Source organism: Marmota flaviventris, chromosome 6 (genome assembly GCF_047511675.1).
Source record: "Marmota flaviventris isolate mMarFla1 chromosome 6, mMarFla1.hap1, whole genome shotgun sequence".
Lineage (NCBI taxonomy): Eukaryota > Metazoa > Chordata > Mammalia > Rodentia > Sciuridae > Marmota > Marmota flaviventris.
Genome location: NC_092503.1, coordinates 119,187,104 through 119,306,372, shown reverse-complemented (window position 1 = coordinate 119,306,372; position 119,269 = coordinate 119,187,104). Strand labels below are relative to the sequence as shown.

Sequence of the window (119,269 nt, the reverse complement as noted above, 5' to 3'; positions counted from 1 at the left end):
ACACACCACCCTGCCCAACCCTTTATCCTTTTTTTTTTTAATACTTGGAATTTAACCCAGAGGCATTTCACCACTGAGCTACATCCCAGCCCTTTTTTATTTTATTTTATTTTTTTTAATTTTAAGATAGGGTCTCACTGAGTTGCTTAGGGTCTTGCTAAGTTGCTGAGGCTGGCCTTGAACTTATAGTTCTCCTGTCTCAGCCTTTCAAGTATCCGGAGTTCCCGGCATGTGCCACTGCACCTTGCTTGTCCATTTTTTAAATTTGTTGTTGTTATTCAGTTTTAGTAATTCTTATTTTCTGGATATTAAACCCTTTCAGATATATGATTTGCCAATGCTTTTTCCCATTAAGATTTGTTTTACTAAGTCTTATACGTCTCTCGCTTCATCACCCACATGGGCTGATTTTTCTTTTCAAAAGATTGCCCCACCATCCAGATTTTCCTCAGGAAAGCGAGCAGGTACTGCATCTTCACTGTCCTCCAGTGAGCCAAGACCATGCATTCAACACTTTGCCTCCCCCAGGCCTCTCCCTTCTTGCCCCTGAATCTCTGTACAGGTGAATCTAGGAGATTCCTGCTTCCAAAGAGTTGGCTGTTAGCTGAGTGCGGTGGTGCATGCCTGTAATCCTGTGGCTTGGAAGGCTGATGCAGGACGATGGGGAGTTCAAGGCCAACCTCAGCAATTTATCAAGGCTCTAAGCAACTATTTAGGCTCTCTCTAAATAAAATATAAAAAGCCTAGGGATGCAGCTCACTCGGTGGTTAAGCACACCTGGGTTTAATCCCAGGGACCAGGGAAAAAAAAATGAGTTAACTGTTGAATCTTTGCATAAGCAAAATGCAAAGTTAAAGGGACAGTTTCTTTTTAGTACAGTCATGGTCTGTATAATGATGTTTCAATACCACATATACAAGGGTGGTCCTGTAAGGTGCTATTGCCTGGTGATGTCACAGCTTTCTTAGTTCATGAACCTGCACTGTATGATGTTGACACTATGAAATCACTGTGTGATCCACAGAATATATCTCGATTGTGAAGTAGCACGTGACATTTGGGCACATGGAATTTGGAGAAAGAAATATTACTGCTAGCTATTCAGGGAAATAGGGGGACAAAGATCAGGGGTGGCTTCAGGAGCATCAAGAGGCTGGCCTGGATGTGGAGCACTGGGAGAGAGGACAAGGGTAGAGTTTATGGGTGTTTGTAACAGGGAAGGACTTCTCACTGATCTGAAGGTGTTAGGAGGGAAGGCAGTACAAAGAGAACCTGCAGGCCTTAGGGTGTACAATGCCCACCTAAGGCGAGGGAGTTCTGGGATGGAAAATGAGGTGCTGTGGCGGGGGCGGGGGGGGGGGGGGGAAGCCTCCAGGAAGCTGCCCTGCTCACCCAGCGAGGTTCCCAGCCCAATCATAGCCTCACTTCAGCCCTATTTATAGCCACAGAGTAGTTTTGGTGGCTTTCTTGAGGCCCACAGGGAAAGGATTTGTCTATCTGCTGTTAGACCAGACACCTAGGGCTGTGTTGGGGGCCCCTGAGTCCTTACGCTGCCTGAGGCCTCACCACAACTGTGGCTTTGAAGAGCATCCGGCTGGCTGCCAGCTGTCCTGGGAGGTAGGGACAGTTTCCTCTGTCTTAGGCAACAGGAAGAGAAACGTGAGGTGTCAGCAATGGTTTTCACTCCACTTGAGATACAAGTGCAAGAGAAGTTGAAGAGAATGACTGGAAGCCAGGGAAGCTCAGACAAATGCCTCCTTCCAGCTCTTTCTCCCACACCCAGCTTCAGCTTGTGTTTATTTTGTCTCAGGTTCAGACCACCCTGTCCACCTGTCTTTCCCCATCGGGAGGCTTGTTTGGCTTTGGAATCTGACAGGCCTGGGTTGGAATGTGGGCTTGCTCACTCACTCACCCATTCATCCATCCATCCATCCATCTAGGACCATCCATATGATTTTTGAAGCATGGGGAGAAAGTCAACCACCAAGCAAACATACAATAACAATATGCATTATACATATTAACTCACTTACTGAGTGAAGAAGGTAATTTCAGATGGGATAGGTGCCAGGGGAAGATCAAGACAGGGGGCCGGGTCCACACAGATGGGGATGGGGTCTGGAAGTCATCCCAGAAGGGCTTGTGGTTGACAGAGACCTGAGTCACCAAGGAGACAGCCACGTGAAGGTAGGCCAGGGAGGTTGTCCAGGTGGAGGGCAGCCGAGGCCCTCAGAGCAGCCAGCCTTGGGTGGGTGGGCGTCTCAGTCACTCTAAGCTCCATCTTGCTTCATCTTAAAACCCATTAAGTCCCATTGTCCTACATATAGGACACCTATAAAAACTTAATTTGAACAATTTTATAGGTCTCCCGTAAAATGTAATAGGTCTTTATAGGTGTCCTATATATAGGCCAATGGGCCATAATGGGTTTTTTAAATGGGATTTATAATGATAAATTAAAACCGGGTATTCGCTCCATGCCAGTTAGTGTTATAAATGCCTTACACAAATTGACTCATTTAGTCCTCACGATGGCTCAAGGACCACTATTACCCCCATTTTTATAGAGGTGGAAAAGGAAGGACTTGTCAGGGTCACCAGCTGGGAGGTGGCAGGGCCAGGATTTGAACCCAGACTGGGTGGCTCCAGAGCCTGCACCCTTACCTCCTCCTGTCTTGCCGTGTTCCCTTGCAAACCACCAGCATGTGTCTCTAAGCCTGTTACAGGGCTTAGCCACTGCTGGCCAGGAGTAGGTCAACAAATTATAACGGCTCTTATTTGTCATTTCCAAGGAGCCCTGGGTTCCTCCTGGCCTTGTTTTACCCAGGCCCCCTCTTCCCCTCACTGTGCTGTGGGTGGTTTGAGCCACAGTCTGGGCTCACTAGCTTGTCAATCACCCAGTGCCATTCTGGGCACATTAATAGGCACTGCCTGGAATGCTGCTCAGTGGTGCCAGCCCCTCGGGGAGTTGATGACCATTTTAACGCCCACCTGCAGGCTGTCACTCATTCCACTCTGAATGCAGCCTCCTCTGGCTTATTGAAAACCCCCACCAGGGATGCCCCTCCCTAGCCATTTGGAATGGGTATTTGGGCTTTCTGGAGCCCTGATTATTCTTTAGAGAAAGGAGGCATTCGCAGGGAGAGGAGACAGGAGGGAGGCGCTGCTTCCGTTTTTTAAGTTATAATGATCCTAGTAATTGAGACACTAAATTGCACATTTAAATCGCTCGAAAGTAAAAATATCGTTTTGTAATGCTGGTGTTAATAATGTAAACATTAAAAAGGAATTAAATACTTAGCTTCATTGTGGGGCACGATTTCCTGATTTTTCCTCTTTCAACTTATTCAACTGGAGAGACTCATTGGCTCCAATACCTGGATATGTTACCAAAAAGTGTGGGCCTGGACTTGAATCAGGTTAGTTAGTCATTTAATGACCTGGGGGCAAAGGTAGCCAAGAGGGTAACACTGAACACTAGACCACTGCCTTATTGTGGGGTGAACTTTTTAAAAAGACATGTAAGGGTTTGAGGTAAAAAAGACATGTAAGGGTTTGGACAGGCCTTTGTGGGGTCTTTTTTATGTTTTGGGTACTGGGGATTGAAGTCAGGGGCATTCGACTCCTGAGCCACATCCCCAGCCCTATTTTGTATTTTATTTAGAGACAGGGTCTCACTGAGTTGCTTAGTGCCTTGCTTTTGCTGAGGCTGGCTTTGAACTTGCAATTCTCCTGCCTCAGCCTCCCCAGCCGCTGGGATTATAAGCGTGCACCACTGTGCCCAGCTTGTGGGATCTTTAAGTGGCTTCATATATCTGAAGACCCTCAGCTGTCTTGAGATACTGAGTCCATCTGCCCCAGGGATCTGCCTTCCTCTCTGCACTTCATCTGCCTTGATGTCACTGCAGAGAGGCTCCCTGACCCCACTGGAGGCAGCAGCAGGGACAAGCAGTCACTTGTCCTCTTTTGCATCAAAGCACTATTGGACAGCAGGGCCCGGTGCACAGTAACCTCTCATGAAATGTTTGTTGAGCAAATGAATCTGAAGAGAAAGACATTAGAACATAAAGCCAGGTCTCCTGGCCACCTGTCCCCGCCATAGCTCTGCCTCTCTAGCCGACTCATCTTGGACGACTGAGGGAGAAAGGTTTAGGGCAAACCAGGAGCAGAGAGCTTCCTGGAGCCTGTTGCTGGGTTAGCAGTCCAACTCTCTATCCCATTTCTGGGCAGCTTAGCAACAGAAGGGGAGGTTCTGAGAAGAGCCTGATGAGAGGCCTGGAGCCTGGCTGTGAGTCAGCCCACCAGGCAGGGCTCGGCTGTCTGTCCCAGGGCTGCCCTTCCACCCCCGCCCTCCCCTCTACTTCTTGGCACCCGTACTTTCATTTCAGTTCTCTCCCTCATCTTCTGTTTTATGTTTTTGGCCACAGAGGATGCAGATTTAAATCAAAAGTCAGAAGTTTAGATCATTTTGAAGAGCTGCTGATGAGCGGTCTCGCCTTGCCATTTGTTTTATTAGACTGCCGCCTGCCCTTTCCTCCGCGGTCTAAAAGCTCTGTGCAGCTGGGAAGAGTGATGGCGCTGCCAGGGCGCTGCCCAGAGGCCCAGGGCTTGCTGATGACATTGCATTATGGAAAAGCTGTAATAACATTCCACTCTTTAGCCTCCTGTTTAATCACACAGGGGACACCAGAGGGTCGGGGACGGGGCGATGACAGTCTCCCAGGCTGCCCTGTTCCTCTGCTGACTCTGGTGGTGGTGGTGGCAATAGATGAGAAGGAGAGGTCAGGCCAGGAGCAGGCTGCTTCATTGGGGGTGGTGATGGCAATGACCCCTGTTTGCTCTTCCACGTCTCCTGTCTTAAGGACAGGTGTTAGATTCCCATAGGACTGATGAGGGGCTGAAGGGGGAGACTCCAAGCACATCTCCCGGCACTCCCCAGCTCACTGCCTGTCATAGGACACAGCCAGAGGGAGGATCTGGTCAGAACCTGCAGCAGAGACGCTGCCAGGCCCCTGCCGCCCCCTCATGCTCACTGTTTATTTCTCTCTTTCCCCATCCTGAAGCCAGGTGTCATATTGACATGAGGATTATAGAGACACGTTATTGCAGAGGCTGACTAGGTTCTCATCAAACCCATTTCCCCTTTCCGGGCCCGTCATTACATTCCATGTCAGCCCCTTGACATCTGGGGAAGGGCCACATGACTAATTCTTGCTCGTAGGGCGTGGGTGTGCCTTATCCATGCTGTCTAACTTTTACGTGTCACCAGCAGCTGTCAGGACGGCGTGGCGTCTGAAGATGGAAGGAGTCAGGGTCCTGGTGACAGTGTGGGGAAGAGGCTCTCTGTTGACCGCGTTGGATTGTAATGCTCTGCTACTGATACTTGGGGATTATTTATTATAGCAGTTAGCATCCTCTAATAGCTGTGTGTTCCTCAATTCAGAAGGAGAGCTACCCAGTGTGGGTAAGGGAGGCCGCCATCAGGCTCCTACAGTCTCCTGGGCAAGAGGCAGCAGCAGGAAGAAGGTCCAGAGGCCCTTTCTAGTTCTCTGGTTCATTGTCATCTCCCTCAGTGCCCATGCACACCCTCCCCCTGTGGCCCCCAGATCATTCCCTGTCGCCGTGGTTATCGATCCACCTGGAACACCTGCCCTCCTTCATCATCGTTAGACCTGACTCCCTTTCTAGGCACAGCCTAACACCACTTCTGGGACATGCCATGCGGCCCTCGCTGCCTCTGCTCTGCTGGATGGCACTGTGCACATCTGATCACATGGCCCCCTGCCCTATTAAAGCACCTATGATATTTTTGTCTGGGATCTTAACTCTCTTGTGGCATCTTGGTGATGACATCATGATCCTCACACTTCCTCGTTTCCCATTCAGGCCTGAGCATGGTGCTGTGTGTACCAGGAACTCAGTAACTGGGAGAAGGAAGGAAGGAAGGGAGGAAGGAAGGGAGGGAGGGAAGGACAAATTAATGAAATTACAAACACATGAATGAGCTCCTTGGCCAGATTTTCAAATATCTCTACCATCTGGGCTCTCTCCATTTCTCCATTCTTCATTTCTACTCTTCCCAACCATGGCAACCTCATTCTGAATGGGTCGGTCTGTCCACAGGCACATGAGTTTGCTGGACTCTTACTCTCTCCTACTTCCCTTCCCTCACCTAACCCTAGTCCCTTCTCCATTCCTATTACCTTTCAGGACCCAGATGAAGCCGTTTCCTCCAACAGTCTCTGTGGTGTCTATGCTAACAGCAAACTCCTTTTTTTTTTTGGTACCAGGAATCAAACCCAGGGGCATTGAACCACTGAGCCACATCCCCAGCCCTTTTAAAAAATATTTTATTTAGAGATAGGGTTTTGATAAGTTGCTTAGGGACTCCTTAAGTTGCTGAGGCTGTCTTTGAACACAGATCCTCCTGCCTCAGCTTCCTGAGCTGCTGGGATTACAAGCATGGGTCACCCAGCTAAGCCTCTTTAGCTTAAAGGTGTTATAGCACTGATCACCTGCACCACACAGATACATCCTCCATATCATTGACAGCAAATCCTCTTGTGTGATTCGTTGTCAGTTCACATGTGTTACTCTTGCCTCCTCAACTAGAACCTAAGCTCCCCATGAGCTGTGTCTTCCCTAGCATGAATAAAAAGACCAGAACAAATAGCTTCCGATTGCCGCATTATTTAGAGCTCCCTCACGCCTTCTGCTGTGGTGTGTGTGTGTGTGTGTGTGTGTGTGTGTGTGTGTGTGTGTTTCACTGGGGATTGAATCCAGAGGCACTCTATGACTGAGCTATATCCCTAGTCTTTTAACTTTCTATTCTGAGACAGGGACTTGCTAAGTTGCCCAGGCTGTCCTTGACTTTGCAATTCTCTTGCCTCGGTCTCCCCAGCACTGGGATTACAGGAGTATGCCACCATGCCTGGCTCTTTTGCCTTTTTTGAGTAAACTTGGATCTGTGACCCAAATACATAAATATCTCCTATTTTCCTTTCTCTGTGTACCTTGACCTTGTTTTGGTACAAGGGATTAAACTGGGTGCTTACCCACTGAGCCACCTCCCCAGCCCTTTTCATTTTTTATTTTGAGACAGGGCCTCACTAAGTTGCTGAGTCTGGCATTGAACTCAAGTCCTCCTGCCTCAGCCTCCCGAGCAGCTGGGACTTCCGGGGTGCACCACCACACCTGGCTCTATGTACCTTTCTGTTCTTCTCCTTCTTCCCCGATTGGAATCAACTGGATGAGCTCATTTCCCAAATCTGCAGAGCAGATTCCAGACCACAGTGGCCCCCTTTGGGTCCAGCAGTCCAGTAAGAACAACCTAAAACCATTAGCAACTCTCCTCTTCTTACAATAAAGTGCTGTTTTGTTGGGGCCATCTTCAGGAGGAGATGGGAACTCAGGCCAGGCCTCAAATGGTTTGGAGAGGAGGAAGAAGGCCTCACAGGGGAAGGGGACCATGAGGAGAGGTGAGGTGAGAGGGGCATCACGTGGAGAGGAGGAAGGACACAGACAGCAGCTGTGGCATGTTGTGACCAGGGTGGACCAGCCATAGATTTAAATTCCAGTCCCACAACATCCAGAGCTAGGAATGCGTGGGGATGAGAAGCTAAGCCAGGGAGCTCTGGACTTGGTTGGTGCAGTACCAAGTTCTCAAGCAAGAAAGGGTTTAGGGCTCCGTTTTGTCATAGGCAAATATTTAGTTTGAAGTTGGCTCTCTTTTGCCACCTAACATGCTCTGGCCCCACTTTCCCCCATAAGCACAGTCTGCAAAAATAATTTTGTCATTACCTTGGCCAAACATAATTTGGGATTTTAAAATCCTACTTTAAAATCCAGGCAGTGTAATCCAGAATTAAAAATTTTTATGATCCAGGCCACTCTTTTCCTTCTGAGTATGGAAATTTTGGAAACTTGACGGCAGTTATCCATTAGAATCCAATAACTATTTAATTTTGCATTATATAAGTTTCAAGTGAAATGAAAGATCTGGTGCCTGCCTTGCAGATACATGCAAATATTTTATTAGCCACCATTTCCACCCGAGTTCCCTGAAGGATTGCAGGAAATCAGGGAGCTATTCTTGCTGTATACTCTAGTCGCTCATAAATTGGAACTACCATACAGTGTGCTGATCAGAATAAACAAACAGAAAGGGTAATAAGGCCCACCAATAATCACTGGTGACCTCAGCAATTTTATTAACAAATTTATTTCCCTAATTGGGGAACGTATCGCAGCGCTTGACCCAAGGGCATTGTAATAGGTTCCCACACTGCAGAAGAAGGAATTAATTAGAACTGTTTGCTCTTATTTTCTATTTACACTTGTCCACCAGTCTTGTAAACATTGCCCTGGTTTCCTCGGTCCTCTAGGTTCTTTTCTTTGGACTCCCCCACCCCCACCTTCCCAAATAAATAAACAGAAAGCAGAGAGTAGAGTTTGACACCAGGAGTTCCTCCTCACGTGCATTCCACCCCCACCGGAAGTTGCATTTCATGGTCACAGTCATTTTGTGGTCAGAATGTGGCAGAGTTTTCATCTCCCGTAGGCAGTGGGAAGTCTATAAAGAGACCTTTCTCTCCATAGGCAAAAATGGAGAGGCAAGGTCTTGGTTTACTAGTGCTCATGCCCGGGCGTGTCCTTGTCCATTTATTTAGATTATTATTATCTTGGTGCTGGGGATCCAAACCTACGGCCTTGTGCATGTGAGGCACACTCTCGACAATCAGGGTGCACCCCCAGCCTGTGGCCTTGTCATTGAGAACCTGGGTATAGAGCAGGTGAGACAGGCAAGTGGGTCTCACCCATACCCACTCCTCTAGGAAGGTAAGAGGCACTGGTTGGCTCTGTGTGCCCGTGGAGCCGGCAGCTCACACAGGCAGAAAAATCCTTGAACTTGGGAACTCATTCTTCAAGACTTCTTCCAGGAGGGTTTTTTTTTTTTCTCTCACAGCCAGGAGGACTGCAGCATGACAAGAAAGCATTTGTAGATGCAAATGCTCCAGACTCACTGCAGTGCTGGCCTCTGCTTCTGTTGCTCCTCCTCGGTGCTGCCGACAGACGACCAGCATTACAGGAGGTGCCCGGCATGTGGAATTGCCTCCGGGGTGTATTTCTTTAGCAACGGTTAATATAGTCTGCCATGTATAGAGATGGCCTTTGAAGGTAGATCTGATTATTAGAAAAGACATCTAAGGGGTATCTACCCTATCCTAGCTACCAATAGGTCCCTTTGCAAAATCTGTAGCCCAGAAAATTCCAGATAGTGCCAAGAAGTTTCATTCTCCCTCCTGGATATCCTGCAGAATCCCAATGAGGTTTTCCAGGCCAAAAATATAGCCAGGATCTGGTCCATCGTAGGTGGTCTGCTCATCCCAGGAGCCCTTGTATGTCGTGTGGGCAAAGTCGATCATCCGAATGTCAACTTTGGCCAGACCTCCTGGAGCACTGCCACGGGCCTTCTGAGGAGCTTCCTGAGGCTGCAGGCCACCTGGGGTTCTTTCTGGGAGCTCCTGCCCATCGTAGATGATAAGGAGAGAGCTGGAATAGAACCGGTATGAGCTCTGGCTCCGGATGACGGAGAGGAGGGCCTGGAGCTGGTGCAGGATGGGTTCCAAGAGCTCTGTCCGGAGACGGGTTCCGTTGTGCAGGAATTGGTAAAGGCTTTGTCTGAAGCCCTCCACTGAGAGCTTTCTTCCATAGTACTTGTCTTTGCAGAGAAAGTGCTTCTTATCCGTTTGATAAACCTTACATTGAAAAGAAGAAAGAGAAAATGTGAAGAATTGGAATTGTAAACTTTAAAAAAATTGCCCCTTCGACAGTCAAGCTTCCATAGTCAATGAACAGATTTCCAGGAGATGGGGGGGGGGGGGCAAGAGGAACTGAAGAGAGCAGAAAATGATATTCCATCTCACCCCACTGTCGCTTTTACTTTTTAAAATGCTCTCTCTGCAAGTCTTTAATAGTAATCCAAGGTCTAAAGATCCTTCACCCTACAGGGGTGACCCTCCACCCATGAGGCAAAGATTTGGATCTCTTCTCTGGTGAATTTCCGATGTCAACCTCCAAATGATGATTTAAGCCCTGGCTTCTGGCCTTCTTCAATTTAGATATTAGCAAACCCAAGCTAGAAAGCTTTAGTAGGAATCCGAAATCACAGCCAATGGCCTTGGAAACCCAACTAGATTAAATTCTTCCCAACAAAGTTTATAAAGCCCCTTCTCTGCAGATTTTAAGGAAACAGTATTGGTTCTTGAGGTAGAGTGGGGCGAATTGTCTGAAGATGAGAAGACAGGCTAGGTCAGGTGTGGGCGGAGTTTGCAGGCAGACAGTGCAGCTGCTGGGTTGGGTGGGGGAGCGAGGCCTGAGTGGAGGAGGGAGGCTTATAGCTGCTCTGTGCGGCTGGTGGTGCCTATCCTTGGCACCATCTCCCCTCCCCTCCTCTGACATGTCTTGGCCACCAGAAGGGAGCAGATGGAAGAGAGATGTTGATGGGGGACCATGGCAGCCGCCCCCATTTCATTCAGATGGCATAGGCAACAGCAGAAACTAAGCCCAGGCCCATGGCTGGCACCGCCAGAGGACACTTGGCACACCTGGGCAGGGCCACCCATACCTGGCTAAGACAGCGTCTCAAGTCTTTCTTGCCTTCAGATTACATGATATGTTTACTGAAAACCAGTGTTGGGGGAAAAAAAAAATCAGAAAGATCTGATAAGCTTGGTGTCGCCTTTGGAGGGCTGGAGATCGGCTGCTAAATTAGCCATCATAAATACACGACAGGCATCACTTTCTAAATAAATCAGATCAATTTCAGAAGGTTTGAGGTCCAGAGAGAGATTCCATTTACACCACAAATCATCACACTCCATTCTCTTGAGGACTGCGTTCCAAGCCTTCCCAGGGACATCTGTGCAACGAATTTATAGACTCAACTTCCAGCTTCAAGGGGTGGCAGTTTCAATTAAGGAAAGCTATAACGTTTACCGTCAAATCGGTGTCTGGTTTTGCTTGGAGTAGACAGACTGAGAGAGTGAAGGAGTGGAGGCAGTTTATCCCCCTGCTCTCTGCAGCCCTGCCAAGGCCATACTGGAACAGCAATGATGAAACGGGGGGTCTGGGCAAGAAGAAAATGAACCATCCTTGGTCTGGGCTTGGCAGGTTATGATCTGCTCACTTTTTTATCCAAACCAGGCATCAGAAGCAGAAAAGGTGGATGCAGAAGAGAGAATGGCTAATAAGAATTCCAAGAGCGGACTGAGTCCCATATGGAGGACAGGATTCTGCTTCATCATTCAGAGGGCACGGGATCAGGAAGGCAGAGTGCACCCCCTCTCAGTTCTTTCTGCAGTCCCTGCCACACACTGTCATCAAAGGTCTCTCTCAACATGGGCAGGAACCATGGGGCCACTGCAGAAGGTTTCAGCTGCCAAAGATGGAGCTAAAAAATGGTGGGCTTCTGACATGACTATCCTGAAGGATGCTCTTAATAAAACCCAGCGTGTGGGCTGGAGGCAGAGCGCTTGCCTCGCATGCACAAGGCTCTGGGTTCCATCCCCAGCACTGCAAAAGCAAGACCAAAACAACCAATGTGCCCCAGACCAAGAGATGCATGTCCTTATTGCAAAAGTGGTCTCTGGCCTCCTCAGTTGCTCCCTAAAAGTGATGGGCTCTGCAGGGAGGGAGGGGTGTGGGGAGACATGCTCATCCACAGCAGACATGCCAAGATGCCCACCCCTGCTCTGCACCTACCTGCATGCCGCAGATGCGCACGCCCAGGCAGGCCGAGGTGCTCTGTGCACACTTCCTCATGTGACGGGCCTTCTTCTCCTCGGATGCATCGTCTCCGTGCTGCCGGGTCCCCATCTTCAGGTCCAGGATACAGGGATGTGTGTACTGTGACACTACGTTTTCCAGCAGCAAGAACCCTAGTCATGCTAAGTTAAGGAAAGACTCTGAGGACATCAAGGCTACTGTCCCTCTGAGGCAGTTAGCATGCCCTAGAAGCTGTCTGGAAATGCCTGCTTAGACTGTCATTCACTCACTCCAACTTCCTCCCTTACAGGCAAGCCCTTGCTATTACAAATGCAAGGTATTAGCTTTGCAGGCTGCTTTAATAAGTCCATTTATTTAGGGGGAGTTTATGAGTATGTGAGCCTTTTTTCTCTTTTCCATTTTGCTCTGAGATTGAAATTTAAATGCAGGCGTGAAATCCCTGGCAGGCCATGCCCAATTTACATTTTATGGCAGAAAATCATAAGGCTAAAACCTCCAGTCACTGAATGGGCCAATACCTTTTGGGAGAAGTGGGTTGATGTTCGCTTCGGAGATGAGTTGCAGGAATATTAATTTCAGTGGAGTAATTATCCTGCAAAAGCTTCTTAGGGATTAAGGTTGCAGATGTGTCTTAGTAAATACTGTGAAACCAGTCGCCTGTTTGCAGGCAGCAGCCCAGTGGTGATGGAGGGGCATTTCAAATCTAAATTTGCTCACTGAGGATATGGCCGTCTGTGGGGGGGGGAGGGGTGTCTGCCTCCTCTCAGAGTCCACCCCATGGGCACTTCCCTAAGGGAGGACCTGCACGCCCTCCTTGCCCCAGGGGCCCATGGGAAGACATCTGCAGGGAGGATTTGGGTGGACTCAGCCAGCCCTCTGACCCCCTCCTACCTTCACCCAGAGTGGTGTTACTCATTCCTTCTCCCTATGGAAACCCCATCCCTACTCATCCTACTGCCTAGGTGACAGGAGACATGTCAATGGCCCTACCAGGGACACTGCATTCAGCTTAATTCCCAGTCTAACGTCTCCATCCTCTTAAGTTTTCTTTTGGAGAGATCTGATCTCTTGTAGGTCCAAGGTTTATGGTCTTGGCCTTCAAATGACCCCTCACCTCCGTCTCTCTCTCCCTGTCCCAATCCCTTGGCCCTGGGTGTGTCTGTCTCCCCTTTCCACCCCTGCCCCATGTCCCTCTGTCTCCTCTGTCTCTGTGCCTCCTTCTCTCTATCTCCCACTGCTCCTTCTGGGTGTGTTTTCCTGCCTGTGGGACCATGTGTGGTGCAGAGGGTGGCAAGGATACGGTGACACTTGTCTTCTGGGTACTCAGCACACAGGCGGGTCATATGGGCCTGGTGGCAGTGCAGGCCCCATGGGTTGAAGCCCCGCCTCTCAACCTGGTTTCCATTAGAATCTTGCACCAGTGAGGAGACTTGGGTGTTGAGGTGGAACTCAGGCCTCAGGAGCGCCTTGGCGGGGCTGCAGGCGTGGGGAGCACAGGATGACAGTCAGGGCAGCCACAGCCAGAAGCCAGGGAAGGATGCCTGTGTGGACTGCCCAGGCTCTCTGGGACAGGTTCTGACAAGTGCTGTCCCCAGCTGACTTCCAGGACGTCTCTCACCAGGTGCCAGGAGACAGCTGCAGGGTCCTAAGTGCCCTCTTTGCTCACCAGATCACACCACAGTGCAATCCTCTCAAGCCCCAGGTGGCTCCTCAGGTGTGTCACCCCTCAGAGGGCTGAGGTGATTCAAGTTCACTTGTAAGTGATCTGGTGTATTAATGATCTCACTGTTGAGGCACACAGTATGGGACAGTGACACCCCCCCCCCCCCGCCTGCCCCAGAGTCAGGCTGGCTTCTACACCCTGGCATGTTGTTATCTCCTGAGGTCTCAGAAGGCCATGGGGAATGGGACTGGTGGGGGCTGTGGGAGACAGGAGCCTTGGTCTGCCCTCCTTCTCCTGGCCTCTCTGCATCTTGGCATCTCCATTTGAGAATGGAGATGTGTGCTGCTTCCTGCCAAGCCAAGAGGCTTAATTAGATCCACTGGGCTCCTTGGGGAGGGCCATATTGTCACTGCATTAGTTCCCTTTTGTTTCCCATAAATGTTTTAAAAATCCCCAGGGATCCCTTTCTGTCTGAGAAAGGCCAGCACACATTATCAGAGGCTCTGGAGATCTCTGCGAGGACCTCAGGCCCCTGGGTCTCTGGGGTCCCTAGGCACTGATGGTGTGCTGCATGGACTTCTCTCCTTTTTCTGTCCTAACTGCTAAGGAAAGAGCTGACTTCTGAGAGAAATTGGCCACACTTCCTTCCTATAAACTATTCCAGGGTTTCTATTCAGCACAATCCCCCCAGAGACACTTCATGGTCTCGGTGAAACAGATATTTAATTAAACAAATAGTTACCAAGTACCTGCTCCATAGCACATGTGCATCAACCTCTGAGGTAAAATGCACAGTAATCCTCCTTCTAGAAGCAGCATTGGAGAAAGCCCGTTCCTGTCTCTGGCCACAGTGGTTATTCTAGAGAGAGCCTTTATCTGAATTTCTCATTTTTTCGGTGCCAACCCCCCCAGGGGAGAGGTTGGCCTTGGGCACAGGTGGGCACTGTGCTGGTCCCTGCCAAGGGACAAGCGCCCAGCTTTCTGTCGTCTGTGCAGGAGCTCTCACCTCTCCTTGAGGGAGTGCGCCAGCTGGGCCAGGGGCCGGGAGCCACCGCCACTGGTGGTCTGCTGAAGTGTCTGCCAGATGGCCACTGCTGCAGAATCTGGGGAGACCTTGAAGGGCTCCCGGTTCTCCTTCAGTGGGGGGGCGACCAGGCTGAGATGGCCCCTGCTGTCTCTCCAGAGATGCACTGTGATGGTACCTGCAGGACACAGAGGAAACGGGCAGAGATCAGATGGAACGTCCCTCTGAGCAGACGTGGGCACTGACCCACCTCCCCCTTTCCCAACTCCTCTCTCAAGGAAGGGCCATGGGACTGGCCTGCTTTCCTGTAAACCTGATCCTATCCCTGAATGGGCCCCATGTCAAGGAGCCTGCAGAGCATGGCGTTGGGCTGATGTCCGCATGTCGCTGCTCTATCCCCTGTCTCTGCTCCTCCTGCTTTAAACAGAAGCCAGCCCTGTGCCTTCCCTTCTGGAAGTCCTGTCCCTTTCCATACAGTCCCGCCTTCCCAGGCATGCCACAGCCCAATATGTCCCACCTAGGGGGCCTCAAGGCTGGTCCCTCTTCTGGGGACGGCAGTGAAGGGAAGCCAGGTTCTCCCGTTGCTCCCTTGACTCTTTGCCTCCTTCATCATCCTCTCTTTCCTCTCCATTCTCCTATTCTGACCAGCTTCTTCCAGGAATCCTTCCTCCCGCAGCCTTCTAGGACTCAGGGCTCCTCTTTCACTCTGCCCGTCTCTGCCTTTTACACCAACGCCCGCCATTTTCTTGGCCAGAGGCATGGGCACACGAAGGTCATTGGTGGACATGGTCCCCTGATGAAACCAGAGACCTGTGAGAGTTCCCCAACCTGTGGCTCTGGTGGTAGAAGCCAGGCGTCTTCCCTGGAGCCTGGCATCCAGTGGTGACTGTCATTGCCCCAGTGTAGGCAGCAGCACAGATGTGGCCAGGTGGGCAGTTCTCTGAGAACAGGCTTGTTCCTGCCCCTGCTTCTTGAGTCTTCTCTGTCAGCTCTCCAGCTCCGACACTCTGTGCTCTCTCTGCCCTGCCTTGTGTGGAGGGGCTGACCCTATGCAGTGCCCCAGTGGCTTCCCTGTGCTCCTGTATCCTGATGGCTCTGGCCAATAGGGGACCCTGCAGGCATGGGAGGGTGGGAGGAGGAAGTCTGGGCTCTTGTGCCATGGCTTTCTCCCCACGTCACTGACCAGGTCTGTGTTCAAGCATGCTGGATTGGTGACGCTATTCCCCTCACCCTGCCCTTCAGACCTGGGACTTCAGCTTTCCAGTGTTGCCTACCCTGGGTGCACCCCGCTCCTGGTAGCGCCAAGCCGAAGGCACCTTGGAAAGATTCTCCCAAATGCACCATTTGCTTTCTGCCTGGACCCTGGCTGAGAGCATGGGCGGGCTGCACGTTTGTATGTGCTCCACGCTGTCCGTTTCCTCCCCCAGCCCCTTGGTCACCCCCAAGTGTAAGTGGTGATTTCTGCTGAGCTGGCAGTAAAGGCTGCTGAATTCCCTGCCCACGTCCCTGCCAGGCCCACCAGGGCTGCTCGGTACAGACCCTTGTTCCCAGGGCTGCTCTATAATTCAGCAAGTCACTCTCCAGGGCCACTGGTGCCTAGCTCAGCACTCTTTGGGTCTATCCTGTCATCTCAGATTCCCAGTTCCCTAATTTTTGCAGCCTGGGAGGGACATTTTCTCTCCAGCTCCTGCAAAAAAAAAATCTTTACTTTTTGCCATCCCGTCCCAGGTTCCTGTCTGGTGAAATAATCATAACGATAATACCATTCCTGGGCCTGGGGTTTTGCAGCTTGGCTAACACCAGCCCTCATCCTGGAACAAGCCCACTGTCACCACTCTGCATGTGAGAGCATTGAGCTAACGGCAGGCTGGGGACATAGTCACAACAGTAACATAATTACCGTGTCTTTCTGCCTACTGTGTGTGGCCCCGAGATGATACTGTGTGCTTTTCATTTGTGATCTCAGAGTGGCAACCTGCCTGGGCGGTGGTCGTGGGTGCACATGGAGGCCCAGGAGGCTGAAGAGCCAAGTTTGCATGGTTGCTATGGGATGGAGCTCTGAGAGGGCCACGCCAGACATGGGCACAGAAGAAGGGACACACCGTTATATGGAGGCAGAGATTCTATGGGGAGTGTTCATTGTTGTCACACTGTGTTTACTGTGTGTGCATAAGAAGCACTCCTGCTGTGTCCCCAGTCACATTGGCTCTGGTCATCCTGTTCTGTGATCCAGAACAGAGAAGCCACGATTTCACCCCCTCAGGAGAGGCTGTCAGCACAGAGGCCTGGGAGCATCCGGAAGCCCAGGACATGGGGTTTGCATTTCCATCCCCGTGTCCTTCAAGAAGGACATCACTGTGCTTGTTCTAGGGAGGAGAACTGACCTGAACCCATTCCTCCTCGTGTGACGGGGAGAGAGTGGGCTGGCCTCTGTGTCCACCCTGTCCTTGGGGACCTCCACCTGCCTGGGGAACCCAGAAAGGTGTCCTGGCTCAGAGCAGGGCTCTTTCAGATTTTGTAAAGTTCAAGCTAGCAACCCTCTGACCTTTTGCACTTTAGAGCTGTAGTGACAGGGCTGTCAGAAACCATGGTGCAGGGGAGCTTGGACCCTGGAGGACTTTCTGGAGGGACAAGAAATGTGACCTTCACCCACTTCTCCAGGCTCCAGCTCTCGCCTGATCTCATCGGTTCCGAGTGTCTGACTAAATGGAGAGCAGCGGTGTAGATAACGCAAAACCAATAAAATGCAGAAGTCATTTCCATCTCTCATGTTGTCAGCGCTACGCTGCCAGATCTGCGTCCTGGCCTCTCTGTCTTTGAGTGTGCCTCTGATGGGCTCAGCGTCTGTCTCCACTTTCCCTCCCAGTCTCTCATATACCCGTCTGTGGCTCTGCTCAGCCCTTCCCTTGAAGCTGGCCCTGCTGGGTGGGATCCTTAGCAGAGAGCCGCCTTGCACAGTTTGGAGCTGCTTGCACTTGACTGCTCTGCATGACCATGGACTCCAGGCTCCTTAATACTTAGGTTGTTCTTTTAATCAAGAGCCAGAGCAGCTCAGCCCAGCCTCAGCTTGTCAGGTGTACCTATGGGGATTAGGCCCAGGGACTCCCAGACCTCTGTGGCCACTGCCTGGCCAGGAAAGTTGGGGCCCAGCCAGAGCCCCCACCACCACACCTGTCACCCCACTCATCAGTCCTCCCCACGCACCTCAACCAGGGTCCCTGCCGGCTTGGCAAACAAGAGTGCTTACTACCACGATTGGCACACTCAAAGCATCTCAGCAATTTGAGTTTGGCTGAGCAGCTTCCTGAGTCTTGGTGAATATTCTGTCATGTATTTATTTTTAAGCTTATGAGGACATTTGCTCACCGCCGTCTGTAATATGAATCCGGCTGAAGTGTTAGCCAATTGGACTTAGGAGTATGTCCCCATCCGCCCAAGGCTGACGGGCAGACTCAGAGGTAGAGGGGTGCAGCCCCAAGGCCTGGGGAGCCCAGCAAAGGTCCAGAGTGAGCTTCTGGCACAAGGAGGTTCCTGAGGAACCTGAGGTTCCCCTGCTGCCATTGCTGCAAGGCAGTTAAAATGCAGAGGGCATATTCTGTGGCAGGTGGCAGCCACATCAGAAATGGCCCCTCTTTCTAAGGGGCTGTTCCTATTGAGGAGAAATCGGGAAATCACTGAGAGAGCCTCATGAGCATTCGCGTTCCCCTCACATGAGATCACTGGCTGAGTAACTCCCAGCAAGCCACATCTCCTCTCTCCTTGGGCTAGGTGACCTCCTGAGCACTGACACCCTAAGTCCCTCCCTTTAGTAACAGTGGAGCTTGGTGGAGTGGCCCTTTGTGGCCAAGAACCCATCCTTGGGAGCCAGGCCTTGGGGCTTCAATTCTGACTCTGCCTGTCCCTGGCTGTGTGGCCTCAGGCAAGCTAGGTCACCTCTTTGTACCTCAATTTTCTCATCTGTGCCAAGGGGGTAATAAAGGTACCTGCCCCAGGGGCTTGTGAGGGTTATATGAATTAGTGTCCAGAGACCATGTGCAGGTGCCAGGCACAGAGCAAACACTAGAGTTAGCTGCAACTACTTCTCAGATTTGGAGAAACCAGCAGCCTGCAGGACCCGCGAGCCCTCAGGACCCGCCCTGTCTGCAACCTGATCTCAGCTTGTGGTCTTCCTGCTCCATCCTGGGTGTATGGGGATGAATCCCATGGTGCTCCTTGGTTCTGGGCCTTTTTCTAGTGTCTTCTTTTGTCTTGTGTCAGTTGGTGTTTGGACCCTGGCCCTGCAGGAATGGTGAGTGTGGGCTCTGTGTTTCTGCTTCATCAGAGCCTCATGTTTGGGGGTCACCCCAGCGCCTGCGCAGGTAGGTGGGTGCTTAGTTACTGTCTCATCTCAGTGTCCTCATCACTGCTGTGTGAAGGCACCTCTCTGAGGAAACACCACCTCCTGTCAGAAGCCCTGAAGGCAGGACTGGGGCCTTGATGGTTCAGCTCTGACCTTGGCTCAGGTTACAGAGAGTCCCCAACACAGGGTGGTTTGACTTACAGTTTTTTGACTTGATGATGGTGCAAAAGCCACATGCATCCAGTAGAAACTACACATTGATGTTTGAGTGTTGGTCCTTCCAGGGGCCACCCCGAGGTGGCATAGTACTCTCTCTGATGCTGGGCAGGGGCAGTGAACTGGAGCTCCCAGTGAGCCACACGATCATGAGGGGAACAACCAAGACTCCTGGGTGCGGTGTTGCTAAGCTCCAGGGCTGGGTAGACTCTGTGTATTAAATGCATTTTTGAAAACCTTTTGGTACTGGGGGTTGAACATAAGGGTGTTACATCCCCAGTCCTTTTTTAAATTTTGAGAGTCTTGCTAAGTTGCTGAGGCTGACCTCAAACTTGTTCTCCTTCTGCCCCAGCCTCCTGAGTCACTGGGATTATAGGTGTTTGCCACCACACCAAGCTTATTGAATGCATTTTTGAATTAATGATATTTTCAATTTACAATGGGCTTATTGAGATATATCCCCATTATAATTTGGGGAGCACTGGTAATTTCTGAGTTATCAGAGCCCCCAAGAGGGTGTCTCCAGGATGGCCTCACCTAAAGGGGAAAGCCTGGCTGAGCAGAGATCTGGACCACAGAGCATTGCTTGGGGGTGCCAAGAATGGTGCTGTCTCACCAGAGGCTTGGCCTGGTGCCAGCAAGGTGCAGGGTGGCGCTGGTCTGTGGTCTCTTGTAGACCAGAGCAACCCCTTTCCCTCTTTGGCTCTGCCCACAGGGGCCCTGTCGTCCTCCTCAGCTGCCCAGTTGTGCTGAACAAGCATGAAATGCTCCTGGCAGGAGTCCGCCCCATGCCAGGGCCTGCCACCCCTTCGCTGGGTTAAGTTCAGTTGCAAAAGGACAGACATTCATTCCAGTGGGTGCTCTGACAAGATGAACAGTGACCCACAACCAGCCAGGCAACACTGGCCTGCGGCCTTGGAAGACTCGGCCCAGCCCAACGGGGGGAGACAAGGGGCCTGCGGAGGTGGCTGGGACTGTCCTCTCCTGTCTCTCAGGACATGATGATGAGCTATCTTGTCTCAGATTCTCGGGAGAACCTGGCAGCCTAGATTAAAGTTCAGGCATGTGTGGAACAGTGCTCAGAAGCAATACCTGGGCCTCGAGGCCCTGGTCACCCCCTATCAGTGGCTCTCAATTGGGTTCATGCTAAATATGGATTCCTGGGGCCTGACCCCAGAATTCCAAAGATTCTGATTGACAGGTCTAGGTGGGGCCTGAGGACCGAGAGCATGCACACCCACACAATTGTGATGAAGTTGATTGACCCCAGATGGTGTTCTGAGAATCAGTGTTGTACTCTGGGAATGACCACCAGTGTTGATGGTCTTATCCCCTGTGTTGTCTTGATCATTGACCCACAAGTGGGTTTCCTCTGAACTTATTTGGAGGTCATGATTGCCTTCTCCATGGACCCTTTGACAATAGGGCAGCCGCTTGCAGTTGTGAAATCTAAACTTCTTCAAAGGAGGTCTTCCCTCTGGGCGCTCAGCCCAGCACTGCGAGAGCCACCTTGTGGAGTCCACCCTGTGAGCCTCATTTACCAAACACCAGGTGTGGACAGACACCTGCCCTGGGATCCTGGCAAGGGGCAGCAGACAAGGAGACGAGCAGATCCTTCCACACCCAGCTTTCTCTCCCCAGAGCCACTTGGTGCTCAGACCTGGGACACGTGCTGCATCCGTGGGTTTCCCCAGCTACACTCTGACACGGGCTCATCTCCTGGCTTTGCCTTTCCTAGATAAGAGCAAAAATTCTGGTTCCTAAACGAGCATGTCCCAGCTTCTCCAATCCCTGACTCAGCCTGAGGTTCCTGAGCCCCTCCTGCCTGGGCCTCCAGAGGGAGGTTAAGGAGGCTTCAACCTGTCCTGTGGTTAGCCACAGTCATACGACCAGCTATGACGCCCCCAAGGCACAGACCAGCATGGCAGGGACTAGTGCAACTAGGGTGTAATTTAGTCCATTTTCGATTTCCCCGAAGCCTGGTGGCTTAGGCTAATGCATAGGGAAGCCAAGTGGATCACACTCCAGACCTGGAGGCTTTGAAGAGCTCAGAGAAGCTAGGACAGTGAAGCCTGGCCCTGTGAGGAGAGGGGCACGTCTCCATGGCAACCTCACACTCCCATAGCACACGGAAAGCACTGGGGCCAGCAGAGGAGCCTGCCTGGTATGGCCTGGCTGCCTGCGCTCACCTTTGTACTGTGGGGTGAACCGCTTCATGGCCAGCGGCAGGGATTCGTAGAACCTCTGCTCCTGGGAGATGAGGGGTTTGCACACCGTGTGCTCGTCGTACTTCATCACGCTCAGGTGCCCTCCGACCTGATGCAGGAAGGGCTCCAGCCGCACGCCCACCCTGATGTCCCTGGTGTCCACACTGCCCTGCACAACCACAGTGCCAGAGAATCCTCCGGCAGAAGAGGCTGAGGTGGGTGCTCCCGGACAGGTTGCAGCCTGGCCGTGGGCCTCTCCTTCCTCCTTCTTGGCCTTGATGGATGTCACAACACAGTCATCTCCCTGGCCGTGGGCTCTCTAGAAAGGAGAGGAAAGTGGACATTATGTGAGGGAGAGAGTGTGCTGGGGAGGCAGTACCGGGAGAGTCCACAAGGTCCCCAGCCTCTGCCAGAGCAGGTTCCTCACGGTAGCTTACACAAGTGGCCAGGCGCCGAGGTGCACGCCTCTAATTCCAGCAGCTGAGGCAGGAGGATCGTGAGTTCAAAACCAGCCTCAGCAACTTAGTGAGACCCTGCCTCTAAATGAAATATAAAAAGGGCTAGGGCTGGTTTGTGGCTCAGTGGAAGAGCACTTGCCTAGCATGTGTGAGGCAGTGGGTTCGATTCTCAGCACCACATTTAAATAAATTAATAAATTTTAAAAAAGGTCCATTGACAACTTAAAAAATATATATATTTTTTTTTTAAAAAAGGACTGGGGATGTGGGTGAGTGCTTCTGGGTTAAATCCTCAGTACCAGCCCCCCCCCCCAAAAAAAAAAAAGACTGTAAATATGCATTGATTACTTCTGAAGTGATCAATATTTTGTTTTTTTGTTTTTATGTGGTGCTGAGGATCGAGCCCAGAGCCTCACATGTGGGAGGCAAGTGCTCTACTGCTGAGCCACAACCCCAGCCCCTTTCTGGAGTGATCTGTCACGAGAAACTGGTCATCACATTTGCTTCCATGGAGCAGGGGTGAGGGAGGGACTTTAAATATTATTTTGTGCCTTTTAAATTTAAATATTAAAATACTATTGAAAACCCAATCAACATGCAAGCTGTAAGTTTCCAGAGTGCAGAGCTTGGGTCCTAACTTGTCTTGTCATGTTGCCTTCCTTTGGGGACATTGACCCCAGCCCAACAGGAAGCAAGTAAAGCCCCTGCAGTTTGAGGAGCTCACTGCTTTGCAGGAGGGTTTTATTTTTGTGCTGCGCAGCTGGGCACCATCAGTTCCCATCACAGCTCCACTACATCCCTGCATGACCTTGAGAAAGTGAGCAGGAGAGCCTCTCTTGGCCTCAGTTTCCCCATTTGTAGAACAGGATGATGATACCTGCCCATGGGGTCAGGGACAGAATTGAGATAAGGGCCATGGAAAGGTTAGCCCAGTGCCCAGAGCAAAATGCTCAGTATCGTCCTGATTTCTGGCATTGCTGCTATAGTGGTCATGACCCCCGTAGCTCTGAGTTGTAGGAGAGGCAGGTTTCATGACTGCCACTTTTCAAAGTGTCCCTCCAGCTCCCCCCGCCGTCCCCCATTGCTCCCTTTACCCTCCTGATCATGGGCAAGTGCTGGGACTCTGGGCTACAAATACAGCCCCTAAAGTTGTTCTGACTTTGTCTCAGGAGAGCGCCAAGGAGACACTTCGAGGGGAGGCTCTTGCCACTGTGTTTGTCCCATCTGAGAGGACATTCCCACAGCGGTGCCCGTCACCACCAAGTTATTAATGTCCTCTCCCTCTGCTGGACTCCTGGCTGCGGATGTGGCTGGACCAGGCAGCACTGGGCATGATCAACCCTCTAACTGACCTTCAGCCCAGGCCACGGGCATGGCTGGCTGGCTCTGCACAGCGGTGATCATCAATTTGCTCAGGCGCCGGCCTCCAGCCTGCTGTGGCATCGAAAGCCTCAGCTCAGTCCATTCTTTTCCCCAAATGGGACCCCTCATAGGCTCCCATCCTGCAGGCCACAGAACGCTCCCTCTTTTTGGTGGTACTTGGGACACAAAGTGCTCCTTTAGGAAGGGAGAAGCGTGGGTCCCGCTTGACACATGTGCATATGCTTCCTGGGTGGGGTGTGGGGTGGGGAGATCTGAGGCCTCGGGTGAGGGGCAGCCTGGGACAGCCGGGAGGTCCTTTCTGCTTCTCTGCCCTGAGGCAGCCCCCTGGGGGCCTGTTCCAGGAGCTGAGAGAAGCTGGTGGGAGGTGGGAAGAGAAGCAGACCTCAGGTAGGTGTCATCTTCCACTGCATGACACCTCGGCTGTGGGACCAGATAGCACCATGGTGTGGCAACCTGTTCCTAACTTGCAAATTTGTAGAAGACAAGAAGGAAATGAGAAGGAAAAACCAAAGCAGCCTGATGTCCCCTCTCCCTGGGCTCACTTGCATGTCAGCCTTTGCCAGCTGACCTGTCCCCAGACAGAGGAAGGGCTTCCGTTCCTCACACTTGTCTCCCCAGGGCCCTGTCCAGTACTGCCCAGGCCTGGCCTCTTCAGATGCCATCCCAGACCACCCACATGTCCGAGCTGGCTCTAGGCAGGCCCTTATGCTGCTGTGCTGGGCAGCCACCACCCCTCCTCTTTTCCTATACCCCTGTCTCTCCAAAGAATTCTGAGGACATAGTTGTTACCCCACAGTGTCAGTGCAGGGAGCAAATAGTAGCCCTAAGTAGTAGCACACACACAGTGTTGGTGTATGTCAGGTGATGTTCCAGGCACTTTATGTAGATTAACTGATTTTAGCCTCATGGCCACTCTATAAGGTAATCAGTATTATCAGCCCATTTTATAGACATGGAAATAGAGACATAGAGAGGTTGAGTAACTTTCCTATGTGTGTCCAGCTAGTAAGGGGAGAGCAGCTTGGTGGGACGGGTGGATGGAAGAGGGAGGAGTGGTGGCTTCAGCCCCTGGCATGTCCTGAGCCTGGCGTGCTGCCCCTCTGGATACTTCCATGGCTTTCCCTTGGCACTGAGGTTGACCTTGGACTCCCAAGAAAGCTTGAGGCTTTCTGTTTCTACCTTTGTGTGTGGCCTTCAACTCTGGGAGGGGCGGGTGGTAAGCCAGGGAAGGCCTCCATTCTTCCCACTGCTCTGTGAAGTCTCAAATCACTGATCCCAGTTGACAGGGCTTCTTTTGGCCACATGCAGGCACTTCTGCCATTGGCTTGGGCCTTGGCCTTGGATCCACACCCCTAGGCCCTGCTGTTTCCTAGGAATATGGGGTGAGGAGTCAGGAGCTGAGATCTGTCCCCACCATCCCACCAGCGTGCAGAGGCCCCGGATGAGCTGGATGACCACTTGAGTCGCTTCTCGCCCACCGCCACAGTTTTGTCATGAGGCTCAGATGACAGAATCACAGAACTCCTTTGTGAAACTCTCTTTTTGCACATCTCCGCCACTTGGGGTTTGTCACTGCGTGGGTTATTCTCAGGATGACTCTGTGAGTCAGCTGGGGGGCTGGGTAGGCAGGTGGAGGGCCTGACTGAGGGGGGCCTCCGCCCCCAGCCCGACACATTTGCAATTCCAGTGCTTTGAAGGGAGACAAATGTCCCTCTCTCCAGGCCAAACCTCTTCCTCCAGCTTCACAGCCCAGGCCCCTTCCCCGGCCTCCTTTCCCAGGGCTCTGTGGGGAGGTGTGAGGGGGGGGGAGATGAGGCTGGTGGGGAAGGGGAGAGGCCTCCAGATGGGAGAGCTCAGAGGGGCTGCCTGTCATCTCCAGGAAGTGGGCAGATGGCCCACACACCAGGTCCCCGTGTCCTCCTACCCTATCATCGGGTCATGTTCTGGGTTAGGTAACTCTGGGTCTCACTCCAGGACACTCAAGGCTAACTTCTGCTGATGGGGTATGGCCATGGAGCGGTCTGTGTCAGGACACAGAATACAGACTGTCTCTGCAGCCCCATGGGGCCTGGGTGACGGCCAGCCTGCTGCTGGCTGCAAGACACTCCCTGGTGGGAAAGGAGGCTCGTGGACAACAGGGCCTTGGCTGTACTTGGCAGATGGGACAGGTGATAACACCAGTGATTCTGAGACCTGAGACCTTACTGATGCAGACACAGTGACAGATGCCACCCAACAAGCAAAGTGGATGGGGACACCCTGATCTGTCGCTACCAGTCCACATGGCTTATTTCCAGAGAGCCTTTGAATGTACAGTCGCTACCCACATGCAGAACCCGGGCCCATCAAAATCGTGGGAGATGCACCTCTTAGGCCTCACTGCTCCCTTTTTAGGGAAGGTGGCAGGTGAAACCACAAGCCACACTTGTAAGGGTGCAAACTTAACAAACCAGTCATGGACAATGTCTCATCAGAGCCTTTGGAAACACACTGGCCGTGGCCATGTCAGGGCTGTTCACAGACGTTCTTCTGTACCCTGTGGGCATGTGGTCTGATTGCAGCTTTGAAGGTAAGTGGAACTTGCTTTGGCCAGCAAGACAAAGAAGGAAGTGCAGGTGACATACCTGGGTGAAAGCTGGAAGAGCAGTTCCCCACATTCTCTGTCCCTGGCCACAGGGATTTGGGGAGCATATGATCTGCTGGCCGGGGTCTCTGAGTGCCTATGTATATCAGATCTGTAGCATGACAGGAAATCTCTGCTGTGTTCAGCCACTCAGATTTGGGGGCATTTGTTACACAGCACAAACCAGAGTCTATCCTGACTGATTCTATCTATCGAACTCATAGCCAGTACCCAACGTGGGGCTCTTAAGTTGAAAGCGACTTCACATGAGTCACATGCTCACATATAACAGCCGTTCCTATTAAGCATTGACTGTGGACCACTGGCTTTACAGTCACCCCTGCTCCTCAAGGTAGTTGTTTTCAGAAGGAGAAATCAAGAGTTAGAAAACTAGAAGAGCTTTCTCAGGGGCCAGGGCTAGTGAACTCCAGAGTTGGGACTCAGATCCAGGGCCTCTTGTAGTCCCACCTTGCAGTCCTCCTTGCAGAGATGGTGCCTACCAAGCCTTGGGCTCTGTCTGGGCATCCTGAGACACACATCATCCTGAGACACACATCATTCTTTTAGGGCCAGGTCCTATCTGAGGCCCTCTCTATGCCATAGGCCGCAATGACCCAAGCCTCCCCACAGAGCCCTGGGAAAGGAGGCCGGGGAAGGGGCCTGGGCTGTGAAGCTGGAGGAAGAGGTTTGGCCTGGAGAGAGGGACATTTGTCTCCCTTCAAAGCACTGGAATTGCAAATGTGTCGGGCTGGGGGTGGAGGCCCCCCTCAGATCTGCCCTGGCTGGACAGCAGAGTGCCACTCCCGGGAGCCCCATCAACAATGCCAATTCACAGGCTGTGGGTGAGGGGCTCCCACCTGTGGGCTGGTCAAGACCTACCCACGTCCACACACTCTCAAGCACTGTCGGCAGAGTAGAAAACTGTACCCAAGGAGCACGATGATTTCTCAAATGTATGCAAGCATTCTGGTGATTACCAAAATACAAATTCATTTAAAGGCATTATTGAATTCCTAGAGGTTTTTGTCATCATCTATTTTCTCAATCAACAGATACTAAAAGCATAATGAGTACCGCACAGGGACTGGTAGGAAAAAAATTATGTTGAAAAATGAGTCCTAGAGGCTAAGGCTGAAAGGCAGAGCGCTTGCTTGGCATGTATGAGGTCCTGGGTTCCATCCCCAGCACTGCCAAATAAGTAAGTAAATAAGTCTAGGCGGGAAGGTTAAGAGAGCTACTGCCCCCTGCTGAGATGGGGGTGGTTTGTGGGGTCTGGGAAGGGATCTGGGAGCAGGAGAGAGGTTGGCTAAGCCCGGGGGAGCCCACTTCAGGGAGCATGTGTATATGAAATGATAGGAAAGGGCAAGGCCGGGGCAGGATGCTGCCCTGCAGGAGAGAGGGTGCTGGGCCTGGGCTTGTCTGGTTTTACACCTGCCCCCAGGTGTCAGGAGAAGCTGGCCCAGGTCGCTGCTCAGCCTGGGAAGGCGATGGTCTCTTGAGATTACTGGAGCCTTCCAGACCACATCCTGATAAATCTTAGATGATGGAGGGGAGGGCATTCTGGGGAGAAGATAATTAAGAAAGAGCTCGTAGCGAAAGAAGACTGCAATATAAAATCTGGCAGGCTGCACAATTCAAAAGCAGCATGGTTTATGGCCTGCCCTCCTCTCGCCTCTGAAGCTCTAACGTACATTTCACAGGCCTCTCAGAGCCAGAGGTTTGGGACAAGTACCATTCAACGTCCTTGTGATGCCCAAGGGAACATTTTTTAATCTATTAGAGCTGAGAGGACCTGAAAACCATTTAAAACTGCTTAGGTCGTAATGGGCAGGAGAATTTTGGAGTTTCTCTCATGGCTAAGGGTTGTGCATCATCTGGGGCCATCCAGGCTGGGAAGACACAAGCTCATTTTCTGGAGGGCGGGGGAAGTGGCATTTTGAAATCCATTCTAAAAATGACTCAAGGGCCATAGAATTGTATGCCTTTCCCTGTGCGGCTCCCCTGCTCGGTGGGATCAATACCCAGCTCTGGGGGACTTCACACATCACCTTCGCAGCCGTGGCTGAAATATGTGCCTTTGGAGAGCATCTATTTTCCGGGGAAGGCTGGATTTCCAGAATCACAGAGCAATACTTCATGTTCCTCAGTCACAGAAACTTATTTCAAGGCTGATTTTATCCTTTGAGAGGGGATTTTTTTTCTTCCTTTTCTCTTAACATTTAAAAATCTCCCAACGTTTCTCCAGTTTGAGGACCAAATACGATTTTAATACAGCGATTATTAGTTTAGAAGCCCTTCAGCCACTGACAAATGTACTTAGCGGCACTAGCAATGTTCTGATTTTGCTGTCAAGGCCGGAGAAACAGGGGGGAAAGATGACTCAAAAGCCAGGCGCCATTAGAAGGTCTGGTCTGGGGGAGGCAGAGTGGGGCTTCTCCTTCCCTGCCTCTCAGTAGATCCTGCCCTTGGACAGCATCCGAGACATGGGTGGTAGCAACAGCTCCTCCACCCATGCTTTGCTCCTCCTCACCTTGCCTCTTGAAACTGTACCCAGGATCTTGGACATTTCTAAACACCCAGCCCCACCTGCACATTTCCCAACCTCCGGCACCCCTCCCCACACCTCCCACCTTTCTCTAAGTAATTTGATCAGCCACCTGACTTGTGCAAGAGCCCAGACACATATGGTTGCAAGAAAGGAAGAGCTCTTTATGGTCAACACACAATCATGAGGCAGAGCTGAGCGTGTGCACGTGCATCTGAGTGCACGTGTTGGTGAGTGTGCGTGCGTGTGTGTGTGTGTGTGTGTGTTTGGGCTTCTTCACACCAGAGCTGCGAGCCAACTGTGAAGAGTGAATCTCAGGGAGAACGCAAGCAGGGCCACTCCCCAGTAGAGGGCAGCAGCAGACATGTAGAGATCAGGGAGGCCCAGAGAGGGCTGAGCTCCATCTCAAAACCAAAGCCAGTGCCACCTCCACACCCAGAAACCAGGGCACTGCTCTGGGTTTGCCCAGGCCTGTACCCAAGCACCCAGATGGCAGCTTGAGCCAAGTCTGAGCACAGCAGCTTGGTCCAGAGTGAGCTCCACTCTGACGGTGCCTCCCACCCAGGTCTACCCTGGTGCAGACGCACCCCACGCCCTATTCAGCTGCCTGCTGGGCCACCCCCGTCCTAATATGAGACAAAGCAGCACAAATGCAGCACCGTGTGCAGCCCCTCCCCTGCCGGCCCCTCCCTTCCCACCCCCACTTCCCCAGCCAGCACACAGGTTTCCTTCCCTGAACAACCCGTGCTCATAAAGTTTATTGCTGTTCCCTGCGGCTGCTGGCGAACAAGATAGCAACCATATGGATTTCTGCCTGGGAAGGATTTATGCAAGTGCCCTGCAGAAGGAAGCAGGGGCTGCTGCTGGCCACGGGGTGGGCTCAGCCTGGACTGGCCCCAGGATGCACTAAGATGGGATGGAGAGAGTTCCAGTGGCCACAGGTCCTTTGCAGAGGAGGATTTGTTCAGGTCACTGATAAGGAGCACAGTGGGGTAAGCATCCAGGGAAACAGCATAGGAGGGGACCAGGAGACTTGATCTTGCTTCAAACTCCTTGCGTCTTCCTTACTGGGCCTGTTTCCCTATCTGTACTGAGAACAGTCACACTCAGCCATGTCTTTATCCTACAGTGGGACAACTGGCCCTTCACTTCATTATCTCAGCGTGGAGGGGGTCACTGGAGGAGTTGGGGGGCATCTCCAGATTGACCACAAGTGTCTTGATGAATCCTGGTCTAATGCAGCGTTAATTAGGGCACTAAGAACACGGCTGGCTGCAGATGTTCTTGGGAGGTGTTCATTTTGTCGGCGGGAAGTGGCCGTGGGCTATGGAAGAACCCACGAGGTGCTCTGTGTGGGGAGCGGTGCCGCGACATCCATAAATCACTTCAGAATCCTTGAGCCTTAGCATATTTGATGAAGCAAATATGGAAAAACTCAAAACAGCTGTTTAGACCCAGGTACGGGCTCTGCGAGTGTTTACGATTTCATTCTCTCTATTTTTCCCTGTAGGTTTTCCATAATAAAAAGGTAAAGGAACTGGTAGCTTTTTTTAAAAAAATACAGAAGCCTGAATCCCACTCCATGGATCTGAATCTCCGGGGAAGGGACTTATTTACTTATTGTAAAGCCCCCAAGAATCCTGACGACCACAGGGTCCCCCACCCCAGTTCACTGAGGGGCCTAGAAGAGCCCGAAGGAGGTAGAACCCCAAGACTCTGCCAGGGCCCAGGCACCACAGGCGACCCTGACTGAGGCCCATGACACCCCCAGATACTCCCAAATCTCGGGGGTTTCTCACCTCCACCCTTCTCCACAGGACACTGTGCCCCAGGGACGACCGGCACCCAGGCCCCAGGTCACTGCCCACAGGCACTGATGTCATCCAACCCCACAGCCCCAAAGGGCGGAAGGGTGGGGCTACTGGGTCAGGACATGCCGATCCCAATCCAGGGCCCAGAGAGTGCTGTGGGCTTCTCCAGGATACTCGCTAAGGGGTTAATCCAGCCCCAAGTGGGATTCCATGGCTGTAAGGGGGAAGGGCAGTCACACAGCAAGGTGTTCTGTCCATCCGGTCAATCCGGTGTCTGCCACTCACGGCAGCTTCTGCAGCCCCAGCTCACCCCCTGCCCTCCCTGCCTCCACCCAGGGGCCAAGCTGAGGACTCCAGCACACCCCAGGAAGGGGAGGCTTGGAACTACCCTAGGGGATGGGGGGGTTGGCAGGTGAGGGGGGGATAGAAGAGGAACAAAAGCCAGAATCTCAATAATGCTGCGCTCAACCCCCCAGGCGCGCACGCACCCACACGTGTGCAGACACATGGAGGCACCTCTCAGGGGGGTCCTGGCCAGCCCTGGATGGAGACGAGACCCTTCGGAGTGAATGAGCTCTAAGGCCAGGAGACCCCTCTCCTACGCTCAGGCATTGTCATGGGCTAACATGCCACCCCTGTCCACGTCTCTCCAGCAAGGCAGCACTCACCAGGACCTCCTCCAGGGATGGCGAGAGGAAGATGTGGAAGGGAGGGCTCAGGCAGGCAGGAGTGTGGTCTCTCTCGGTGCCCACTATCTGCAGGTGTTGGGCATAGCCTCGTCTTAGCCCAGAGCACTCTCCACTCGAGCCCGGGGTAGAGAGGTCTGCTCAGGAGGGCTGGGCTCCCAATGGCCTGAGAAGGGAAGGGTCACCTGACCTTCCGGGGAAGGGCTGGCAGGGGCTGGCAAGTCCAGCTGTCAGCTGGGTGTTCTGTTGCTCTGGGGCAGGGCCAGGGGTCTGGGAGGGAGGGGGATGAAGAAGAGGAGAGAGGGAGGGAGGAGGGAAAGGAGGGGTGGTCGGCAGGGGAGGAGAGTTCGCTCAGCTGCCTGGGTGGATGCCAGGCCTTGGGCACAAGGGCCAACGGTCTCAAGAACCCTGGTTATTTATTTGTTTATTTGGTTGTGGGGCTGGAACCAGGGCCTGGGCGTGCTAGGCATTTACTCTATCACCGAGCTGCATGCCCAGCCTTCCTGGTTATTTTTTGATCCCTGCTCAGAAGGAAAGGGGCGCGTCTAGGGTGGGGACCGTGCCCTCTCTTTCCCTGGGCTTCCTGCCCCCACATTCCCAACAACCTCGCCACAGTTTGCCTGGCGCCATGGCTGTAAGAGGGAGGGGCAGTCACACAGCAAGGTGTTCTGTCCATCCTGTCAATCAGCGCATGATGACCAGTTCAACAAGTCGTTTTCTGAGCCCCTCATGTGTGCCAGCCCCTCTGCTAGGGCTGACCCAGGACCCTCTGTTCAAGCGCTTGAGTTGGGGCTCAGCAATTCAGAGGGAGATTTCAATATAAGTGTTTGGTGGGAGAAGAACTCGGGACTTAGGAGGAGTCCCTCAACCTGGGGGCAGTGGGGAAGTGACCAACTGAGGCCTGAAGGAGAAATGGGGTCATGAGGCTGAGTGGGGGAGGGTGGCAAGAAGAGGGCTCTAGCTAAGCCAAGGGTGTGCGCAGAGGCCAGGGCAGGGCCGGGCAGGGACAGAGAGGTGGAAGGAAGCCGGGGTCGGGTGATGCGGGATGGGGTGGGAGGCCACCTCAGGCCCCTGTCCTCCAGTTCTGAAGCTTGACGCCAGGAAGTCAGGCTCTGGTTTGTGTATAGAGCGCTGGCTCCAAATCAAAGGTGGCCAACAGATGCTGTCACCAACAGGTGAGCCCTAGCCTGGTGGGCAGAGGGGACAGTGGGGCCGGAAGGCATGGGGTTTTACCTCTTTCGGGCTCTTCTAGGTCCCTCCAGGAGGCAGGCTTGATGAGGTCTGGTGACTGTGGATGGGGAGAGATAGGGTGGAGGAAGGACAGGCGCAGGGCTCTTTGGAGCTCAGGCTAACCTGGACACCTGGCCGAAGTTCCCCTGGGGTTAGGGGGCCACCTGTCCCTTCTGGCTTTTCCCTGTGTGGGCATCGACCTCCAGACTCTCAGTGTCAGCCTCCTCTCGGGATCAGAGACGCCGCTTGCCCCTCTCCAGCCTCTCTCTGACTTGTGCCCCAGGACCCCCACCCCCCTCTCCTGGTCCCCCCGACCTGTTGGGGCAGCACTAGGCATGCCGGCTCTTCCAAGAGCTCTGTGGAGCACTTATCCTGCACAGACAGCCTCCCCTCCCTCCTCCCTGTCCACCCTCAGGTGAAATGGGGGACAGCCCAGGCTTCCTGGTCCTCGTCACTGGACGCTGCTCAGTGTCCTCTGCACCCGCTCCCAGGTCTGGCCCAGCAGGAGCTGCTCGACAGGTGACAGGTATGTTCCCTACAGGAAAGGCTGCAGCAGGTACGGGCCACCTGGCCACTGACTCCCTGTGACTGCCACAGCAAGTCCTCACTGTGGACAGACACAGGCCTCCCACACCCAGACAGGGCAGAGCCTGCTCTGTGATGGGGATTCAGGGTGCCTTGAAGCCTGGTGTGAAGTGGGACTGGGGCTCCATCAGGCCACAGCTGCTCCCCTCCCCCGCCAGGGTGACAGATCACATTCACTCATTGAGGGAAGGCAAGTGGTCAGGCTGCCCTGCTTGTCCTGATCCTGGGTGGCCCTCCCCCCTGGGGCTCTGGTTACTGGCCCTGGAGGAGGGTGTGACCTGCTTTCCTCAGCTCCCCTCTTGTTCCGGACTGTACTTGGATCCCTGGAGCCACCACAGGGCTGGGAAGGACACTCTCAGGGGTTTAGAGGGGAAGGGACTTCCCACTAGAGCAAGTGGCCAGTGAGTCTTGAGTCTGGACTGGAGCCGGGTCTCCCGGGGGCCGATCACCTCCCACTGCCCGCCTTCTGAGCTTATGTTGTTGTTACAGAGCCAGTTTCCACACAGACTTCTTACTCATCTACTTATTTAACAACATTTTTTAGCCCCTAATATGTGACGGAGGCACACAGCAGTGACACAACACGCTGGAGCTGGCACTAGGCCGCTTTCCGTTACGCAGTCAGAGAGGGCACTTCATTACTGTTCTCTGTCTGCGGCCAAGTTCTTTCTCTGGTTATTTTTCCGAAGCTCGGCTTCCCTTCCAAGAGGCCTGCTGCCAAGCCTTTCTCCACAGTCACGTCTGGGGCCACCTCTGCCCACTCCAGCGCCGTCTGCCCTCTGGTCCTGGCTCTTACCCCTCCTGCTCCAGGAAACCAGCTCCGACCAGCATGGCGCTCAGTCTCTTAGGGACCAGAGTATCCTTGGCCAGTTTTCCCTATTTGGAGGCTCGGACTTACATGTTCATGCCTATGGTTTGGGGACTGTCCCCTCAAGGCACAGGGGTGGGCTGGGCCCTCCCTGGCTGGCTCCCCCTTTCCCTCCCCTATCCCAGCCTGTTCTGACCTTTAGGACCCCCTCCACTCCGGCCTTCCCCAGCCATTCACCCATCACCAGGACCCAGACATTTCTCTAATTGATCCCCTCCCTCCATTTCCACAGCCGCCCTGGCCCACCACACGGCCATCCCCTGCTCCTGAGGCTCTGCCCACTCTCTTCAATCTGCTCCTACAGCCCATTTTCCCCTGAGGGAGGCTTTGCTCACCACTCTTCAATGGTTACTTGTCTTTAGAATGAAGTCCAGAGCCCTCCCCAGGACCTGCCCCTTCCCATCTGGGCAGCATCCACCTCGTTCCCTGGGGGTCTAGCCACACTTGTTGTTCCTTCCGACCTGGTGCCCTTTCCTCACCTCTCTGCTGGGCTAACTTCTTCTCACCCTTCAGATGGCAGCTCGAATGTCACCACTTCCAGGAAGCCCTCCTTGACCTCTCTGGCAGAGCCCGCTGCCCCCCCAGTGCCTTTCTTTATGGGTGATGATGCTGGATGTAGTTGCCCTCTGATGTGTGTGATTTGCTTCTGCATGTCTCTCTTCTCCGAGGTGGTGACTTGGCTCATTTTGCTCAACCCTCTGTCCTCGGCACCTGTCCCTGCATCAGCCGGTGTTTGGTAAATGAGTGAATGAGTGTGTGTACTCATTCAGGACCTCTGACTTGCCCTCCCAGCCTCTGGATGTGCTTGCATGACTGGGGCTTCCTTTCCTCCTCCTGGTAATGAAGGCCCTGGGCTGGTCACCATGGCTCTGTGGCATCACTCCTCAATAGCTGCCCCATGCCTGATCCCTTGACCCAGTGTTCCGGCTTGGAGACAACAACACCCTCCTCTCTCCAGGGCATGTCATCATCCCCTCCCTGCGGTGTAAACATGGGTGACTGCCACAGATGCTGCTGACTGCCCAGGTTCCAGTAAAAGCCCCTCCTTCCCCTGCCAGTTTCCCTCTCATCACACCCAGCTTGGCTCACACCCCGTCCTCCTCCCTCCACCCAGCCTGCTCCCTAGAAAGCACCGGATGGAGCACATCCTGAGCTCCCGCACGGGGAGGCTGGAGGCCGTCAGTCTGCAGTTCTCCCAGGGTCCCTTCCACATCTGTCAGGCTTGACCTGGCCCCGGGGCCCCAGTCCCAGCTGGGAACTTCTAGCTTGGGTGTTGGATCCTGTCCAGGGCTCTGTACCAGAGCCCGCCTGGGTTCCTGCTGGGCTTCCAAATGACTGCAGAGCGAAGACCTCCAGGTCCTAAGCCCCCCAGCCACTCCCCCTCTCCTTGCCTCACCTGTTCCAGGGAACCTGGGAGGGTGAGCCGTGAACCCACTTGCTTCAGAATCAGGAGGCGTGCTGCCTGTAATCCCAGGGACTCAGGAAGCTGAGCCAGGAGGATTGAAAGTTCCAAGCCAGCCTCCTCATCTTAGTGAGGCCCTAAGCAACTCAGTGAGTCCCTGTCTCTAAATTAAAAAATGGTCTGGAGATGGAGATGGGGATGTCGCTCAGGTTAGGCGCCCCCGAGTTCAACCCCTGGTACCAAAAATAAAATAAAATAAAATAAATCTTTTTTAAAAAAATCAGAGGTGTTAAACTCTCCTTGTAAGTCTGGTGAACTCTCTGCCTAGAAAGCAGTGGGATGGCTTCCCTCAGGTCCTTGGGACAGGCAGTGTCAGTGCCCCTGGCCCACAGGCCAGCTGTGGGGTGTGTGTGGAGAGGCCAGGCTCCCGGTGGAGGCTGGGCAGGAGAGGGGCAGTGTGGGGAGCCGCGCTTCACACCCATCATCTGTCATGCCGTGGGTGGCCGCATGAGCCGCTGCTTTCGGGTGTCCCATGCAGGACCTCACTTGACCTTCCTCACAGCCAGTGAACCTGGGACCCTTCTCACCCTCCTCCTGCAGCTAAGGAAACAGAGGCAAGAGGCCTCCTCACAGCTGGGCCCTGGCCTGGGCCCCCAGTCTCAACTCCTGCACGTCCCCGGCAGGAGGGTGTTGTGGGTGGCCATAGCCAGGTGCTGGGAGCAGGTCTCTCCAGCTGCACTGGGCAGGGATCAACCACCTGTAGCTCAAACCTAGCTCAGACCTAGGGAGAGGACACCCGGCCAAGGGCCACCAGAGGGTAGGGACGCAGAGGGCCTGAATCTGTGTCCTCCCCACCTGAGCTGGCTCTTGGGAAAGTGGGTGCTTATGGGCTTTTAATCCATGAAAGAGCCAACGTGGGGCACCGAGGATCCTGTCACATGCCATCAATGTCACACCTTGTGTTTCCTTTGCCCCTTAAACTATCTGTTATGAGGACTTCTTGGCGGCCAACATCAGAGGCCATCAGAGGAAGCTACCCAGTCAGCCCTGTCCTTGGAGACCTGTGCTTTCTGGGGTCCAGGCTTCCTTCCCCTAGTCCACATGGTGGAGGGGACTGGGGGAACCTGCCCCAGAGCATCTCCCCAGGGGTGGGGTCTGAGCCCACCCATCCTGCCTTGGTTTTAAGGGCTTTGTAAGCTTGCTGCCAGGAACACTGCTCTATAGAAAGAAAGAAAACCCCAGAACATCAGAGCTGGAGGGACCCTCAGAGGCTGCTGTTATAATTCTTTCATTTCATAGGATGAGAAAAAGCAAATGGGGCTGCAAAGAGATGAAAGGACCTGCCCAGAGATGTGTGGTGGCCAGGGGAAGAGCCAGCCTGACACCCAGAGCCCCAGTGGCCAGTTCTTCTTACTGCACAGAGTCAGGGGCTGGACTGTGGATGTGGGACACCTGGTTCAAGTTCTAGCTTTGTCACTTTCTGACCATGGACAAGCAGCTTAATCTCGCTGACCCTCAGTTTCCTTGTCTGCAATGGGGAATAACTTTCTTGGGGTTATTGTGACATTTCAATGCCATAATGTAAGTAAAAAGCATTTGGCACAGTGTCTGAGACAAGGTCCCCCAAACCTTAACTATTATTATTATAATTAAAAATGGTGGCTGTCAGGTGGCCCTGGGGATGGGCCACCACGGTAGCTAGGCCTTCCAGTCCTGAATTCAGATTCATGAGTGCCATGGTTATGTTGTGGCTTCTAATTTGATTCTGGGATTGTCCCCAAATCCAGGACAAATAGGTGTCACAGGGGAGGCTGACCTGCTTGCCATGGGGGGTTGCGTGCAGGCCTCCCAGAAGAGGTGGCGTACAAGCTGGGCCTGGAAAGGTGTGTAGGAGTCCCCAGACAAGAAGGGGACTTCTTGGAGGGGAACAACTCCTCAAAGACACAGGGGCACAGAAGAACCTGGGGTTTCTGGAAGGCTTCAAGATGGCTGAAGCCGAAAGGAGTGGAGGGGGGATACCCTGCCTCTCCTCCCTCCTGGGGTGAAGCCAGGATCATGGCCCTTTTTGAGAGTAATACTTCACAACTCTCATGGAAGCTCACATTTTTTCTCATTTCACAGATGAGGAAATGGAGGTGCAGGGAGGGGTGGCCCCAGGAGACCACCCAGCTGGGCAGGGTAGACCCATGTGTGCCCACTGGCGGGCAGGAGGTTGGCTGGACTCAGAGATGTGTGGTGGGAGCTGGGGAGGGTTTACTGGGGATTCACCCGGCAGAATCCCCTTGCTTGACACGGAGGGTCCAGGCCGGAGCTGTGGGACACAGCCAGGATGACAGCCTGGGGGCGGCTGGCGCGTGTTATTTATGGCTGTTTCTTTGAGAGTCCTTCAGGGCCGCTAAGGTAATTGAATAAGTGAGCGTGAGCAAACGCCTCGATCATTTAATTGTGGCAGAAAATGGAGTTGGCTGCAGCTGGGGGCTGCCGGCCCATTACCGCCGGCCCTGGTTTCTGCTGAGCTGGACAAGTGGGGCTTCTGTGGCCATCCATCCTTGGCCTGCCTCCACCCTGTCCCTTGGCAGCCACCCCCACTCCTGGGGGAGGTTGGAAGTCTGAGAAGTCCCTCTCAGGCGGCCCCCTCCCCCATGTCCCATCTCTGCCCTAGGAAGGCCCCTAGAGATAGTGGAGGGGACTGAAGGGACCTGGAAGGCAGGGGGGTGCTTGGGGCCCAGTGGCCAGAGCTGCGATTCAAATCATGACATTTGTAACAGCAGCCGTCGGCAGACACGTCAGAGCCCATACCATGAATATGCTTACTGTTCCCACCAATAATGCACGTTAAACTCTTTACCCTCCAGTAACCACGTGGGGACGGCTCCTGCGATCCCTGGGTCCCACAGGCCAGGAACCTGGACTGCTGATTGGCTGCACTGATCTGAGAAGCCCCCGAGGGGCTCTGGGATTCTGTGGGGTGGGGGCTCTCCATGAGGGGCTGCAGCATCCATCAGGGAGACGTGGAGAGACGTGGCTGTCAGGATCCCTCCTGAGCCCCGAGGACCCCGAGTGGCCCTGCCAGCTTCCTCCCTGTCACCTCTGGTCTGATTTTAGCCCCGCCGCCTACCTGTCTGGCTGTCTGGGTCAAGGCCAGGGCAGAATCCTGGACCCCAAGTGCTGAGGCAGGAGGAGGAGCTCGCGGGCCTCCAGCCCCCACCGCTCTGGCTCCCTTTCCAGGGCTTCTGAGGAAGGGAGATAATTAGGCCTGGAGCGCTCGCAGCCAGTCCACCTTCCCGGACTGGACAACCACCACAGCCCAGGGCCGTGCCCGCAAGGGCAGCTGGGAGCTGACGGGAAGGGCCTGGCGGGGGTGGGGGCTGGGTCTAGACCCAAACTACAGGTAACCTCAGTAGGGTCCCTGTGGCTAAGGTGACCAGACAACTAATTAAAATACTAGATGCTGGTTATGTCTGAATTTCAAATAAATAAGAAATGGTTTTGTGTAAGTATATCCCATGGGCTCAGATTTAAGTGGGGTCCTGCATTTCCATGGTCACCTGCCCTGGGGTCCCAGGCCTCAGTGTTGTCACCCCATCAAGCAGGATGCTGTACCACCTGCAGCACTCCTGGTTGTCCCTGTGGAGAGAATCTGGAGAGGCCTCCAGAGGGGCTCTTCTTTCCTGAGCACATACTGTGTGCCCAGCTAGGCTCTCGGCATCTGTCATCTCATCTAAGGCTCGCAAGGGGACTGGCATGGTTCAATCAGTCACTCATTCCTCATTAACTTACTGGGTCCCCTCTCTATGCCAGGCACAGATCTGGGGGACAGGAGCAGAGCAGAGCCTTCACTCCCACGAGGAGGACACACTTACCCTCTCTGAATCCCTGGCCTCTCTCAGGCGCAGCCTCCTCACAGCCCCAACCCAGGCCGTGGTGGTCCCCCCCAGCACTGAAGCTCCCCTCCGAGGGTGGAGCCTGAGTACCCCTCCCCCTCCCTCCATGCCTGCTCCCTGAGCTTGGCCTCTGGAACATCCCCATCCAGCAGCTCCCTCCCTCCATCTGCTCCTCCCCCTTCCTGATCAGCAGCCCGCCTCCTCCAGGGAGCCCTCCCTGCCCACACAGCTAGTACACTCGCCCTCCACTGAATTCCACGGCATGTTGGCCACTGCCACCTTTGGTATTTGCCCCATGGTGAGTTCTGATGAGGCTATTTGTACATTTGTCTTCTCTTCCTCCCAACCTTCAACCTCCACCCAACTGGTTGTGAGCTTTTTGAGGGTAGAAGCTCAAGTCTCTGTTATTCGTGCAGAACCTGCTTTGTACTAGGCACTGTGCTGGGTCTCATGGAAGCATGAAAAGAAATCAGAGATGAGCTTCCAGTTAGTCCATGAGGTGGACTAAACACCATCCAAGAACCCAACTCAGAGACAGCAAGGGAGCGGGCATGGTGGTGAATGCTTGTGATCCCAGCAAACCAGGAGGCCAGCCTCAGCCAATTAGTGAGGGCCTAAGCAACTTAGCGAGACCCTGTTTCAAAATAAAAAACACAGAGGGCTGGGGATGTGGCTCAGTGGTTAAGCACCCCTGGGTTCAAACCCCAGTAAAGAAAAAAGGCAAGTGAAAAACAGCTGTGTGCCCATGGGGACAGAGTGAGTGAGAGATGGCAACTCTGGGATGTGAAAGGGACCCATGGATGGTGACCATCATCCGGCTTTCTCCACCAGGGGAAGGCTGGCTATTGAGGGGCCAATGAGAACCGAGATAGAAGGTTTTGAAACTGGAGGGCCCTGGGCTGGATCCCCAGCATAATCAATTAATCAATCAATACATCTGGGGCTGGAGGACCCACTGAAGACCGAGGAGTAGGGGCAACTAGATGCCCTGAGCCAGGGCCCCTGGGCTAGCAGCGTCCTGCTTCTAGATGGTGACTGATGGGCACTGCCTGAGGGTCTCGGCTGGCTAATCACCATGCTCAGGCTCCCGCAGACTGAGAGGAAGAGGGAGAGCAGGAGGCAGCCAGTGTCTTGGCACCAAGTCCAGAGCTGCAGTTGTCTCTCTGGCGTGCATCGCACTGGCCAGCTCTTGTCCCAGCCCCTGGACCATGCAGGGAGGTGAGGAACCAGCCCAGCTGCGGAGCTGTACCCTAGCGCCACATTAGGAGGGAGAGTGGGTTTTGGTGGCTAACAGCAGTTCACCACAAAGGTGACAAAAGATCTACCTGCCGGGCACCCTGTCTCAGAAGCTCCTGGAGGGTGCTCCCCCATGATGACATAGGCCAGGAAAGAGTAATCTAGTGCTGGGGGGTTATGGGAGGGGAAAACCAGGATCTCTGGGTTCTGCAGACCTGGAGAATCGGCCAGGGTGGGAAGATGTGGTCAAGGTACCAACGGAGCTGTCAGACGGTCAGATGACCTGCGGGGTGTGACCATGGAGGGGAGGTTTAAAGCCAGGTCAGGGAGACTGGGGATAAAGTGACGACAGGTACGACAGGTACGACGACAGGTATGTGGAAGTCACAGGGAATAAGCAAAGACAACCAAAGGACAAATTAATTACCGTTAGGAAACAAAAAGTTTTACATGAAAGGAAATGTAATCCTGATACACTACGAGGCTCAGCTCGAGTAACATTTCCCTGTTGTGACAGTAATGTAAACATGGAGTGCTGACTTAATAAAAACCGTGAGACAGGATGGAGGCAGCCGGGGAGGCGGAGAGGGTGATGGGGTAGTCAAATCCTAGCAGGAAGTTAAGATATAATCTCCTACACTAAGCGGTAGATGGATAAAATCTAAAACAGAAGAAACACGGGTTTGTAGGCATCTTGCGTAGAATTGAGATGGCAGGGGAAAAAAATGGCCAGGGGAGGTGACATTAGGCCTGGGTTGGGGCGGGGGACAGCTGCTCTTTCTTCATAAGCCTCCTGAAGGACTTTTTGACTGTTGACATTTTTGTCCATGTATTACTTTTATAAAAGTTAAGCTTCCTTTATTTTTAAATTTTGATGGATTGATTGATTGATTGATTGATGATTGATTATGCTGGGGATCCAGCCCAGGGCCTTATGTAAGCGCTCTGCCACTGAGACACATCTCTAGCCCCTAAACTTACTTTGGAAAAAAGGAAGGGAGGAAGACACCCTAAGTATATTTCAAAGGAAGACACTCTAAGTATATTGGTTCCATGCACTAAAGTGGCCCCCCACCCCCAGCCAGACCACCCCAGTCTTGGTCTTGCCCCGCTGAAGCCCACAAAGAGGTGCTAGCTGCAGGTGGATCCAGCAGGTGGGCCAACTCAGGACTCAGAGAGCCCTGACTGCCTGCAGGAGGCAGAGGCAGATGTTAATGTGGAAATGAATTCCTCTAATGGGTTAATCGCTCCTCCTCTCAATCACTGCAAGGGCACTTCAGAGGCCTCCTGCAGACACTCCATAAATATTCACTGGCTGACAGCTCTGACCCTAAATCAGAAGGCGGCTCTTTGGTGGGATGGAGCTCCTGGCATCGGCCCTGGAGAGGCTTTGGGAATGGGCAGTGGAGATTGCACCTCTTCCCAGCCCCTCGGGTCATCTGAGTCCAGAATCTTGTTCCTAGTCCCTCTATGTCATGGGCATGAGTTGGAGGGTGAGGGTGTGGGTTCGCATGCATAGTCTCTAATTCGCATGTGTGCATGTGTTCATGCACGCTGGAGCATGCACAGGTGAGAATGGTGTCCTAAAAAAAAAGAGAGAGAATGGTGTCTTTAGAGGGTCAGGAGTTTGGCGTGTTCCAGAGTTCCGCCATGGACACAGGACCGGGCAGCACTAAACCTGAGCTTCCCCCTCCTGCAGGGGTCTGGGCCTTGGCCACAGTGGCAGAGCATTGAGTAAATCCTGCACCGCTGCCTGCTCTCTCCTCGGACTCCCCACATTTTTCCTCACAGGGTGCTCTGCATTCTCTCTCCTGTCCTTTGACAAACCTCCTTGTAGGTGAGACTTTGACAGGTTTGCACTTTTTAAAAGGATGAAGTGTTAAGCTAAAGGAATGAATCATTAAAGTGGAATTTCAGCCTCCTTCTCTTAGGAGAGGGCCCCTTTGTTTGGCTTTGGTTTGATTTTGCCAGGGAACTTTTCCTGTGTCCCTGGCGCCACCCTGATGCCCCAGGATCCCTCCCAGACACTTGGCTGGGTCCCTCTCCCCATCAGTTGCCAGAGCATTTCCTGGGGTGGGGGTGGAGGTGCGGATATCAGCTTCCTCCGTCTCAAAGATGGGTGACCTATCAGGGGAAGTAGTTTCCCTGCTCCTCTGCTCCTTCCTGCTCACCCTGCCCTGGCACCCTCCCCAGAGGGAGGTGGAGGTCACTCCAAGGGCCAGGAGTGAACAGCTGCCCCTCCTGAGCGTCAGGGCCATGGCTGGGTTTGGGTTGGCAGTGTCAGGTCTTACCTGGGCTTAGCTCCCATCTGTCTCTGGGGCTCTGCTGCTGAGAGGCAGGTCCCAGAGGGTCCAGTGAAGGGCTGAGCCCCTCATCCGCCCTCAGCCCCAGGGCGTGCTCCCAACAACTGGCCCAGGGCTCTCTGTATATCAGGGCAGTCTGCAGGGGTGAATCGAGCTCTCCCCTCCTCTCCAGAGTTGGGGGGCTGCTTCCTTCCTTCTCTCCCAGAGCAGCCTTATCTCCATGGGGTAGGGAGGGGTGGGGTGCAGTGGGCCCTTCTATCCCCAAATGTAGAAGGGGAAAAAGATCTCACCTCTTGGGTCTCAAGGGCAGGGAGGCTTGTGCCCAGGTGGCCTGGTCTCAGCTACCTGCGGGACTCTTCTGGGGCCTGGACCCAGACCTTCATCTCCCTGGATGCCAGCACCCCTGGCTGGAGCCCCCTCAGGTCTGCCTTCAGTGAGCTCCACCTCTGGCTCCTCACTGGAAGCCTCTGACCCCGGCAGGACACACTTCAGACTCTCTCAGCCTGGGTCCAGGCCTGTGGCTGAGAATTCAGGATCTGTCTGTCCTGAAGCAAGGCAATCTGACCTGGTCACTGCTGTCCCCGGAGCTGGTGACCTCCCTTCCCTCCTGCTGTGCTGCTGACCCCTGCTGGTTATCCGCACACACTGGCCTCCCTCTGCCTTGGTCCCTGCCCACTTTCAGCACAGGGCGCTCACCCCTCTGCCCCAGCCTGCCCCAGGCAGGGGCACGTGGACCTCTCAAAATGTTTTTTGGAAGGCAGTGCAGTGGGGCACACTGTGGTCCCAGCTGCTTGGGAGGGTGAGGCGGGAGTATCACCTGAGCCCAGGAGATGTGGGCCAGGCTGGGTGGAACAGCGAGAACCTGTCTCTGGCAAAAAGAAAAAGAAAAAGAAAGAAAAGAAAAAAAAAAAAAAACCACTCTTTGTAATTAGCTGTAGCCTCAAGACTGGGTCCTTCCATCTGTTTATTCTCGGTCACACTTCTGAAAGCCACGCAGGTTCACAGCAGCAGAACTGTCTACGTGCCAGTCCATGCATTATGCCACTTAATCCTTTTAATGAATGTGATGCTGGTGCCAGCGACATCCCTATTCTACAGATGGGAAATGTGAGGCACAGAGGAAGTGTGCCACCTAAGGCCACCCAGCCAGGAAGGCCGGGAGTCAGAGTCTGGTTTAGGTCCAGAGCCCTGTCCCCGCTGGCTGTGCTGTGGACTACATCCATCTGCATGTCCCCTCTGGTTCCTCCACCACCGCCAGCTCCCCTGCCCCAGGTACACATACACCTTCCCCCAGCCGCTACAGGGCTGGAAATCTGGGGGTCAGCCAAGGGCTGGGGAGGGAGCCATGGAGGGGCGAGGACAGAGGGGATCATGGGGCTGCCTCTGCCTTGTGGGCAGGTTCCCGGCATTCCTGCCGCTTCCTCCACTCCAGAAGGGGCTTTGAGGGAGGACATGAGTCCCCACTCAGAGCCTGGCAGGGAGTCTGGGCTGAGCCTTGTCTCCCCTGCAGCAGTGAGGGGTGGGCAGGCATTTCCCTTGGCTGTGGCCTGGCCCTGCCCACAGACACCAGGTTCTGGAAGGGCTGAGAAGGCAGGGCAGAGCCCCACGAGAGGAGGGACTTCCACTTCCTTCCTCCTGGGAGCCTCCTTCTCCCCATTCCTCTGCATATGGAGATGGGGCACAAATAAGTAAATGAGACGAAATAAACACGTTTGTCCCTGTTAAGTTTCATCTCGTTAGATCCACCCCGTCGCTCCAGCCTGTCAACTTCTCTTTAGACTCCAGCTCTGTCATCTGGCGAATTTGCCATCATCCCCCCAGCTGTGTGGCATCTGCAAATTTGATAAAGTACATGGAGCGTGTTTGTCTCAGAGGAAGCCCCTCCCCCCGCTTGGTGGCTGGAGCTTGTGCATGCGTGTGCGCACACACACACACACACACACACTTCCTTTCTTCTGCCCAGCTCATCACCCCTGTACCCTCCAGATCCCACTGGAGATCCTGGGGATCCAGAGCTCAGTAGTTGTGTGCAATGTCCCTGTGGGGGATGGGACACTCGGGGACTGCCACGCACTGCTGTTTAAGCAGACCTGGCCTGGCCATGGCCCTCTGGCTTCTTCACTACAGAGCCCGCTTGTGTCTCGGCTTTGCTGGAACTGCAGCCCCGCTCCCCTTTGTGGCTGCTGGGAGAACAAGCTCTACCTCTCACAGGGTGAGGACACTGCTTGGTCCATGTACCTGCTGGGCGCTGCTCCTCTGATCCTTCTCTTCAGGGGACCTGGGCCTTGTCTTGGTAGTAATTGCATAGACAGATTGGAAAGATCCAGCTTCAACCCTTACTACAGAGCTTGCCAGATGCTGTCCCGGTCTCTGCACAAGGACTAGCAGAGCCAAAATCAAAACTAAAAACAAAACAAAACAAAACAAACAAAAAAACCCCAGGGCTGGTAGGAACCTTTTTTTTTTTTTTTTTTGTACCAGGGATTGAACTCAGGGGCATTTGACCACTGAGTCACATCCACAGTCCTATTGTGTGTTTTATTTACAGACAAGGTCTCACTGAGTTGCTTAGCACCTAGCTTTTGCTGAGGCTGGCTTTGAACTTGCAATCCTCCTGCCTCAGCTTCCCGAGCTGCTGGGATTACAGGTGTGTGCCACCGTGCCCTGGTCAGAACTTCTTGACTCTTCTAGTCTACTCCCCCAGCCTTCAGGCACTGGATGTTGGAGTATGAGAATTCAGGCATGTCCCCATGTTTCCCCTATTGCACAGTTACCCATTTGTCCTTTCTTCAGGGAAGACAAGGTGATAGTTACTTTTAGTCAGCATGGGCTAGCCATTGCTACAGTAACAAACAATCCCAGGCTCATGGTAATAATATAGGTTGGTTTCTTGCTCACATCACTACCTTGTGGGGCAGCTGGGGGTTTTGCTCCATGTTGTCACCCTGGTACCCAGGCTGAGGGGGCAGCCTGTGCTGCATCAACACATTGTGGCAGATCCTTTAGGGGCTCTTAATGCTTCTGTCTTGAAGTTCTGTTTGTCACTTCAATTCACATTTCACTGGCTAAAGCATCACACTGCTGTGCCGAATTTCAAAGAGAACGAGGGAGTTTAATCTTATGCCAGAATTTTGGCAAACAGTCTCAGTGGCTATTCTGCATATTAGCTGTTCCTGTCCCTCAGGGCCACTCTGAGTTCCCACCATATCTTTATGTGCTCACATGGAAAGTTCTCCACTCTCCCCTGGGAGAGCACACTGCAGTCTCTCCTTTGCTCTGAATTCTTATCCTTCCCCTCTTCTGCTGGTCACAGTGCTCTACTCCTTCCTTTGAGAGGGACTTTGAGGGGACTTCCAAGTTTGAGATTCTGAGGGACCCCAAGCATATATATTATGTGTCCTGACTCAGGGATACCTGGAGCCCAGTCCTGACCCCTGTAGTGGTCCATGCCCCAGGGTTGGCCTAGAGGAGGCCCAGACTCACATGGGACTGAGACCTTCCCTGCTCGCCCTCCTCTCAGATGGGTCCTCAGAGCTGTGGCAGCCATTTGACGAGCCCTCTGAAGACATGGCCCACACCTAGGCCTTCGGGCATCCCCTGTCCCTGGACCAGGCCGCTCTAGTCCTCCCTGCCTCTCAGAGGGTGGGATTATGCGAGCTGACAAAGTCACCCCCTGCACAAGTTTTTCAGAGCTGTGTTTCTGTCTCATTCAATTGAAGAATGCTGGGTAACACGCACTCCTGGGGAAACACACCTCTGCAGGGATTGTTCATCTGTCGGGGGTGACAGACCACCCAAGCCCTAGTAGATTCCTGAGATGACATTTCTTAGGACCCTCATCCCATCATAATACCCAGACCTATACATAAGTGCAGGAAAAGATGGTGAAACTGAAGTAGGTCCCGTTCCTGGGTTGACAGTACAGTATCCAGGCCAACTTCCTGGGTGTGACAACGTGCTTTGGTCCTATGGGATGCCATCTTTGAGACAAGCAGGGTGAAGGTTACCTGTGAATTCTGTACTATCTTTGTGTGTCTTCTTGGGAGTTTCGGACTATTTCATATAAAATATGAAAACTATTTCATATTATTATCATAGTGATAATAATAAAATCTTTAATTTATTTATTTTTATACCAGGGATTGAACCCAGGGCCACTTAACCACTGAACCACATACCCAGACCATTTTTATATTTTATTTTGAGTCAGGGTCTTGTTAAATTGCTTAGGGCCTCACTAAATTGTTGAGACTGGCTTTGAACTTGTGATCCTCCTGCCTCAGCCTCCTGAGCCATTGGGATTACAGATGTTTGCCACCATATCCAGCTAATAATATGATCTTAGTGGCTTAAGATGACTCCCATTTATTTATTTGTGATTCTTGGGCTTGGAGCAGGACTTGGGGGCATGCTTATCTGACCACACAGAACAAACCTGACACCAAGGAACCTGGCCCACATATCAGATGGGATGCCCTAGCGGCTCCCCAGAAGGTCTGTCCCATAGGATGGCCAGACCTCTTACTGTGGTGGCTTGGGAACCCCAAAGAGCAAAAGCAGAAGTGACAAGGCCTCTGAAGGGCCCGTTGGGAACTGGTCAGCGTCTTGCTGGTCACATTCCATTGGTTAGAGCATTCACAGGGCCCTCCTGGATTCAAGGCAGAAGAAACAGACGCCACCTCTGGGTGAAAGGGGTGGCAAAGGATGCGTGTCATTGCCAAGCCATCACCAAGGTGCCAGAGGCTCCTGCCACTGCAGCTGGGGTCCAGTCCAGCCTCCTTGCTTGGGAAGGGGAGATGGGGGCTGGAGAGGAGAGGGCTGGAGCCACACGGAGGGGGTTGTGGAGGAGCAGAGCAGACTCCCTGCCAAGCCCTGGTCTCCATGACAGGGCCGCTCATCAGCCCGCATGGCTGCCAGACTGTTCTACACACACTGCTGTTTGCAATCAAAAAGTTCAGCGGTCCTTCCAGTGTGCTTAAATTAGTCCCATGAAAACCAAATCATTTCATTTGCAGAGAAGGGCTTAATTGCAAGGGGAACGAGGCAAAGGGAATTCTGTTGCCTGTTTTCATTGAAGAAAATTACTGTACTTTCCCCTGTCTCCTTACGGAACGAAGCAGCTCAGAAGCTGGGCTGCCGTCACCAGCGATGAGTCCTCTCCCCTTCTCCTCAGAGCTGTTCTGTAGCTCTTTCCCATTCCTCTTCTTGCTGATCTGCACACTCCGGGACAGCCCGGGCCTGGACCCTTGGTGGGAAGCACTTCCATGGTTTGCAAAGCAGCTGCCCACACTGGAGTTTTGTCACACCCCTGGGACTTTTAGATGCTTGCCCTTGACTTCATGGAGGGGCCTGCGTCAGAACTGGAGCAACTCTGAGAGAAACATCCAGTTACTTTTCTTAGAAATCAAGGAAAATCTGCTCCAAGCTGTCACTCGCAGGCTGGTGTGAAGTCACGCTGTGGAGGTCTCATCCTGGACCTTGTGTGAATGAGCGCTGGGCAGAGGGGAGAGGCCTGGCCTGGACCCTGCCCATGACTTCCTGTGTCATGTGGTGCTGCAGGACGGGTGAGTCTCCACTGTTGTACTGTTGTCCCATTTGAAATGCAGCACACACACCTGCTCCAGCATCTCCGATAGTCCAACCTGGTCCCCTCTGCAGCCAATTCGGGGCTGCTTCCCTGGGGCAGGGAGATGACCCCCCAGGGAGCAGCCTGCTGGGACAGGTGCCTGCGACAAGGCAGTGGAGCATTCTGGGGTTCATGGCAGGTCAGACAGTGGGGATGTCCTCAAGTTGCTCAGTTTGAAAAGGAAAAACCAACAAAACTAATCTGAACAGAACTGGAGGAATTCAGGCCTTTAAGACTTGAGACCTGGCTCTCCCTTCTGAGATGGACGTTTCCATTCATTTTTTTATTCGATATTTAATGAATGCCTATTGTGTGCCAGGCACTGTTCTAAAAGCTGGTCAGACAGCAGTGCATGGGCCAGACAAATATTCATGCCTCAAGGAGCGGAACTGCCATTGGAGTGGTGGTGGCGAGACAGCAAGAATAAGAAAAGTGTGTAATGGGCCAGGTTTAGGGAGAGAAGAAAGGGTAGGTCCCTAGAGGACATGCAGGGTGGGGAGCAAGTGCAACCTTGCATGGGGACAGAGACAAGGACAGAGGGAATGAGCCCTGTGCATGCCTGGGGGATGCAGAGCAAATGTACAGCAAGCGCAAATGTCCTGAGGCAGAAGCTGGCTGGTAAGGGTCAGTGCAGTGAGGGGTGTGGCTGGGTAGTGTGGGAAAGAGCAGAGGAGAAAAGACCAGAGGAGCCCTGGGCTGCGGGCAGACCACCAAACCTCCCAGAGCCTCTGAGAGATCCTGGCTTTTCCTGTGGAATGAAGCTTTGTGATGTTCTGGCAGACCCATAGCAGCACAGCAGACCTGAGATCAGCTCTCCTTGCTACAGGGACAGAGTGAGTTGCCCAAGGACCCCATCTATTGAAGGACAGAGCTGGTCTTGGGGATGCTGAAGCCCATGCTTTGCCACACCCTGGTGTAGCATCAGCCCTGAGACACATGGAGTTGCCAGGTGGCACGGTGCCCACGGAGCCCTCTGCTTTCCTTGTCTCTGGTGCACCGTGGGACCCTCTACCCTCTGTCCATATTCTGTCCTTGTTGCCAGAACTTTCTCTGGAGACAAGCTGGTCTGGCTGCCCCAGGGAGGACTTTTGGAACAGTTAGGTGACTTATAGCTGCTCCTCTGCCCCTTCCCTTTGGAGGAGGCCAACAGGATAATGAATTTGAGTCCACACCCGTGCTTCAGCAAAGGGATTTTTGAGGCTCAAAGTCGATGGTGCATTAATTAAGGGGGAACAGCTGCTACCGCAGCTCTTATGATAAGTCAGTGACAAATGGCTGTGTTTACCTTCTTCCCTAGTAGAGCCTCAGGAAGGTGGCTTGGAGCGCCTGGGTGGATGTCCATAGCTGAGATTTGTGGGGTACAGCTTCTTCCTTCCTCACTCCCCAAGCTTCTTTATGGTGCCCACCAGGGCCCAAGAGGGCTGTTTGTCACTGAGGAGAGACAGATCTGTGACCTGGTGAGCACTCCGAAGGGCTTCTAGCAGAGCAACTAAAACTTCTCAGCAAAGCACCCGTCCTAGGATGCCCTCAGAGCCCCCCTCAGGCAGACCCTGCCGCCCTGTGTTATCCTTTGAGAGCTGCTTAAAAGCGAGGCTGGGCCCTCAAAGCTGAGGAAACCTGCGAAGTTGGTTCAGAAATGTCTGCAGCTCTGCATGAGGCTGAGTCTGCCCCAGCGGCTGGGCTCAGATGCCACTGCCTACCGTAGAGGAAAAGCTGGGCGGAGGGGCCTTTGGTGTTCCCTTTGTTTTGATCTGGCTTCTGCTCTCCAAACAGCTTCCCAGCAATAGAGCCCTGCACTGGCTCCCTGATCAGCTTCAGATTAAAAACATGGCTTGCCGATGGGACCATAACAGGTTGGGACACATGGGGACAGGAAGGTGGCCGTGACTGGCTACAGACCTTAGGAGGCACAGCTGGGAGGCTGCCTTCCTGGGATACTGATCTTGGGCCCTTGCAAACAAGAAGGCCCTGTCTGCATCCTGATGCCAATCCCCAAGCCTTGGAGGAACCCCAATGCTTCCAGTCCTGCCTCCCCAAAGCACCAGGCCGCACATGCTCGGCACACTAGCCATTTGGTAGTCACCCCAATGGCTGGGGCCAGAGGTAAGAGGCCTGCTTCTTAACGGACGTCATCAGCTGCTGGAGAGCCCACCCAACCTCTCTGCTCTGCCTTCCTCCCTTCCCTGCTGGTGCAGAGAGCCCCAGAGGAACCTGGGGGGCCTTGAGGAGAGGCAGCAATGGAGCTAAAGGAAAAAGGCCTTATCGATCCCCTACTCCTGGCCACCCACTGGGACCATTTGGGCCCTGCTGAGTTCCAATCCTATAGCTTCCCTGCGAAGAGGCGGTCACCCAGCTTTAAAAATGTGGAAACAGGCTCCCAGTGCTGCGGCCTGCTCAGGACCTGTCACTAAGCAGCGGAGGCCCTGGAGGAGCAGGTGCCTCTCCCATCGGCCCTCTCCAGGAGCCAGGCTTACCAATCCCGCGCTGCATTCCTCTGGGGGAAAGGCAAAGCACCACGGAGGAGAAACACATCCATTTTTCATAAATAGTTTACTTATCCAAGTTTCACCCTGATATTGAAGCCTGTGACAGTTCTTATTCTGGCTGGAGCCTGATTATGAGAACTGGGCCTGGCCACCCGGGTGCTGGTGCCAGCCCTGCCGATCACCTAGACATCAGAGGAAATGAGAGTATTGCTCAAACCAGGCAGACTGGAGCTTTATTAAGAAACAAACACCAGTAAGCCCAGAAAGGGGCAGTCGGTGTCTTCTGCAGGCAGCAGTTGTCTCCTCTGCTTGCTCCACTCTCCTGCCCAGCACCGATGAGGACGTAAGGGATGAGCCTCGCTGGAGAGGCTCTGCACTTAACTAATAAGGCCCCCCACCGGGTGTTTCTGCAGCCGCCCTCCGGCGGGCGGGCGCGGGCTGAAGAGCAGGCGGCAGTGCGGTGGCCACTCCGGGGCGGCCAGCAGGGGGCAGTGTGCGGCCGCCGCCGGTACTGACTGCAGGCTCTGGGTAAACAGCCCCCCGGGTGGGGAGGCGGTGGTCATGGTAAGACAAGGTGATCTTGGCCCGCAGGAGGCTCTCAGCCCTGATGCGAGGCTCTCAGAGTCCTGCATTCTCAGCCTGACACGACCCGTGGCTGCAAGTCTGCTCTGAAACAGCAACTTCTGTGAGAAGCAGCACTGAAGAGCTAACTGATGGCTGCAGGGCAGCCCCACCCTCTGTTCTTGTCCTCTAACCAGACTCCTCTTTCCTGGAGGCCATGCCAGCAGCTCCCTCCTCCCCCCCTGAGGCCCTGAAGACCAGGGCCCAGTGCTTCTGGACAGTTTCTCTACAGTCACTGGTTCTAATTTCTAGCATCTTCCCCTTTTAGGACAAAAGCAGCCCACCCAGTCACAGGACAGGCTTTCTCCCTCACCCCCAAGGCACATGGACCAAGTCACTCCCCTACGCCCCTGCTGCCCCATCCCACCATCCCTGACCCACCTCCCAAGCCAGGCAGACTCATTGGGCATCTCCTGGCCAGGCCCCTCCAGCCCACCAGCCTCAGGCTTCCACAGGTCTCACAGCGGCTGCCCTTTTGTTTTCTATTCATGGAAAACAAACCCTCCTCCCCCTTTCTGCCAAAAACCAGGCAGAGAGGATGGGCTGCATTCCTGGCTTCTCCCCTCCACCCTTAAAGGAAGCCCATGTTTTCCTGAAGAGCTAACACCTCTGAAATCTTTCAGAGAGGCCTTGGGGCTGGAGTCAGGAGGGTGAATAGTCAAGGCAAGTGTGAATTCAGCACCGGCAGGTCTGGTGACCCTCGCCCTGGTGTGGGCTGTCCTGGGACAGGCTGACTGGGAACAGACCCCCTGTCTGGGCTTATCGCTCTGAGTCAGAAAAGGAGGAGGGCTTAGTCCATCTCCACACCAGCATGTCTTCTCCAGCCACGCGGTGGGACTCTGTCTGGATCCGGGATTCATTGGAGGCCAGGAACTCCACGGCGCGGTCCCATACCCGCTTCATGCGCCTCCTACAAAGAGATGGGCAGGGCTCAGCAGGCCAGTCTCACCCCAAGGGAGAGGGCCTGTCAAGCCCTTTCTACAAAAAGGGACAAGTTTCCAAGTTCCAGTGCAGTCTGGGGAGGAAGAGCCGTTGGGTACTAACATGACAAACCACAGAGGACAGAAATTTCCTGGGCCACACTCAAATAACTCTTCAATCTTCTCGGCTACAAAAGCATCCAATTAGAGGGAGCTGAAAGGGGCCGACTGTATCTGGGGCCCCCAGGTCCAAATGTGAGGGGCTGTGGTGGGCTCGCTGCTTCTAGCTGGGCCGTGACCCGCAGCAGCCCTGACCAGGCGGGCTGTACTACTGTGCCAGCTGCATCTGCATGCCAAGTAGAGGGGTCGCTGAGTCCAGATTCCACAGCGATTGGGGGATAGGGATGAATAAACACCCTGACCAGGGAGGCCCAGAAGAGAGGGATCACAGCCACCAGGGAGGGTTCCTTCCAGGGGTAGAGCTCCTGCTGGGTCCCTGGGGCCTCCCCCCCACCGCCCCCAGCCCCTTTCCCATCTCCTCTTCCCCACTGGAGACTAGACAGGGCTGTTGAGGAGGCTGCTTTCATATCTACCCTCTGATGAGCTCCAGTGTCACACAGGCCTCAGACTGGAGACCACTGGAGACCATCTCCTCAGGACTCCGTGTGTAAGAGAACCAGGGAAGGGGCACGTGTGGGGCAGTAGGGTCACCCAGGAAAGACAAATGTGAGGACAGGGAGTCAGGGCAGGGTGGCCTTGGGGTGCAGCAGCTTTCTTCCCTGGGGGCCAGGTGTCACTACAACCCTGATCGGCAGCTTCCTTTTGGTTGGTCTGGCCAAGGCCACATACTCCCTGGGGACTGGGCTCTGAGTCTGAGCTCCCATTGCCTACTGGGCCTGAGGAGGTGGCAGTCCACATTGAGCCCACCAGCTCCTCACCCAGTCCCCCTTCCAGGCTTACCATTAACGGGTAATGAACAAGCCTGGCCTGAGCCGGCTGCTCCAGTCAGCCGCCCTGCTTTCTCACTAAACAAGCTCTTCAGATCTCCCTCTGGCTCTTGAAGCAGGCCCTCATCTATCTACGGGGAGGCCTGGAAGTACTGGGTGCCTCAGGAGATGGGTTGAGAGCCACAGGGGGAGTGGGCCTCCTGGGGAGCAGGATGGGCTTACACTCCGCAGGGCAGCAGCTCTCCACGTCCGTGCTAAAATACAGGAGCTCGGGCCCAGGCGGCTGTAGCTGCAGGCCAGCTGCCAAGCCACCTCATGTTCTTGTTGAAGGGAATGTGCACATTGGGTATTAGTTCGGCTCAAGTGCTAATGGCTACCCTTGGATAAGCTTTGAGGCCACCTCCTTGATGTCCCTGGCCCCTTCCTCTTTGGGCTTTTCACTACCCACACCACAATTTCCTTATGCTTCTTGTCATCTGTCTCCTTCTCTAGAACAAGAGCTCCAGCAGGGCAGGGATTCTTGCTTTTCCCTCATCACTCTCTCCCCTTGGTATCTGGCACTTAGTTGGTGCTCAACAAACATTTGCAGAATAAATGAATGCATGAAGGACGGACTTTCTTCCCCACAATTCTCTGAAAGGTCATGGAATCCTGTTTTATCATGAGGAAAACATGGCTCAGACAGGTTGCACGAGTTGCCCAGGGTCACAAGATGACTCCTGGCAGGACCAGGAATGAGGCAGGAGCCCGAGTGCACCGAGTGGCCCTTATGGGAGTTTAAGAGCCGTGTGACTGCCTGAGGACCAACAGCACACATGTGCACACTGCAGACATCTGCTCTCCCTCAGCTTCCTGACTGCCACCTCTGCCAGGGGCTGTACGGGCAAGAAGGCTGTCAAGCACCTTCGTGTTTAAAACAGACCCTTAAATGTTCTAATTCTCCAATTCCTCAGGGGTTGCACAGAGAGGGGTGATCAGAGTCTGGTGGTGGCAGCGACAGAAGCACCACTGGCTGTGGGACTGAGCAAGCGCCTGTGCTTCAGCTGTCAAATGGGGCCCTCCCTGTGGTGAGGCCAGGTGAGGGGCGTGCCCCTGTGCAGGGCTCCGGGCAGTGCCTTGCCAGCAGCTTTCTGGCCTCTTAGTGTCATCCAACAGGTAAGTGTGCGACAGAGATGGGGTCAGTCAGCTGTGCAGGAGCCACCATTTGAGGTGATACTGTGGTGAGCCCTGGTGGCTGCCTCTTCAGATTCTGCCCGATGCCACCCGACGCCAGGACTGTCAGGAGCAGGGAGCACCACCCCAGCAGCCACGGCCCTGTGGAAGATGCCCTGCAGTAATGTGTGACCACGGCCCTGCTGGCCCTTTCTAGCAGCCCTGTTTCCTGGAACTAACCCTATGGATTGTTGTAAAACTGCTTTCGATTACATATATGTGCATGTGTGTGTGCACATGTGTGTGTGCACATGCGTGTGTGGGAACTGGACCATGGTATTGTAGCTGATTTCTGATTGTGGGGTCATGGTCATAAAGTGTGAAGACTACCTCTCCCTCCTCACCAGTAACTGACTCAAAGATAAGTCAAGGAACCAATTCTGGTCAAAGAGTCCCAAGGATTGTGTCCCAGGAGGCCATTGGGAAAGTTTTCTCTTACTTATAAGAGTGACAAGAAGCCCACTTCTCCACTGCCAGCTGTGACAAGATAGACTTTGCTCTAGTTGCTGGTAGTCACCACTTATGACCACAAGGGACCAGCCCTCCAACTGCATCTATGGGGAGATGGGACTATGAGAATCACAGAGCAGTGGAGCAAGAGCTGGCTGCTCTGCCTTGAACCCTGGCAGCCCTGGACTTCCACCTACAGAACCCTCACCATCACACCCTGTGAGCAGAAGCCTCTAGAGGCGGGGACCCTGGGGCCCGCAGCACTGCAGTGGCCTCAGCACTCAGCGCACCTCCACAGAGGGGCAGGCCCAGGCTCTATAGGTCTGGCCTAGCTCGTTCCATCCTAAAGAGCAGAGCACACTCAGGAGCAGGAGGAGGTGTGGATGGCACCCCACTCGCTCAGGACGCTGGGTGGAGGTGCCCTCAGTTGACGCCAGGCTCTGGGCTTCCTTTCCATGGGGCTCAGCAACCCCAGAGAAGACTCACCGACTCTGTGGAGGGATGAGGGTGTCACGCACGTGCAGTATGCCCACGTATGGGTAGCGCTCCATGTCTTGCTCCCAGTCCACATAATGGTCCTGGACTACGTCTGCAGGAGAGAATGCAGAGTTCAGGGCGCACGGTCCGCGGGCAGGCAGGGGCAGCCCTTCCATAGGGGCCACGTACCTATGATCTTCTTCACCATCTCATACATGGCCTGTTCCTCCTCTTCTAACTTCCTCCACCGGTACTTCAGGAGAATCAGGAGCCCCCACAGAAAAGCCAAGCCTGTGAGGGTACAAAGCCCCCATTAATCCCTGGCATGTCCTTTGGCTGTTCTGACACTCAGCAGGTGTCCCTGTGGGCAAGATACTGTGCTGCAGAGCAACCTGCCAATCCTGTTCCAAGCACCTACTATGCGTCAGGGAGAGGACAAGCACACAGGAAGCAAGCACGCAGACATGCAGGGGGAGGATGGCTAGGAAGTGATCATCCTCCTCCTGCTACTGTCACCAGAGGAGTCCCCAGCTATTCAGCTCTCGGCCCCTCCCCACCTCATTCCGGGCTTTCATCTCCTCCCTCGTGGACCTGAACACGGTGATTCATACATATATACATGGCGGCCCTTTGTGTTCTGGGCTGCTGCCGCCGATAATGATTTCTGGCCTGACGGTGCAGGAGGGCTGGTATGCACGCAGGCCTGTGGTTCGCAGCTCTGGCTATCTCTGGAGAGCCGTGGTCTCTGTGCCCTGGCCTTTTGCTTCCAGAGACACCCTGAGGTCCCTGCTCAAAGGCGGTCCTGATGCCAAGAGACGAGACCTGCTTTCCTGTCAGCGCAGCGCTCTGCACGTCCTTGCTGCTCTCATCGGGTATCTGCAGCTCCCCAGGAGCTTACATTTTTCAGGAGTAGAATCAGGCCAAGCCCCCACTGTGCCTCCCGCTTGGAGCTGGTCTGTACGATGGGATCCTGGCAAGTGCTAGAAGCGGCACCACCTGGACACCCGCCCCAGCTTCCTCTCAGGGAAGCTGACAGTCCCCTGCCTGCATCAAGGACATTTCTAGTTATCCTAATGCTCTAGCCACCAATCTCCAAAGGTAAAGACAGACCAGGGCAGAGGCCGACTTGTTCATCTCCTCTGTTTTATTAGACAGACCTCAAGTTCACCAGACAGAAACGAGCCTCCGGATGGGATTCCTACACCTCATCACTCACGCCTACGAGGGCACCACGCTGTGCTCCCAAGGCGCTGCCTGCAAGTGGCATGATGGCGGGGGAAAGGGAGCGCAGGGAGGGTGGTAGAAGACTTACACCAAAAGAAGATGAGCACATGGGTGACCGCAGTGAGCAGGGCACGACTCAGGCGGCAGCCAACGCCCATGCGGGGGCGGGCAGACTCCAGGCAGACTACCTTGTCCACACTTGTCACCAGCTCAGACGGATCTTCCCCTTTCAACCTGGAAGAGGACACAGGGCTCTAGACACATTCCAAAGTCCTACTTCAACAGCGGGAGGCCAACAGGGGAAGGACAGAGGGACCACAGGCTTCTGTTTGTTTATAGAACAGGCTCCGGTATCCTGGTTGTGCTCTTTCCAGAAATTTCCCACACTGGCTACTTAGAAAGAATAAACCTTTAAAGACGGCAGCAAGCTTGAACCCCTACCGCTAAAGTGACGTCCCCCTCTGTTGGGTCTTTGACAGCCTTTCTCAGCGTGCGGAAGATTAAACTGTAAATTGGATTCCCACCTCCCAGCACAGAGAGATGGAAATGTTTACTGAATCACTAGCTCTGCAATTGCATGGCAAGAACTCAAAGACAGGATCCAGGAGGTTGCGCTTCTCCGTGACGAGCAGGCACATAAGCTGTTTAAGGGTAAAGATCATGGGGCATGGGTGAGGCTCTGAGATGGGAGCCACCAGGCTCTTCAAGACCAGTCCCCTGATACTAAGCTCCTGCCCAGGTCCCGGGCAGGGAGGCGTCAAGACTTGTGGGATATGAACACCTGACCCTTCTTCCAGCCAGTGAGAGGGCACGACATCAAGCTCTGGAATGCTGCCATCGGAAGTGACCCATTTTCAACACTGGTCATCTGAGTAGCTCAACCACCTGCCCAAGTGTGCAAAGGCAGGTGCTGTCATTCCAGAGTTGGGGCTTCAGTGAGCGCTGTGGAGGAGAGAACCCGGATTCTCCTTTGCCTTTTCCAACACAGGAAAATTGCTCAGCCACTCAGGGCAGCACTTTCTCTAAGCCAGTGAATTTTAATCGGGCCATGATTCCAGTTATCCAGCTCTAGGCTGCACTGACCAAGGGGCTTCTGCTGGATGCACTGCTGATGGAATTAGTAATTTGGGCGGATTAGAGAGGAAGCCAACAGAACCCTAGAGTGTGTTTTAATATGGGGAGCTGGAGCCTGAACAGAGATCCTCACAAACACAGAGCTGAGCAAGGGACTTTGTGACCAGCTCCTCTGGCAGGGGGCACCAAGGGGCATGGCTGTCGGCTGGTGCCCCTCCCCCTGGCTGAGCAGACACATCGGCCCTTTCAGCCTCCTGAAAGGCTCACTATCTCCACTAACAGTGGCCAGAGATAACAAAGAGGCGGAAACAGACTGGCAGAATAAAATGCAGTATTTCCCAAGCAATTTCCATCTGAGTAAAACCAACACACAGAATCATTTCATCTAAAATGAAAACTCGCACCAAGGAGAGGCAGGGCAGCAAGAGGCCTGGGAGGTGTGTCTCTTCCTGAAACTGCCCCCTGCTCTGCAGCCCCAAAGCCCCATCCCTGGGCGCCAGACTCAGCTGGGACATCCTGCGTCTTACTTCAGACCCAAGACCTCTGTGGGAGCAAGGGAGTCAGCTGTCAGGTAAGAACAATGGCAGCAGCCATCCCCACCTTGTTAACCCCCGCCCCCGCCCTGCCCCACACTCACCAGATGCCCACGTCCTTGTTGCTGCTCAGTATCCAGGTCAGCGCTGCTTCAAACTTGGCGGAGGAGCTGCTGGTCACATTCTGGCGGGGTGGGGGAGGGGGGGATTAGTTCTGCCTCTGGGCGGAGCAGCCGGAACTTTGCTGCTGGATTAAGGAAGCCGCTCTGCTCATGCTCCACACTCCCCAAGGCCCCGTTCCGCTAGATGCCCAGCAAACTGGCAGCAAGGAAATCTGCGGTGATGAGAGCCATGAAGAGACTCTGACCAGGGGAGGTGATGCGGAAGCACATCCAGGAAAACAGCACAGGCCTGAGGCCGCCAAAGGAATAGCATTATCTCAAAGGCTGCCGCGTTCAGCCAGAGAGCCGGTGGCTCAGTATGGTTGCGCTGGTGTGGGAGCCACACAAGAGACCCAGCTCTGTGGCCTCAGACCCTGACCCTCTCTGGGCCTCAGTTTCCTCATCTGTGAAATGAAAATTGAACTAGATGACCTCTGAGGTCCCCGCCAGCTCCAAAGTTTCAAAATTCCACCAGCCAGCGGCCACACAGAAAATCAAATGGACCCTGAGCAGTCTGAACGGAATCACAAAGGGAGAGAACGGACTGGTTAAATTTGTGCCCTGAAAGCTGCTGAGGAGTGGAGCAAAGTTAATGAAAGGAGAAGCAACAGACCCCTTAGGGGAAGCCTGCAGTGGCCACCTAGCTAGGGAAAGGCAGTGGAGTGGTCCCCACCACGGTGGCTACCTTAACTTAAGGTGGACTAACACTCCACTAGGTTAAAAAAAAAAAAGAAAAAAGAAAGCAAGCCCAAAAGCCACAAAGCAAACAAAAAGGGTAAAAAGCCCGCAGGGCTTGAAGGATCAATGGGAAAGCACCAGCCCTCCTGGGAATGGAAGAGCGCAGCCTACTCACTGCTATATATTCCTGGGCTTCCAGAACAGGAATGCATTTGCTTTTTAGCTTCTCTGGATTTCCACACTCAAAATTACCTAAGGGGGGGGGGGGGGAGAGACAGATTCAAACACAGAGAAAAGGTGAAAAAAAATTACTCTGAAATTGGACTAAAAATACAGTAAAAATCAAGCCATCAGTTCTAATCAGGAGCATGTGGCCGACGGTTCCCTGGCTTCTGTGGGGCATCTTCACTCTGCAGCAAGATCAAAAGCCACTTAGCTTGGATCGATTCCAGATCATTAAAACCTGACCTGCAAAGCAGTGCAGCGATTTGCATTAAATGACTAAAAAGCTGCCCAATACCTAGGCCTGTTTGCAATTGATCCCTAAAAGGATCCGACACATAGCCGGGAAGGTACAGGAATGGCACTATAAATAAACACAGCCTGGGAAAAAAGGCAGGAGGCTGTGGGCACCACAGGGGTTCTGATCATGACACAGGCTGCCAACCTGGATCGAGACAAGTCCACTGTTTTGAGGGTCCTAGGGAGAAAGAGGGCGGGGTCTGTACTGGGCAGTGGGGCCTCTCTTCCAATACCTGGGAAGCTAGGAGGTTCCCCCATAGTCCTGCCCAGTCCTCCAGGTAGCCCATGGGGCCTCTCGTTTGGCCAACCTGCCTCAGACCTGGTGGCCTGCCACAGCCCTTGGCCCTCCTTCAGGTGGCTGTGGTTTACTGCTGTGTGCTGCGTCCTATGGGTCAACTAGACTCCCTGAGAGCGGGGACAGTACAGGCATCACAAGACGCTTAACACTCACACAGCCTGGCTGCCCTCTCGGGGCACAGCCAGAGGCCTCAGCGGCCAGTCTCTGCATGTCTGCGTGCAGGGAGGACCCAAAGGCTGATATTCAGTTCATTCTTGAGCATGAACCCAAGCCTGTCCACCCACCCCCAACCAAATCCTCCCACTTCATAGTGGATCGTGACTGTGTCTCCCAAGACCAAGGTGGCTTCTTCTGTCCTCCTGCCCTGCCTGGACTATCCTTGCCCTGGCTAGGTTGGCCTGACCTGCCTCCTGATTGGTTTTCTCCTGTCCCCTTTCCAACCCACGTTTTATCAATAAAGCTTTAAAGTGCTTCTGCTTAAATGACACTGCGCCACTCAAGCTGTTGTTGCCGCATATGCCTTCTTGGCACCTGACTCTGCACATCATTCCCCTGCTCAGAGCCTCCCTGGCCCTTACTGCCTGATGGGTGGCCTGGCACCATCACTGTCCCCTGTGGGGCCCAACTGACATTTCTAAACATCATTCCCTCCCATTCTCTTTCCTCTGAGAAGCAGCTGCTTCCTGGTTCTGCCTGTCATTTGTTGCCTTTTTGGCCTGCCCCTCCCCCACATGCACACAACCAGTCCTACCTGGGTTTCAGGATTGGGCTCAGAGGCTCCCTCCCCTGTGACACTTTCCTGACTGTTCCAGCTAAAAGGCACTGTGCCTCCTGGACTCACACCCTCTCAGTTCTTGTCTATCACCCAGGGGCCAGGGAGGTAGGTGGTCTCTTCTACTAGACTACGAGTAGGACTCTGGGCTGAGTCATCTCCTATCCTAAACAGGCAGATCAGTACCTAGGCTATCTCGGATCCCCAGTGGGAGGGCAGGGTGTGGCTTTGTGGAGAGCACACATTTCCCTGTAGCCTATCTATGTGAGATCTATGTCCTCCCAGCTGCCCTTGCCAGGCTGGTTAGAGGGCAGCAGGTGCCAGGGCTTGATCACACAGGCCAGGACCAAACATGGAGAAAGGGATGGTGGCGTAACATCTACTAGCACCCAGCATAGGGCAGAGCTTCTCAGCTTCAGGATACACACAAAACCCAAGACTGTTCTAAAAATATTGGGTCAAGATGGGTCATGGCATTCATTCTGCATTTTCAGCACAGTCCCAGGTGATGCTGGTGCTCCGGTCCTTGGACCATGAAGAAGATGCAAAGCTCTGCAACATGCACTTAGGCCAGAATTTACATCCCAGGCCCTGGGCCCCTGACTTCATCGATGACTGTCATATGTGGCCCCCACTCCTCCCTCCCCTTGAGAGCTCTCAGGTGCCTCCCAATCATCTCCAGTCTCCCAGGGTCAGGAGAGCTGATACCATAAGACTGACCCTGAGGACAGAGGGTCCAAAACAAGTCCATCTGACTTTGACTGCCCAGTGAATTCTCACACAAGAGCTGACCGCACAGGCCTCAGACGTCCTCTGACCTCTCGGGTAAGAGTGCTCTTGAACATTCCTCAGGACTGAGCTGCTCTCCCTGCCTCCTGGCTGTCAGAGCGGAGCAGCTGTCCCCTGCCATGCCCTTTGGCCATGGTGGGGCGCAGGGCTACAGAGCCAGCTGACCACGGACTGAACCACTGAAATCAAGAACAAGATAGCTTTCATCCCATTGTGAGCTGGGTCATCTGTCCTGAGGCTCACAGACTCGGGTGTGAAGGAATCCAGACACTGGGGCTGGCACCTGTAGATCTGAGAAACGGCTGTCCAAGACTACAAAAGATCCGTGACTCTGGAAGTGCCCAGCTGCAGTGTGGCCTTTGTATCCCCACCTTAAAAGCCCACTCTTCCCTCTGGCAGTTAGAATCACAGCTTCTGGGTCAGGACTCCACTGTGTATTCTCTAGTAAACCAATAAAGTGTCTTTTTCATTTTTCTCAAAACAACAACAAAAAATAAACAAACAAAATAAGTCACCAAGAATACTGAACTGCTCCGTCCAGTTCAAGTATATCTAACTAAGGCTCGAGCCCCACACCCTCCCCTGTGCTGCCCACAGGTGATTTTGAGAACTTCCTAGAAGCTAGGTGTTGGGGGAGGACACAATAATGTAGATGACCTCTCTGGTCTCAAAGCACGAGTTCACCAAATGAAATGGTAGGGGACCCTTATGGATGAGTGGGGCTGCTGAAGGACAGTGCTGGACTCTCATTTTATAGAGAAGACAGATCCAACATTACCCAGTTAGACAGGAAGACTGAGGCCGTTAGAGGATCAGGGACTTGCCCAAGGTCCTGCAGCTAGGAGGCATGATCAGGACCAGATGTGACACCATGGGCAGCCATGAAGACCACCTGCTGCCTACACAGGCAAGAGGCCTTTCCCCTGGCCCAGGCAACTGGCTCAGGTCAGCCCCTAGGGGAGGGAGCCTGTGAGCCAGATCCTGAAGCCCAGCTAGGACTGGTTATGTGCATGAGGGGGAGGGGCAGGCCAAAGAGGCAGCAAATGACAGGCAGAGCCAGGAAGCAGCTGCTTCTCAGGGGAAGGAGAATGGGAGGGAATGATGTTTGGAAATGTCAGTTGGGCCCCACTGGGGACAGCAATGGGTTACAGGCCACCCATTGGGCAGTGAGGGCCAGGGAGGCTCTGAGCAGGGGAATGATGTGCAGAGCCAGGTCCTCACAGACTCTGAGAAGACCTGGGCCTGGCCCCTTCCAGTGCCAACACGAACCCCCAGAGCATCAGGCATCCCAGAAAAGGGGGAGGATCTTGCTGAAAGATTTGTGCTTGGGGACCCTGGGGAACCAAAGATGCACTGCCACGGCATCACCAGGGGGAGGCGGGAAGCTGAAGCTTACCCACTAAAGGTATTTTCTGGGGATAACCATGGCTTGGTGGCCTGACTAACCAGAGTGGCGCCCCCCCACCCCCCCTCAGGAGGCGGCGGGCGTGTGTGGCCGACTCACCGGCTTGGATGGCCAGGAAGTTGTACAGCTCATGCAGCAGCTCCAGCAAGGCGGCCTTCTGCTTGGCTTGGCAGAACTGAAAAGGCACAGGACACTGGTCAGCGGGCGCCGGCGATGGGTGTGCGCATCAGTGTCTACCTCTCCACGGCCGCACTATCAGGTATGTCTTGATGGCAAGGAACATGGTATTATTTTAACTAATTGATTTCTTTTTGCAGTACTGGGGATGGAACCCAGGGCCGTGGACATGGTCGGCAAAGCTCTACCACTGAGCTCTCTGCTCTTTGGCCCTGTTATGCTACCCTCAGCCCTGGAATTCTTAAAACAGAAATAGCTGGGTGCTATGGGGCACGCCTGTAGTCCCAACTACCCAGGAGGTGGGAATGGGAGAACCCCTGAGTCCAGGAATTTGAGACCAGTCTGGGCAACATAGTGAGATACTGTCTCAAAAAAAAAAGAAAAGAAAAGAAATTTCAGCCGCGCGACCAGCACGCTGGCTTCATACAAGAGGTTCGTAGCATAGAAGTTAACTAGTGAGATCAAAATAAACACACAAGACTCAATTACCTTTTTCTTTGACCAGGTCTGAGACGGCCCTCCCTCTGGCTCCTGCCTCGGACCACCCGGTGGGGCAGCAAGGCTTACTCAGGACTAGCAGGAGAGAGAGAGAGAGCACGCCAGAGGATGGCCTTTTATTGGGGAACAAGAAATTCAGGGGAAAATTCCATCCAATGAAGGTCGAGGGGGACAGCATTCCAAGGTCAGGGTCAGTGATTGGTCTCAGGGTCAATGTCCCTACACGGATAGGCTCTCGCACCTGGAGAGGGTGGGGATTAGTTCCGACACAGTTTAGCCAGAACATCTCACACCCAATCAGGGAGGTGCCCAATCACATGGGAGAATGGCTTCCCACAGAAATTCTGCAAAGTGCTTTGCCTAGGAATAGAGGTGATAAATATCAGGTGAAGCTCCTGAGAAGGGTGCCGTGTAGCAGAAGCAGATACAATAGCGAAGGGACTGCCATCTGCAGTGCTCCTTGGAATAAAGGCCAGTAAGAGGGATGATGAACCCAGCAGCCCAGACTCCTCGGAGAGAAAAGGAATCACTGCCAGATCTCGTAGGGCTCAGAGGACACAGGGCAGAAGGTCACCAACCATGGGCTTGCCTCCTACAGGGTTAGGTGGGACCTCTGCATAAGGACTGTGGCAGGACTCTTGCGAGCTCACATACAAATCACTCAACATAAGCAGACACTACCCAAAGGAAACAGGAAGGTACCAGACGACGAGATGGCCTGATTAAGACAACACACCCACTCCCAGCCTGTCTCCACATTCCCAGCAGGATAAATGCAGAAAGAAAAACACAAAGTGTCACAGTCCTCAACGGTGGAGATGGAAAAGAACACTTATCAGATACTCAAATGCCTGTCTGGGTCCTGGATGAGACTGGAGCCACACAAAGGAGACTTTAGCAAGAATCCCAGGAGCCAGGAAGTATGTCCCCATCTGCCAGCTCCTGAGTCTACCCTCTATGAAGGCCATTTCATAAGCCCATGAAGTCGGCCCAACAAGCCTGTGTGGATAAGGCCCAGGACAGGCTATTCTGTGCTCTGATGCAGGTTTGGGAATACGGAATATTCAGCATCTGAAGTGCCACTTGGCAGGTGAGAAAAGCTGTTTGGTTACTGAGCACATCTTTAGTGGGGACCTGGAGGATGTACTAGGGCTCACTCTGTTGGGACGTGAGCATGATACTCATAGAAGGCCAGGGAGCACATGTGCCATTCACTTGGGGTCTGACACACTTAGAGATGTGAAAGACTGAGAATTAGAAACCAGGAGACCCTTTTCTAAATAAAAGACAAACAAAACTAACATCACCATACAGAAAAGTTATTTTTTTCCTGTTTCTGCTTTCAGTCTTCAAAATTCTAGTTTCTCCTCTGGCCACCTCTGTTTCTGCAACACTTCTGATCATTACCTGCAGTATTTATGCTGGGGGCAGAGTAAGCTTATTATCAATCTGTTTTTGCAAAACATCTGGGAAACAATGGTATTTGGTGGATGAATGCAACAAATGAATGTTATAAAACACCCCAAATATGACACATCAGAAGCCAAGGGAAAATAAATCTGGTTATCTGCAGCAGGATGCCCTTCATTAAGTGCAGAAGTCCATGCAAGGGTGTCCCGATGACCATGCGTCATTTCTTTCTCAGCCCCCAGGCTGCGGAGGCTTGGCATGGTACACTTAGTAATTAGACTACTAAGTCATGCCCTCCAGCAGCACAAGACACCTCCTGGTAGGATTTATAACCTGAAAATTTACTGCCTCATATCTTCCCCAGACTAACACCAGCACCAGCATCCAGGTTCCGTTCCGGTGCTGCTTCTGCATGAATCATAAATGAGTGGGGCTGCTCGCCTCCCCCAAATATTATTTGTAGGAATTATCAGGGCTTCATACAACAAATCTAAACAGACTAAGAGGGCTAATTCCACTCACAGTGTGTTTCAAACAAGCCCCTCTGATGCATCCAATCAGAACAGTGTTTTCAGAGCCACAAGTGCACACCAGAGAACATGGAATTGAGAACACAGCTCCTGATGCTTGGAAACTACCAGCACTTCTGCCAGATGCCAGAAAGCTCGAGGCCCTTCAACAACCCACTGCATCTCCTTGGATCAACTCAGGCAACAGACCAAAGTCCCTGGTGCTATGACTGATGGGAGGGCTCTGTAATGAGCCCAGAACTAGACCTTGGGACTCAGTTCTCTGCATTTCAAGTCCTCTTTCACTGCCAAAAACATCACAGAATGTGACATGATTCTGGTACATTACAGGAAGCTTTCCCTGAAAATGACCTTAATATGATCTTTGCTGGGGAAGTTTCCACCTGATGGAGGAGAAATATAAGAAACTCAAACTCACCTCGTCTGTTTTCCTCTCACAGTCCACTGGCAATAATTTCACTGAGACCAAAAAAAAAAAAAAAACACACAGGAGATTAAAAGTCACTCTCAAAAGTTGGGAGAAGTAAAACATTACAGATAAGGGGATTAGAAAGTTGCCATGGAAATGTGGCACTTAAAATGGAGAGACAATAAAAAGTACACGTTTCCCAACCATGGATTAGCAGTTTAGATAATTGGGTCCTCATCCCAGTGGTCACAGGTTCTCAAGCAACTCAACAACTTATCTGTAAAATGGGATCAAATAGGACTTCCTTGCTTAACCCAGGGAGTTAGGCTCCAAACAGACAACATGTGTGACAGTTTTATTAACAGTAAACAACAATATGTTAAATAGGGATGAATACCATCTGGGTGGGGAACTCCAGGTAATTCCAGTATATGCTCCCAAAGCTGTTGTGTTAAAGCACTTTGGTAGTGAGTGGGCACATGACACTGTATGACACAGCTACCATGGCATTCAGTTCTGCTTAATTTCTTTAGCAGGTTGATAAACTACTCCCAGAATTGGTCAACTGCTCTCACAGTGGAGGAATCACTTGAATGTCTCCCTAGGCTCATAGACTTGCACACAACCAAACATCCGTTTGCCATAATACCTAAGACTTAGCTTTCTCCTGTATTTCAACTGAAAAGGTGTGGCCTTGACTCGAAGCTGGGAATAGTATTAATCACATTCATGCTTTGCAAAGAATATTAAAAGTTGGTGAACTATAGTGTCATTTTTACCTAAATTTATATTGAAATTATGGTTGTTTTTTTTTGTTGTTGTTTTTCTACTAGAGCCCAGAGTAAAGGGACAGTCAAATTTCCCATTTGGAAAGCATATAAACCCTCAGCTTTTCAGGAGACATACCATATCCTGCAGACCTCTCATTGGTATGTCTAATTATGTAACTTAAGTGTGGACAGAGGATGTCTGGAACCCTCCTTGAATCACAGATCCTCTCAAATCCTTATTGAAACATCTCAGTTGGGATCAGTTTAAGCCCTTCAAAAGCTTCTTCAACAACTGTTCCGCAGGCAGGGCTAGCATAAACTTTTTGACAAATGAAGGTCCCATGGTCCAAAATAGTCTCTTTGGCACTGCAAAGCTGGGACCCCAACCAGATCCTCTCTGTGGGCCAGTCAAATCAGGGGGTGGCCTTGCGGGGGTGGGGGGACTTTCAAAAGGGACTAAAGTGTGAGTGAGCAAGAGACCCAAAAGGAAGAACCAAAAAGGGACGGGGTCGATGTGTTAGCGGGGGTGTGGCTTTCTCTCCAGAGGGAAAACCAGAGGTTTGGGGAACTCAACCCCCCGCCAGCATGTGGCAGAAAGGAAGGCTTTAGAAGGGAGGGCTAAGTAAGAAATGAAAGCGAAGGCAGAAGACAATGCAGTGCCGGGGAGAAGGGAAGTGAGGGTTTGGGAAGACAGAGGCACCACAGGGCGCGGGGCTGTGCGGCCTGGCGCTGGACCGGCGGTGGCCCCTGCGGACTCGCGCCCCCCGGCCCTCCCCTGTGCCGGCCCGGGACGTACTGTTGTCCTCCGCCTCCTGCGGCGCCGGGGGCTTGCCCATCTTCACCCAGAGGATGCCCAGGAAGACGAGCAGCAGCCCCAGGCTGGCCCAGAGCAGGAGCCGAGACAGGCAGCGCTCCAGCCGCCGCCCCACTTCGGGCCGGGCCCGCGGGGCGCCGGCAGAGCCCGCTCGCGAGGCCCTCAGGCCTGGGCGCGGGTCGGGACTGAGGAGGGCAGAGGGCGGCCGCGCCAGGGACGGGGACGCGGCCCACCAGCGGCGGGCCGGGCCCAGTGCGGCCCTGTCGGGCGTCCGAGCATCCTCGTCCTCCTCGGAGCTGCCCCGGACCGAGGCGCGTCGCCGGAGCGGCGCAGGGCGGGCGGGGTAGGCCAGGCCGCGGCTCCCGGCCCAGGAAGATGCGGAGGCTCCGAGATCGCCATAGGCCCCGGCAGTTGTGTAGGCCGGGCCCGAGGCCGGAGGGGAGACCCAGGGCTCGGACCGCAGAGAGGCTGCGGCTGGCTGGGCGCGTAGCGGCGCCTCCTCGCGTAGCCGAGCCTCCTCCCGCAGCCGGTCCTGACCCCGCTGCCGGGCCACCTCCCTCAGCCGCTCCTCGTCTCGTAGCCGGGCCTCGCCCCGCAGACGGCGCAGCTTGTTGCGGTAGACGTCCCGAGTGGTGTCGGTGATGGGTCCTGGCTGGAAGCCCAGGGCCTGCAGCTCCCGCCGCAGCTCCAGGTCCGACAGGCCGGCCATGGCCAGGACACCGCCCCCCACCCGCCCCCGGCGCGCACCGCACCCGGAACTGCTCCCGCCAGCAGCCGCGGCGGAGCGGGCGGGGCCCTGCGCCATGATGGGAAGGTCGGCCTCGGATGCCATATTGGGGAGGTCGGCGACTGGCCTATGAGTCGGCCATGATGAGGAGGTCTGACTCGGCTTTGGAGCCGCCATATTGGGGAGGTCTCATGAATTTTAATTTTTTGTTTTCTCCTGTTGCTCCGCCCCTCTCCTTTCCTCTTGTTTGTTAGGTCTAGCGTTGTTTATCTCAGAGTCCTTCATCCCCAGAGCAGTCCCTGGCACGTGGTAGGTATTCAGTAAAGTCTGGTTGATTTAATGGATGAATTGCTTAATAGTTCGAGACAAGCCACTGCCAGCAGTCAGGAGGCAAAATCATATGCCACCTTCTGTGCTTGAGGACCAATGTCTGATCGGGTTTTGTTTGGGCAGTGGCATGCCCTGGGACTTTGTCCCCATTTCGGTCTGCTGTGGGCTGGCTTCTTTTTCTGGCCTTGCACTTGGCCGAAGTTAAGCGCCAAGTGCACGCAGCACTGCCCTAGGACAGATTCTGGCCTCCATGTGCTCCAGCCTGGAATAGGACACCCCACCCATCAGAAAAACAGAAAAGCCAAATGCCCTGGTTGGGAGTCGGCAGGTGAGGCTGCTCAGAGGAGGCCGCGTGGCTGCGTGGTAGGATTCTCATAAGGGGAGATAGGTAAGGGGAGACCCCAGAGACTCCCAATCTTGATGCTGTCCTTGTGTTGTAAGATGTGGGCTCTGGATCTGAGAGTTTGATTTAAAATCCCAACTCTACAACTATTAGATATGTGATCATATCCAATTAACATTTCTAGCCTGTTTGCCAATAAACCTTATAGGGTTGCTATTTAAGGATTAGAAGAAATAATTTGTGTAAGGTGCTTAGGACAGTGCCTGGCACACTCTCTTACTTGTTTATATTTAACCCAAATCTTCCCTGCCAGTGCTGTGTAGACCCTCCCACAGGGCAGGCGATTTGGTTACAAGAAGGCCCTTAGCAGGAAGCCCCTAAGGGAAGCATGGGAAGTGATGGCAATGGAAGTAGAGCTATAGTTCATTGTCTTACCCACCCTCCCTTGCTCACTTCATATTCCTTCCACATCCTTCATCAGCTCCCTTTCCCAGCATTTATTGCGCGCTTAGTGTTTCCAGCCCTCCCATTAGTTCTTGCCTTCCCCAGCCCCCCTCCCTGGTATCTCCTTGCAGCTTTACCCAGCAGACCTACATCAATCCATTCCCTCCCTGGGACCCTGGGCCATGCTCCTCTGTGAGGGTTTTGCATTCCTGCCACTTGCTGTACCTCAGGGGTATTCAACACTGGCCACGTTGCTGGGAAAATTACAGCCTCTGCACGGTCAGGCTTCCGTTGTTAGCCTCCCCATCTCCCCGACTTAGCTGCTCCCATGTGGTGCGATTTCTCTCACCAAGTGTTGTTTTCCTTTTCTCTGCCTGTGTTTGCACGGAATGCCATGGATTTGATATAGTGATTGCCTAACACATATACCACATAATAGTATTTTATTTCTTTCTGAAGCACTGTTTGCATGACAAATGAGTTGGTAACATTTGTGCTACTCCTTGCAGCTGTGCAGTTCAATATATAAAGAATGAGCCTTTCGGCATCAATACTGGCCCTGTGTGTTCTGAGAGGGCTTGAAACTGATGCTTAAACAAAGTGAACGTTGCAGTGTTTCAGAGTTATGGTCTGTTCCATCACAATGGATCTCAGGGCGCTTTAAAAATGTAGACTGATGGGAGCCACCCCAGTAGTGGGACACAGTGGGGGCTTTGTTGATCTTCTTTGTATCCAGAGATGCTGCTGCCACTTTTATACACACCTATGGCCAAATGGCCCACAGCTCTTCCCCCACATCTTGTCGACTTTCCTCTGGCCTGGAACCCAGCATGTTTGTAGTGGTGGTCTCCAGCCACCCAGGTCCACCCATGGCCCCCACGGTGGCTTCTGGGTCTAACAGGCCTTGGTATGGAGCATCCACAGGCTCCCAGGCTCCCAACTTCTTAACAGTGGGTGCCCGGCAGCACCCCTCTTCACCAGCTCTGAGAGAAACCTTGTGGTAACCCACTGCCTCCCAGGGCTCCGCCTTTCCGCTTGCCTTCCGAGCTCCCAGCTCTGGCCCTGCCCCTTTCCTGGAATTCTGTGGCCTCCTCTGTCCTCCATTGACATTTTTCACCCCCAAGGCACCCTTTTACCCATTTTAATGGGGTTGGTTTGCCTGTTCTTTATTTTGCCCTGCAGAACCTTCCACATGCTGTCCCTGGGATGGGCTTGGCCTCAGGGCTCCTCAGCCACCGCTGTCCACCTGGCTGTCCCAGGGGCCTGTCAGATGAGGGAAAGCATATTCTAAAGAAAAGGAAAACACTGTAAAAGTTCATGGCTGCGCCCTCCTTTCTCATCGTTAGTGGGAGTTTGGTAAAGGTGAGTGGCTCAGGCTGCTGTCAGTCTTCTGATTTATTAAAGGCAAAAGAGGAAAAAGAGGCTGCAGTGTCTACAGCTACTTAGTAACCACATCCACACATTTAGCAGAGGCGAGGGCTGCTCAGAGCACCCTCTGGATTCCTGGAGGGCCACCACACCGCCTGCCTTCCTGCTGGCCTCTCTGTCTCTGCGGAGCCTTATACTAATAATAATGGCCATAAATCTTTTAGTGGGTTCCATTCTCCTCTTCCTGCAAAAAGCCCTGCACACATTTATCAGATCCTCTAAGATGCTCTCCGACTGTGGACTCGTCCTTGATCCACCTCGTTGAGGTCCTTAGCTATTTTTTTTTAAGAAGTAGTTGGGCACAATAGCTTTATTTTATTTATTAATTTTTATGTGGTGCTGAGGATCAAACCCAGGGCCTCCCACGAGCTAGGCAAGCGCTCTACCACTGAGCCCCAGCCCCAACCCGGGGTCCTTAGCTATTCTAGGCTTCCTCTCAACCGCTTTGCAGGTGGCATCACACTGAGGGATGGGGAGTGAGTGTAAGCCAGGTGTAGTGGCACAGGCCTGTGATCCCAGCCACTGGGGAGGCTGAGGCAGGAGGATTGCCGTTTGAGGGCAGCCTGGGCAATTTAGTGAGGCCCTTGGGAATTTAGTGAGACTCTGTCCCAAAAAGGGCTGGGGATGTAGCTCAGCAGAAAATGCCCCTGGGGTCAACCCCCAGTGCTGACAAAAAAAAAAAAAAAGAAGAAGAAGCCATTTGTGGCTTAGATTTGGACTGGGATGACCTGTGGAGCTCCCAACTTCTTGCCTCCTTGTGTCTGCTTTGTGCAAGAGGAAGCCACCATGTTCTCTCCAGGTCTGGGGATGTGTCAGTGAAGGGGATGAATAGTCTCAGGAAAATACCAGAACAGGTTTGGTGGACACTTGTGCCACCTGCTTTTCATAATCTGATGGAAACGAAATAAAACACTGACCCTTTTGGCCACGATTACACTTTGGTATGCGTGGGTTAGAGTTCCTTTAGACGCATGGAATACATTAGCCGATGTCAATAATAAATGGTGTGTGGAGAAAAATGTAACGCTTTCAGAGTGTTTTCTTTTGGGCTTTGTCCATGATTAGATTATACTAAATTACAGAGTACAGATATCAGGCAATTACTCTTTGCTTTTAACTATTCAATTTCATGGCAAATCCACGTAGCTGGGTAATTATGAAATCACACTGAAGCGGTTACCGAGAAAATACTTCATCATCTCCATCTTGTGAAGCCAGGTTCAGGTTGCTTGGTAATTACCCGTGGTCCGGTTAAGTGTAAAGAACATTCCAGACCACGCAGGCTAATGTACCTGTTAACCACAGAGGTTCTTGCAGATTGTGCTGGATACACCTTTGGGAGTCCGCATCAGGGATGGTCCCCTGGTCTCCAGGTTGTCCTGGGCACCCTCCCATCTCCGACTCTGACTGGTTTCTGTTTGACACATTCAAAATCTTTAACCAGGAGTGTCATCTCTTTTCTTGTTTTGTGACAACATGGTCTTTTTCTCTTGGCTCAGCTTACCGATTCCTCCCCCACCTCCCTCCGATTTTCATTTCTTCCAGGGCTGCGCATGTCCCCTAAGCAATCGAGTCTGCTGCCCTGGAACCTGGAGGAGCTTGTTGGCAAAGAAGAATTATTTGCGCTGTTTTTGAGAAATCGAAGAGTGGCAGGAGGAGGAAAACGAGGGAAGAAAGGAGCCGCCACTTCTAAGCAGGCCGCAGGGGCACTGTGCATACAGATGTAGGTGGTGGCTGGGTCCCTGCTGTGACTCATTACTGAGAAACACATCAGAGGCCCCAGGGTGAGGGTCATGGACAGCCAGGCTGCAGTGCTGAACAGGGCTTTTCTACAGGAACACACAGGGCCCTGCCCAGGTGCTATGCTTGCAGAACCAATTCCCATTTCAAAACTAGATCGCCTAGAGGTCCCATTTCCTTCCCTGGTGTGGGTTTCAGTGCTGTTCTCCAACCCCTGCCCCCCATCTTAGGGAAAATTCCCCAAATGGTATAGGGTGGGGTAGGAAGGAGCACCTCCTGCTGGTGGAGGGGCAGATTGCAGCATAGGTCGAGGGAAGAACATGCACTGGTTTTTTTTGTTTGTTTGTTTTTTTTTTTTTTTTTCCTGGAGAGACCTGAACCTCTTGTTTTCCTGCTTCTTGGAGGATGTTACAAATAATTGGGTGAACTGACATGGGGGAAACTCTGTAGGGCGAGGACCAGTCCCGGATGCAGCTCCTCCCAGGGTGTGCGGTGGGGATTCCTGTCCTGCTCTGCCTTCCCCTGCAGCATGCCCCTGCAGCAGCCCTCTCCATTCAGTACCAGATTTTGGCAGCATTTCCTGGGAAATTGCAGCTGCTCTGAGGTTGATTAGGATGTGTGACAGAAATGTGTGGAAACACAAAGTAGGGCAGGGCCTGGGTCCCATGGAAGGCTTGGGTGTTCCTCAGGAGAAGTCAGAATACCCAAACATGGGCCCTTTTGGAAAGTCGGAGTCTTCTTGCCCTGGTGACCATCATCTGTGGCTGAGCCCTTGCTCGTGGCGGGTGGTGAGGTGGCAATACAGAGTGGACACTGCGTCTAGTTGCTGGTAACCTATGGGTGGAGGGAGCTGCGATTCCTGTAGGGCCCCAGTTTATAAATAAATGAACATTCATTAATGTAAAATTAAATTAGAATGAAATTTCCCATCCAGTTTTGTTTAGAAGGCAGAAATAAGTGGGTTGGCTGTGCAATTTTGCTGCGGATGCTGGAGTATGTAGTCACAAGGTGATAATAATAATAGTAATTTGTTCTTTGCTGGTGCCTCGGTCCCCAGATCTCAAGGCAGATATTACCACCTTGCTTTTGCAAAGGCTCATTGAGGTTAAAGGGCTGGTTGGAAGTTACTCAGCACGGGGTTGATGCAGAGGCCCTGAAATCCTCAGGCCCATCAGACCTTCAGCTTGTCAGTACACAGAAAAAAGACCAAGATTCAAGAGACCTGGATTCTAGCCCTTGCTTTGCCATCTCTCTGGGCTTCAGTTTCCTTGCCCATAATGGAAGGGCCAGACAGATCCTCCCATTCCACCAACCCGAGTTAATATTTGAGCTTGATACTTACAAAAGGCACACATTTTGCTAATGTATGCACCATTTATGGCCAGTTCCTCAGCCCCCTTCACTTTGCCTCATGACCTGAGTTTGCCCTTTGGAAATTAGAATATTAAATAAAGAAGTCATCTCTGTGTATTTCATGCTTTATTTGCTGGCGAGGGATCTGCTTTGGAGAGGGCCCTTGGCTTCAGAGGCCAGCTGTGGGTGGGGCAGGATTTTCGGCTCATCCAGGTGTGTAGGGCTTCCTGGGAGGGTCCACCTTTCTCCTAGGAGCGTCATTTGGCTGCTGGGGAAAAGTACAGGATTGCTGCTCTGTAGAGTCCACAGAATGCCTTCTAAAACCTGCTGCAGGTCGGGGGAGCAGGGCACTGGGGGCGAGGGATGGGCGTTTTGGAAGGCACTGGAAGCTCTCTCTAGCCTGGGGCAAATCATTTAACCTCTGGGTTTCTCCCTCTGTAACACCACTTCCTCGAGTCTCTCGCCTCTCCTCCTGGACTAGAAGAAGTAATTAGTGGCTGTTTGTCAGACAAGATCTAGCTTTGCACAAGTATCTCGGGCAGAGCTTGAATCGGCAAGGCCAAATGGGGCGCAGGACTTCGATTTGCAGAACAGATTAAAAAAAAGGAAAAGCTGATCCAGAGTTCCCGTTGCAGCAGCCTCCCGGCCTCGGTGGTGCTTGGGAAGAAATGAGAATATCTGGAGCCGGGAGGCCCCGGGGTTGATTTGTCGTGGCCCTCTGCCAGAGGACGTCTGGAACCGGCCTGAGCCTTGGAGGCCAGGGCTTGAGACGGCCCCTGAGCTGGAGGATGGGGCCACTTGGCCACCAGCAGCCATCAGCCCGCCCTGTGATTGAGTGTCCTTCCCTCTGAGATGGGGCTGTGCCCCAGGAGGAGAAGGCAGCTCCGTTCTCAAGTGCGAAGCAGAAAAACAAACAAGCTGTCCTCAAACCCTGCTGGGGAGGGGGGGATGCCTGCTGCAATAGACCCCCAGGGTGGGCGCAGGGAGCCGCGGAGACCCCGCTGCGCTCCGCCCGCCGCCCACCCTTACCGGGCAGCGCCTCACTCAGCAGCCCTTCCAGGGCGGCCCGGTACTTTTCCAGCTGCTTGGAGTTCATCCTTATTCCAATTTCCACAGGAGCAGTCAGCTGTGAAATAAGGCAGCGTTAACAAGAAGAGAGAGGCGTGGAGAGGGCCCTTAACCCCTGAGCGCCCTACAGGTGCCTGGAGGGCTTAGGGAGCCGCTTCATCCAGCTGGTGGCCTATCCCCTGGGCCTCAGGGTCCCACTGAGAGTCCTAGCTCCAGTCCCAGTTCTAACCAGGGGGCAGAGTCCTGCTGAGACTTCCCCCTGAGGTAGAAGCTGAAACCGGCTGGGTGGGGCTCCAGGAACCCCGCCTGGCTTTCCACAGGGAGGGAACTCACCTCCCCTAACCAACAGCTAAGCTCAGCAGGGCCCAGGCTGGTTCCAAGGGGCTTATCTATATTAAATGATCCTGTGAGGTGCAGCCTGTCAGAGGGCCCATTCTGCAGATGAGGAAACTGAGGACAAAGATGACTTGCTTCAGGCCACACAGAGCAGCCCAGGAAGAAGACATTATGGGGGCCTGGCTGCAGGGTCTGTGCTCTCTACCCCCAAGTTACTGTTTCTCTTGTAGGTGGGGACACAGTGGGACTTACAGGAGCTGTCCACCAAGAGGGGTGCTTATGGCCTTGAGGCAGAGCTAGGGGTGCTGGCCAATCTTGCCCTCACCCCCTGCACTTCCTGGGTTAATGGTTTTGCTGCACAAAGCAGCTCACAGACATGAGATCCCTGGTTTCTCCGGGGAGAGTGGCCCAGTCTCCTGGGGTGTGGGAAAGAGCAGGCCCTCAGGGCTGAGGTTCCTGAGGAGTGTCTCTGTGGTCCTTCCTCCAAGATGAGGAGGTTGTACTGTAGCCCGGGAAGGACCTCCCAGCCCCGAGTAGCATGGATGTCAGGAGACAAAAAGGGGTGTGTGTGTGTGTGGGGGGGGGTCCTTACCCCACGCCTCCCCAGGAGGGACATCCGTTGGCTGTATGTGTTCTATGGCTCAGGCGAAGTTAGAGGCCATTCAGAGGTGCCCCTGGTCCCTGCCAGCGGCCTGACTCACCCTGTCCCCTCCGTGACCGTGACTGTGGTGAGTGCAGGGAGAAGAGGAGTCCCACCCTGCTGAGTGCAGTGAGAATGTGGAGGTCCTTCTCTGGGCCACACGCCAGTCAGAACTGGAAAGCTCCCTGGGCCTCGTCCAGAGGGAGGCGTGAGGTGAGGAGCCTGGCTCACTCTGCCCCACTCCTGTGTGGCCCAGCAAGACCCTCACCCTCTCTGGTTTGGGATTCCATCTGCTCCCTGGTGACTCCCACGCTTACATCTCCAGTCCTAACCTTGCTCTTGAATCCAGACTTGCACGTCCACCTGCCTGTGCAACATCTCCACCTGGATGCCAGCAGCAACTACAGTTCCCAGGTCCAGCCTGACCTCCTGATCTTCTATCTCCCGCTCTCAGCCAACAGAGGCTTTGCTCTCTTAGTAGCAAATCTGCCCTTCTAGCTGTTCTGGCCACAAACCTTGAAGTTGGTTTTTATGTTTCTCTTTCTTCATATTCCATATCCATTCTTTCAGAAAATCCCATGGGCTTCTATCTCTAAAATATTTCCAAAATCCAGCCACTTTGTCCTCCCTCTACCGTGACCTCCCTCCAGTTTGGGCTCTCTCATCCCCCTCCTGCCTTCTTGGTGGTCTCTCCTAGTTCTGCCTTTGCACCCTCAGTTCTCAACATAGCAGCTTGGGAAAACCCTTTAAAGTGTAAATCAGATTATGCCCCTTCTCTCTTCAAAGGTCCCCAAGGGCTCCTACCTCAGTGGAGTGAACTCAGTCTAAACAACGCCGAGTCAGCCTCCTTGCTCTTCCTGAATGCACCAGGTCCTCCTCTGCCCCAGGACCTTTGCATTGAGGATTCTTTTGTTTGGACAGCTCCTCTCCCAGACATCCCCAAGGCCCACTGCACCTTCTCTTTAAGTCTTTGCACTAATACCATCTATTCATGAAGCCTGCTCTGCCCCCCTATTTAAAATTGCAACTCGCCTCGCCTCCTCGTCCTGGTCCATCTTCCTCCATATAGCGCCTACTGATACCGACCATGTTACAGTGTTTATTTATCTTGTTTGTGGTGTTTCCTTTCAGTACCTTTTCCTTCTCCACAAGGGTGGGGGTTACCGTCTGCTCTGCTCTCTACTCTGTCCCCAGTGCCTTGCACACTGTAAAATGTATTTGTTCATTGCCTGAATGAAGGGGTCTTGGAAGCTGGAGAGCTGTCTGGGCCGGCAGTTCAAGGCCCCCTGCAGGCCGGACAGTCCCTGCCTCCCAGGGTCCCAGGCCCTGGCCAGCTCCTGTTCCTGCCTAGGAGGGGAGGGAGGGAACGGCTGCCCTCAAGATCTCTCTCCTGGGGATGCAGCTGCCTCTTGATGGTCTCCATTTGCGCTGCCCTAGATCTTTCTAAGTTGGTCAGGTTGCTGCTTTGAACCCCAATTGCACTAGGCCCTGCCTGAGCTGTCCCCCCCACCTCTTGCTCTTCCGTAAGCCCAGCCATGAGGCCGAGGGCCAACAATGCTCCTGAGCGGGGCCTGTGCACTGCTGCTCTTTCCCAAAATCCTTTGCTTCAACTCTGCCTGGGTGGCTCCTTCTCTTCATCAGGTTTGAAATAGATGTCACCTCCTCCAAGAGGCCTTCCCTGCCCCTCCCCTGCACAAGGCAGTGCCCCAGACTGCCCCCAGCCACTCCCAACCATACATTCTTCCTTGGTGCCTAAAATGATTAATTTGTCTCGTTGGTGGTGGCTGTGTCCCTCTACCAGGATGGAGCTTGTTGCTTGGATGTCCTAGAACATTCCAGGGCTGGCTGAGGTTAGTGGGCCCTGCCTCCACGGGGCTCAGTTTCTCTTCGCTGTTTTCTTACCTTGATCATTTTGTTTTCTTCCTCCTCTGAGGTCTCCTCGGGGTCTCGGGGACCTTCCTCCTCAGACCTCTGCCACACGCTCAGGGATTTCTTTTGTCCTTTGTTCCGTTCCTTTTCCTAGGGGCACAGCATTACGTTGCACATAACTGCCCTCCCTCAACCCACCAGAGGCCCCCTGCCCATCTCCAGTCGCTCAGCACTGGCCTGAACTCCCAAGGACAAGAGAACCTTGTCACCAGGTGTCTCCTGCTTGAGCAGTCGCAGGTACCTGAGGCTGAGGACCGCCCTTGGAACTGCTCGCCCACAGCCCGGCTCCAAGGGGAGCGCACTCCTTTGCGGTCAAAACACTGCACCCAGATTGTTACTGTTAATTAAGTTAAAACGCTGAGAATAACGGCCGCCCTCGGTGCATATTAAGTGTGAAAATGTGTCTTTCGTAGCCGAGAGCCTATATAAAAGGTAGCAAGACAGCCCAGCCTGTGAGGGCGCCATGGGGTGGCCCAGAACTCAGAGTCCCTGGGAAGTGATTTATAAGAGGCAAGACAGGGAGATGAATTATGGAAGAAGGAGTTTGCAGCTTCTTCATAAAAATCCCAGCGCCTGGCAATTACGGGAAGGGAAACTGTGCAATGGATGAATACGTCGCGTCCTTTGGTTACCAATTTGCTAACTTGTGTTCCACCGAGTTTGTCTATTTCTATCCAACCCCAAATCTTACCTGGCACGCTGAGTACCAGGTCCCCAGGACTGAGATCAGACACACCCCACTCCTCTGGTGTCTCTAATGGCACTCTTGGGATTCTGCTATGCACCTGCTGAGGGGGTGATTCGAGGAGATGGGTTGTCCTCTGGGGAGAGTGAGCAGCTGGCGGGTGTGGGAGGAAGGTCTGTGGGGGGGCATCTGCCCTGGTGGGGGCAGCTGGGTTCAGCCAGGTCTCTGCAAAGGGCCCCATTCCTTGGGAGTGTGGAGACCTGTCCCACATGGTGTGTAGGCAGGGACAGGCCGTGCCACAGAGCCATGAGACCCCTACAGAACTAACAAACACCTGGCCCTGCTGGGGCTTTGGTCTCAGGCTGGGGCACAAAAGTCCCATTTCTTCCTTTCTTGGTTACAGGGAGTCAAATGCCATACAGACACCAGACAATTGGGGGACAATTCATCTCCTCTCACCTCGTGATCTCTCTTTGCCTTCGACTGTTAATTTTCTGTGATTTGTGGTTTGGGTCCCAGCTCCCAGTCTGCTCCATGAAAGCAGGGATGGGGCTTAGGTTTCCTGCATGATCAGGCCCCTCACCAGGGCAGCCCCTGGCACAGAGAGGCCCAGGAAATAGTAATTGGCTTGTTAATTGAAAACTCGGTCTGAACGACAGGCAGAGATGGGAAAGGTGTCACCCAGCGAGCCACTGACATGGAGGGACCATTGGCCTTCAGGTTCTCTGGTCCTGACACTCTGCTTGGTGGCCCTGGCATAGGTAGCTGATGGTGGAGAGCTTGCTTCAGAGATGCCAGCCCTGATTCAGCCTGGGCCACTCAGGGACTGGTGCAGCCATGTTACCCGCCCACAGGGCTCCTTACCTGCATCCTCTGGAGGTCACTGTAGGTGAAGATGGGCATAAAGGCTTCTGTCTGGGAGGCCAGCATGGTGGCTGCGTGTACCACCAGCAGGGCAGCCATGGCCTTGCAGGACACCATCCTGGAGCTGGCCAGGGACAAGGGGCTCCTGTCACTAGATTTAGGGCACGGTGATAGACTGCTAATCTGTTTTGGTCCACACGCCAGCTGTGTGACCCTGAGAAAGTGGTTGGCCTCTCTGAACCCAAGCTTTCCCAGATGAACTCAGGGTACCCTCCCTGCCCCAGAGTGGTGGCCGCTGACCAAGCTCCTGGGAAAGGCCACCCAGCCTGTGCCATACACCATGCAGCCCTTCCCTTGGTTAGGTGAGGTCTTCTGGGGTCAGCTGGTCTCCTTGTGAGGCAGGAGGGACCTCATTGCTCAAAGAAAGAACTCCTAGATTATCAACAGAACCCAGGCGGCACTCCTTGGGACGGTTAGAGACGATCCAGGCTCATCAACTGCAGCTCTACCTGGAAGCCTCTGGCCACGACCCCAGGTGCACAGGAGAAAAGGCCGAGACCTTCACCCAGGCAGAGTAAGAGCCAGGTGGATAAAAGGAGCTCAGTGGGATGAGCATTGGAACTCGTCCCTCCCCAGCTCCGGGGCATCTGGCTGCCTGGTGGCCACCGTCCAGAAGCAACAGTGTGAGGGCCTTCTCTCTGCAAGCTGCCATACCCCGGGATGCAGAGAGGGCGGTGGGGAGTCCTGGAAGTGGGTATGCCTGGAGTGGCTGGCAGGAAGGCAGGCTGCAGGGGACCCCGGTGCTGCCAGGGAGCAGGTGGGTGTGGGACTGCAGGTGCGAGAGTTCGAAAGGGGTCAGAATGGTCCTGGACCTGGGTGGCACAGCCGGGCACATGTAGCCTCCCCCCAGCAGCACCCCCTCTGCCTTCTTGCCATCCCTGCTGCCTTCCTCGCCCACCCTCTGCCTCCTCCTCCCTACTTTCCTTTCTCTTCTTTTGGTACCGGGGATTGAACCCAGGGGTGCTTAACCACGGGGCCACATCCCCAGCCCTTTATATTTGTATTTAGAGACAGGATCTCACTGAGTCGCTTAGGGCCTTGCTAAGTCTCTGAGGCTGGCTTTGAACTTGTGACCCTTCTGCCTCGGCCTCCGGGGCTGCTGGGATTACAGGCCTGTGCCACCACACCCAGCCCTGCTTTCTTCCTCCTTTCCATTTTAATACCACGAGCAAGAACGCAAGCACTCAAACACCCGAGCCTCCAACCTAGGTGCATATGAATTCCCAATAGGTTGGGGAGGACGGTGACCCATGGAAGGTCACCTCTGGGAAAGCCCAGGCTGCTCAGGGGCCTGGAGACAAGAGCTGCTCTGAGGATGGTGGGAGTGGCGGAGCCCCCATCGCCTGCCCCTCCTTCCTATCTCCCCCGCCCCCTGGAGTCCCCAGGGCCCTGTTTTCCCTCCCAGCAGAGACGGATGTGTCACATTTGTGGGTCCCATTTCCTTCACAGAGGTGCTTAGATCCCTTTCCATTCTGCTGTTCACATTTAATTCACTCCATAAGAATCAATAAAAACTTTAAATAAAAAAAGGCAAAATCCAATTGCAGCTCATTTTCTTGAGCCACTGGCAGCGGCACGTCAGCTGCGTTCACTTGCGTTGGCGGCTGGGAGGGGGAGCTGGACAGAGCGGGAATCCGCTCCCCCACCGCAGGGATGGGCTTCTGCTTTCAAGGCTCTGCGCTGGATGAAGGGGACCGTCCCCCTCCCTGGACAGCTGCTGTCCCCAGCCAAGCCTGTCTTGCTTAGCTGTAGGGTCTCCCTTGGGACTAGATTGTTCTTAACTTTCCAGAGCTAAGCTGCCACGCCAAGAGGAGCCTGGGTCCCTGCCGAGCTTGGGCTTGGGTTTCTGGGCTGCTGTGGATCTGCTCGGAGCTGCCCCGGCTGCCTCTCTCCAGCCCCCAGCCTCAGCCCTGCGGCTGCCCCCATGGGGGACTTTAACACATTCCCTTGGGAGTCAGTGCAGGGCTTTCCCTCTGAACCCAGCTAGGCCTCTGAAGGTGGCAGAGGGACACAGGGCTGGGTCAGCTCCCCCACAGCCCTGCATGGAGCTGGCTCCAGCTGGAACCTCTGTGTTGGCAAGTCCCGCCCTCTTCCTCTTGTGGCTACTCACCAGCGAGGTCTGATGGAGGCTGGAGGGGTCTCGGCTTGTCCTCTGGTGTCCCACTAGTCTGATGGGCCCTTATATACCTCCCTTCTTCCCCTTGGGGCCCATTAACCTTTGCCCACACCGTTGGGGGCTCTGGGTGGGGAGCTGGATTCTTGAGGCTCATGGAAACCATGGGCAGGGCCCGCCATGCCCTGGGCTTCTGGGGGTTTCCTGGAAGGCCTCTTTGGTCAGCCAGGGTTCTGTGGAAGCCAGCCACGTCCAGGTGGCACTCGTGGGTCCACTTAAAACTCAGTGCCACTCAGAGGGCCATTTTATCAAAAGTCTTTTTGTTCCCCCCTTAAATATGTGGTGTTTTGAGCATCCCCGGGCCAGCTTTTCACTGATCAGATTCTCTGTCAGCTTGTCAGAGCGATGTATCAGAAATAACTTCTTTTTGGTCTTCCTCCCCAATCCCCTCATGAAAGAAAGGTAGGTGTGTGTGTGTGTGTGTGTGTGTGTGTTGGGGGTTTCAATCAATTAATGAAGATGGCTGAGTCCAGACCCAGGCCTGTGCAGGGCCAGACTCCACCAGGGAGCAAAGGTGACATAGAGGGGTGGGGGCACAGAGGCTCTGGATGTTTGCAGTACTGGGGTGGCCCGACACCCAGGCAAGAAATGTCTTGTGGTCATTGTGTAGTTCACACAGTAAGGGTAGAGATTCGAAGAGGGAAGGGGTGACTGTGACCCAGGGAACCCCACTTGCTGCTGCTGCCGGCCAGTGTCATTCCCAGAACACGGTATTATTCAGGGAGTGCTTGACAGACATGTTCTAATTAAAATCAGCAACCCCATGAGGTTGTGCTCTCGTTTCCCCATTTCACAGATAAGGAAACTGAGGCACAGTGAAATAGCCCCTCTGTGACCCTGCTGCAAAGTCACTTCATATACGGGTCAAGGCTGGGTGTGGCCAGGTGTGGCACAGGGTAGGGTGGGGGATGCAGGGCATGCACAGGTGGGAGGATCTCACAGAGGGTGGGAGCTGCACAGGAGGTCCCCTGTGTGGGCTGGGAGCCCTCAGCCAGGTCAAGGGTGGGGCCCTGAGGAACCAAGCAGAAGGATTTGATGGAGGGATCCTGGGGTCCTTAGAGTATCTTGAAGCATCTGTAATGAAAGCGTCATGCTGGAGGCCACTCGAGATGGGTGAAGGCTTTGGAGCTGGGAAAGGCTGAGGTGGGGAATGGTCTGGGTGTGGAATCCCGAGGCTCAGGTGGGCTGTGGCCACTTCCCCAGGGCCACCATGCTGGCCGTCAGCAGCTCCCGAGGGGCTGCCTCAAACCTCCAGATGGGGCTTGCTTCATGCCCAAGAACTTCTGCCCTCTCAGTCTTCTGGCTTTTCCCTTCAGAAAGAAACAAATGTTCACAGTGCTTCAAACCCAACACAGATAACCTCTAAATTCCCCACTCAGCGAAGCTTAATGGAAACAGATGGCGGAGGCTGGCGGCTTGCTTCCTGCCAGCAGGGTCTCTGTGCGCGGCCATCTACTCTGCATCTCCAGTCAGACCTCCTCCAGCACGCTGGGCTGGCAGAGTTGGCGGATGTGCAAGGAAATCTCTGGAATCTCTGGGATTTATCTTGAGGAATTAGAACTCTGAATGCCCTGGTAGAGCTGAGCCCCTTAATCTGCCTGATGGGGGTCTCACTGCCCCAGTTTCAAGAGGGGCTCTTAAGATGAGGTCACTGTCATGGGCTGGGGAGGTGGGGGGCTCCACAGGTACTGTGGGTTGTTAGGGTGGGGTGCAATAACACCTGCGTCTCTCACACCTAGACCAGAGCTGCCACCTTTTTTATACAGCCTGTGAGCTAGCAATAATTTTTTACACTTTTTTAAAAATTTATTTTTTAGTTGTAGTTGAACGCCATACCTTTATTTTATTTATTTTTATGTGGTGCTGAGGATCGAGCCCAGGGCCTCACACATGCGAGGCGAATGCTCTACCACTGAGCTACAACCCCAGCCCTACATTTTTTAATAATTAAAAAATCCAAATAATATTAAGACACATTGAATTTAATTTTCAAGTTTGTAAGTAGTTTTCATGGGGCACATCCACTCTCGAGTTCAGTGATGCATTATCTATAGGACCACAACCTCAGAGTTGGGTCATATGACAGAGACCTCATGGCCCACAAGGCCAAAAATATTTAGTATCTGGATATTTATAGAAAACATTGCTGGTTCCTGACCTCAACAGCAACTGGAGTATATAATAAACAACTGCCAGACATTAGTCAGCTTTTTAAAATCTCACAAGAGGTCGGTATGGTTATCGTCCCATTTCACACATGGGAAAGCTGAGGTGAAACAACCAGCCCAAAGTCACACAGCTATGCCAATGGCAGCACCAGGATTCCAACTCAGGGTATCTGGCTTCTGAATTCAGGTTTTAACCCCTGCTTTTCAGCTTCTCAGCTCTGGGGAGTTGACCACATCCAGGTGTACAGCCGGGGAAGATACACAGTGGCCCCAGGTGAGTTCCCCAAACCTGCTGCTGTCTTCCTGAGCAGCCTAAGGCGTCTGAGTGCGCCACAGTCCGAGCTGCCCAACCAGCCAAGGGCAATTGTTCCTGTGTGTGCTTCGCCTTGGAGAAGTTGGGCTTGGGCTCGAGGGAGGACCGGTGGTGGGCCAGGCCTATTTGTGCAGCACAGGAGAAAGTCCAGGCCATTTCCTGAGGCCCATGCACACCAGGGCTCTGAGATCTGCACCCTGTCTCTGCAAGGCCAGTTTGGGTTCTGGGCCAGGGATACCTTCCAGACCTTCTGTCTGAGAGAGGCCTAGGAGCCTCGAACTCTGAGATGGGCCTATGGTGAGGTTCGGGGAGAAGGGAAGTGCTGGAAACACTAAATAACCTGGGATCAGTTTTTTGAGCATGAATACATTATCGTGGATAGTGCTGAATCTCCCATGATTCAGTATTTCAGATCCAAGTAATTTGCTGTACTGCAGTGTGATATCTGTGGTTTGGTGAGGAAGGCAGGCAAATTGGGGTTCACAAGGAGCTCACTGTGAGGCAAGAGGAGAATGTGGGCTCATTGGGGCTCGGGACCTGCTCCTGGGCCACCAAGTGTGAGCAGCATGAGCTGCTAGGGTGAAGCGAACTCTGCTCCCCTCACTATGGGCTGAGCCCTTGGGGTCTGCCACCTAGGAACCTGTCGTCTCTGCCTCTCTATCAGACACCCTGGTCCCCGCTGGGCATTTCCCGAGGTGGTGGTTTCTGCCTTGGAGAGGGAGACTAGGCTGGGTAACCGGTGATGGCTGCTCGTCTTTACTGTGTACATTGTCTCTGCCTAAAATAATTAATGCCTGTTTCTCCTGCTACAAACTGGACGAGAATAAAAAGAAGGCATAGTCTCCTGTTCTTCATTTTCCAAATGAGAACCGCCACAGATGTGCAGCAGCTGAGGCTGCGGGAGGTGCAAGAACCTGCCCCGAGTCCGAGAAAGGAAGTTCCCAAAACTCGGAGGAAATGGCTCCAACCACAAGCATTAGCAGTTCAGCTCCCATCTCCTCGTGACCTTGGAAATATTGTTTGCCGGGTGCTGCCATAACATCTTCATTAATGGCCTGGAACAAGGAGGCGACGGCATGTTAATTAAATTTGCAGATGATACTAAATTGGGAGATGTAGCCAACGTCAGGGAGGACAGAGACCTAACACAGGAAGGCCGGGGAGGTTAGAAGTCTGGGCTGGAAATGGCCAGGTGAACTGCCGGACTGTGTCACCAAGGCCCCGGGGGCACAAGATGGAGGATGTGGGTGGGAGAGAGGGGCTGACAGAGAAGGAAAGCTGTGGGGGAGGAGGGGACCTGGGGGAGGTGGGATGACTCAAACACTGCCTTGTTTTCTAGATGGTTCCCTTAAAGAGGCGGAGGCCAGGAGCTAGAGGAAGGCAGGGTTCGGATGGACCAGATTAGCCTGGGGATTGCTGGAAGTGCCAAAGCTGAAGGCATAAAAATGAAAAATGGTAGGTGGCAAAAGGTTGCCTTGCTCAGAGTCCTGGTAAGAAATGTGCGTGGCCCGTGTTAGGCAAAGTACAAGGAGGGACGAAGAACCTGACGCAGGAGCCGGGGGAGGAGCAGAGAGTGGTTAAGCCCTAGTGTTTAAAGTCCCTGACGTTCCCCACAGAGCCGGAGGTGTGCAACTGGACTCATGAGTTGATGGCATTTCAAACTGGGTCAAGCAAAACACTGAGAGATGTATTTTGGGCAAGGACGGTGCCCCAGGGGACACGGGCTTTGGTGACCTGTGGGGTATTTTTATTCTTTTCCTTCTATGGCTCAGGGTCTTTTTTTTTTTTTTTTTTTTAACTCACAGATGATTTGCTGAGAAATGATACACAGCAGAAACCATACGTCCAGGACCCCATGATACAGACATGGTGCAAATGGAGAGGAAAACAGACACAGAGCGGGTCCATCCAGAATTAATTTCCAATTTGCAGAGCTGCTTGTTTGTGTGTTACATCTGCTACCCAAATTAACATTCCTGCATCTCCGATTTCCTGTGGCGTCCACTCAATGTACAACGACAACCTGGACCCGAAACAATCCGATAAAATGCATTCCTTTTTGGTTCAGCCTCATGGACTATTGACAGCGTGCAGGGGACTTGGGGACTCAGCTGAGTTTTACAATAGCATCCCTGCCGATTTCCTGGTCAATATTTCTCCGGGTGGTTAAAATACTCCTCGAAATGTCCCAGTTGCCAACTTGCTTCTGGGTTCCCTTTCTATTTATGGAGGTTTATCACAAAAGCGGCTGCCATAAAACTTCAAGAGGAGGCCACATAACTGTTTTTCCCAAGGACAGGGGATGGGTACTAAGAGCAGGGTCTGTGGTTTAGATGTCCACTGGGGTTTGTTTTTCCTGAACTTTCTGTGAATTGTGCTTGTGATACCAGCTCTATTGAATTGGATTTTAAATGTATATGTGTTTATACTTTTTATGGAGATGATGGATAGGTTTGAAGAGAGAGCAGATGGCTTGGGAAGTGACGCATTAATTATAAGGAAAGCTTGGCCTCTTATAAGCCAAGGCTCTCCTTTCTCTTTACGTCCTTTGGGGCAGGCAGCTCCTGCCTCCTTGATCGAGGGCACCAGGTGCTAGAACAGGGATCCTGGCATGTTTTCATAAATGATTAAGGCAGTCCCTGGATGAGAAAAGTTTGAACTTTCATGTTTAAGAAGGAAGGAGTCTCGGTAGAGAGTGTGTGCCGGGTGGATGGGAGCCAAATTCGCTTCAAATGTCAGCCTAATCCGGGGTAGACTCGGGTAAGAGGCGCGGGCTGTCCAAACGTTTTCTTCCATTGCACCAGTGAACTTCAGCAGTTGACTTCCCCACAGCTGCTGGGCTGATGGCTGTAGGATTTGGGGGGCTGCCAGCGGCTGCAAATGGAAACAGCAGGCCCAGTGCAGCCGATTCCGTTGACAGCTGTGGGTGGCAGTCACACAGAGGCAAGTGGCAGGGAAAGAGGGAGGATCCTGTTTCCCCTGCACTGCAGGGCTGGGGCTGCAAGACCAGGTGAGGTCTGGGGAGGTGTGGGGTCTGGGGAGGAGGGTGAGCTCACCCGGGAATGGAGTGGGGATTGTTTGCTGGTCAGGTATCAGAGACCATTCACAGTTCCGGTTCCCTTGGGGGTGGGGGGCGCTCAGGCTCCAACCCTTTCATCGGTGTATTGATGTCCAGCTGCACAGAGACCTGTTCTGCCACCATAAGCCAGCATGCTCCTCTGTTCCTGATCCTGTGGTTGCTTGGGTGCTACATGCTGCTGAAGTGGGCACCCAATGGCCAGGTCCTAAAAATCTCAGGCAGGATCCTGGAGTGAGCGAGGCACTATCCTGTGTTCACACCACAGCATCCAGGATGCAGGCAGGATGGCACTGGGGAGAGTGGTCCAGGTAGTGGCAAGTGTCAGCTGCTCTAGATCTGAAGCAAGAAGGAGATGTCCAGGGCAGTTCTGAAGACAGGGGCCTTAGGGTTCACCTTCCCTTCCTGAATAGCATCCATCCCCACTCGTTCCACCCCCCCCTTTTTTTCCTTCTCTACTTCTTAGAATAAGATTTTTCTAGAAAGAGCAATCAAAGTATTGGGAAACATTGCAGGACTTTGAGAGAACATCTCCAGATCTCAGGCAAGACCCCATCACAGAGATAATTCCTTTAATCATTATTCACTCAGGGCCTCATCTGTAGAAGTTTGACTGTCAGAACTGAATTCTATCCCAAAGAAAAGCTGTTCTCAGAGAAGATTTGCAGTTGTTCTTTGCAAAAAGGAGAGAAAAAAGAGGGAATTTATTTAAAATAGACACGTGTAATCCCCTGAGGGACAGGAGGCATAAATTGCAAGAAGAGCTCCCATCAAACCTGAATCCTCCCAGTTTAAGATTTTACTAAGAAGGACGGCAAATGAAAGGGAACAGAGGATCCCCTCTCACTTCCAAGTCACATCAAGGCAGCCAGCTCATGACAGGAAGATTACCTGCAGAAGGGCTTTATTTGATGTGAAAAGGGTTAACATCATCTCAGTAGATTAGAAATTCTCTGACTCACTTAGGAGTGAGAAGCAAAGGCAGAGTTTGACACCTAGGGGTGTGCAGAGGTCCTCTTTAGACCCTCCCGAAGCAAAGGGGGGAACGGTCAGACTGGCTTTGTGGTTAATTGGCATTTGCGAGGATCTTGAGTTTTATTGTTGTTTTGGGGGATGACCTTGCTAAGTTGAGGGGAGGCCGTGGGGGGCGAGAGTGGGATGATGTTTAGTTCAGGGTGGTGGGTAAACGCCGTGGCCAAAGATCCCACCAGAGAGCAGCTAGCTAATGTCAGCTGCCCAGCATTCAGCTACGTGCTAGGCACTGCTGTGTGTGTGTGTGTGTGTGTGTGTGTGTGTGTGGACTGATGAGGGAGCACAGCCTGTTCCTGCAGGAGCACCTGCTCTGGCTGACAAAGAAAGACGACCTCCCAGGAATCGATGCTGAATTCCACAAGGTGGCACTTAGCATGGGCAGAAAGCTGGAGGACTTCAAGGCCAGAGCCACGGCAGACTTCCAGAGGGACTAAAGGAGCAGGTTGGCCGTGTGGCCAGAAGCCACAAGAGCCCCAGAAACTTTCTCCTTGACCAAGCTACCCTCTTCTCCCTCTCTGCCTCTCTTTCTCTTCCCTCCCGGACACATTCCTCTGCCCTCAGCACCTCCCCATGCCCACCTCCACTCTCCCCAGGGACTGAGGACACATTTCAGGCCAGCCATGTTATTGGATTTTAAATGATGTGATGGCTTTTTAATTCTGGCTCTAATTGCCTTTCCGTGCAGGGCACTGAGAATGGTTGATTACCAAGCAACTGGGCCCGGCGGTGACATTCCTTCTCCTATGTCCCTTCAAGCTGCAGTGAAAGGGACATTGCTCTCAGGGCCTTGAGACCGGGGTGCTTAGTTGCAAGCCCCCAGATTCCCTCCTGCAGCCACCTGGAGGCCCTCTGGGACCTGTGCACTGTGCTGACAGTCCCAGCTCCCTGGCCACGCTGGGGCACTCAATCATGCAGCTTTGGAACTTGGAGGGCTGAATAATCTAAACAAATGGATGTGGACATATTTCCCTTTTCCCCAAGGGCAGAAAAATTCCCCTGCTGAGTCCCTGGAACAATCACCCCTCAGTCAAGGGTACTCAGGAAAGCCAGAGCATCAGGAAGCTGGAGGAGAAGGGGGCTGGCTCTGCGGCTGTCCTGCGGTCAGCTCTCAAGGAAAGGCACTCCTGAAAGAAGAGCCTGGTCCCCTTGCCCCCAGTCGCTGGGCTTTCAGGTCTGTACAGGGCATCCCATCGTCCTGCACTGTTTTTCCTCAAAGCTCATGATGGCAGGCCCAGTTGTCTGTGCAGTGCCGAGGAGAAGGCCTCACTTTGTCCTAAACGACTGTCCACTAGCTTAGTGAGGCCAGGTCCCTGCAGAGACCGGCTCTGAACAGACCACCAGGGCAGATGCTGCCCAGGGATAAGACAGCTCACCAGGGGACCACCCAGCCTGGGCAAGGCAGCACTGACCACAGAGTGGGCAGCAGGTATTCCTTCACCCTCCAGTTCACAGCTGCCACCCCCAGGGCTTGCATGACCCCTCGAGGCTGTACTAGAGGGGTCAGGAACAGGGGAGGGTGCCCAGCCTCCCCTCCCCCACCAGCCTGCTGGCCTCCATGGCTGCCGCTCCGGGTTGCTTTTCTCCCCTCCACGTTCTCTGTTCCTCCATCATAGCCACCTCGTAGCCTGGCAGTGAGTAGTTACACCTGAAGGCCCCTCTTCACAGACCCCCAGTCGCCTCTTTCTCTCCCCTTCTGTGCCCTGAATTCTTAAGATGCTGACTAGCTGGCCCAAGGTCATAGGCCAGCGACTGTGGCACTGAACACGGGGCCCTGGGAAACAGGAATGTGGCTCCTTGAGGGCTAAACTTGAGGGAAGGGGAACCAGAGGGCGGCCTCCCCTCCAGGAGCTGAGGACCAAGGAGGCCACCATCAGGGAGTTCTGTCCTCCAGCAACATGGCTGAACTGCACGTACTGGAGAGGGAGAGACCTGAGCCCAGGCCAGAGGAGAGTGGAAGGGGAGCCCTGGAGGGGGAAGTTCAGGGGCCAGCAGGAGGGGGTGCTGACGTCAGCCTCCCAGCCTGGCAGCCCCCTTCCTGCTGGGCCTGCGTCTCCCACCGCACTGTCACTGTCACAGCGCGGGTATGACAGGCTCCACCCAGCCTCCCTCTTTCATCTCCGCAGTTCAATTCGCTGATTTAACATTTCCCCGAACACAGGGTTGGTTTTTCCCCTCTTGCTTGATTTCCTGGGGTTTGTCTCTTCATTGTTTTTCTTCTTAAAAGAATAAAGCCAAAGACAAGCACCTGTCTTTTATGCTCGACACTGAAATTTTGCAGCTGTAGGTGCTAAAGGAGGTGGTGGGAGGCGGGAGGAGAATGTGTGGGAGCTGGGACAACAGGGACAGGATTTCCGCATCTGCTGAGGACAAACCTTGCATCTGGAAGAAGAGCCCCCCTCTGCATACCAGGATGGGGTGGGGATATTGTAGCTGGCACTAGAGGACGGTCCCATGAGGGAGCAACCTAGAGCCCTGAGTGACCCTGATGACACTCGGGGTCTACACAGGTGCTGGCCTCAAAGGCTGGATTAGGGTCATTCCCATAGCCAACTGGGTCATGCAGAGATAGGGTCAGCCCTGCCACCTCTGCTGCGGGAAGGTCAGAGCAAACAAGAGGACTCAGGCAGCAAGGGCCATGGGGCCTGCTCCTCTGCCTGTCAGTCCTGTCCTGACTGCAGAAGCAGGAGAGAGTTGGGTCATGTCTGGAAACCGACAGGTCTGCATGGCATACATGCCCTGGGGGCAGGGGACCGGATCACACAAAGCCCCAAAGCCATGTGTGGACATTTATCATGGTTTGACTCTTAGTGAACACCCCTGCTCCCATTCGGAGCAGACAGGAAAGACAGAAGGGCCAGATTCTCCATGTCCGTCTCTGTCTCTCTCATGGCTAGGATCTGCACACATCTTGGCGACTTGGTCAACTGCTCACTCTTGTCCTGGACTGGGAGTCCAATTGCCCAAAGTGGGGAAGAAAATCAGGCTTCCTCTCAGTGGCAATGGGGGCCACCTGGCTTGTTCTGTCTGAGTCGTTCCTGCCAGAGATGCTTCCTGTCTGTTCTCCAAGTCTAGTCTCCTGTCATCAGTTCCAAGCCCTTAATATACTCCAGTGGACCCTTTTCCCCCTCTGGATAGCCCATAGCAGGTGGCATTACACATGAATGACGCATACCCATCAACCCTGGGTAGCATTTGAGTGGGATACAATATTGAGGACATGACCTCAGTTATGTCTTTAAAGGATCATTCTGGGTACTGCAGGCAAAACAGATTGTGGGGAGGCAAGAAAAGAAGCAGGGCCACTAGTCAGGAGGCTACGGGCCAGGGGAGAGATGATGGTGGGCGGAGACCAAGGATTCAAGATATATACCTGGAAACAGGTTTGGAGAGAGATTGGATATAGGGAAAAGTGAATCAGGGACGGTGCTGGGAGATGACTTGAGTGCTGTGTGGATGGTGGTGGCTCTGACTGAGCTGGAGGAAGCTGACGCAGGAAGGGGTGATGCTGCGGGAGTTGGATGGTTCCAGTTGGGTGTGAGAGGTGGTCCCAGTGAGGGTCCCAGGTGGGAAAGTGGACTTTTTCCAGGGGGTTCACTAGGGACACATACAGTACAGAACTAGTTAGAATGGGGCTGAAGAACTGAAGCAGGATGTGAGGGAGCCCCACCCCAGAATGGAGGTACAAGGGACAGAGCCCAGGAGTTGGGCTGCCTGGTGGGAGATGCGATGCAGAGAAGGGCCTGTCCAGGGTCCTCCCAGGCTGGAACAAACTGTGGAGGGGACCAGCTGTGGAAGCCCGTGAACGGCCACTGAGGGGACATCACAAATCAGAGGGGAAAAGAAACCTCTGCTTCTCTTCTTCTTTCTCCCACCAGACTCCAGCCAGTGGCTTCCATTGGCCAAACCTGCTGGGAGCAGAGCCTGGATGGACCAGCAGGCAGGCAAGAGTGTCCCTCAGAAGTCACTCTGAGTTCGAGGAGTCTCCCTTCGGGAATATTGATCTTCATTTTTAACAAGACCTATGCCAAGGGACACATTTCTGATGAGGAAATTTAGGCACTGGGGACAGAGTTGGGGGTGCTGTGAGGTCATAAGGTGGTCTCTTCTTGTTCCCCAGCAGTATATGGCCTCCTGCTGACAGATGGGTGGGCCTTGGCAGTCAGAACCTCCTCATTTTTATTCTAATTTTTAAAAAATATTTTTAGTTGTAGATGGACAAAATACCTTTATTTTTATGTGATGCTGAGGATCGAACCAGGTGCCTCACACATGCTAGGCAAGCGCTCCACCACTGAGCCACAATCCCAGCCCCTCATTTTTATTCTTTTCTTTTTATTTTTTTTTTGTACCAGGGATTGAACCCAGGGGTGCTTAACCACTGAGCACATCCCCAGGGTCCCCTCCCCCCCCCCTTTTTTTAAATTTTGAGACAGGATCTTGCTAAATTGCTCAGGGTCTCGTTAAGTCGCTGAGGCTGGCTTTGAACCTTTGATCCTCCTGCCTCTGCTCCTGAGTTGCTGGGATCACAGGCCTGTGCCACCGCACCCTGCTCCTTGTTTATATTCTAAGAAAGCCACCCGACCCCTCACCAACCGCAGCCTCATCTCTGTGACATCTTCCTGCCTGTTCTGCTGGAATGTGGAGCAGTGGATTTGTCAGAAGCCTGCTCCCGGATAAAGAGGAGGAGAAATGTGATCAGGAGACCGTGAAGCACCACGACAGCAGCTGCTAATATGGAAAGAGGGGTCCTAATTATTGCCTGGACAGGAGGCGAGTAAACAGCCAGTCAGCGCCGCCCGGAGGGCACACGTGCATGTCCGAGAACTCAGTGGAGGAGCCTCCACTGCGGGGCAAGGGGATGGTGACCAAGGAGACTGGGCAGGAGGATGGCCCAGGTGGAGGGGAAGCCGCTCCCGGGAGGGCAGAGGCCGGGAGCTGCACTGTGTTCCTGCCGGGGAGCAGGGCTTCAGGGGAGCCTTGGGTCACAGAACTGGCCTCGGTTTCCTCACCTGTAGGAACCCAGATGCCTCCGGCTTCTGCAGCCCGAGCACTGGGCTTCTTGGATTGCCTACCACTTGTGGAAAGTCTAGTCGTTTCCATGTTCTCCTCCCAACCTGGGAATCCCCAAGGAATTCTTGCACATCTCCCAAGCCCCTGGTGGCAATTCGGCCACCACCTTGCTCTGGTTAATGGCTGCTCCTGGACTCTGCCTCCCACTGGGGCCATCTTCCCTCCTCATTGGGACACAGGCCTAATTCCCTTAATTCACAACATCTGGCTAAGACCAGGCTCTGGGGTTTAGGCAAGTTTATCCCGTATTAGGGGACCTGAAGGACCAGTGCCTCTGTGGCAGTCCCCAAGCTCTCTCTCTCTAGGCGGCTGACAGCCTGTACCTTTAATGAGAGTGCCTTTGGCCATGGCCCTGTGACCCAGAGTCCTGCAGAGGCCATCATGTGCTCCTCAGCAGACCCCCTCCTCTCCAGTCCAGAGGAGAGGCTTGGCTGTTCTATCACACACACAAAAACCCGCTAAATCATTTTTCTCAGAACAAAAGAGCTGTCTTTTTTCAGCATGGTTCAGTGACGGGCTGGCAGCTTTGACAACTAAGTTTGTTCCCATTTTTGACCATTAACGTTCCAAAAATATTGGGGCTCAGCTTGGCTAGAGCCCCTTTACATGTGAATAATGGGGGTGGTACGGTCTGCCTGGCTGGGGTGTCATTAAACAGATGATGGATGTAAAGAGTCTAGTGTATATAGTAGGTGCACCATAAATGCTGAGGCATTTCCCCCTCCTAGCTCAGTGACAATGATGAAAATCCACTAGAGATCCTGGTATCTGGATCGGTGTGGATGCGTTTGCATTTTATTAATCGTAATAGCATCTTTAGACGTTTGTAAAGTGGCAGTGCAGGCGTAGGAGACACGGTCAGACCGCAGATTGCGTCCAGCTGGGGAGAGATGCAGGGAAACTTTGATGATCCGGAGGCCATTTGAGGGTTGGATGGACAGGTGGAAGGAAAGGGACACGGTGAGCCAAGACCCTCAGAAGGTGATGGGCGGCAGGGGTCCCTGCTCAGCACCTGCCACACCTGGTTGCTGAGCAGGGAGTTTGGTGGGGGTGGCTTCATCTGCACCTCATAACCCAACTCCACCTGCTGCGTCCCCTTCTGCAGACAAAGAGCATTCTCCAGCCCCAGGGGAGAGCAGGAGGTTGGCTCTTCCAAGTCCCTGCCCTGATACCAACCCCTCCCCATGGGCAGGTGCCAAAACTTTCTCAGCTTCTCTAATTTCTTGTGTCTGGCTTCTCCCAGTGCAGGGCTCAAGGAGGCCAAGCGGGAGGGGGAGGGAGATGCTGTCCCCTCCCTCCCCTGTATTCTCATCTGCCTTCCGGGGAAGTCGGGGAATTTGCTGCTACACCTGAGAACTTCCCCAGGCGCCTTTAAAAAGAGGGCACAGGAGGTGCAGGGGCCTGACCCCAGGAAGCAGCCCTGCATGGAGCCGGCGAGGCAGAGACGGCAATATCTCCTCCTGCCACCCAGGCAGGAGCCGTCACTGGACTGGGGCCTGTCCTTATGTGAGAGACTCCAGTCGCAGAGTCCCACCCTGCTATAGCACAATTATATCCATCTGACACCTGATGGGCTGAGCCCCTGCTTGTCCCTGTTGTCCTTCCACATGGTCCCCACCACCAGGGAGAGGACCAGAGCACTTGGGCCTCTTTCCTCCCACTGTCCACTTGTGGCCTGGCAGCTTGTGGCTGAAACTGCAAGGAAGAGTTTGGAGCAGCCCTAGGCCCAGGCCAGGTGGAGCAGTGGCCTGAGGCTCTGAGGCAGTGACCCTCTGCCCGTGGGGCCAGCCTCCTCACCTGGCTGGGAGCAGTGCACACCAGGCCCTGCAGTTTCCCCTAGAGCCCAGGCATCCTGTGACCCTCTTAGCATGGGAGATTTCACCCCATGGAGGTCTGCCCAGCTCCAGCCACCCCAGAGAGAAGAGGGCTGAATTTAGGCTCCTGCAAGGCCACTAACTGGCTCTGTCAGCTGAGTTGCTGCTCTCCCTGGGTGCATTTCCTCATCTGCTGGGAGGCCATGCCCCTTGCCAGAGCCACTCTCAGGGCCCCAGACCAGGCAGGTTGGCCAGAGACCAGAGCCTCTGTCCAGAGGTGTGAGGCTGCTGACTGGGCTCCTCCCCTGTGAGCCCGGAGAGGGACCTGCCTGGTCCTGTGTTCCTGCTATGACTTCCCTCCCTCCCTCTGCCTGCCCAGCTCTCTCCTCCAGGAAGTCCCCCCAGATTGCCCTAGCCCTTTCTGCCCTTCTTTCCTCAGAATGCCAGGCTGCCAGACCAAGGAGGTGGAGGGTCAAAGGGGAGCCCTTAATTTTACATATTTTGCAAGGATTCTCCAGAGCAGGTCTCTGGCAAAATCCCAGCAGCCCCCTCCATAGTAGCCCCACCCAGGTGGATCACTCTGGAGCCTTCGGAATCACCTGTGGGCAGGGAAATAGGACAGGATCGCGCGTTACAGTCCTGTGGCCAAGCTAGAGCCCAGGCATCCTGGAGCATATGGGTCCCTCCTACTTCCTGTCTGTTCTCAAATAAAGCCAGTTCTCCTTGCCCACTCCACTGTCCTCCACCCCTTACCCCGCTGCCCCTCTCGGAGACATCTGCACCTGCCTCTCCCTGGTCCCAGCCTCCCTTCTCCAGCCATCCCCCCTCTCTTCCTGCAGAGCCACCAAATTGCCCTTCCAGGTTCTTCTTTCCGCTTCAGGTCTTCAGGGCTCTTTTGCAAAGTCACAGTCACTTAGACAGGGACTTTCACCACCTGCCCACCACCTGCTTTTCCTGGCCTGCCTCCAGTGCCTGCCAACCCACTCCCCTCCCTAAGGCCACAGCACCCCAGGCTTTTGGTCCAATTTCTTAAAAATGCAGATCCTGCCTTTCTCTGGGCTCTGTTCACACGTTCCTCTTGGCTGGGATCCTTCAAGGCTGGGTGAAATGCTGCCCTCCCCTGCCTGCTCTTCCCGACTCCTCAGGTGGAATGAATTGCCACCTGTGTTCCTATTGTACCTCTAAACTCGGCTGGCAGTCATTCCTTCTCCTTTCTGTGAATGCCATTTTATCTGTCTCCTCCCCATCATGACTTTTAAGTGTCCAGACAATGGGGACCTCACCTTAGTTATTAAAAAATTTACGCTGCACACAGTAGGCACATAATAAATGCGCATTAGGTTGAATAAATAACTGCCACTCACACTGTGCATTGAATTGCTTGCTTTCTTTTAAAACTTTAAAAATTATAACAAAAATAATCCCCGAAGAATTTAACGGTTCCTGACGGGCCCAAGGTGGGGAGGAGCAGTCCCTGCCCTCTGCCCGTCCTGTCCGACTCCCCAGGGTGAACCTGGGGACTGCTGGGAAGCTTTTAGCTAGGCCAGTGGTTTTCAAAGTGGGTTCCTCTCCAGACAGTACCAGCGTTAGTTAGAAATGCAGATTCTGGGTCCCAGCCCTGATCTGCTGAATCTGGCACCTTGGGGCCCAGTAGTTGGTGCTCTAAAGAGGTCCAGGTGAGGAACTCTGGGAGCCCCCTGTTTGTTTGAGAAGCAGCTCTATCTGTAATAGTGCCAGGGCAGGACCCTCCTCCAGTGCCCCCAGCCCAGCCAAGACTGGGGTGCCGCCTTCGACCCTTGAATTGCCTACTTGAGCAAAACTCCAAGTCCACTCATTCTGGTCTCCTGCCCTGCTCAGGCCTGAAGGGTACCCTCTGCCTGGGTGGGCGGGGGGCAGGCGGGCAGGCGTCAGGGCAGGATCTGGCCTACCACTAACTTACAGATTGACTTGGGCAAGACACTGTACTTCTTTCTTCTGGAAAAGGCAAAGGGTTGTTCCCTGAATGTCCTCCCCTGTGTCCAAGCAGAGTACCTGAGCTAAAAATGTCTGTGCCTTGAGCTGTTGCAGGGTCGAGCCCTGGATAAAGAGAATCTTAGGGGAAGACACCACAGAATTTCCAGGGGAAGAGGTGAGACGTCCCCCACGGCAGGGAACTCCCTCTCCCCTGCGCTCTCCAGTGCAGCCTAGGCCACCTCCCGGCAACGGCTGCGTGCTGTGGATCGAGGCTGGGCAAGCTCCACTGCATAAATCCACTAGGTAAAAACCCAGGGTAACAAACATTCATTAGGTGCCCACTCTGGGCTGGCGCTGTTCCAGACGCTGGGGGACAGCAGTGGAGAAAAGGGGAAGAACAGCCACCTGGTGGAGTTTCCGTTCCACTCAGGAAAAATGGGCTATAAACAAAAAATAGAAGTAAAATATATAGTGACAGGGCCCCAGAGGGAGAAGCAGAGGCTCTCAGAGCCCAGGGCCGTGGTGGTGCGTGAGGTGCCTCCTGAGAAACAGGAAGAGGGCACTTTCAAGGTCCCTTGTGTGAGTAAGAGCACCAGCTGGACATTTAAGGGGCTTCTTGTGTGATCAGAGAAAGAGACAGGACGGGACTGACCATGCATGCTGGGTGACTCTTCCGATGACGGATTCCCTTAGGAGCCGGCTTTGGGCAGTCCAGTGGCAGCTGGGCTTGGGAAGCACAGCAGAGAGGGTCCTGGCCCTCTGCCCTGCCTCTGCCTCCAGGCTTGGTTTGCATGTGCCCCTCCCTGCCACAGCGGGGCTGGCACCAGGCCCGAGCTCCCCATGGTGACCTAACTCAGGAAAGAGGTGGCCAGGCCCAGCCTCTAATGGCACGGTATGGTTTCCGGGCATCTCCAAGCCTGTATTTATCAGGGCATAATCAAGCATCAGGAGCCCAGAGACGGTCAGCCCGCCCGAAGGCCTTCCCTGCTGCAGAAATGGGGCCAGGGAAGGAATCGCCGATGGCGTCTGTGAGCACACAGCTCTGGCCATCCCGCACACTTCCCTGGAATGTCTGAAGGTCATCTAGTCCCCCTCCTGGAAGAAACACTGACAGAATGTGGACTGTCCCCATTCAAAGAAAATCCTCCAGCACAAACCCTCAGGTGTCCACGAATCTCCGAGAGATCATGAAATACCAAATCTGATCCAAAGGTCTGTGTTGGGACCAAGGTTCTGCCTTCCAACCAACGGGTGCCTAGAGCAAGGGTCGGGTCTGGCCAGCCCTGAGCTTCCCGGGGAGACTCTAGGGGACTATAATGCAGACAACCTGGCTAGAGGGACAAGGGTCAACCCCTAACGTCACAGTGGCCATGAATCACAGCCATGGCACATTGAGCATCTAGACTGTCAGCGCTAAGAGCCAGGCTGTGGAGCCACACTGCTCAGGGCCATGAGGTCTGGGCCCTTGGGTGAGGAAGCTCCTTCATCTCTCTGGGTCTCTGCTCATCTGCAAAATGGGAAGAGGCCTGAAAAAAGTGCAAGAGAGAAGGAGGGCTTGGGGGGAGGGGAGGGGGGAGACGAGGGGAGGGGGGAGGGGAGAGAGGGAAGGACTGAGGAGGAACAGAGGAGAAAGGAAGGTGGCCTGCAAGGAACCAGGAGACCAAGGATTCAGCACAGAGAGAGAGAGGTGTGAGGACGAGGCCAGGGACTGGAGGTCAGGAGGGACAAGGGTATTAGACCGGGGAGGTGGGTAGGACAGGGTGGGTCCAAAGGAGCCCCAGCATCTCTGGTCTCGTCCTAAGCCGTAAGGCACGAGGGAGAAAAGACGCTCTGGCACAGCCCTCCTGGGACATGTCCTGCCTTTTCATTTATAGGGAATAAGTAGAAAAATGACGGGGGAGGCGCCGCTACTGTTTTTTTTAAGCAATTGCAGCAAAAATGTCACACTGGGAGCATAAAGCCCATCAGGATGGGTAAGTAATGGCCTGGCTGCCTTCATCAAGCCTAGCCGCCCACAAGCCTCCGTTCTGGGGCCGTATTTCACCCCAGGGCCTGCGGCCCAGGCTCGTCTGTAATCCCTAATGAGCTGCAGAGTCGATGTAAAACCCCCACCATGAGCCATCTCAGGCCAGCCAGGCCCTTCTAGTGCCAGATCCAGAATTCACAAGGCTTTACACACACACACACACACACACACACACACACACAGCTCTACAACTCAGCCCCAAGTGGGGAAACCGAGGAGCCAGGACCCTCTCTGCTGTGCTTCCCAAGCCCAGCTGCCTTGGGCCTCCCCATGGAGCTTGGGAGCAGCCCCTGGGAGGAGACGGGTCTCCTGGGACCCACAGGGAGGCTGCTCCACCCTGTGGCTCAGCCACTTGGGCAGCAAGGAGCAGCTGTCTTCTAACCGGCCTGTTGTTGGACCCGAGGAAGCAGGTGGAGGGAAAGGGCCCTGGCGAGGTTGTGCAGCTGCCTCTGGCTGTAGCTGGCATCACCGCTGGGACGTGCCAGTGGGACGACCCGGGGTCCCCTCGGCAGCCTCCTCTTTTGCACTCCGTGGCGATTGATGATGGTCACATAAGATGGTGGAGTCTAACCCCCTCCCCTGGGTTCTGATGGCCTCAGTGACTGTACAAGGCCGTGGGTGGGACGTCCTGAGAATTCTGAGGCTGATCAGAGGAAGCCTTGCCCCTTCCCCTGCACCTCCCCCTGCGCCCGGTTTCCTGGGACACTTGCTCCTGGAAGCCATTTGCTGTCACAAAAAGCCCAGGGAGCACCCTGAGAGGCTCACGTGAAGAGGGGCCGAGGCCTCGGACCCTGGCCAGGATAAGCTTCCAGCACCGGCAGCACCCACCCGCCGGCCGTGTGGGTGACCTGGCCTGGAAGAGGCCACCACTGATGCCCCGGGGAGTGGAGAGAACCCCCTGCCCCCAGCCCTGCCTGAATCTGCAGATTCAGGAGCAAAACAAATGACTGTGGTCATTTTAAGCCACCGAGGCCTGGGGGCGGTTTGTTATGTAGCAACAGATCCTGGAACACATCCCAAAGCCAGTCTGTCAGCAAATCTTGTCAGCTCCGCCTTCTAAATATACACCACGCACTCCTACTGCCGCATCTCTCTCCTCTTTCTTTTTTCTTCTTCTTCTGTTTTTTTTTTTTTTGTACCGGGATTAAACCCAGGGGAACTTAACCACTGAGCCACATCTCCAGCCTTTTTTATTTATTTTGAGACAGGGTCTCGCTGAGTTGCTAAGTGCCTCACTAAATTGCTGAGGCTGGCTTTGAACTTGCAATCCTCCAGCCTCAGCCTCCTGAGCCAATGGAATTATAGGAATGCACCATTGCCCCAAGTCCACCAGAATCTCTTGCTGGAAGATTCTGACAGCTTCCTAACAGGTGTTCTTCCTCCTGCCCCTTGCCCCGACTGCCTGTTCTCCTGCAAAGACCAAAGTTACATCTCCCCTTCTGCTCAGTCCTTTGTAGTTCCCCTTCCTTTCAGAGTTCAAGTCTTTTCCATGACCCAGGAAGTCCCACATGATCTGATGCTGCTTACCTCTCAGTCCTCCCCTCCCCTCTCCTCTCTTATGGGCTTCCTTTACTCTAGTTCTTGTTAGTCCTTGACCATCCCAAGTTCATTCCTGCCCCAGGACTTTTGTACCTACTTCTTGCTTAGCCTGGAATCTACTTCCTATAGATTCCCTCCTGGCCCACTCCTTCATTTCTTTAAGATCTGGCCAAATCTCCCCAGAAGAATTTTCCTGTAGTTTGTACATAAAGCAGTATTCCTATCCCTCTCTTGCCCCTCTATTCTGTTGTAATTTTCTCCATGGCACTTAGTACCACTGTCATTTTATAATTGGTTCTAGCTAAAAGGCCAAGAAGTGATAATTCTGCTTACCTTAATATATCTCTCCTGAACTAGAAGGCAAAATCCTTAAGAGGAGGGAGTTTTGCTTCACAGCTGAGTCCCCGACCCCTAGCCCAGCGCCTGACCTGCAGCATATATCTGTGGAGCAGAGCGATGCAGAGAGCAGCCCGCAGGCCAGGGCACCACTGACCTGCCCTGCAAGCTGCCCTGCTCGCTGCCCCGGCTGTGGGCGTCCCACTCAGGTGGGTGGGTGGGGGGCGCAGTGAGCTCGCAGGCTCTGCTGCCCAGAGGTTCTCAGCTTCCCCAGCACCTGCTGCTCCCCTCTGGAGACACCTGCTCACACCTGCCCCTGAGCCTGGAGTAGCTTCCTCCTGTCCCTGCTGCTTGTTGAAAGAAGCTCCAACATCAATGTCCTCCTCCCTGAAGAGTCTGTCTAGATGGCCATCTAGTGTCCACCAAAGCCTCCAGGGAGTGATGAGAGCCCTGGAAGCAGAGTATGGCAGGGCAAGGAAGCTGTCCCAGGGAGCCTGGCTGAGGGGTGTCCCCACTGCGGCTGGGCAAGGTCCAGCATGCGCCCCAGCTCTGCCTGCCACCCTCACCCTGGCCTCTTCTCTCTGAATTCCCAGGCTTCTTACATGTGGCCACCTCATGGGGCCAACTCCCTCCCCTGGGGACAGTGCCAGGCCCAGCAACACTTGAAGAGGCTGCGTCTGGAGCTGCAGCCCCAGCCCTCCTCTCCAGGGTCTGCACCCCCGCCCTCCAGCTGGGCCCTGCACCAGCTTCCGGGCACTCTTCTTTAGGTTCAGGAGGTGGTGACTTCCAGCAGGTGAGGACTGCAGGGCACTGGACGTGAACCTCTGCCCTGCCCTGAGGCTCCAAAAATAATCTTTGATTTGGCTCCAGAACACGGTTCTGTTCTTCATGTGCCTGCGGGAAGCTTGGGAGTGGCCAGATGCAGGAGCCGCACGGTGAAAACCTGAGCAGGACACGCGGGGAGTAGCTGGGCCTTGGTCCCTCCCTCCCCAGGAAGAGAGGACCACGTCACCTCCCAGGTGGAGGCAAAGCATCCATCTCATCAGATCCAAGAAAGCATTGATTTGAAAAGGATCCATTATTTTAGGTACCTCCAAGGGGAAAGGGCTGCTGATTAGACCAGGGTACGCACCGGCTGTCAGGCAGATCCCCATCCCAAGGTCATTAAGATGCGGACATCTTAGGAAGGATGAAAGGCTGTCCGGCCTGGGGAGCAGCTCCTTCTCTCACCTTCCTGGGAGGAGAAGGAGGTCCTGGGCTCCTGTTCAGGACTCAGTGAAGTAGACGGAGATGGTGGCCGAGTCAACAGAGGACAGAGGTACAGGGGAAGGCACCCTGTGGGCAGCAGTGGAAAGCCACCTCCCACCCACAGAGCCTGATGAATAACAGTCGCCAGCCTCCCCACTGTCTCGTCAGCTCAGAGTGGATCGGTGGCCTCAGCCCTTGCCCAGCTGATCTGAGTCACCGAGCACAGGCCTGGGGTTGTCCCAACCCCTTCTTTGGATGACTCAGCTCCCTGCATTCAGGGAGGAGCCCAGGCCTTAGAAAGAGGACAGAGGGTGCTGGAGGGACCCTCCTTCCCTCCAAAGCCAGGACCTGGAGCTGTGAAGTCTAATCCAAGGAGATGGGATGATGTGGAAGACATGGGCCCGGGAGCAGGCCCCAAGAAACTCAAGAGAGGAGCATCAACTGCAGCAGGAGGGCCTCGAGTGAGACCTGCAGTAGGAAGGGTGTGGGGCACCTCCTCCTCTGGAGACTGTAGTAGACCCGAGGTACTGTCCACTTACTTCTTGTCAGGACTTCAGTGCCCACTGTCCAGCGGGGGCAGGTGTTGATGGGTCACAGCTCCACCCTGAGCCCCTCTTCCCTGTGACTGCTCGTGGCTGAAAAGCACTTCCTCCCTGAAGGTTGCCACCTCTCCAGGGGCAGCCGGAAGCCAGCAACCAGTAGATGCACCAGCATAGAGGACAGTCCCCTTTCCCGTGAGGGACACCCTGCGGGGCCATCCCCTCCACAGCTCCCTGTGGGGTGGCGCAGGCCTGTGCTGTGCCTCGTGGCTGCTGCGCCTCCCTGTGCCCAGCCCGGCCTCCTCACTCCCCACAGGCGCTGCGCCCAGGAGCTCTTCCCAGACACCTGCACATGAATCTCCATCTCAAGAGCCTGACCTGCCGCAGACACCTTGAGCCAAGAAGAGGGAGGCAGCCAGCAGCTGCCCAGGGAACCGGGAGAGCCTTTCTCTGAGGCTGGGGTGGCCCGCAGCCCTGGAGACTCATCCCCAGCCTGTGGGACCTCTGTGCTGAAGGCAGCTCTGGGGAGCAGCCCTGTGAGTGTCCCTCAGCAAGATTCATCAGGAAGCTAGACCTTGGCAGGGGCCAGGTGTCCAGATGCAGCCCAGCAGGGGGCTCAGGGACTTTGGACAGGAGATACAGCTGTGTGTGGACTCAAGTGTGGCAGGCGGTGCAGGCTCCCCTACCTTTGTGCTGAGCAGATCTTATTTGAGCTACATACAAAGCCCAGGCCTGGCCAGTGTGTGAATCTGCATGTACACATCTGTGCACACTCTGAGGAAGGAGAACACTTGTGCTGCTTACACCTGGCCTGTGAGCACGTGGTTTCAGGTGTGCATGGTTGCGTAAGTGCTTGTAGGCATCTCAGCATGGCTCCTTCTTCCTTTTCCACATCCTCCAGGAAGTTTTTCTTGGTGAAGCCAACACCAATTTCCAGTCACCCACCCTCCCTCCCTCTCTTCCTTCCTTCCTTCCTTCCTTTTGCAGGTGGGGAGGGGCAGGATTGAACTCAGGGGCACTTGACCGCTGAGCCACATCCCCAGCCCTATTTTGTATTTTATTTAGAGACAGGGTCTCACTGAGTTGCTTAGCGCCTCACTTTTTGTTGAGGCTGGCTTTGAACTTGAGATCCTCCTGCCTCAGCCTCCTGAACTGCTGGGATTACAGGTGTGTGCCCAGTCACCCTTTCTTTTTCTCACCAAAACAGGATGTTAATTTTCTCTGCTCCTCTGATCAGAATTTTTAGGAGCACCCATTTGAATTTGTCAGTGTCTCCATCACCCTGGAGCCTCCCGAGGGGTCTCCATGATGGCAGCTGCCTCTTCCTTTAGGCCAAGATCTCTCCAAAGATGGAGTCTGCGCCTCCTTCTAATTCTGTCTCCCTGACTGAGCTCAATAAGCCGCAGTGCCATGATAGGAGACAGAGAGCTGAGGACCACACCCCAGTGCCAGGCTCAGCCCCTTCCTATGGACAGGATGTCAGGTTCCAAGCTTAGCTCTGAGTGTGATTTGGGAAAACAGATGCTTTCTGGGCTCCAGGTGACTCAGGGGGTCACACAGATAACCCTGGGGCCCCTCCTTGTCCTACCCTGTGCTTTCACAGCTCTGCTGATGTCCACTCCCCAGGGTCCTCTGTGCCCTTGTTCTTGCCCATGACCGTGGCCTACCTGCCCATCCCCATTTTAAGCTGATCAGTTGACCTGGCTGCCAGGGGTATCCTCCCTGTCAGCCTTGTGGAGGGAACGAAGAGGTCAGCAGGCCACCAGTCTTGGGTTATTACATTGAATAAACTGACAAAAGCCATCAGAAGATATATCGTTTAATAGGAGATTAAAAACCAACAAGAGCGGCCAGGGTTCTGACCCAGAGTCTCTGTGTTTCTAATTTAATTTCTTTTGCTGTTCAAATCAGAACATTCTAAAATGATAAAAGTAGCTGTGTTTGCTCAAGGGTTTTATCATTAATTGATTTGGCTGAAGTTTTCCCATGAGCCACATCTTCTGGAACACACTTCTCCTGTTAAGCCTCCGGTGAGCCTCCGTGAGAAGGGGAGGTGCAAGACCCGAGGGGCAGGAGCTGGCCTTGGGGACCTCCAGGACCCAGGACAGCCACTCCCCACAGGTCAGCAGGCCTAGGCCCTTCGAGGGCTGCTTCTCCAGCTTCAGAAGTGAGGCTCTCTGCAGCCCTGAGTCTATACGTTTCCAAGGCGCTGGGAAGCCAGAGCCAGGGCAGGCGGGGTGCAGAGGCTGGAGGCCTTCAGTGGTAGGGGCAGGCCTCCTCTTCCAAGTCTTTGGTCTTCGGTGGTCCCAGCTGCAGGGGGCTGCGCATGTCTGGGAGGGCTGGTGACCCGCAGGCCCCTCTGTACTTGCGCCGGCTTCTTTCCTCCCCTGGTTTAATGGTTTCCTGGTCTCAGGCTGCCCCCTCTGCTGTGAAATGCTGGCCTCACATTCTTCTGCCTTCATGATCAAGGAAGAAACAGTGCTCTCCTCCGCTTGGGTTTACAATCCCAGGTGTCTCAGTCTGCTGTTGGCATACCACACGCTGGGTAGGTCATAAAGAGGGGAGCTTGATTTGGGCTCACAGTTCTTATCCAAGGTCAAGGGGCCACATCTGATGATGGTCCTCTTGCTGGCATAATCCTGAGATGACATGGGGCATTACATGGTGAGAGACAGGAGTGTGTGTGTCTGTCTGTCTGTCTTTCTGTCCTGGTCTCTCCCCCTTCCTTTAAAGACCCTGTATTCAATCATGGGGACTCCACCTCCACCTCAATTACTTTATCTTTTTCTTTCTTTCTTTTTTTGTACTAGGGATTGAACTCAGGGGCACTCAGCCACTGAGCCACATCCCCAGTCCCTTTTAATTTTTATTGTGAGACTGGGTCTCACCAGATTGCTACAGCCTTGCTAAATTGCTAAGGCTGGCTTTGAACCTTCGGTACTCCCGCCTCAGCCTCCAGAGCTGCAGGGACTACACGCGTGGGCCACTAAGCCTGGCTTTACTTAATCTCAATTACTTCCCAAGTGCCCCTCCTCCATAGTTGGAGTAAGCGTCTACCCTCTTATTTCCTCACAAGGAGTATGTCCCACAGTGAGTTTAGGGGGGGACAAACCATATTCAAACAAGGGAAGGCCTCTGATTGGCTTGGCTTGGGTCACATGCTTCGTATTGGGCCAATCACTGTGGCCTGTGAGGTGGGGTTGGGCAAGAGGCTGGCGATTCCCCTTTGCACCACGTGGCTGGAACAGGTGTGTGGGCGGGTGGCTGCCGGGTGAGGTGGTGTTTCCAGGTGGGAAGACAGGGCCACCTCCCCAAATGACTGTTACCTAAAGAAGAAAATAAAGTTGCTAAAGCACTGTTGCTATCTGAGCGCAGTTCATGCATATACATTTCCATTCAAAAAGCAAATGCCGGAGTAGAAGAGTGGGCAACGACCTTTCACAGAGGAGGAAAGCGAAGGGGACAGAGCCAGTGGGAGGATGGTGGCACCATAAACAGGGAAATGCACATCAAAACCTCACAGAGAGACACAGTTTTCTACCCACTGAATTGCAAGCAGGGAAACATCTCCCCGTGGGAGAGGCGGAATGCCAAGTCTTTACTCACCCTGGGTAGCAGCTACTCAGCAATCCAAGCAGCGGCTCCCCAGAGGGAGGGACCCCAACTGCTGCACTTTGGGGTATAAATCCCTGGAGACAATCTCACCCGTGTACACAAGGAAACATAAGAGCTGCTGCATTTTAGAATCAGAAATATTGTCAATAACCACAGCATTTATTAACCAGAGAAGCAATAAATAAAGTGTGGGGTACTCAGAAATGGAATTCTTGACAGCAGTGAAAATTAATGAACTAAAGCTACAAGTTATCAAGATGGATTAAGCTCACAAACGTATTGTTGGCTGAGAAAAAGCAAGACGCAGAAAGCCTCATACTATTTATTAAAATGTAAAAATGTACAAATATCGTTATGTGTTACTTATGGATGCACACGTAGGTAGTAAATATTTAAAAGGCCGCATGGGAATACCAGAGTGGCTACCGTTGGAGGGGGAGGGGGTTACATAAGGAACTGGGGGAAAGTATACAAAGGATTTCAACTATATGTGTATTGATCTTTTAAAAAACATGTTCTAAAGCAAATTTTTTTTAAATGGAGAAATCTTGCTTATATACAAAATTATGAGGGCGTACATGTGTGCATATGTATATATTTTTTAATGTCCTGTTTTTCACTTACCATTTTATAATGAGCATGAAGATCTGGCTTTTAATGATTACATAGTTTCCCCCATAGGGATGACCAGAATTTATGGATGCATCTCCTGTAATTGCATATATTGACTGTTTTTATTTTTTCTCATTGCAATGACTGTCCTTATACTGATTATTTTCTTGGAGCAGAAAGCTGGATCAGTGGGTCAAAGATTTGAGCTATTTTTAAGGCTCATGATAATTATCAGGCGAGGATAATTCTGTTAGTCAGAACTCTTTGGGTTGCAAGTGACAGAAACTCAGTTCAAACTGGCTTAAGAAAGAAGGGAAAAGTGTTGGCTTGTGTTGCTAAAAAGGCTGGGAAGGGAAGGCTACCTTCGGGGGGACCCAGTGTCCTGAGGCTCTGCCCAGTCCCCTGTTCGTCTCTGTCCCTCCCTCTCCACATGGCGCCAGATGGCCCCCAGCATCCTTTGGGACTCAGTATCTCTCCCTTTACCCCAAATTCTTATCATTCTAGGAGAGACTGATTAGGTTACAGCTCCCAGCGCTCACGGTCTATATTCAGTTCCTGAATGCTGAAACCAATTACAACAAACTTGGTGGCTTCGAAAAACAGAAATTTATTCTCTCACGCTTTTTGGAGGCCAGAAGTCCAAAATCCAGATGTCAGCAGAGACGCGATTCCTTAGAAGAATTCTTTCTTGCTCTTCTGTCTTCTTCTTCTTCTTCTTAGTCTTCTTTATTTTATTTTTGTTCTGGGAATTAAACTCAGGGCCTTGCACATGCTGGGTCAGTGCTGTACCCTTGAACTACACACCCAGTCCACTTCTCTCAGCTTCTGCTCATGGAGAACACATCTGGGCTCGTGGGGGCATCTCTCTCTGTTCAGTTTTCATGTCTGCTTTTTCACATGTCCACTCTCTCCTCTCTGTGTGCCTAAACTTTCTTTTTAGTATACTGGTGATGGTATAATCCAGTAGACATCTGTCTTTTCCGGATCCTTAACTTAATCACACCTTTTGCCAAAGAGGTAATGGTCATACTTTTGGCATCTAAGGTCACATTCACAGGGGCTGGGTTTAGGAGTGAGTATATCTTTGAGAAGGAGACAGTTTTCAGCCTAGCACATCATCTTTACGACTCAGAACCCAGAGGACCAGCTCAGGTCCCAGAGGGGTCTCTTGATTGACCAGCTTGGGACACGTGCCCCTTCCTAAGTCAATCCCTGTGGGCCAGAGCAGGCCTGGCTTGCATTCTCAGCCCAGCAGCTGGAGTGTGGGGCAGCCCCCGAGACCACCTGGTGGATTTGAGCAGAATCACAGGGTGGGGAAGGGTAGCTCCCTAGGGATGGAGGCTGGGCAGGTAAAGCTCCTGTCTCCTAGGGCAGGAGGGAATGTGATGGGTATTCTAGACAGGATATAAGCAAAGGTGCAGTGTGTGTTAGTTAAAATTTTGTATCTGTGACCAAAATACCTGACAAGACCAACTGAGAGGAAGAAAAGTTTATTTGGGGCTTACGGTCAACTCCATTGCTTTTGGCCTGCGGTGAGGTAGAACATCATGGTGGAGGGGCAGTGAAGAGCCTCTTCACTTCATGGTAGCCAGGAAACAGAGAGAGGGGAAGGTGAACCTTTTCAAGTGACCCACCTTCTCCATGCCCCACTTCAGGTTGCTGTCACCAGAGAAAACATGTCTCCAGAAAAGGATTCCAGGAGTTCCCAGAGAGAAGGCGGATCTCGACTCAGGACCATGGGGTTCTTGGCATTTGTGCTGGAAAATAATTTCATCATGTACCAGCTGAAGGCATGGCCAGAGGTTTATTTAGGAGGTAGATCCACACTCAAGAGAGAATGGGGCGATCTCAAGAGAGACGCCTTTGGGGTAAAGCAAGGAACATACACTCAAGGGAGATGGTGGGCTATCTCCAGAGAGACAGCCACCCATTGGGGTGGGGTGATACTATTTACAGAGGGATAGTTGCTAGGGTCTGGACTCGAGGTGAAGTCAGGGTAGAGCTCACAATTACACTCCAGTTCTCCCTGTGCTTGCATGTTGCCTACATCTTATAAGGGCGGGTCAAGGGCGCTGGCCAAGGGCATGTCACTCAGGAGTTGCAATTGTTCCTGGGTGCTTGTTGCATCTCAGTGGTTCCTAAGTCTTTCCTTTGGGACTCAGTGTCTCTCCCTTTACCCCAAATTCCTATCATACTGGGATAGACTGATTAGGTTACAGCTCCCACATTCTGCTCCTGTCACATCTGAACGTTCCAGCATTAACACAGGGGCTTTTTGGGGGGTAGATGGGTGGGGGAAACCTCATATCCAAACCATAACAAGCTAATAATGGCAAAAACCACCGGTTCTGATGTGCTAGACGTAGGTGTCATGTTCTGAGTGCGCTAACTCATCGGTTCTATGACAGAAATGTACTGTTGTTGTTTTACAGATGAGGAAGCCGAGGCACAGGGAATAAGTAGCTCCGCAGTCTGAGTAGTGGCAGAGGCAGGCCTTGAGTCGGGGCAGGTGCTCCTGACCGCTCTTCTCCAAGTGACAAGTGGTTTAGTTCGGTAAGAGTGGAGGGAAGCACAGGGGAGTCTGGAAGGGTTTGTGAGGGTGGCCTATGGAAAGCCCCAGAGCCAGGCTGAGGCCCTGGGCCTCCAGGAGGAGGTGGGGCCATCTGGGGGTGTTAGAGCAGGGCGTCCTGGGACCCAGACAGTCTGAAGCCAGAGGAGAAGGGAGCCTCACAGAAGGATGGGGAAAGATGCTTGGGCGATGGTGTGGTCAGGGCAGAGGAGGCCTGCAGGAGGGCCTGAGCATGAGGTGAGAGTGACACAGAGGGTCCCCTGCATCCCCCTCTGAGGCCACCTCAGGGACTGCAGTGGCTGTTCTCAGAGCCTGGAGGTGGGGATGTGTGGGGTAGGAGCCTCCAGGAGGTTGGGAGGAGGGGCAGAGGGAGGAGGCTTATGCCCTCCAGGTCATCCGAGTTGGGGTGATGGTGACCATGGTGAGGTCCTTTATTAGCCTCCCGGCCTCTCCTCTGTGAGGCCCTGGGCCAGGTTGTCCTGAGGCCGGGAGCCCTAGACAGGGCAGGAGCGGGCCACACGGCAGAAGCAGCAGGTCCTTCCCTGGGTGGCATCTCTCCAGCATTGGGCCTGGAGTGCCTCCTGTCCCCTCCTCCTGTCCCCACCACTCCCCTGCAGCAGCAGCCCCTTCAGCTCTTCAGGGGTCACAGCAGCGAGCAGTGTGGACAAACTGACAGCTCAGTGAGTTCGAGCAAGGGCCGTCCTGGGGGCTGGGGCTGCAGTGGCCGCTGGCTGTGCTGCTCCTGGCTCTGGCTTCCCTTGTCCTCTTGGTCCTGCCCTGGGCCAGTGGCCTGCAGACGTCTGGTCCCCGTCAGGGGGTCTGAATCCCCATACCGTGTTCACTCCAGCAGAGGTTCCCTTGGGAGACCTGTGGCCCCTGGGTTCATGTCACAACTCTATTTTGGAGGGAGGATCACTCTGGATACCCTGATTTTTGAAATTAGGGATTCTGGGACACCCCCAAAGGGTAGCTTAGGGAGAGACTTCAGACTTCCCTGTGAGCTCATATGTCAGTACTGACCAGGGCTGGAGTCAGACACGGGAGTTAGTGAGGTCACTCCACCTCTGACTTTGCCCTTGATTTTTGACTACTGGGCTGTTCCTGTTATCAGTGGCCCAGTGAGGATGTGGGTGGAGTCCCAAAGATTCCCTTGCTCCTCTTCCCAGACAGGCATGTGCACACGTGTGCGTGCACATGCACACACATACACACACAACAGGTGCATACTCATAGGTGTATGCTTAGCTCTCCAGTCCCCTCATCCCCATCCCAAGGCCAGATACTCATTCTGTGTCCTGTATTTACACAGCTTTCCCCAGGCCAGGCCCACCCAGGCAGTGAAAGATGGGCACAGTTGGGCTGGGGCTGGGGCTCAGTGGTAGAGCACTTGCCTAGCACGTGGAGGCCCTGGGTTGATCCTCAGCACCACATAAAAATAAATAAATAATATAAAGGCATTGTGTCCAACTACAACTGTTCCCTGAACTCTGGTCACCAGGGACTTCAGTCCATGAATGCAGCTCCTCTGAACAGATGCGTCAGCGTGTGACGGAGACGGAGCCAGTTTCCCCATCCTTGGCTATTTGCCAGTGGCAGGCCGTGGGTTTTCCTCTGGAGCATTCCAGTGGCCAGTCCCCAGCTCTAGGGGACCCAGACACAGGTGTGATGGTGATGATGGCTCCAGACCCTGGGGGGCAGCTTCAGCTGTGGCCCCTGTTTGACTGTCTTCCTGAGGGGGCGGGGTAGCACCTGCGCAGGTGGTTCAGAGCCTTCGTTCCTGGCGCCAGCTGCGGCTCCTGCTGACTTCGTGGACACCAAATTCCCCATCTGGATTTTCTCTCTGCTTAACCCCTCACATTCCTCCTGATCCCTGCACTGAACCCCAAGTGAAAAAAACACAAAAGCACTTTGTGTGAGCAGTCTGACCTTTCAGCATTAAGGTGGCATCCCAGGACCAGGGCAGCCAGGAAGGGCCACAAAAAGGTGACTCTGACTCTGACTTTGCCCTAACCCTGGGCAGCAGAGAAAGGTCCAGACAGACAGATAGACACACTGTGGGAGCAAGCAGAGGGAGCTCTCTCCCTCCCTGATGCTCCAGGGTTTTGGGGTCCATGGGCACATGGTGCCTTGGGTGGAAGCACAACGTGTCCAGATGTTGATTCGAGTTCTGTGGCATCCCCCTGTGCCCCACCTTGGCTGTTCCGTGGTCAGCAGGACAGCTCAGCTGCTGTCTTGGGGGAGCGTGGACTCCCCAGAAATAGAGCAATTTGCTGTCAATGCTGGGTAACAGGCTCAGTCCCAGCACTCAGGGGAACACAAGGACTCCTGTGGATTAACAGTTCAGTAGGTTGGAACCGTCACCTCCTCACCCCTCCCTCTATGCACATGGAGTTTTCTAGACCAGGTGCTGGGGAGAGTCTGAGGACCTCCACAGTTTGAGATCCTTATAGCTTGGCTCCCTCTGCCACCTGCCTGGGTTGCCCAAGGTCCCAATTCCAATTCAGTCTGACTGCCTTTTTCAACCAGGCCCCAAGTCAAAGGTCAATGATCCAGCTATGAGCGGATGGCCGCTGGCTCAGGTGACCACCTCTGCTCTCCTCTGCTGTGGCTAGGAGCTGGGGAACACAACAGAGGCCTGGGGTGTGGAGGTTGGGCAAGGGAAGTATTCCCCTAGAAGGGTCTCAGGTGGGAGCAGAACTCCTTGCATAAATGGTGAGAGCAGGGCCTGCGGGTCGTAGGTATTTTCTTGTGACTCCTTCACCTCGTGGGTCCACAGTGAAGCCACTGAGGGGTCGTCTTCAGAAGCAGTTGTTCCAGAAGGATGTTTGTTTTTGAATATTATTATTTGCTTTGCTTTTTTAGTGCTGGGGGCTGAACCCAGGGCCTAGCACATGCCAGGCGAGTGCTCTACCACTGAACTACATACTACCCCAAATTCTCCCATGTTGTAGGACCACTGCATTAAGGATTCCAGGTTTCCAGGGGCCAATTTCATGCCTCAGTTTCTGCTAATACTATGTGAGTTTGAACGTGGCACCTGGTTACTCCATGTCTCAGTCCCCCAATTTGTAAATATACCCACCTCTTGGAAGACCTATGTGAAATTCATCAGCATGAGAATGCCCTGTCTAGTCCAGAGTAGATTGATAAATGTCAAGACCGTGGGGAAGGGTGATCTGGGTCCTCCTCTTCCCTGCCTCTCCCTCCGTGTCCCCTGTGATTCCAGGTATGGAGAGGAGAAGATTCCCTTACCCCGAGTGTGGGCAGGTGAGGGGCTGGGCTGGCGGCAGGGTACTAAGGGCCTTTCTCTCCATGATGGATGTCTGCCGGCTGAACTGCTGTTCCAATTTGCTCCCAATTTGGACAGTCGCTTTACCCACAATTCAATTTGTCAGGGCCACAAATCACTCTGCACAATCAGACCAAGAAGGTGGTGGGGAGAGAGAAGATAGGGACCCAGTGGCTTCCGGAGGAACCCAGGCTGGGGAGACGGGTTGTGGTGCTGGGGTGCAGACTATATGAAGCTTAGCTCCATCCGAGCTCCTCATTTCCCATCTACATTGCCTCCCTCAGTCTCCAGCCACCCCCACGACTCCAACCCTCCTATCTGCTCCTCCTCGTTCCTTGCCAAGTTCTTTCATCCCTTGGAAACCACTTCAATGAGCCTGTGCTTATTGTCCTCCTGCCTCACCCTGTCCTCTGCCTAGCACACCCACTGTAGCTCTGCCATGGTTCAAGGTCTCCAGGACCTTCTGTGACCTCCCACCCCACTCCAGGCCATGAGAGCTCGTGTGTGTGTGTGTGTGTGTGCGTGTGTGCGCGGGGGGGGGGGGGGCATTTGTTCATTCAGATTTTCATTTATCTGTTCCGGAAGCAGACTGAACACTAATTGTGACACAATGGTGAGCAAAACCATGGTGTCCCCAGTTCGGTGAGGACAGCAGACATTAATGGAGCAATGAGCCCGAGAAGGGTCCAATCTCTGACCAAGACAGCAGCTGGGGGAGGAAAGATCCTGGTGGCCACAGAGGCCTGGGGCTGAGGGGTCTGTCGGGTCTGCAGTCTCTCCCCTCCTTCCTTCAAAGTTTGGCTTCTGCTCGATGCCTGGATGGGGGGGACCCTCCCTGGTTGCCTCACTCCTATGCCCCATTAATGGGCACTTCGTGATGGGCTCTGGATTGAAGACTCCTCTTGGTAGAGTCTTTTTGTTTTGTTTTTGCTACTGGGGATTGAATCTAGGGGTGCTTTTCCACTAAGCCACATCCTAGCCCTTTTTATTTTCATCTTGAGACAGAGTCTCGCTAAGTTGCTGAGGCTGGACTTGAACCTGCAGTCCTCCTGTCTCAGCCTCCCAAGTTGCTGGGATTACAGGTGTGCACCACCAAATCAGCTCTCTTGGTAGTCTTGTCCTTTGGTGAAGACCCCCACAGGTGAAGACAGTCCTGGTACCAAAGGCTGGGAGTCATTTACTCAAGTATGGCCAAGGTACCTCCTCAGGGCTCAGTTTGGATGACTCTTCCTCCAGGAAGCCATGCTTGGTATGTGGCTTGAGCCTGGGGCTCCTTTTCTAATCCCCCACATCTGAGCTCAGAGGGCATTGGAACTGCACCCTGTCTTCCCCCAGATGCCTCTGAGAAAACCTAGGTTTACTCTAGGGATCAGGAGAGCTCTCCTGCAGCCTGCTCCTGCCCCTCTCTGCCCTCTGCTAATGATGATGTAGCGGCCAGCTTTGATCTACAGTGGCTGCCACCCTCCAGGAGGAATTACCAGGCTCTGGACATCACTCTCCCTGAACTGGCCACTGTGTCCCTGGATTCATCTTACCAAAGGATTCGCTGCCACTTAGAATAATCTGGGAGGGTGACTCCCCACTGCCCACCAGACCAGGCCCTGAGAAATGGCTGGGAGCAAGAGGTCATGCCACACAGACAGAGCTGGGCCCAGAGCCCACAGGTTGGGAGAGCTGGGGCTGGAGAAAGGGAGGGCTGGTGATCAGCAGCCTGAGTGGTCCGAGAGCCCTCCATCAGTTCACCTCTTTGCAGAATGGGCTGAGGCACAAGCACACTCCTTCCCCCAGTGAAGTGTACAGCAAGCTTCCCCAGCCCTGGGGGCCTTGAGGACAGACACCCATTGCCCTTCCTGGCCAGGCAGGACATCCCATGATGAAATCCCTGTAGACTGCAGGTCCACCTCCAACCCCTCTGGTGTGTGAATGTCTGCCTTTCGACAGAAATCAAGTTGGGGACAAGGGCTGTCTGCTGAAGGAACTACTCTAGGATCCTCAGCGATGCGCTCTCCTGGTGAATTTCAACGAGGGCTCCTGCGCCTGGCATTGATTTATGCTCCCAACCTTCCCAGCACTCGCGGCTCGCGGGAGGGAGGGGGCTGCGCACATCAGAGCGGGTCTGCTTCGCTGATCTCAGCAGCGATCCAGCCGCCCACCAGATACGTGGGAGCTGGCAGAGGTGGAGAGGGGAGGAGGCTGCGCTCTCCGGGGCCGCGGTCACGTGACTGCCTCCCAGCGCGGGCTGTTCTGAGACTTAGCGATCTGGGTTGTTGGGGCCGTGGCAACAACCCCGTGCATCTAGAAGGGCTGAGAAAAGCTGCCTCCACCCCTGGGGCTCTACTCCTCTCTCCTCATACTCCTTTCAAGGTCCTCCCTTTTGATCATCCCCCTTCCTCCTCTTCGCTTCTCCACAGCCTTCAGCAGACCTGCCCAGTGCTAGACAACTTCCACTCGCCCCTCACCCCACCTGCCCAGTGCATCGCAGCTCCCTGCCCCGGGGCCTCCATCTGGGGCGAAATCTGGCGGGAGCAGATCAGAGGGTAGGAGGACAACAGGTGGGTGGTTATCCCTTGGATTCAGATCTGGCTCTGCAGCGCTGACGGTGCCGAAATTCCTGGCAGCCAACCACCCCGTGTCTCCATGCACCCCCGCTTTCCGTGCCCGCTCTCTCCCTCGACTCTTCAGACTAGAGGTCGCCATGGTTCTCCCCGCCGCCAGCTCCCGGGATGCGCCATCCTTGCTGGTTTTCCAGAATCTTGCGCACATCTTTGGCAAACAGCCTCTTGCCTAGACCCTCCTCATCCTCTGTTTGAGGGGCTGTCTGCCTGGCTTCCTTCAGTCCTTCCCTTCCTCTCATCTTTTCTTCCTAGTTTCCGTCCTGGCTTTCTTCCTGCTGCTGGTGGCCGGGAGCAGGTCAAGGGCCAGAGTCCTGGGGTCTTGGTGGCCTGGTGGGCCCTCGAGTCCCGGGCAGTGCGGGTGTATTCAGTTATAATTGATTCATCCCGGGGTGCACAGGCCCAGGAGATTTTCTTTGGGCTCATCAAACCCTCAGGAAAGAGATTTATAAAATAGATTCCTTCCCTCAAAATATCTGACAAGGGGTCATGTACCCAGTGGGCAGGACATTTCCAGTTATTTGCTTAGGACACCCCCTTCCAGGGAAGCTCCATTGGGGTGAAAAGGAGAAACTGGATTCCTTGCAGCACTTTCCATAAAACATCAATCCTATTCAATGCTCCGTACAAAAGGGGGCTCCACGGTCACGTAAGTTAGAGAAACTACATTCTGTTGAGTCTCACTGTGCACCGTTCCATCAAAGGCTCTGAAAGCCCTACAGTAAAGAATATCCTGCTTTCAGGCTGGGGTTGTAGTTAAGTGGTAGAGCGCTCGCCTAGCACGTGTGAGGCCCTGGGTTCGAGCCTCAGCACCACAGAAAAATAAATAAATAAAAACAAAGGTATTAAAAAAAAAAAAAAGAATGTCCTGCTTTCATGTGCTTGGAACAGTGTTCCCAAAGCTGGGTCAGGAAACCAAAAATCCCTTCCTCCCTCCCTCCCATCCTTCTTTCCTTCCTTCCTCTCTGAATCATTCCTTGAGCTCAAGGTTCTATAGAACACACTTGGGGAAACCGTGATCTCAGGCCTAGAGCCCATGGCTTTGTGCTGTAGAGAAATAGAGCAGAATTTTAAGCCATGCCGGCTGAAGCTGGACCCTGGCTCTGGCTCCTAGTGGACGTGAGATTTTAGGAAAAGCATTTCCTAAAGCATCATTCCAATCTCTGTTTCTTCATCTCTATAAAGGGAAGACTCCACCACTCAGAGGATTCAAGATGACAGTCATTTCTTAGCTAGGACTCTCGGTTTCAAGAACAAGATTCACAATAGACAAAAAGGAATTTACTGGAAAGATGCTGGTCATCTTGGGACCCCTGGGCAGGATCATAGCATGTGGATCATGAACCAGGAAGCAGTTGGTAACAGGCAGTGTCCACACTCCACCCCTCCTCTCTGCTTCTCAAGTGGTCACTCTCTGTCTTCTTCTATAGCCTGTATGTGTAGCCTCCGGGGAAGCAGGGCCACAGGTGACCATGGCGAATTCTCACGGCAGCCCCCAGGCCCCAGCTCCTGGCTTCTCTCCTTTGCTACAGTCTGGACTGACTCTAGGACCCCTCAGGACAAATTCCCAATCCCCCAGAAATAGAGACAGAGACGGATCAGATCGACTCAGCTTGGTAAGGGTCTGTTTCTACCCAATCAGCTCTGGCCAGGGTACCTGGGTCCCATACCTCGGTTTGGGCCACACCATGGGTCATCTGTCCCGGGAACATTCTCACAAACAGGGGACAGTTGGGATGCAGGTTTGAGCAGGTGCCCACAAGGATGTCTGCTACGACGTGTCAAGTGCCCCAGTATGGCTAAGTGCTCAGGAAGCATGGCCCATATAATTTAGGGAATTTTGTGTCTCTGGCTGAGAAGGAAGTGGGAATTGGCAATAACAAGGATTGTCATCCATCTGGAAGAATCTCACTCCTACTTTTCAAACTTTCATGTGTATAAAATCATCTGGATATAGGACATAAAAAAATGTTACACAAAAGTGAAAAAATTTGATTATTTGACTTTTTTTGGTGTGGTACCAGGGATTGAACATAGGAGTGCTTTAGTGCTTTATTACTGAATACCTTGCCCCCCCCCCCTTTTTTCCTTTTGGTACCAGGGATTGAACTCAGGAGCATTCACCCCCTGAGCCACATCTCCCCTATTCTGTATTTTATATAGAGACATAGTTGCTTAGCATCTCACTGTTGTTGAGGCTGGCTCTGAATTCACAATCCTCCTGTCTCAGCCTCCTGAGCCACTGGGATTACAGGCACCGCACGTGGCTCTTTTTATTTTTAATTTTGAGACAGGATCTAGCTAAGTTGTCCAGGCTGGTCTTAAACTTACAATCCCCCCACTCAGCCTCCCGAGTCATTGGGATGACAAGAGTGTGCCCTGCCATGCCTGGTACTTATTTGATTATCTTAAAATTAAAACTTGCTGGGCATGGTGGCACACACCTGTAATCCTAGGGACTTGGGAGGCTGAGGCAGGAAAATTGCAAGTTTGAGGCCGGCCTTGGCAACTTGGCAAGATCCTGTCTCAAAATTAAAAAAATAAAAAGAGTTGGAAGCTTAGCTCAGTGGTGAAGCCCTTCAGGGTTCCATCCCCAGTTTGCTCAGATGAACGAATGAATGAATGGATAAAAAATAAATAACATTTAAAACTCTGCTTACCCAAAGCCATCATTAAGAGTAAAAAGGCAGATACTAAGTAGAAGATAATTGCAATACATACATCCAAGAATGCACTGAAGTCCAATATATATAAAGAACACCTAGAAATCGATAATGAAAAGACAGACAATCTGATTAAAAAAATTAGTGAAAGTTCTGAAGAGGCATTTTTACAAAAGAGGAGGCCCAGGTGGCCAATAAAACTAAGAAAATGCTCCACCTGCTTAGTCATCAGGGACATGGAAGCAGAAGCATCAGATGACATCTCTGCACTCCTGCCCAAATGGCCACAGGAGGAGAGGGGCACCACCCATCGATAAGGCTGTATGTACATCAGCTGGAACCAGGACATTGCCAGGGGGTCTAAATTGGTGCAGCCATGCTGGAAAATTACTTGGCAGTGTCTGTTGACCCTGAACACGGCAACCCGTGTGATGCAGCAGTTCCACACACAGACATTGGAAATGTCCACAGCGACACACATAATGAGATTTTCATAGCAGCCCTCTTTTGACCCAAAGCTGGAAAAAATCCGGTACCCATCAACAGTTGAAGGCTTACAAATCATGGGACAGTCATAAGCCAGGCTGCTGCTCAACAGTGAGAGACAAACCGCAACTGCAAAGGTATGAACAGGCCAGCAAACAGAGCCAGGCACAGGCGTCTGCCCTTGATCTTCACCAAAAGGCAGAGAAGCCATCCACAAGTGTCTGGAAAATTCCCTACACGTGAAGTTCAAAAGTAGACAGCACTGAACTACATGGTTAGAAGTTGGATGGTGGCCCTGTTCAGAGATGTGGGGAACTGGAAGGGGCGCCAGTGGGTTTGTGAGGGCCTCTTCAAATCTATTTCTGGACCAGGGTATGGATGAAACAGACGTGCGGTTTGAGGCAATGCACTGAGCAGTTCGCTTGTGACTTCTGCACTTTTCTGTATTCATGTGCCCATTATTAAAGTTTTGGGAAAAAAAGCCCAGAGAGCTTATTTTAAAATGCAGCTGCTATGGCCCACCCCCGGGGGCTCTGAGTTCTGAGGTCCTGGGTGGGACCATTTTAACAAGCTCCCTGGTGCGTCTGGTGCAGGCTGGGTCCGAGCTGTGCTCTGATGCTGAGGGTGGCCGAGGGTCCTTAACAGGGGAGTGGGGGGCTACAGGAAGCTGTGCACCCTAGGGAGGCTGGGAAACCAGCACTCAATAGAAAACACAGTGTGTGATTGGGGCGAAGCTCGCTATAGGCAAATGACCCTCAGAGGACAAGTCCGTCTCAGGGTGGGTGTAGACTCAAGAGGGCTCCATATAGTCCCAGTTAAGTCTCTCTGGGCCTCAGTTTGCCTTGTTTAGCACGGGGAGGTATATATTCTTTATGGGGTTCTAACCCAGAATTTCATTCTGGTCCTGACCCTGAAGAACCTGTGGTGTGGGGCCAGTAACTTGCTTTCTCTGGGCTTTGGATTGTTCACCCAGAGAACAATGAGTGGGACTGTAGGACCCTGACCTCTGGGTTCACCCTGCCATCTTGGAGCAGCTCTCGATACCCTTAAGCTGAGACCCTTCTTCCCAAATTTCTTGGAGGGTTCTGCTCTGTTGACAGGACTGACTGCAGACAGCTCTGATGATGGCCAGTTTC

At 53.5% G+C, this 119,269-nt stretch overlaps 3 protein-coding genes and 1 long non-coding RNA gene across 5 annotated transcripts; 1 reads left to right on the top strand and 3 right to left on the bottom strand.

The window, feature by feature from the left end:
• Nucleotides 1-9,290: 9,290 nt before the first annotated feature.
• Nucleotides 9,291-50,925, bottom strand: Ip6k3 (inositol hexakisphosphate kinase 3). Its single transcript, XM_071613818.1, has 6 exons — nt 50,761-50,925; nt 21,219-21,555; nt 14,457-14,652; nt 13,088-13,263; nt 11,764-11,939; nt 9,291-9,758 (listed from the first exon to the last, which is right to left on the bottom strand). Exons 1-6 carry the CDS (start codon nt 50,923-50,925, stop codon nt 9,291-9,293), a joined length of 1,518 nt encoding a protein of 505 aa, XP_071469919.1.
• On the bottom strand, nt 50,568-67,798 carry Lemd2 (LEM domain nuclear envelope protein 2). Its single transcript, XM_027943577.2, has 9 exons — nt 67,036-67,798; nt 65,479-65,519; nt 62,545-62,620; nt 58,835-58,911; nt 57,925-58,004; nt 56,302-56,447; nt 55,179-55,280; nt 54,999-55,101; nt 50,568-51,893 (listed from the first exon to the last, which is right to left on the bottom strand). The coding sequence occupies exons 1-9, from the start codon at nt 67,760-67,762 to the stop codon at nt 51,743-51,745; spliced, it is 1,503 nt and encodes a 500-aa protein (XP_027799378.1). The 5' UTR covers nt 67,763-67,798; the 3' UTR covers nt 50,568-51,742.
• A 5,771-nt stretch (nt 67,799-73,569) lies between these two features.
• Nucleotides 73,570-81,138, bottom strand: Mln (motilin). Its single transcript, XM_027943718.2, has 5 exons — nt 81,111-81,138; nt 78,941-79,064; nt 77,365-77,481; nt 74,448-74,544; nt 73,570-73,686 (listed from the first exon to the last, which is right to left on the bottom strand). Exons 2-5 carry the CDS (start codon nt 79,055-79,057, stop codon nt 73,676-73,678), a joined length of 342 nt encoding a protein of 113 aa, XP_027799519.1. The 5' UTR covers nt 79,058-79,064; nt 81,111-81,138; the 3' UTR covers nt 73,570-73,675.
• Nucleotides 81,139-83,389: 2,251 nt separating this feature from the next.
• Nucleotides 83,390-86,070, top strand: LOC114099399 (uncharacterized). 2 transcript variants are annotated; one of them, XR_011707761.1, is made up of 3 exons: nt 83,390-83,615; nt 84,477-84,728; nt 85,460-86,070. It is a non-coding gene; the product is annotated as an uncharacterized lncRNA (long non-coding RNA). The 2 variants fall into 2 exon arrangements; XR_011707760.1 differs by lacking the exon at nt 83,390-83,615 and having other exon boundaries at nt 84,079-84,728.
• Nucleotides 86,071-119,269: the final 33,199 nt, after the last annotated feature.

Bases quoted from the DNA above. Each gene is read 5' to 3' on its own strand.
- Ip6k3 (XM_071613818.1), bottom strand. From the start codon at position 50,925: ATGACCACCGCCTCCCCACCCGGGGGGCTGTTTACCCAGAGCCTGCAG. The intron at 11,940-13,087 runs GTATCCTTGCCA...TAGCATGACTAG, and splicing joins CCCAGAAGACAAGTGTCACC to GGTTCTTGCTGCTGGAAAAC. The intron at 9,759-11,763 runs GTAGGTGCAGAG...TTTCAATGTAAG, and splicing joins TGCGCATCTGCGGCATGCAG to GTTTATCAAACGGATAAGAA.
- Lemd2 (XM_027943577.2), bottom strand. From the start codon at position 67,762: ATGGCCGGCCTGTCGGACCTGGAGCTGCGGCGGGAGCTGCAGGCCCTG. The intron at 56,448-57,924 runs GTGAGTGTGGGG...GTCCTCTTCCAG, and splicing joins AACAAGGACGTGGGCATCTG to GTTGAAAGGGGAAGATCCGT. The intron at 55,102-55,178 runs GTACGTGGCCCC...TCTCTCCTGCAG, and splicing joins GATGGTGAAGAAGATCATAG to ACGTAGTCCAGGACCATTAT.
- Mln (XM_027943718.2), bottom strand. From the start codon at position 79,057: ATGGTGTCCTGCAAGGCCATGGCTGCCCTGCTGGTGGTACACGCAGCC. The intron at 77,482-78,940 runs GTAAGGAGCCCT...CTGTGCCCCTAG, and splicing joins GTGACCTCCAGAGGATGCAG to GAAAAGGAACGGAACAAAGG. The intron at 74,545-77,364 runs GTAAGAAAACAG...CTTATTTCACAG, and splicing joins AAGAAAACAAAATGATCAAG to CTGACTGCTCCTGTGGAAAT.